Source organism: Sceloporus occidentalis, unplaced genomic scaffold (assembly GCF_023333645.1).
Source record: "Sceloporus occidentalis isolate IW3139 unplaced genomic scaffold, rSceOcc1.0.p SCAF_1, whole genome shotgun sequence".
NCBI classification, from domain to species: Eukaryota; Metazoa; Chordata; class Lepidosauria; order Squamata; family Phrynosomatidae; genus Sceloporus; species Sceloporus occidentalis.
Window position 1 is genome coordinate 82,189,945 of NW_028316981.1, and position 112,570 is coordinate 82,302,514.

At 41.0% G+C, this 112,570-nt stretch overlaps 3 protein-coding genes across 3 annotated transcripts; all 3 read left to right on the forward strand.

Annotated features, from left to right (window-relative positions):
* The first annotated feature begins 7,230 nt into the window (after window positions 1–7,230).
* Window positions 7,231–54,780, forward strand: LOC149321728 (ovomucoid-like). Its single transcript, XM_089516707.1, has 12 exons — window positions 7,231–7,285; window positions 8,859–8,884; window positions 13,040–13,176; window positions 14,076–14,124; window positions 20,223–20,328; window positions 24,738–24,763; window positions 27,775–27,902; window positions 28,467–28,515; window positions 46,625–46,715; window positions 49,298–49,320; window positions 51,792–51,901; window positions 54,614–54,780. The coding sequence occupies exons 1-12, from the start codon at window positions 7,231–7,233 to the stop codon at window positions 54,681–54,683; spliced, it is 870 nt and encodes a 289-aa protein (XP_089372833.1). The 3' UTR covers window positions 54,684–54,780.
* Window positions 54,781–66,191: 11,411 nt separating this feature from the next.
* On the forward strand, window positions 66,192–70,421 carry LOC149321729 (ovomucoid-like). The gene is made up of 4 exons (XM_089501072.1): window positions 66,192–66,327; window positions 68,531–68,559; window positions 69,189–69,298; window positions 70,037–70,421. Exons 1-4 carry the CDS (start codon window positions 66,270–66,272, stop codon window positions 70,104–70,106), a joined length of 267 nt encoding a protein of 88 aa, XP_089357198.1. The 5' UTR covers window positions 66,192–66,269; the 3' UTR covers window positions 70,107–70,421.
* Window positions 70,422–77,663: 7,242 nt separating this feature from the next.
* On the forward strand, window positions 77,664–82,453 carry LOC149321730 (ovomucoid-like). Its single transcript, XM_089501176.1, is given in 4 exon segments — window positions 77,664–77,718; window positions 80,022–80,050; window positions 81,375–81,484; window positions 82,393–82,453. Coding segments are annotated over 4 exon segments (255 nt in total).
* Window positions 82,454–112,570: the final 30,117 nt, after the last annotated feature.

A 112,570-nucleotide genomic window follows, 5' to 3' on the forward strand; every position in this document is an offset into this window, starting at 1 on the left:
AACGGAGATGGTTTATGTAGGATAATATCATTCTGGCCCTTGGACCTCAATGGCTGAAACACAGGTTATGTCAGCATATGCACATTTAGAAAAGTTGTCTAAGTACCTCTGTGTGCAATGTTTTTTGCCTACAAAGAATCTCAGCCCCTGTCTTTCAAGATAAGGGAAGGCAGCCATCAAGTGTCTGAGGACTACATCTGCCCAGGAAGTATGTTCTGGCAATTATTTATATTTTTCACTGTTTAAGTTAGGATTCGCATATCTCAGGGCCTGGCCCTGAGTCTTATAGCCTAGCCTCTTTTCCAGTCCTCTTAGGGAGGGTGAAGAATCTCAGGGGATTACTGCACTGCTGAAAAAAGTGTCTTACCGCTGCTGAATTCAAGCTTCATTCAGGCTGTACTCTGGTGTTATTGCACAGCTTTTGTCCCCAAAACTGCCATCCAGGTACAGCCCGGCTCCAATGCGGGTCCCTGAAATCACTTTGGCAGCCTTTTTCCAAAGTTAGAAAGCTTAATTGCCTTTAACTCTGGTTGTGGAAATGGCCTCTCTTTCAACAGATCTTTTTATGTATTTTGGCAGAGGTTCACCTATCTCCAAGGCTGCATCCACACTGCAGAAATAATCCAGTTTGACACCACCTTAACTGTCATGGCTCAATGTTATGGAATTCTGGTAATTGTAGTTTAGTGAGACATGTAACCTTCTCTGTCAGAGAGCTCTGGTGTCACAACAAACTATAATTCCCAGAATTCCTTAGCATTGAGGTATGGCAGTTAAAGTGGTATCAAACTGGATTACTTCTGCAGTGTGGATGCAGCCCAAGTCTTCATCCCTCCACTGACATTCATAAATTGGCTGAACATGGCTGCTGCTCTCCAGCAAATACACTGGCAGTGAAGTCAGTACAAACTTTTTTATATTATTTATTCTTTTATTAGTTAAATTGCTCAGTGGTTTTAAGGGAGGGATAGGTGAGAATTTGTTCTCTATTTGCATTTTAATACAAGCTTATTCATTCAATTTGCACTTCCCAAACCAATACACAAAGTGAAACAATTTTACAATTCACATTTTTTGCTCTTAACTATGCAGTGCAGTAGACCAATGTGAGCATGAGTACAAAAATGTATAAGAGGTAGTGCATATATTAGAGAAATATTAGAAGAAAATTAGATATTGTGAAAACCCCAAAGTCACAAGCATTCACCAGGTTTCAGTGAATACAATTCAGTCAATTCACCAGGTTTCAGTCAATACTACTACTATGGTGGTAGTATTATATGCCTTCACGTCTCCAGTTGATTTTTGGCAATCCCATTAATATCATAGGGTTTTCTTAGGCAAAGAATATTTAGAAGTTGTTTGGCAATGCCTTTCTCAGAAATATGACCTGCAGCCCCTGGTATTTGCTAGAGTCCTCTCTTCCAATACTAACTAATGGTGTCACTAGCTATGATGTCATGTGCTACAGAGGTCTGGGGGGGGGGCGCTACTTCATCCCCTCCCATAATTTACTCACTTAAACTGCACAGCTATCTGCCACCCAGTCAGACCTTGGAAGGACACTCATGAAATGAAAAGGAAAGTGGAGACTCCAGCCAAAAACAGATTTTGTTGCTTTCTTCCACTAAAAGATCAAAAAGGAATGTGTGAAGCCCTCTCCTCTCTTCCTGGGGCTTTCTCCCTGGGGAGGAAGCCTATGGGCAAAGCAACCAACAAGGGTGCATGTGTGCCCCTTCTGCTTTGAAGTGGGAGGAGGGCCCAGCCAGGTGTCACCTCTTTTCTGGTAACTTTTTCCATGCTCTGCCTTAAATAATGGAATTACATGGACAGTTTGGAAAGGGTTGTCACAGTACAAGGTTGTTTCAGAAGATCTCCATGTTGCTCTAAAAGATTTTAAAACCACAGGAAAATAAAATATTACTTGACCACCTCATAACTTAAAGAGATTATTACATTCCATTTTTTCCCGATCTGGGCATGGGCTGGGACTGGGCTGGGAATGTGTGCTATCACACAGCTCCATGCCCAGATTGTTACCATCCTGTCCCTAATCGGAATGTCTCCCATAATGGAAAAGCGTTTTTAGCCAGGGATGGGAGAAGGACAGGATGGTAATGACCTGGCCATGGAGATGTGTGATAAGACACAGTCCCAGCCTGGTCTCAGTCCATGCCCAGGACAGGAAAAAACTAGTAATGTGATAATCTTCTTAGTAATAATTACTTAATAAAGTATGGCTGTTACTGATAATTTCTATCAAAGTTCTCTTCCTTCCCCCAACCTCTTTGCCAACATCTCCTTTTTGTCTGCATATACCTAAAAATTGCTGAAGAAAAAGGTGAGAAATATTCAGTACAGCATGAATGGCAACCCTAGACAACTTTCTTCCCCTACTCCAAGAACAAAACTAAAAATCAAATGTGTCCATTCTTCCCAATACCTCATTTCCTATTTTCTAAACACAGAGAGAAAGCATACAAGAGAGAGAGAGAGAGAGAGAGAGAGAGAGATTGTAAACGTTTTGTTAGGGCCTTAGTTCCCACAGTCAGTCAACCTTGGCTTCTAATCTATGTCTTCCATGTGGGAAGGTCAAACCCCAAAAAGGGAAGGGATGGGAAGGAAAAGGAAAAGGAAAAAGAGAAGGAGAAGGAGAAGAAGAAGAGAAAGAAAGCTGTCTTGCCTTTTTGATCCAGGCACAGTGATGAATGTAAATGCCACTTTGTGATATTTCATTCTGTCCTACTAAAGGTATCTTGCTTCTGGATTTGTTCTAATGATTCAGTGTGACTATATAATATAGAGAAAATTAGACGTAGCCATTTCAGAAAGGAAATACTGAAAACGAGGAGAGCTGTTAAACTTACAGTGCAAAGTAAATGTGCCCCTCAATGAAAAATATTTGCATATCCAAAAGAATCAGAGAAGAGTTAATGTAACTAAGGGACAATGCAGATGGCTGGGAAGGAGTGGCCTGTGACCACTCCAGCCACGATTGGGCTGGACCACAGCAACCACATGGCCCATTCTGGAAGTGGGCCACTGCAACTAGCCCTAACATGTGCCATTGGGAGACAGATCATCTTTGCTTCTTTTTACTTGCACTGGAGTATGGCATCAGATTAGCTTTGGGCCATGCTGGGGGTGTGCATCATCTAAACCTCACACCCCCAAAGTGGTCAAAGGCCACTTCTTTTGGCCCATGTGTTTTGGGCCTAAGAAACCATTCCCTCTTGTTGATTTTTTTAATTGCAAGCTTTAAATTACAGTGGAGCCTCGATATCCATAGGCTTGCTATCCGCAGATTTAAACATCCATGGATGGTGAGCCCCATTGTCCCCAGTGGCAGCTCATGTACTCAGCCATACTGCCCTTAGGAACAGCCCCCAATGGTGGCTCATGCATGCGGCCCCACCGCCATTAGGGACAACAAGACTTCAGGTAAGCTCCCATTGTTTGGGGACAATGGGGGCCTACCTGAAGTCCTGTTGTACCTAATGGTGGTGCAGCCACATGCACACACCACTACTGGGAACAACAGAGGCTGTCCCTAATGGCGGCATGGTTGCATGTATGGGAAGCATGCATGTGCCACCATTGGGGACAACAAGACTTAAGGTCTCGCAGTTTTCGGTATCCACAGGAGGATCTGAAATGGATCCCCCATGGATACCAAGGACCCACTGTAATTTGGAGAAATAGAGTAATACTTATCTGTCCAGTTTTTAAACTTAGCTTCCACATACAATGTCATGTTACAAAGCAAGAAGAAGGATTTAGGGTTTCAGCCTTTCCTGAATGATTTTTTTTAAACTATTCGGCATGTTGATTATAAAAGAGAGATGATTTGTCTTTTCTCACTATTTCTTAGATTACATGGTAACAGGAAGCAAGTGCTAAAGGTACACCCTTGGCAAATATTTAAGCAAATAATTACTTTGCCTTAGAGTCCTCACATCATGTGGATTTCACTTGATCCAAGAGAGGCCAAATTTGTTTAGCTGAACAACTTAAAGGAAAGTTGTTACACTGCTTATGCCACCACTATGTGGTTCTGAGAACAGTAAATAAAACTACATTTTTTCCTGCCCAGGCATCCAAAATATATTGCAATGAGAGGATAGCTGATGTCACTAAAGCTTAGCTATTATCCTGCCTAAATTAATCCTTTTGTTCTCTTACTGGTGACTGTATTGATTTTATGCTTGCTTGTTTGCAAAGTATATCTCAGTCCCTCTTGGTTTGCATTCAGGGTTGTATGGAGGAGAGAAAGGAACTGATAGATCTCTTCTGAAGGAAATGCAGTCCTTTAGCTTGGAGAGGCTGAATGTTCCATCAGAGACTTCTGTTTCCTTTAGAACAAGAGTGGTGAATGTGTGGCCCTAAGGGCATTCTTTGGATTGTAACCCTGAAGCAGCATAGACAATGGTGGATTATCAATGCTGCAATCCAACAAGATCTGCAGGGGCATACATTACCCATGCTTGTATTAGAACGTTAATTTGCCAGTTAGTTCTTACAGTATGTGATTTGCTTTATATAACGCCAGTGTGCTGAGAAATCCCCACCTAATCTTCTAACAATAAAAGAGAATTTCTTGGTGCCTGTAATAGCTGTAACACATCAGCACATCATGGTAGATGTCTAACAATTTGACAGTCTTTTGGGGTGTCATCCAACTTGCAGTGTGGAATTTCAGCTTCAAATGCTAATGGAAAGGGGCTCACTTGGAAGCAGAAGCCAGTCAAAACTCATCAGCAAATTTTAGGCGATCCTATAAAATTTGAGGGAATATTTTGGTTGCTGACCAAATGGGAACATCCTACAAGCAAGAAAGGGGGTCTCCCATCACTGATTGAGAAATAATATTTAAAGGGCTAGAGAACAGGAGAGGACTATCTAGGGCAGTGATGGCAAACCTTTTAGAAACCAAGTGCTCAACTCAAAGGCGTTTCTGCACTAGGTGTCACCCGGTGCTGGGGGGAGGGACTTCCAAGGCAGGACTTGTGGGGGTGGAACTTCCCCAGAGACAGTTAAAGGTATGGGAGGTGTGCGCCTGTTCTTCCTCTTCCCCTGCCCTCCTGTGCCTTCAACTGTCTCTGTGTGCCCTCAGAGATGGCTTCGTGTGCCAGAGATGGCATGCGTGGCATAGGTTTGCCATCACTATTCTAGGGTGTTACCCAAAGAAAAGGTGAGGTCCCTACCAACTGTCAGCTTCTCTTTAAATGTTGGTGCAATATGCATAGCTCAAGGAAGCATGCGAGAGGCTGGATCTTGAGGATCAGTTTCTCCTGTGTATACCAGTACTAATTGAGGAAAATTCCAAATATGTGTGAATTTTTTATTTAGAAATATGCAAGAGTGCAATCAGACACACAATAGTAATTCAAATGGACACACCACACAAAGCTAACTGAAGTAAAGTTATGTAAACTGGATAGCTGGGTTTTAGGGTTGTAAAGAGGGAAATATTTACTTATCCTGATAAGTAGACCATGGAAAGTGAGAAGGGGCTTTGATGATGTCTGAGGATGATACAGTGAGTGGGAAAATCTCTCTGTGTACATGAGGAGCTAGGTTTGGGACTGATTTTTTTTCCTGAGATCCTATCCTCAAGGGCTGCACTATCTTCCAATGTAAAAAAGACCTGATGGTCTTCCCAGGAATTGACAGTAGGAATTCAGAAAGACTAATGGCTTTAATTTCAGAATAACAAAAATAGCTATTGGATTTAGGATAACTCCCAGATAGATGGATAGGGAAACTGGCAGGGAACACAGCAGAAGGGTTAAATATGAAGTGTTGTCTTACTTTTCTTTGCCTTTGCCTTTGTCTTGGGTAGATATGCAGAGTCTGGGGGGAGGACGGAGCAATAAGCAACTCCTTCAGCTTTTATCTTGGTATTACCTGGTTCCTCCATATGTCTTCAGGTCTATGTGTCTTTCACATTGGAAAAGCTCCTGGTATTTCAAAAGTCATTGTGACCTCTTAAGAGTATGCCTGGCTCCAGATATAAAAATATGAAATATGGAAGCCTCAAATATAATGCAGGGTATGTCGGGTATGCTGAAAAGGACTGTATCTGCACTGCAGAAATAATGTAATTTACACATGCATGCATAAACACCGTAGTTATGGTGCTACACAGTAAATCCCATCTTGATCCCCCCATCTCCATTTACCGGGAAGCAGCCACTGTGATCAACAAGGGTCTGTTCCCATGTCAATTGGGAAGCAGCTAATTGATGGTCCTACCCTCTCCCATGAGCAATCTCTAGTGAGACAGGTAGAAGCAAGACCCCTATTGCCATTCTCCCTCTTGCCAGAGATCGCTCATGTGGAGGGTGGGTGGGGGGTGGAAGGTGACAGCTAACTGGTTCCCAATCAGTCCATCAATCACTGTTAATCACCCATAAATCACAGTAGCTGCTTCCTGGTAAATGGAGATTGGGGGACTTTCACTGTCACTATGTAAAGTAGGGACTACATAGGGATCATCAATATAAAACAGTCACAAGTGCATAAGTCTAGGGAGATTATCGCATTACCAAAAATGTCTTATCCCCGACTGGATACAGTTGCGTTTGGGACTGCAAGCAAGTTTTATCACACTCAGAAATGCCACTGCTGCTGCCGGGCAACTGCAACTTGCATGCAGCCTGGCCGATTTTCGAACACAGGAAGCTCCCGTCTTTGAAAATCAGCCAGCTAAGTGTGGCTGGGACCCAGGCTATATGTGGGTTGCAGTCACCTGGCAGCAGCGTTGGCAGCATTTTTAGTGCAATGAAACCCACTTGCAATCTGAAACACAACTGTATCCCATTAGGGATAAAACAGGGTTTTTTTGTAATGTGATAATCTCCTTTGTTACATGCTCATAACTACCCAAAAGGATTCTGGCCATCACATTGTGAGTTTTCTGGATGGATTACTCTGAATTGATTATTTGACTTCCACAAAAACAGTGGTTGGATTAGTAAGATTGTTGGAGTAGTTCAAATATTTTCCATGTTTTGTGCTTCCCATACTTACTGACACAGAATTTCAACTCATGGCTTGCTACTAACCTCAACAAACATGTTCAATTGTTTGCAACAACAAAAGACCAGGAGCAAGGGAGGATCTGTAGGTTTCTTTTGCATATGTGTGTATATATATATTTAATTTCAATCTTGATGGAACTATTCTCTAACTCAACACCAGGAAAAGACTTGGTTAACTGTCTCCACTATGAAGTTCACAGGTGTATTTGTGGTCCTCTTTCTGACTGTTTATGTCTTCTCAGGTGAGTATCTTTCAACAAATAGTACAGAAGGTATATTTCTATCAGAAGTGGACAATCCAGAAAAATCAAATCTAACGGACCTCATATCATTATGCAGTTTGCAGGGGTGAGAAATAGTTAAATTTTGCTTTCTACCACATTTAGATGTTTTAAACCCCAGGAAGAAGCATTTTGGAGTGCTTGTTAGCATCCTAGGAAAACATTAAAAACTATCCAGTGACATGAAAGAGTTCGTTTGTATTAGTGACTTTGTTGCAGTTTGAGGCTGGAAAAAGATATGAAGACTGAGAATGGACTGGGGGGGGGGGTGCATTTTTCTGTATTGCTAACCTGCTAACACTGTTCTCATAGCTATGTGAGGGAGGGGGGTCATACTTGTTTACTTTGATTTTCTTTGCTTCTCCAGTATATAGCTATTGGAAGCCAAACTTTCAATAGCCTTCTGACAGCAGGTAAAGACATTCTTGTGTCAGCAGGCCTTTGCAAACTCATAAGGGCTGCGAATGTTGTCCTAATGAAATTTAAAGGTTTGTATTTTTAACATATTCTATTTTAATTCATAACTGTTTTAACTTTTTAAATGGTTTAATCAGTTTAAAAAATTTTTTAAAACTGCTGTTCCTTGCCTTGTTTGGGAGAATGGCTGGATATAAGAAAATAATAATAATAATAATAATAATAATAATAATAATAATAATAATAATATGCTATAGCAGTAACATGTGTCAACATTCAACACCAAAAAGACTCTTGGAAAGGCCTGGAACTATAGCCACTTCTAGAACAAGACATCAGATCTGAAGAAATGTGTGAATGTTGGTAAATTGTTTAAAAAAATGAGTGCAAATAACATTTTTTCCCCAGTTTGTACTGGCCAACAAGTTATAGTTATTCCTTTTTGGGAGCGTGCCATACTTTCCTGCTATAACAGAAGAGTGCAAAGTTTTACCTATAATATATTACAGAAATTTCAATTAAAGCCAATGAAAAGGTATCAAAGGGTTTCTGGTTTGGTTCTTTAACAGAACAACCTCACTTTGGAGAATATAGAATGCTTGTACACTGAAAATCTCTCCATTCTCATCTGCAAATATATATTTTTAAAAGGCTTCTTCAGAGGAGTGTAAATTGAAACATGATGGCAGCTCATTATGGTTATGACTCAAATGAAAATTTGTTGTTGGATAACCTTTTCTAGGGAAGGAACTACTTAACAAATACATGATGAGTATTCTTTTGTTAGGATGAGTATATGTGTGCATTTGTACATAGACTTCTCTGTAATGTTACCCAGCTCTGCACTAAATGTAGGAGGAATTCAGCAGCTGTTGTGTATGGGGGGGGGGGGGGTGGATTCGGGGACAAGACTCATGCCCACACATGAAACATACATTTTTTACAGTGCTGGGCTATTCATGGCTACTCAGAAGCAAGCTCCATCAAACATACTTACTTGCTGTTATGTAACTGCTGCTGGATTGCAACCATATATATTAAAAATGTGAAATCAATTTTCATTCATCACTGCTATGATCTCACTGTGTCTTTCACATGTCTGTGATTTTTGCCCTAGGTGTTCACAGCAGTGAAGGAAGTCTGGTGAGAATTTTTAAGTGCTTTTCTGGTGGGAGTTGTATCACTGATTTACTTTGCAAATAAATACTTGAAGGGCCCACATCAGAATTCATGGGGGAAAGTGTCTCTCCTTTCCTCTCCCCTGCCACATCTCTCAGGAATCCCCAATGCTCCTTATGGCCATTGCCTCATTGCTTCAGTCTGATGGAAGTGTGAGAGGAAGAATCCAAAACAGGGTACCATCTCAAATTTAGATAGGGAAAGCAATGATATTTGCAGAGGGAAACAGATGTATAGATGCACATATTGATATTTGACATAAACAAAGATAGCTCCATTGTTGTATTGTTGTATAATTGCTGTACACCGCCCTGATTCTAAGAAGGGCGGTATATAAATAAAATTTTTATTTTTATTTATTTATTTATAACTTAATAAGGACCTAAAACTTAGTCTAGCAGTGAGCTCCATCGTAAATGTGTTTTATTTGTTTGTTTAGTACATTTATATCTGAAGGAGTTTAAGACGGAGAGCTAAAGCCAACAACTATGGTTTCCCCAATTTATCCTCACCCCTATGAGGTGGGACAGAGAAGTGGCTAATATTACTTGCTGAGCTTCATGACTGAGTGGAAATTTGAATCCAGGTTTCCTGAGTCTTAGTCCAACACTCTAGGACTGGACCTGCCATTAGGCAGAATGAGGCAAGTAAATCAGGTGGCAAGAGCTGGAGACCAGCAGGGGCAATGCCCAAACCATTCATCTCCCCTGCACTTTTGGATTACAAAACTAGGTTTACCGCATTTGTTCCTACCATCCCTTACATGTCCTTTGTCTCAGATCGGTCCTGAGTTCAAGAGATCTTGAGCCAAATCTGCTTCCTTCTAACTTTTAAACCACTATAACTTAAACTCATAGAAATGTTGAAACTGCAAAAGATTAGACCAAGAAAAAACACAATTCTAAAAAATATTCTCTAACAATATATTGCATTATCGGAATCCAGCTCTGTTATAATAGGTTAGTAGCCTATAAAGAGTTTCTTATTGTCAGCTTTATAAATGACATGGTTTTTCAAACATTCAGCAAATGATTCTTTCTTCCAGGAAATTCAGGATACCTTTCATCCAGAGCTGATAAAAACCAAAGCTTTTTCGAAAAGAAAGAAAGAAAGAAAGAAAGAAAGAAAGAAAGAAACCTAGATTTTGAATATTGCAGTTTATTTTTATTTTTATTGCTTACTGTATTAAAAGAACTTTCAAGTCTGGTTTAGATCCTCCAAAAATCTGATATGGGATTTAAATCAGATGTTAAAGTTTTCTTAAGACACTAAGCAAAATGATCATGAATACATTTTTGAATTTTGGATTGTATTCTATGAATATGTCAACAGCCATTTGTAGAGATGCAAAATATCTTGACCACTTCTAAACTGCAAGTCTATTCCTGCTCCTCCCTCTCTCTCTTTAAGGGCAAAGATACAGAAGGTCAATGAACAGAGAATTTGGGGGAAGTGAGTAGATTTGAACAAGGAGGGAAAGTCTCATACAATATATTTATTTTATTTATTTCAAGGATGTATAAACTTTCTCCCACAATAGGAGTACAAGTCTCAAACAAGGCATATCCCTCCACTATTCATATGGTAACCGATCCATCCTGGCCTTAGGCAACATTTTTCCTCCTGCACTTGCTGTACAGTGTCCATCATTAAAGAGACACTTGACACCTCATCATCATACCCACAGGTTTTGCATCTTCGTGGCTATGTTTATAATCTGGCTATTTATAAATTTCCCTCCTGGGCAAGTCAAAGAAAAGCTAATGCTACACCTCTTTCACTCAAACTCACAGGTGTTACAAGATCCTTTTGCATACAAGGGATCCTGTTTTTAATTAACTGAAAATTAATCTGAAAACAGCTCATTTGCTTAGTGCATACCTGCCTTTTAATGAAACCTTCTTCTTTGAATGTATATTAAAAATATCTTAAACAATAATGTACTTTAACTTTTAAAAGGGGAGGACAGAGTTCTATGCATACCTTGAATTGCCAAAAATACAAATAAATGGGTCTGTGAACAAATCAAGCCTGAAGTCTCACATGAAGCCACAACAGCTAAACTCAGGCTATTGTACTTTGGACATGACTAATTGAAACAGATAATAGTGACGTTGAAGGTGACAGTAGAAAACAAAGATCACTGCCTTGAAGGGTGATAGACTGAACTGAGGAAGCTATAGCCCTATGAAGCCATAACACTGAGCGGGGCAGTTAATGACAGGTCTCTCTTTCATATGGTCACCATAAGCTGAATCCAACCTGATGGAAAATAACAATGTACTTTTTAATAATGATGATTAAGTAAAATATTCCAAAAGAGTGATTTAAACTGCATTTTTAATTGGTAATAATAATAATTAATAATAATTTGTTTTATTTATATACCGCTATTCCAAAGATCATAGCGGTGAACAGCAAGTAAGCTAATTAGCAACATTGGGTCCTTCAGAGAAGTGGTTTAAAGCATTGTATAAATCCCAGTCATTATTTTAATCAAATCAGCCCTGCTTTCATCTCAGCCATGAAACTCTTACCTTAGCTGTTAAACACAATTTTTTCCAAGGGTTGGGTTTTTTGTTATTGTTATAACTTGCTTTTAAAAGTCAATCATGCTTGTAGACATTCACTATTGTTAGAAGAAGAGGAAGAAGAAAGAAGGAAATTGTAGAGGGATTTATTTAAATAAATTCATAGCATCTGTGTCATCAGCACAGAACACTCACATTAATGGGGGCTCCAGTGTTTGAAAGGGTGGTAAATCTGTCCCAGGATTTTTTTAAAAAATAATTTTAAGCTAGCCAATGTGCTGAATGCCATCTCCAAAATAGGTTCAGCACTTTGGAGAACTCCCTTAAGGCTAGATGAAAGTCAGAGGAGACTCACTGTCCCACTGACATGGGAGACACCAGCCTCATCCAGTGAGTTACATGTCTGCTCGTTTAGGTCCATCTGAGAATTGGCATAAATAGTCTGTGTCAAAAGGGGTGTGCACCCCAAATTAGCTTTGATCCATATTTTCATTTTGATGGAACATAAAGGACACATAGATGTGGCTAGTTCAGGGTTTTTTTTTCGGGGGGGGGGGGGGTTTAGAGCCATCATGGTATAGTGATTTGAGTGTTGGACTATGACTCTGAAGAGCAGGTATTGAATCCCTGCTTGGCCATAGAAATCCACTTTGTGTCCTTGAACAAGTCACACTCTCTCAGTCTCAGAAGATGGTAATGGCAAACTCCTTCTAAAGAAACTTGCCAAGAAAACCCCATGACAGGTTTATGTTAGAGTTGCCATAAGTAAAAATGACTTGAAGGCACACACCATCAACAACAAAGTTGGGATTTCTTGCTACTCTTCTTGCAACAGCAAAAAATGGGTTTCTCTGGTGATAGAATTCAAAGATATGGGCCGTGTTAGTCTGTAGAATCAGTCTGTAGTGAGATCTTGTAGCACCTTTGAGACTAAATGTAAGAAAGAAGTTGGCAACAAGAGCTTTCATAGGCTAAAGTCTACTTCCTCATATGCATCTGAGCTAATGCTGCCAACTTCTTTCTTTCAGTCAGTCTCAAAGGTGCCACTGGATCTCTCTCTATTCTTTAGTGATGTCTCCTTATTGTTATGTCCTTTCCCTGGAGACCTCTAGATACCTTGCTGCCTAAGCTATAGTGTAAAGGGCACCTGTCTCCCATGAACAGCAATAGCATTTGAAATCAGCTTTATTATTGTGACATATGAGGTGGAAGGTCCCACAAACATTTCTCCTACTCTTATCAGTTACAATGCAATAAAAATACATAATGATTTGGCAGACTTCCTTGGCAACCTAAATGTATTTCCCTGAAGGTTTCACACTGTCTTATGGTAGGGCCAGCCTTGCCTCTCCTATTACTCTTATTGAGGCCTGGCCCTTGAATCTTTCATGCTTTCCACTATAAAACCCCAGCTGGTCTTCATACAGATGAAGGGATCCATTACTCATTGCCTCACCTTTCCAGTTTCCCTTGAGCATTTTTTCCATGGCCAACCCAGCACCATTTTAGAGATACAGGAATATATACACAAGCTAAGTGGAAGGATAAAGTAGAAAGATAATAATGTAACTCGATATTGCTTTCACAGGTTAATTGTGAACGATATTTAAGAATCTTTCGTGATGATGACAAAGAAGTCATAGTCTGCCCAAATATCTTTCGCCAAGTCTGTGGCACAAATGGGAAAACATATGAAAATGAATGTAAAATATGTGCACATAACCTGTAAGTATGGTAGATGCATTGACTATTTACTTCTAAGCAACTAAGAATGTTCAAAACATGAACCTTTGTTTCTCTTTCTTCTCCATTAGAGGAGCAGCAGAGGTAGGGTGGGCAGTTCTCTCCAAAATAAACTCTCTCTGAGTTGGAAGGTTTAGAGCTTAGAAGTAACTGTTTCCAAGCAGTTGGTGTCTGAGCCTTCCTATTACAAATACAAGTTATTTACAATTAATTCTTTTCCCCCAGTAAGAAAGGCATAACTAATTATAATTGTAATCAAATGGATATCTGCACAACTTTTGAGGTGTATCTGTAACTTTTTGGTTACATCTATAGTACAATGGTGTGATCTCACTCATTGGTGGAGGAGGAACAAACACATCACATGGTTCAAGAGCTGGTTTGTTCAGTGGTTTCTGCACTCTGTTGTTAGTGTTATGGCAATAATAAATTGGATGGGATCAGAGTGCATTTTGTCCCATAACCCAAGGATCTATGTACAATTCAGGCAATTTTACAAAGTAACTAATGTTAAAAATAGTTACTCTTGACAAACCAGAAGTAAAGAATTACTCATTAAAAATGTACCTATAATGGTAATTGGCTACTCTGGAGTCCTTTCAATTATAACTGTATCCAATTGCTTTTTAGAATAACTTATTGAGCTCTAGGAAGACTTATGGGTCTAGTGGCAAGGTACAACAGGAGACAGAATGACAGCAGCAGAAATACATTAGTTAACTTAGGAGAATCACATATTTGGCAAAACCTCAGCAGGAACAGACTGAAGAAAATATGTGTTTTGGGCTGTCCTCTTTAGTCTATAACAGTTTACCAAAGCAACATAAAATAATGTATTTATGTCAAATTCCATAATTCTGTTCTCTCTCATTTGTTTTCAGGGAATCTGGTGACAGTGTTGGCAAGAAGCATAATCGGAGATGCAAGAAAGTAAGTTCAAACATTTGGAGGACTGGGAACAAAACGTAATCTTTAAGATGTTAAAAAAAATACTTGATCACACTAGTGGAATTATAATAATAATAATAATAATAATAATAATTGGCATCATCATTTATTTCAACAACTTGTATGAAAAAATAAGGGCCATGCTTATCAAATTTGCAAATGACACCAAATTAGGAGGAGGAGTTAATACCCCAGAGGACAGGATCAAAATTCAAAATAACCTTAATAAATTAGAAAGCTGGGCAAAAACTAACAAAATGAATTTCAATAAAAAGAAGTGTAAGATGCTGCACTTAGGGCAAAAAAATATATGAAATGCATATAGATATAGAATGGGGGACACCTGGCTTAACAAGACTACATGTGAAAAGAACCTAGGAGTCCTAGTAGACCACAAGTTGAACATGAGTCAACAGTGTGATGAGGCAGCTAAAAAGGCCAATGTGATTCTAGGCTGCATCAATAGAGGTATAGTGTCTAGACCAAGAGAAGTAATAGTGCCACTCTATTCTGCTTTGGTCAAGCCTCACCTGGAATACTGTATTCTGGGCACCACAATTCAAAAAGGATGTTGACAAGCTGGGGTGTGTCCAAAGGAGGGTGACTAAAATGGTGAAGGGCCTGGAAGCCATGCCCTATGAGGAGCGACTTAGGGAGCTGGGGATATTTAGTCTGGAGAAGAGATGGTTAAGAGTTGATGTGATAGCCCTGTTTAAGTATTTGAAGGGGTATCATATTGAGGATACCAACATTAGGAGGAACTTCCTGACAGTAAGAGCTGTTCAGCTGTGGAACACACTCCCTTAGAGTGTGGTGGAGTCTCCTTCTTTGGAGGTTTTTAAAGAGAGGCTGGATGACCATCTGTCACAGGGGGTGCTTTGATTGTGAGTTCCTGCATGGCAGGGGGTTGGACTGGATAGCCCTTGAGGTCTCTTCCAACACTATGATTCTATTATTGTGTTTTGAGAGACCTTGATAAAGCAGCCAGGTCAAAGCGGACATAGGTGGCAAGCCCAATGGAGGGACCTAAAGGGGAATAACAGTGCCTATTCCATTCCTTTGCCTTTATTTGACCACAGAATACTCCATCTGGAGGCTATACACTGGCAGCAATCCTATATATGTAGGATATTCAGTTGTCATTTGGTGCAGAACTACTAAACAAGAGGAATTAACTTAATCAGCATTGCCACTTACTGTATATAAAAGGGGGATGTTGTCTTTTACCTGAGGCAGGATAGTGGGGCCACCAGAGGTTAATTTTTAAAATTGGTGTGGTTTTAAATAATCATGATCATCATCAAACTTCCAGTATTTAAAATCCATCTGGGTTTGGTAGAAAATCCCTTCAATTATGCCATTTAATGTTCTAAATTATTATACTAACTCCTGGTCTTTTCCATCCTCTTCTAGGAACAGTAAGAAGATTCTTACCATTCAGCTTCTGAGACAATCATAATTGCTTACTCATAACCAATGAATCATTTAATCAGAATAAATGATGGGATCAAGCTGCCATCTACAAATGTAATTCACCCACCAGACCCTTGCAAATCAACTATGAAAATACCATCCCGTTTTTCTTTAAGCCAGTTCTTAAGTAGGTGATCAACTTGTGTGCAGACTGTACTAATGTACACTGCAAAGGGCATGTTAGGAAGAAGGGCCCTTCCACCCTGATCTTTGGTTTTCTATGTGCAGAAGAATGTTTGTATGGATGAGCATTGCACCAGAATTCTGAAATGTGGCAACTCAAACAAATTTACCAGCTAGGCTTTACTTTTCTTTAGAAGATCATGTGTAAGAATTCATGATCACTTGATATGCCATAATAATAGAAGTTTGAATCATTTTTTTTACTTGTCAGTGCTCTTCTGACTTCATAAGGCACCCTGTATTTTCCATCTTATTTCTATTGTGCAAACTATTTCTGCAGGGATATACTCATCTCGATATCATTCTCAATTTTAGTTTCTGTGCTGCCATAGTGAGCAAAATACTATTTCTTTGATAGAGAATAAATGTAAGGTAAAACATCCAAACATTTACACAGAAGGTCCCTAGTGGCATTTCTTGGCACAGTTCACATTCTAGTTCATCTGGCATAATTTAAATGAAATTTACATAAAAGATGCATACATATCCACAGTGGTTTTTCCAACTGTCCCTAACAATTAGAGTCTCCAGCCCCATAGCTGAAGGTCCAGGGACATTCCAGCATGGTCATACAAGTTACAACGATCTTGTTATGTATAAGTCACAATATACTGTCCACACTCAAAATGGTCTCTGTAATGGCTAGTCAAGATGCTGATCCAAAGACTTGCTTTCTAAATGTTCACTGGTTACTTTTCAGATCAGCCATCATTTCAATTTGAATTAGATTTGGCTGAAATATTTGAAATACTGATTTCAATTTTTTGCTTTGTCTGGGCAATGATCTCAAGTTCTGTTTTTGCCTTCAGATTTTGCTTCTAAACTAGTTATGTTTAGAGATAATCAAACACACTACTATTTTAATGATTTTTAAAATACCAATTTTGTTCATTTCCCAGTATTTTCTTACTCCGCAATAAACAACTTCATAATATGCAATTACATCAGTGACTGTCATTCTGGTTATGTTACAACTATTATGAACCCTGATGGTTTCAAGTTGGTCATGTTATTTAAGTTAATATTTTATTGTATCTGGTGTTATGTAGAAGGGGAATTTGCATCCACACAGTCCCCTTAAGGGCAAATTTGCAAAACATACAAGACCACAATACTGTCCCTATACCAAAGCTAATCTAGATGAATCACATTCCACCACTATTACCAAAAATTGTGGAGGGAAGATACCTTTAAAGTTCATTTTACCTCTATCATCCTATTTGTATAGAATTGTTATGAGCTGGAAACTTGCAAGGTAGAGTGGTGGTCCTGTCCAGTTTAATGATAGCCTCAGATGCAGAGACTTACGTCTTTTCTGATGAAGAGAGGAATCTGGGACTGTGATCTACTACTTTGCCACCAATACCTGTAGAGCTCCAAGCTAGTGGTAAGGCTGTCCTAAGGACATCATAGGATATTGTACCATGTCAGAATTGCCATAACAACTTCCCTCCCAAGGCTGTGGTTTGACATGACTTTAACTGCCATGGCTTAATGCTATAGAATTCTGGGATTTGTAGCTTTGTGAGATATTTAGCCTAGCCTATCAGAGAGCTTTGGTGCCACAATAAACTACAAATTCCAGAATTCCATAGCATTGAACCATGTCAGTTTAAATAGTGTCAAAAATGCTATTGGAGGCATTTTCACATCTCTTACCAGGTAACATTTAATACATTTCTTAGTTCCTTCAGAAATAGAAGTAGTAAAGGACAGTGCAACTCCAAAAGTTATGCAAGTCTAGTAACCTGAGGCTGTGACTAGCAATGGTACTAGACTGCCACCCATATCCTATTGCTCATACACATACATACATACACACACACACACACACACACACACACACGATAGGCAACTATGTAAAGCTTTTTTGTCTTCTTCTAACCCTGAAAACCTTTGATGAATAAGTTACAGTTTGTTTTATCTCTCATTCTCTGCTTTCCTACAGCAAAAGTTATGTCTATGGCTCAAATGTTTTACAAATCCAAATTTCCAAGGATGAAACCCTTTGGCTTCTTAAGTGGGAAGAATGCCTACTCCCAACCCCATGTCCACCTCACAGAGGTTATGCTGAACTTGCTGGCATAGTCATACTGCAAACAGCTGCTTAGGCCAGGATGGTTCCCTAGATCTAGTGATGACCAAGAGAATAAGCTATTGCAAAGTGTGGCATTCACAGATTCCACAAGACGTGCCATCTAACCAGACTTGGAGATCTTGTGAGAGGCCTCTCTCTTGCAGGATTTACAGTATGTTTGTTATATAAACCTGAGCCACATGGTCTAGCTAGTCTTTCACAATAATGCCAAATTTTGACCCAATGGAGGTGTCCTGCTGTTTTTCTTATGTAATCACATTGGCCTGTTACAGACTGCCAAAATAAAGCTGTTTCGGGTCTCTTTGGAGATATGCTATTTAAATGATGCATGCATCCTAAGAATCTGGAAGCTGCACCAAAGCTGCACTCCAGTGCTTAGGAATGGAGTGTGGCTTTGGTGCGACCTCCGGACTCTTAGGACCCATGCATCATTTAAATAGCATATCTCCAAAGAGACCCGAAGCAGCTTTATTTTGGCAGTCTGTAACAGGCCATTATCATTTGCTAGATATCTCTGCCAAAAAATAAAGATGCAAAATAAAGCTTTGCTATTCTGGTTTCTCTGCAAAGCAATTCTAGGCATTCTTGGAAGTACAAAGGCGGTTGTTCCAGTACAGCTATGACAATAATTGCTGATATGGTTCAAATGATGAACTCTGTAGACTTTGGCGCTGAAGAGCAGGCATGATGACAGGTTGCATCAAGGGTGTTTGTCTGAAATTCTGTGATTTTTTTTTTTTTGTTATATGTCAGCTTGAGAAGCCTACATATCACATTATCCTAGAACTACTATGACCCTTGTCATATTTTTTTAAAACTCTTTAACTTACAAGTTCTTGAATAAATCATAATATGCCAAATATGTTCACATAGCTGCTCTCTCTCTCTCTCTCTCTCACACACACACACACACACACACTATCAGCCACTCATTCCACTGTGCAGCACCTCTATTGGAAAGCTTCTTCCCCCTCCATAGCTTCTAACATCAGAGTGAATTTTAAAAACCTTGTCTTCCAGCACATTGAGGGAGAGGGATTGTTTCTAATCAATTCAGCAAAATTTCGAAGTATATAAATAAATGCGGGAGGGGGGGAGGAATTCAACAAATCACATGCAGACTTGTAAATAAAATCAAGTCAATCTAAATTTGCTAGTTACATTTTATCTACACAAAAACCTTTGAAATGTTATGATGGTTCAGACCAAAAGCTTGTCTAGTGTAATATCCTCTATGGCCAACCAGTTACTTGCAGTGTTGAATGCCCACAGAAAATACATGAATGCACAGCATGGTGTAGTGCTTTGAGTGTCATACTAGGACTCTGAGAAATCAGGGTTTGAATCCTGACTCAACCATGAAATCCACTGGGTGACCTTGGGCAAGTCACACTCTCTCAGCCCCAGAAGATGGCAATGGCAAATCCCCTCTGAAGACAATTGCCAAGAAAACCCATGATAGGGTTGCCTTAGGGTCAACAACAACAACCCATTTCTGCTCAAGTTCCCCAGAAATTGATATATAGGGCCTTACTGTCTTCACCCTGGTGGGAGAAAAGCCATCATGACTAGTAGCCATTTATAGTCTTATCCTAAACAAATAGGGCATGGTGTCTCAGTGCATGGACAGAATTCCTTTCAGGAGAGAGTTTATAGATCATGAGGACTCCCAAGGTGACAGGAATTCATAAGGATTGGATGCTTGACATATTTGTGGAAATGTGAAACCAAAACAGCTGATATCCTAACAGAGACAGATTGGAGTTTAGACTCCCCAAAGGACAGAAAAGCCCCAATTCTTATATATGTGGTTTAGATGGCTGTTCAGAAGTTGATTTAGAAGTTGATTTCACATTTTTAATGGTTCAGAACTTCTATTACAAAAATCAATGAAGATCAGTAACCCTACTGAGAAAAAGTAACTCAACTGGAAAAGTGTATTGTAGATAAAACCCAACTGCTCTAGATCAGTGGTTTTCAAACTTGGTCATCTAGATAGTTTTATCTTGACTTCTCAGAACCCCTGATCCCTGGTCATGCTAGCTGGGGCTTCTGGGAGCTGAAGTCCAAAATACCCAGAGATCCAAAGTTTGATTACTCTTGATAGTACTATTGGTCTGCACAATTACAATACAAGAAGATAAGAAGACAGCCCATACTTGATCAGACAAAACAACAGTGACAATAACAGCAGTAACAATAACAACAAACCCTAAAACTGATAACTAGTGCAGATACTGATAGTAATCTACCCACACATATCCTTCTCTTGTCCCATCCTCCATCAACTTGCATAATTTCATATTTTGCTTGTTGTTCCTCGTAGTTTAGTTTCCTAAGCAGAACTATTCAGAAGTATGTGTCTGATGATCCAATATTAATGATTGAAATCATGTGCCTTTTCCAGGAAAGTTGTTCAGAGAGCAAGCATGGTACAGTAGTTTGAGTGTTGGATTTGGATTCTGGGAGACAAATCAATTCTCAGCCATGGAAACCCACTGGATAATCCTAGGCAAGTCATACTCTCTCAGCCTAAGACAATGGCAAAATCTTCTCTGAATGAACCTTGCCAAGAAAACTCTACAATAGGATTGCTGTAAGTCAGAGTTGACCTAAAGGCACAGAACAAGGACAATGACAGAGGAAAGATGAGTTTCACAATAGGTTTACGGGGGGGGGGGGGGAGGAGGAGGAAGTTTGTTCACACACACATCGCGAGAAAGTTTATGCTGTGTCCTTCATTGCTAGGGGAAAAGGAAACACAACCCACAAAAGTATATTTGTGGTCATGGTGGGATTTCTGGTTACAGGAATTTTGTGTTTATTTCCTTAGCTATTTCATTTTATTTGAATATGCTTGTTTAGTTCTTTTTGTATGTTTGCAAAACTGCCTCAGCAAAAAATTGAGGAAAGGATTTTATGACCTTACAATAATAAAATTATATGGCTTGGCTGTTAAAATGAGGATTTTGTCTAAAAGAAGGACATGTTATCAATGGGGGGGGGGGGGCAGGGATCGGCCATGGAAGTTACGGGGGACAAAGATTAAGAGGAGGCAGACAGCTGCAGACAATTGCATTACAGGATCCTTTTGGTGCCAAGTAAAAAAAAAAGTCTGTTTATTAAAACCTTTGGAGCTTAACTTATGTACTCCAAAATGCCTTGAATTTTAAACTGTTTTAATTTAACTTGTTTTTAACTAGTTTAATTGGTTAATATGTTTTTGATCTATTTAAATTATTTGTATTGCTTTAAATGGTTTTAATTTGTTGGTATGTCACCCTGAGATCCCATAAGGGCAGGATGTAAATGTTTTAACAAACATTTTTTAAAACAAACAAAAACAAATATTTTAACAAACAAAAATCCATAACATTCAGCTGTATAAACTTACAGTGCCTTATAAATAAAGTTTAATAACAACAACAACAACAACAACAAACGAACAAACAACCAGTCATAGGAGAGGAAACAGCATCACAGTGCTGGTAGCTCCCAAACTATCTCCCTGTTCAAATACAGTGGTACCCCGGGATACGAATTGCTCGCGTTACGAAATTTCCGGGGTACGAAAAAGTTAGATAGGAAAAAACTGTTCCGGGTTACGAAGATTTTTTCGGGTTACGAATTTTTTTTCGGCGCGAAATTCAAATCTGAAAGCGCGGCTAGCGGGCGGCTAGCGGCTTTCCAGCGCCTTTTCGGGTTGCGAAATTTATCGGGTTACGAACGGCGCCGCGGAACGAATTAATTTCGTAACCTGAGGTAGCACTGTATCCTGGACATTAACAGCCCACGACAGCAAACCAGCAACTATCCAGGCAGCACATGATGCTGGACAAACATGCTAACCTAGGAGTTGGAACTGGGATGCAGGATGGAGGCAGGGATTATTACTCACTAAATCACTGCCAAACTGCCGGCTGCCATCAGCCCAGGTCCAAGCCGGGTCCCAGTGATGCTCCACCAGCACTTTTTAGAAGTCGGAAGCTTTCTGACTTCTAAAAAGTGCTGGCGGACCTTGGCTGGAACCCAGCTTTGACCTGGGTTGATGGCAGCTAGCAGGTTGATGGCAGCTTGCCTCCATCCTGCATCCTGGCTCCAGCCTGGGAGGCTGGAGCCAGTTTAAAAAGGTGAGCAATAAGCTCTCTAGTTTTTATCACAGAGATGTGGCTGAATGAAGCTGGGGGGGGGGGTCAATTTGCCCATCAGGGTTCACTGTGCAGCAACAGACAAATATGGGTGAGGGAGACAGGGTTGGGTTCAGTTGAAGTGTCTTTATTTGAAGGGAGGGAATTTGGGATATGATTGAAGCATAGCCATCCCAGTGCTTAGCATTCACCTTTTCTGAGTCAGTTGGGAGTGGTTTTGGGGTGCTGCTGGATTCTCATTAGGTTGTTGTGCTGGGGTGCTTCAACATCTGTACTGACACTGCCCTATAAGGAGTGGTTCAGGACTTCATGTCTGCCATGCTGGTCATGGTTCTGTCCCAAGCATTATCTGTCACACTCATGCTGTCAGGTATACTCTGCACTTCATTTTCTTCACTAAATTGGATAATGGTCATACTGGAATTCTATAATTCTACTGTGATGGGCAGATCACTTTTATATACCTGCCACTTGATCTGATTTGAAAGGGAATGACCCTTCCATCCCATTTTTAAGTACTTTTAAAATGGCCCAGTTTCTCTTTTATCTTTCTATGTTCCCTTTTTGTCCTTGATTTATTTCCATTGGTAGAAACTGAGTCCAAAGGGTAAAAATAGAAATCATGCCCTTCCCAGGAAACTCAGGCAAAAGCAAAGTGCTGCCACCTCTCCTAGTTTGTGTGTTTTCCTCATTAGTAACATTTCCCATCTTGACCACACTCTGATGTTTCAGGGCCACATATCCTGATTTTCACCTGTAAAATGTTGGAGGGTATATGCTATCTGCAAGACCTCTGTAGTGGAAGGGGCATTAAGATGGGAAACCACACTGAAGTGGGTGCTAGATTCCTCCACCCTCCAGCTGTGGCCCTCTGTAGCCCAGATGGCAGTGGGATTTAACTACACACCATGGCACCATTGGGTCCACAGCTACAGTGACAAGTGCAGATTTTTCAGAGTGTTTTGGTCAGGAAACCAGATTCATTCTTCTTCCCCCTTTACCATGCAGGATAGAGAAGGGAGTGGCAAAATGTTCCAAGATAGTGCTTGCAGACACTGTGAAATCCATCACTATGCTCATTTTCCCTCCTCCCTGCTGAAAGTAATCAGCTTCATGTACCAATCACCATCCCAATTGGAAAAGAGATCTTCTTACAGATGGGTGTCTTCTTCCCCATTCTTACTGTTTAATCAGAGTGGGACTTGGAATAAGGGGATGGAGGGAACTTTCCTAGAACAGATTCTTACCTTCTCTGTGCCAGATTTAATCTTGTAGGCCAGAGCCTAAAACTTTCAAATAAAGCTCTTTTTTTTTTTAAAGCAAACCACTTGTTCTGCTCTCAAACTTAGTTTGATCTTGGAGAGAAGAGGAGACATCCGCACATAATTGTCTTCTAGGTACCATGAGAAAGATTGTGGAATTAGACCTATATAATTAGACCTGCATGTGTGTGTGTGTTATGCACTATATATATAGGGATGGAAATGAAATAGACCTCAGTAAATGTAATGATTGTAATGGTGGTTTCTATCTCTACCTCAAAGACTTCCTTTTATCCGATAATGAATGACCTGGCTTCATTCAGATCAAATGTTCTCCTTTAATTGTTTTTGTTCTGAAACCATACAAAATTAAATAATGTAAAATTATCTCTTAGTGATTAAAGCAGTTTTGGGGAGAGATCAGCTGAAAATGAGTAAGGAAGGAAAGGGTTAAGCACTCCCCAGGGCAAAGTAGGTAGTACCTTCAGCTGGTCAACTAGCAAACAAAAATGACAAGTCTTTCAGACTGAATCATCTCCTTGGATGCTACCTGTTTGGTTATGAAACACTCTTTTGGGTGCCACGTCTTTCATAATTCTAAAGTAAACTTCTGCAACCATATATATGTGGGTGTATGTGTGCACATGTTCCAAATAGACCTGAATTCTTGCTTGTGACAGTGTCCCAACAGTCTGTTTCCATTCATCTGAATACCAGTGTACTCAGGACAGAGTTATTGTAAATCGCCATTCCTTCCATGAGGAAAATGGGTGTGCTTGTGATCTTTGCTATAGCAATTTGGTGTTTCTTAGGTGAGTCTTTTGCAAAAAAAAAAAGGGGGGATGGCCAAATAGTTATGGCTGTCTAACAGTTACCTTTGAATCATTTGGAAGGGCTTCAATATATCTAGGGTTACCAACCAGGTGGGGAGGGAAATGGTCTGCTTCTTTTAGTTTGAATCATAGAATCATAAGAGTTGGAAGAGGTCAAAGACATAGCCATGTTAGTCTGGAAAATCAGTATGCAAAGAAACCTTGCAGTGCCTTTGAGACTAACTAAAAATAGAAGTTGGTATCATGAGTTTTCAAAGACTTGAGTCTATTTCCTCAGATGCATAGGGTTATTGCCATAATTATACACACACTGTTGTAAGAGGAGGCCAATGATCACATTGACCAGTAAAGACATTTTAATTAAGTTTCATTAAGTTTCTATAGCAGCAACTGTAGAAATGGCTTACACTGTGATAAACTAGGATGACTGATGAGAAAGCATTCTTGTGTCACTCACCTTATTTTTTTCTTTTTATATTACATATTCTTAGCTTTTAAAAATCAATCCTAACAGTATTTTGATGGATACATTTGTGCAGTTCTTTTCTTCAACCAGATTAAGAACTGAGCTCAAGATGACTTTCTGTTCTTCTTTCAGGGGTCTTCAGTGATGATGGGACTGAGGTGAGTAAAACAGTGTTGTCTTTGGTGCTTTCTGTAGCTCATTGTATGGCATGGATAATTTACAAGTGATGTTTTGCTCTGGCCAAAAAATGTGGATTGTGTTCACCAAACATAAGTGGAAAATGCTAGTGTTTTCACACACACTATAAGCAATAAACAGGAACTATTTCCCAAGTCTTTCCCTGGTACAATTACAAGGGAGGGGAGCTGTGGAAGAACAGAACAATTGCTATCAATTTCAAAGTGACATACATCGGAGACATTCCCCCACATATTGTGTTCAGTTTTGCAAGGGCTAGTTAAGAAAGAATAAAGTTATTGAATTGAATGAGTACTTTGAAAGCAGTATGTTTATTGCATCAGCTGCTAGGTATAGGCTAGCTCCTTACTGGAAGTGTGCCACTGAAAGAAAAGATTGGGTATGAGTTTCATTTCGCAGGCCTTGACGATGGTTGTAAAGAGAAAATTACAAGGTGGACCACAAACTGAACCTGAGTCAGCAGTGTGCTGCACCAGCTAGAAAAACCAATGATTCTCAGCTGCATCAATAGAAGTATAGTGTCCAGAATATTGAGGGTAGTAATAGTACCACTCAATTCTGCTTTGGCCAGGCCCCACCTGGAATATTTTCCAGTTTTGGACACCATAATTCAAGAAGGATGTTGGCAATATGAGACATGTCCAGAGGAAGGTGACCAAAATGGGGAAAGGTGGACACCATGCCCTATGAGGAGCAGCTAGGGAGCTTGGCATGTGGGCTCTCTGTGGGCACACGCACCATCGTCCCAACACAGACTTCACTAGAGTTTGTCATTAGAAATCCAGAGGTACATGGCACTTTGCGATAAATAAGTGGGGTTTGGGTTGCAGTTTGGGCACTCGGTCTCTAAAAGGTTCTCCACCACTGCCCTAGTCCTTCACACGGTACAAATCTATAGCTGGACTGGATTTAAAAATTAGAAGAAACAATGGTGGTAGGGGGATCTCAATGCATTGGTCTTGATCCTACAAGGGACTGTTAAATACTGGCTACTTCTATTGCTCTCTGGCAAAAGTTCACATAAAATTTAATAAAGAGAAATCTGTATTCTTGTTTATTGCATGGGCAAATCCACCTGGGATATATTTTATACACAGGCTAGCATCTCTAGACTCCCCACTTCCACCAAGAAAACTCTCAAAGACATCAGCAAACTGAGCTGGTAGTTGAGTCTTTCATAATACTGGCAATGGGACTGTGGCCAGAGGCACCTGGATAGCTTAGGAGGTGCAAGACAATTCAAGATGCATAGTCTGACTTCTAACAGAGGGGAATGAGCAGGAGATTCAGGAGAAATGACCAGAGGCTGCCACTGCTGAACTGCAACATCCCTGCCACCTTGTGGTAGAATCTCAGGGGACAATGTGTGTGGAAAGAATCAAAAACCTGAGACAAACCCATTAATACTGTAACCTGCATCCCTATCTTAAACAATTGCTAATGACATAAAAATCTGAAGGTATATGGAATCCTGTTCTTTTGACTGTGTAGAGAAAATGTGTTCAACTAAGGTCCAACATTTTATTTTATTTTGCCTCTAAGACCCTCCAGAGGCTGTGGTGACTATCAAAAATGCCATCCTGAAGCAAATTGGAAATGGCTGAAGGTCTGTTGTTTTTTTTTGAAAAACAAGGACTTATGTGTGTGTGCGCGCACGCATGTGCACACACCTTCAAGTTAGCTGTTGACGCATGACAGCCTCATTAATTTCATGATTTTTTCCTTTGGCAAGAAATGCTCAGAGGTGATTTTGTCAATTTCTTCCTCTGAATTATAGGCTTCAGCGCCTGGTCTTGATTTGTGATCTTTTAAGTACGAGCCAGGGCTGACTATGCTTAGTTTTAAGAAGCATTAAATAGTGCAGATGTGCACAGGAGGGGATTGTAACGTATGTAAAACATGGATTGCTGCTCCTGGAGGCCTCCAGGAAGGTACATGCTTTCTTTTTGACCCGAAAAAAAGCAACCTGGGGAGTTGATAGTGACAAAAACAGCCTTGGAGACTCCATGTAATGCCAGGACTACTTTGTGCCCAGCCATGACAGGTAAAACCACCTGTTTTAAGTTTTGTACCTTATGGTTTTTTAACTATGTATTTGAGCCTTGGATTAGGACTCTGTAGACCAGAGTTTGAAGTTCCACTTGGCCATGGTAACCACTGAGTGACCTCAGGTGAGTCATGCTCGCTCATCCTCAGAGGAAGGCAAAGGCAAATCTTGCAATGAAAACCCTATGATAGGGTTGCCTAAATATTGTCATCAGCTGGATATTATTATTATTATTATTATTATTATTATTATTATTATTAATTAACCTTTATTTATAAAGTGCTGTAAATTTACACAGCGCTGTACATACAATCTTTTTAATTGGACAATTCCCTGCCCTCAGGCTTACAATCTAAAAAGACACAACACAAAGGGAGTGGTGGTGGGGAAGGGGCCTCTCTAGTAGGATAATACATATACATATAAAATACATAGCAATACAGGAAATGATGGTTAGAGTCAACAGATTGAAGGTTACGAAAATGGCGTTGAACAGTATGATGATGAGGTGGAGTATGAGTAAATGACTTGAAGGCACACAACAACAACATTTTTTATTTGTTGTAAGCTTTTGAGTTCTGAACTGGGTGAAAAGGCAGGATAGAATATCATCATCATCATCATCATCATCATCATCATCATCTGTATGTACTTCCTCCTATAGAATAGTGCTATGGCAGCCATCTGATAAGCCTGTCACCTGCAGAACAAACAGCAACGACAAAACCTTTTCAGCCCAGTTGCTCTAACAGAGCCTTGTGTATATTCTTTCTTGTGTGGGAAAAGAAGATTTTGAAATGGAAGGGATATATTACAAAGGGACCTGCTTTCCCCTCATATATATGGAAATTTTAAGATCTGGCATGGGATTACTGGATTGATAGATTTTTCCGTTCTTCAAGGTCTTATACATTTCTTTCCTAGCTGGATTGTAACAATTTCCGTCGTGTGAAAGGCAGGGGAGGCATTGCCTGCACAAGGATGTGGCGACCAGTTTGTGGAACAGATGACATCACTTATTCCAATCCATGTATGCTCTGTAACGAAAACCTGTAAGTAATGTTGATAACAAAACATTTTTTCTATACAATGAATAGTCACTAGTTTTGGTTTTTGTAATAATACCTTGTATTTATTTTATTTTCTCTTGTCCAACTCAACATATTCATCCAGATTCTCATGGGTACCAGGCCCATTTTATCCTCACAACTATGTGACATTCATCATGGATGTTGAGAATGAGAAATGGTGATTGACCCAACCTAATCCAATAGGTTTTCAGGGCTGAGCAAAAGGAGGAAGTAACCCTTTGTTCAGAGCCTCTTGGGGGAAAACCAACATGCTAGGCACTACATGGATAAAACCTCTCTACCTTGTTGTTGTTTTTTAAATTATGTGTCAGATTATTGGAAGATTAATTGGACTCCTAATTATGTACGAAAGGAGACTTCAAAATCTGGAATAGTAAATATGTACTAATCAAAGTAGCACAAGTTTTCAGACAGATGGCCTGCCTTAGCTTGGATTCTTTCATATTCTGAAGAAAAGCAAAGAAGAGCACTGACTGACTGATTGATAACTCTCTCTCTATCAATCTGTCTTTCTCTTTCCTTCAGGAAGCTTGGCAGATATATTGGGAAGAAACATGATGGAGAGTGTGTTAAGGTAAGCAAATGTATATGTCAATCCAGCAACACTAAAATTTTGGCAGTATGATTCTGAAACTACTAATTTAGCCACCCGCAATCTTCCTATAGCCTTTCATATATATTGGATTATCCTACCTTCACTAGACAGCAATGTGCAGTGCTGAGAATGTTGGAAATCACATCTACACAGAGGAATGGTTTACTTTTCTATAAACGATTTAAAAACCCACGTGTTGTCTTGCACACATTCACATTGTTTCTAACTTATGGCAACCCTAAGGCGAACCTATCACTGGGTTTTGATGGCATGATTTGTTCAGAGGTGGTTTGCTTTTGTCTGCCTCTGAGAGAGTGTAACCTGATTAAGGTCACCCAGTGGGTTTCCATGGCAAAGCATGTCTTAGTTAGGGTAGCCATAATTCAGAAACAACTTGAAGGCAAACAAGAACCACCACCCAGTGGAATCAGGCCTTCCTCCTCTTCCTCTACCTCATGCATTGCTCCAGGGTGCCAAAACTCACTCCAGAGAGTTGCCCAGCTTTGGAAAGCAGATTTTCCAGGAAATGCAGCCAGAAAGGTCAATTCTGGTGGAGGATGGCGGATCCAATGAAACTATACCACTAATCCTGACTACTGACATCTTGAATGTTTCACAGGAAAGGGTGGTTTCATTGTCATCATCAAAAATAATAAGTAAAACACAGGTATCACATCAGAGGAGTATGTTGTTAATTGCTGTCAAATTGGCTCTAATTTAAAGTAATACTAGTCTTAATCCAATGCTCAAACCACTACATCAGCCTGACTCCATTCTGTGTTAAATCCATTGTATAGTTACCAGTATTAGATAAACTTACCTTGAGCAAATTATGCTAGAAACTGCTGGAATAATATTCCTTTAAACTGTGTAGAAAATATTTTGACTGACAGGATGCATCATATCCTGTACATCATATCCTGTGCTACATTAAATTGCATCTGAATGCATTGTCCTCAGATAGTGCTGAATGTTGGCATCTGAAGTGGGCTGGAGATTTTTGTTTGTGTTTTTGCAAATTCAGAGCCAACAGAGACATGGTAAGGCCAGCACAAATCCTTTCCTTTCAATAAATTTACCATGCCATAAAATCAAGCTTATTAACTCATCAAGTGTGACCATAAAGTGGTAGCAATATACTGGAATTTGTCAGCAGCTATCACATATAACTGTGCCGAGGAGAGAGAGCTGGCAGATCAGATCACTCCATGGCTGTTTCAAACTATTGCATCAGCCAATTCTTGCCACAATCTTGGAGGCTGAAATGGGGCCTAAATACTCTAATGTCACCACAGATCCCCTCAAATCTTGGAAGCTAAGCAAGGTCAGTGCTAGTTACTACTTGATAGGACACCACTAACCAATACCAGGTGCTATAGGCTATATTTCAGATTAAGGAAATGGCAAAACCATCTCTTAGTATTCCTTACCCAACAAAACCCTTTGAAATCCATGGGGCTGCCATAAGTTGACAGGCAACTTGAAGGCACAGTAAGCAGAAACAACTGTGCAGTTTCATCTGTTTAAAAGGATGAAAATATGATCTCACAAACAGGCAACTGATGGACTATATAAAATTATTTCACACAGACACACACAAACAGATGGAAACTAAAAATGGGATGAACATTGCTATAGTGAAATGGATGAATGTTTATAACAAACTGCTGAACACACACAAAAAATACACTACTCCTCTGCTTATTTTGTGACTGGGGACTGAAGCTGAATTTAACAGAAAAATTGAAACAGAACTGTCTGATTCTATGTGTGCAGGATTTCTGCAAGGAATTCTCCCCAAATATTCCAATGTGCACCCTGAATTATATCCCTCACTGTGGTTCTGATGGCAAGACATATGACAACAAGTGTTTCTTCTGCCTTAAGGCCCTGTAAGTATATAGTGATGTGTAACTTGTTCTAAGTAACTCAAGTGATATTAACATGATACAAAGAAAAGATGAACTCAGTACCTATGGGAATATCCTCATCCATTTCCATTGTACATTGATATATTTCTGTTAAGATAAGAAATGAGAACTGAAATCCAAGTACAGATCCAAACAGGTTGATGCAGTTTCATCTGTTTAAAAGGATGAAAATGTGATTTCACAAAAAGACTACTGATGGACTATATAAAATTATTTCTTTATTTATGATGTTTCACAAAACATGGACTACATGTAAATCAGGGGTAGGAAGCTGTAGAGGGTCCAGGGGCTATACTCAGTTACATTTATGAAGTGATGCTTTAATGACTACCAATACAAGAGACAAAATAGTGATTAACTGGAGAATCATACCTGCTACAAACATGATGCTCCTTTTTAACAAAGAAAGCTAGCCAATGAGGAACTTTTGAGGCGGGTTAAAATGCTCTCAAGATTAAATGCAGACTGCAATTCACACAGTTTCCATTGTGTGTGTGCCTTCAAGTTTCTTGTTGACTTAAGGCAATTCCATGAATTTCATGGGGTTTTCTTAGGCAAGAAATCCTCAGATGTAAATAATGTATAGATGTACTAAGCCCCTCATCGCTTCATATAAACGAGGGACTAGAATTGTCCAGCCTTGCACATGTTGTTGAACTGCAGCTCCCACCATTCCTCCCCACTGACTCTGCTGCCTAAGGCTGATGGGAGTTACAATCTGACAGCATCTGGAGGACCACATGATATAACTATGAAGTCAATTTCTACTCTGTTCTATGCTAATTAAACTCAAGTATTTTCAGTAACCTGGAACCCTTCACATTACACTATTACAGCACTGAAATTACACTTCATTGCCATGGCTCTATCCTTTGGGATTCTGGTACCTGCTGCTAAGGGAGGAGTACTTAGATTTCTCCACATGAGAGCTTTAGTGCATCTGACCAAAGTACAAACCCTAGGGTTCCATAGGATGCAACCATGGCAATTTAAGTGCTATAATTGTGCAGTATGAAAAAAGGGCAAACAGCGATTTCCAGTAAATTTATGTTGTAAAAGTAGTCTGGCAAAATAGCTACCAAATTCATTTCTTACAAAGAGGAAATAAGTTCTAGGGCCCATTATAGCACTATTTTACAAAATAAGTAATGCACATTTTTAAAAACAGGATATCTAAGGCCTGGTACATGCTTGACTTGATGTTCAGAGTGGCAGCGGCTTTTTTTCTTTTGGAGAGAAGCCGTAGCCACCAAACCACGCGGCTTCCCTGAGGAGGAAAAAGAACCTGAGAAAAATGGGTTCTTTTAAAGCCACAGGGGTGGCGTAACAAGTGCGCCAGTGGTGCACTCGTTACGTAAGCACCATGTGGCAACATGTGGATGCCGCATGATGCTTACATAACAATGGTGGCGCCTGTGTACACAGGGAGCCGCCATTGTTACGGTACCATGCCGTACTAGGGTTACGGACCATACGGTTGCTGTGCGGTCCCCTAACCCTAGTACAGCGCCAGCACGGCACTTTTGCACCATCTGTACTGTGCCTATATTTCATGACTCCAGATACATGTGATCATACTTTTGTTATGTTTCATTTTTCTAGGAACAGTGCTGAGCCTTTGTTGCTCAGTCATATGGGCAAATGTGAGAAACTTGAATGATCAAGACGTCTTTACTTTATTTGCTAACTGCAGTACTGGAGTTGTAGTTTGGTATTAAAACATTTTAGCTCACAACTGTGTTGTGTGTTGTGTTTTGATTTTTTCCTGTTAGATTTCATTTCATACCATAGCATATATTGCTGTTTTTCTTTTTCTGTGTTCTGTCTAGAATGAGTTTTTTAACCTTAAGTAAAAAAGCACTATGGTTGTCTGCTTTCTCCATTGTCATATAAATGCTCCACCACATGGCACACCGGTTAGTCACAATCACAGAACCTCCTCTGTCAGTTGTTCCTAGCACATGCATTAACAAATGTGAGCAAGTGTTTTAAAAAAAAAGGAAGAAAGAAAAGACCAAGCATCAGAGAGAACAGATCAAGGCGAAGGAATGCTTGGAGAAATCCATTATAGAATCATAGATATGGAAGGGATCCAGAAGAAACAACTAGGAAACACATGTTAAAACACCCTTTACTTAAAAAACAACACAAACTCTAATGAAGCAGTGTTTACTATCTTTTGAGATGTTCTTTTCCACAGCTGAACAGTTCTTATCATCAGAGTGTTTTAATAATGCTTAGAATCTCCTTGTTATTTTAATCACTTATTGGGTACTGTCCTCTTTCTTGTTGTTAACAACTCTAAAGTTGATCTTGACTCACAGAGACCCTGTGGACAAGACATCTTTAAGACTTCCTGTCCTCCACTGCTCCGCTTAGATCCTTTAAACTCATATCCATAACCTCCTCAATAGAGTCCATTGATGTAGCATGCAGCCTTCCTCTTTCTACTTCCCTCCACATTTCCTAGCATTATTGTAGTCAGATTGGAATATCATCTGTTCCTGGCGATTTGAAAAAAAGCAAAAAAAAAAAAGAGGGGGAGATAGGAACAAACTAAGAACCATGAATGCAATAGTACAACACCTAGTGTGAACATTACCACAACAACCAGTGAAGAGAAATAGAAAGCAACAAAAGGGAAGAACAAGAGAGATTTATTTCACAAGATCTGGGAAATCAAAGGAAAATTAAAACCAAGGACCAGGACGCTCTATGAGAATAAAAATAACACAATTCAAAACCAGGAAGGAATTTAAAAAAAACATTGGATGCAATACACAAAGAGTTATTCTCTTATTGTCACTTCCACCTCACTTTAGAATTTGGGGTTCATTTTCATATGGTTCTTTGTTCCATGTGTCCTTCATTTTGTCATCTCTTTTATATAACTCTTTTGCCGCTTCCCCGTGGCCTGGAAAGCGGCGGATTGGGGCCTCAGCGGCTGCCGCTCTCACCGCTGAGGCCCTGATCCGGCGGGGAAAGGAGCGGGTGCAGGACGCCGCTTTTCGGCGGTCTGTAACGCGCCAAAGTTGCATGAACCAGTGGACCCAGGACAGTATAACCAGGGACCCTTATCTTCCTGGAATCATACACATATACACAGGCACAATTCATGTGACAACTGGATACTGACTGACTGCATAGCTACCCTTTTCTGATTTGACAATCATACCACAGTATGGGTTATCAGTGTCTTACATTAAAAAAAATCATAGGTATAAGGCTAGTTGGGACTTTCACATGGAACATTGCTTTCAACACAGTACTTGCTGACTTAGCTCCAATGGTGGCCTGTGGCTTCCATGTCACAGTCAGTGAATCTGTTCCATGTTTTTATGTGAACTTTAAAGGAGCTGTTCATGTTTTGAACCAGTTCAGTGTCATGGATGACTAACATATGGATTGAAACCCATGGCAGATTTCTTGGCCCACTGACCTGGGAGCCATCAGCTCAATTCAGCACCATTTCAGTCTAGAGCTTTCAAGTGAGAGTCTAACAAGTTGAAGCCTGCCCTTGTCTCCTAACAAATGTGAGCCTTCCATACCTGGGTTTATCAACCATCAATGCAGATTTCATATATGCTGTATCTCCATCTGTCTTACAATCAGTTTGATGGCCAAACTTCCTTCGAATAAAAAGAAACCCAGTCCGCAGCTATATATGAGGTTATATAGGGCCAGATTCAACCTTCTCTTGATCAATGTGTGCCTTAAAACTCTAATACGACTCTCTAAACCTTAAGGGAGGGGGAATGGGCTGAAATCTACAAAAAAACTTGTAATGCAGTTAACAGTTAAATGATGTAATTTTCATGAGAACTGAGGCAACATTTACAGAATGTTTTTGCAAAACGAACGATTCAGTTTCACCACAAAAATAAGGGCTAACAAAACAAGGCCAGCCCATATATAGCTGTGGGCTGGATTGGCACAAGCATCCATGGAATGCATTTTTAGCCACGTATCAAGTAAAAAAAATTATTATAAGTAAACCAAAGGCGAAGGGGACCTAAAATAAGTGGGCAGGAAGGAAGGAAGGCAGACTAATACATTATGACTAATTCTGTTTATCAATAGAAGACAGTACATTTAACAATTTTACCCCTGTACCTGGCAGGTGGAAATATAAAAGAAACATATGGGCAGCTCAGATATATTCTGTATGGTCAGTTATTAAACATCATCATAATAATCATCTAGCAGTTCATCATTCTACTACCACAGTGGCCATCCTTTTGGCTATTGGATGCCCAAAGAGAAGACATGAAAGCAACAGCCTTGCAACCACTGCTTGAGCTCCCTAGTGACTGATTTGTTGATTTAAATAGAGAGGCATACTGCCTTTGCTGTGGAGAGAGAAAATAGCTTTCAGGTAGTCAACCTCCAAGATTTGTCTAAACCACTTTTAGTTCATTCTAACTGAATTTTGATCCAATGAGTGGCCATCACTACAGTTTGCAATGAATACCACAGTTCAATTATGTATTCTATGAAGAAGTGATTCCTTTTATTTACTCTCCTGAATCTTACACCATTTGGTTAGTCAATGGCACCAGGTTCTAATATTTTGAGAAGAAAAGCTTCTCCCAATTCATTTTCTCCACATCTTGTACACCATTTTACAAATCTAAGTGAGTGAGATATGAATCTCATAAATAAATAAATAAATTCTGCCAAACTATGCATGCATAAATAACTACTGACATTGTGAAAACCATCCAGAGTATTCTGCAATAGCAGATTTCTACTCCTCAACGTTATCTGAGGAGAGAACTTTCATGACCTACCATGAAATAATGGTGTTTCACAGACCGCCCAAAAGGGCAGTCTGCTGCCGCCCTTGTTTGCTGCGCGAGGGAGCTGCAGTGGACAAAGCACTCGGCTCCCCTGCACAACAAAAACAACCTGCAAAAAGCGGTTCTTCTTGCGGCGCAGTTATGACGCCGCAAGGCGCCAATGGTGCCCTTGCGGTGTCACAAACGTGCTGCAACGTGCAGACGCTAAGCATCCGTCACGTCAAAATGGCAGTGTCCATCTGTATAGGGTGCCGCCATTTTGACGCCCTCATTACGTGTGAAGGGCAAGGCGCGTCAGGAAGTGCCGCCCCTCGCGCGCAATGACGGCACCCAATAGGGCCTAGCTATAAGTCACCAAACACAACACAGAGTTAAATAAGAGCCTCTACAGATTGGTGTTATACATCGGTGGGGGGGCGTTGTGTATGCATGCTAGCCGCCCCCACGCCACCCCCACGCCACCCCCACACTGGCATCATGCTGCACACTGAACTGCATGGTGGAAGGCATGTTGGTGCAGCATTTAAACACAAAGGAATGCCAAAAAGCCACCACTATAGTGACTAGGGTGCCTTTTCCAAGGCATGAAAAGGAGTAGCAAATAACAAATCAATCTATTATGAAGCCCATGGATCAGTTAATGAAAGAAGGCTTTTGTATAAATTGGTTCCTGTTTTGACAATTAAAGGAAAGATATGCAATGGATATAAAAAATACAGGTATTTGTTTAGAGCAATCAGATTTTGATAAAATTATTTTTGGAAAAAGTGCAGGAAGGATTTCAAAATTTTATAAATTTTTGTTGAACCTCGAGATGCATGAGGAGTTAATAAAACCGACCATGGTAAAATGGGCACAAGACTTAGATGAAAGCTTACCGTTAGATCAATGGGAAAAAAATTGGTCCATTAGAATGAAATATACGGCTTGTGTTATAATTAGAGAAAATTATCTGAAAATGCAGTATAGATGGCATTTGACCCCTTCGAAGCTTTCTAAGATATATAAAAATCAAAATCCGATATGTTGGAAATGCAATAAAGCCATCGGCTCTTATGTACATATGTGGTGGTTTTGCGACTTAGCAAAAGTATATTGGAAAATGATCCATCAAAAGGTGCAAATTATTTTGCAACAGACTTTTCCTCTAGACCCTAAAATGTACTTGTTAAATATGATTATGGACGATAAATTGGAAAGATCGCATGGTAAATTATTGTTTTATATAATTTCAGCAGCCAGAATTGTGTTTGCCTCTTACTGGAAAGCGACCCAACATCCTTCGTAGAACGATTGGGCCATGAAGTTGTTGGATTTCATGCAAATGGATAAACTAACATGCTATGTAAGAAACCTGGATTGGAAAAAAGAAAAAAGAGTTTGGGAACCTTTTGTATGTTTTTTGGAAAAAGAAGAATTGCCCTCAAATTTTATTTGGTAACTAGCAATTGCATAAGTTTATTTGTATCGTTTTATGGATGGGCAAGATAGCGAAGCACAGAGGCAAATACTTAAGAAAATAACTTGATGTTTTGGTGTAATATTAAGCATGTGAGAAATGAGCTATGTAATCACGACAGAAATGTAATAGGTTTTCAGATTCACACTCGCTTGTCCCGCCTCCTCAGAGGAAGTTTTGATTTTAGTTTGGCAAGGGAAAAAACATGTGTGATTGGTGTTTTTATTCTGTACGGTAATTATCATGTTATGTGAAAACTTTCATGTATATAACTGTGATTGTGTGTGTTTTTTCCTTCTCCTTTTTTACTGTTTAAAATCTTCAATAAAGAATATTTTTTTTAAAAAAAGGAGTAGCTTTTAGCTTTATTTTTGCACCATGGAAAGGCCAAATCAGGACCGTGGCATGCAGTTGCTGCAGCCCCAATCCAGTGAGGAAAGGGCAGCACAAGAGCTGCCCCTTAGGGGCCATCTGATGAGCTCCTTAGGCCCACTTATAAGAACCTAGATTCTATTGATATCAGGATGATCCTGGAAAAAACAAGAGGGGGGAATAAGCTGATGTAGATATCATCTCCTCAGTCTTCCCTTGAGTGAAACACCTGAGCATCAGGGCAATCCAATGGCTAACAAGCTAACAAGAGGCAACCAAAATTGCCTTCTAGAAAATGGGGCTTTGGGGTCTGGTTTAAAAAAAATGCATTGTCAGTTAGTACTCCTTTTCAGTTTCCTCTAAATGTTAAATAATTAAACATTTTAATATATTTTACATACTGACCAACTCAATACATGATCCCTTTGCAACATTTAATCAAGGGCTAGATAACATGTTCAAGATTTCTGTGGTGAAGAGAAGGTTCTCCAATAAACTGTAATATGAGTAAAATGGCTGTTACTGTTTATGTTTTTCTACACTAGATGTTGCCATTGGAGCAAAACAGGTGAGTCCCAGATATGTCTTCTCTCATTACAAAGTTCTTTTCCTGTGGTTAAGAATTCGGACGAGAGGAAGGGAGTGCATGCTTACCTCCTGCTGGCGTGGTCTTCGTAGACTGCAAAGAATGCAAATTTTGGAATGAAATTAATATTTGCAGATCAGTGTATGAGTTTTAAAAGAGTTCTGTGGTAAATCTGAGGTTTGGCCATGTTTCATCATGAGTGCTGCTTATTTCTGTGAAGAGAGGAAACTGAATTTAAAAATCAAAATAATATTGACTGGTGTGAAAGTTTTCCTGTGAATAATGGCCATCAAGAAAATGCAACAATCGTCTCCAGTTTCAACAAAGCCCTCTTTTTTACTTGATCCTTGTTGTTGTTGTTGTTGTTAGCCCTTAAATGATTTCTAAATTATGCCAGACCTAAGGCAAATTTATCATGGTGTTTTCTTGGCAAGTTTGTTCAAAGCCTTTCTCTGAGGCTGAGAGGGTATGACTTGCCCAAGGCCACCAAGTAGGTTTTTTCCATGGCCAAACAGGATGACTGTACCGTCATCAACTACCCTGGATTCATCATCTGGGAGAAATACCCTATCTTTACAGTTTTTAAATATATATTTTATTTTGAAACACATTCCCCTTCTTTGTCCAAACACAAAACAAATGTAATGTATGTGTGGGATCTCTGTAGAGACTTCCCCTCCAGTGAACTCTGCCCATGATGATTTTTATTTAGCTTAGCCGGTTTTAATATGTAGTTTTTAATCTTACATTGTTTAATCTTGTTTTAAGGGGGGCATTATGTATATATGGATGTATTTTAACCTCTTGTACGCCGCTTTGATTGCCTGGCAAAAAGCGGGATAGAAATAAAAAAAAGTATTTTATTTATTATTATTAGAGGTGATAATGCTCCAAAAGCTATAAGCTTGGGCAGTGTCATAGGAGTATATCACACAGAGCTTTTTGCAGATTTTGCAGCTCAGATCTGAGGTGACTGTGAGTCCAATGATGCCAATTCATATTATAACATGAATGTGTTATCAGACGAGATTCCTTTCTATGGGCGCACCTTCCGTGGCACTTCCGCAGTGATTCCAAAGTGACCCCTCATTTTGGTGAAATCGGAAAAAAAGTGAATTCACAGAATTCGCTTTCAAGCGCACTTCAATTTCACTTCGAATTGGTCTGGTGTGGAAGATCACTCCGATGTCACCCCTCTTGGCCCCCTGCATCCTGCTCCTTCATTCCCCTCCTCCTCCTTCATGCCATCTCGTCCTCTCTGACACCCTGCCACCCATCCCATCATCTCCTGACTGCTCCTTCAGTCTGATCCTGGCCCCAGTGACCCCCTGCGACCTATCCCATCATCCCCTGCCTGCTCCTTCAGTCTGATCCTGGCCCCAGTGACCCCCTGTGACCTATTCCATCATCCCTTCAGGGACGTAGCCAAGGGGGGGTTCTTGGGGTCCGGACCCCCCCTTCCATTAGAAAAATGAATGGTGTGTGCTGCTGCGCCGCCTCAGCCAAGCCCCATTATAATGGTGGCACTTAGTCTGGACCCCCCCCCTTCCTAAAATCCTAGCTACGTCCCTGATCCCTTGTCTGCTCCTTCAGTCCGATCCTGGCCCCAGTGACCCCTGTGACCTATCCTATCATCCCCTGGCTGTTCCTTCAGTCCAATCCTGGTCCCAGTGACCCCCTGTGACCTATCCTATCATCCCCTGGCTGTTCCTTCAGTCCAATCCTGGTCCCAATGACCCCCTGTGACCTATCCTATCATCCCCTGGCTGTTCCTTCAGTCCAATCCTGGTCCCAGTGACCCCTGTGACCTATCCCATCATCCCCTAGCTGTTCCTTCAGTCCAATCCTGGCCCCAGTGACCCCCTGTGACCTATCCTATCATCCCCTGGCTGTTCCTTCAGTCCAATCCTGGTCCCAGTGACCCCCTGCGACCTATCCCATCATCCTCTGGCTGTTCCTTCAGTCCGATCCTGGTCCCAGTGACCCCCTGCGACCTATCCCATCATCCTCTGGCTGTCCCTTCAGTCCGATCCTGGCCCTAGTGACCCCCACCACCTATCCCATCATCCTCTGACCGCTCCTTCACCCCGGTGAAGAATGACAGTTAAGGAGGAGGCAGGGAAAGAGGACAGCATCCAGAGCCCCACTGAGCATGCGCAAGGGTGCCGATTCGAATCGTTGAGCCCTCAAAGTATGTTCCGGTGTGGTAATACAATGTGCACTCACCACACTTTGCTTGAATCCGCATCACATGACTTGTCTGGAATTGAACTGACTCCGCTTCCCCCTCGATTCGGAAGGGCAACAGAAAGGCAACCAGGTGTGGTAAAGCATCATATTTTAATGTGAATTCACATTGCTAGACAGGAGTGACCCCAGATCTGGTGTGAAGAAACATTGCTAGAACAGGAGTGACTGCGGCTCTGAGCTGCAAACCCTCCACGTGTGATAAGGCTCAAAGAGTGTGTGGAATTGTGCATGTGTGCAGACACAGAAAGCAGGTAACTCTTGCTCCTCTCCTTTCCCTGCCCAGTCCTGATCCAGATCATTGGGAGGATGGATAGGACTGAACTATGATCTGTTCTCAGACATTTTGCTGCCTCAGGCCAAGCAGCAAATTATATCCTCCTCCAAATAAGTTAAGATGCAACATCTCCAAAGCATGTAAGGTTATTGTGGCAAATGAGAAGACAATTCCATAAGCACCTCTTCCTCTGTTGCTGTTGTGTGTTTTCAAGTTGTTTCTGACTTGTGGTGACCCTAAGGTCAAAACAATTTATAACAACTGAAATGGAAAGCAATAAGTAATTTAAACAATCTGAAAACTTATTAAACCTTTTGACAATTAAAACATTTTAAAACCTGCACAAATCTAGGCAATATCATTATATAAAATTATTTGATAAAAAATTCTAAAAATGGTATCAGAATAAAGCCAGTATCAATACAAATCAGGCCTCCAAGGGGAGGACATTTCTTTACCAATATGCCACAGCACCAAAGGCAGTGTCCTCGCACAGAGTTAAATTGATACTATAGTACTTGTGAATCCCTCTTACAACCAAGTGAGCCATCTTTTTGTTCTCTATCTCAGTGCTGTAACATCTATGTGAACTTTGTACACTTCTGCCCATGCATCCTCAATGCACATTCCACATACGTTATCCCTGTCCTTCTTGCAGGCATTTCTCTCCAACCTCAATTTCAACCAGCAAAAGTTTTACCCAGAGACTTGTGATGTAGCCACATTGCACAATTATAGCAGTTTGATAACGTTTTCATTGCCTTGGCTCCATCTGATGAAATCCCGGGATTTTTAGTTTTGTGAGGTACTGTATGTAGAATTTTCCAGCACTCTCCTGTTTTCTGGCAAAGAAACCTCTCATCAAAATATTAGTCCAAGGATTCCATAGGAAACAGCCATGACAGTTAAAGTGGTATCAAACTGCTATAAGTGAGTAGTACAGATTCATCCTTGATTTACTGTTGACAAGAACCATTTCAGAGAGGAGCACTCCCTGTCATCACACAGCACTTGCTGTTCACCTTACTGTTTTTAATGCTGTGTTTCATATTTTCATTTCTTTTTTAAGGCAAAAAAGCCAGCCTGTTTTAAGACTTGTTATGAGTTTGGAAAAGTTGTTTTAGAAATTCCATCTTTCAAATGTGATTGCAGTACTGAGATGGTGTGCTTTAGGATTCACTGAGAATGCTGTTATAAGAAGTGAAGAAACAACCTCAGAAGTTTTGCAAAACTAAGCATACAGTTTAACCACAGTACTCTTGAGTAACAGGAGCTGGATCTCTGAAATAGTCCAGCTTTCCAAACACAAAGTAAGAACAGTTGGAATGGATCAGACTAGTGACAGTGGTTGACTTGAAGGACATGTGAACTAATGGGTAGCATTTGGCACCCCACAACTTAGAGAAAGCCTTTTCATTAACCCTTATTATGGTGAATGGGCAGAGGCAGATGCATGCACACAACACAGTATTGCATAAAGCTACTGTCCTGCAGAATTTCTGCAGTAGAGAAGCTGCTTTGGTGTTATAGAATGCTTTATAAGTTTGCCAATAGGAGAGAAGTTTGTAAAATCTATCAAAACACAGGAACTCAGGTTTGTAGATCAGGAGAAAAGAAAAGAAGGAAGAAGGCAGCATTACCTGTCCACAACTGTTAGAGTCATATCAGGCAAGCCTTTTATGATGGCATACTTGCCTGGCATATTTAATTTTAAGGAGGCTTTTAATAACATCTTTGTCTACCATACCCTCCAATTAATCCTCCCCTCCCCAACTTTTTCAGATGCTTTTTAAATGCCCCAATTTCTCCTCCTCCCATTTTCCCTCTTTGTCCCCAGCTTATTTCAGTTGATACAAACTGAGTTCAAAAACACTAAAGTATTTGCTCAACCCAGCAGCGAAGAGAGGAGAGTAGGGAATGGATTCTTGCCCTTCCCTGTAAACTCAGGAAAAAGCAAACTGCTGCAGAATCTCCTGACTTATCTGGCCTTCTTTGTTCATATCTTTTGCCATCTTCTCCACACACCAATGTTGCATGTTCCAGTTTTCATCTGTGAAATGTTGCAGGGTACATTCTATTTGAAATCCTCCCTTGCTTCCCAGATGCTTATTCTTATTTTTCCTGGGTCCCAGGATGCAACCAGAGGCTTTAGTAGCAAAATCTTTGCAGTAGGACCCAGCTGCCTCCCAATTTAGACTTCAATTCGGATGAGGTAAGCCAGGTTATTTAGGCTGAGTGATAAGATCCCAAGAGTGAACTGAAAAATGGGCACAATGACACTATGGCCTGTTCCTGCTAATTTTCTTGGGTCGCATATAAATATACCCTATTTTCCAGCGTATAAGACGACTGGCTATATAAGGCAACCCCCAGCTTTTCCAGTTAAAATATAGAGTTTGCAATACACTCACCATATAAGACTACCTCTCTTCCAACGCACACCAAATAAAATTTTAAAAAATCAGATTTGATTTCAATATGGTAATTTTAATTCAAATGCTTATGACATGCAGGTACTTAGCAGGAAACCTTGTTGTATACAAAGCCTGCTTGGATTGGTCAGTTCTCCCTGCCTGCCCAGCCCTCCCTGTCTCCAAGACTATCAGAGTGGTAGCTGCTTTCATACGATCGTTGCATATGGTAAGGATGCGGCCGCAGCCGTTTTTGAGCTCCCCCCACCATATGCAGTGACCCCAGATTCTCTAGTCCGGCTCAGAAGTTTCACCACCTGTCCTATAAGACAACCCCCGGCGCATAAGACAACCCCCAACTTTTGAAAAGCTTTTCCTGGGTTAAAAAGTAGTCTTATACGCCAGAAAATACAGTATATAGCATTATGATTACATTACGTTTTTGCAGGGTCAGATGTACAGGGCCATAGGTCATTTTCAGGCTGTTTAGAACTGCTGGTTTTGAACTTTAAAATCCTTCACAGCTTGTAACTGGAGTCACTTTCACACTGGACAATTAGATTTGGTTTCATCACTACGATTCCATTTTAGCTGCCATGACAACATCTTATGATTTCCAGTGATTTGCAGTTTACAGAGCAGTGTTTAGAATTCTCTGACAAAGCACTTCTCTAGCACCTCCTTCAACAGCAAATCCCAGGATTCCTTAGGACTCAACTACAGCAGTTAAATTGGAACCTTAGCACTATAACTGCATTGTGTGAAAGCATCCTGGGAAAGCTGAATGACCCCTTCTCTCCACTAATATGCCCAGTGAATCCTCTATTGTGGAGGAGGTGAATCCACTCTTGAGTTTACTGTCATTCTTCTCAGGGTGGATCCAAGCTAAACAGGAGCTCTGTCAGTGCCAAACCTCTGTCCAATGTCCAGCACCAAGAGAGTACCCATATAACCCAGAGCAAATCAGAGCATATCAGAAGGAACAGTGGTTAAATTAACAGTGGATCTGCCAGCCTCTGGCAGGAGAGCCACCACTCACCCAGCTCTGCACATAGGTCTGCCTGTGTGCTAGATCTTTAATAGATGCACTTTTTTGGAGTTTCCTGGGCATTGGAGATACACTGCAGAGGTCCTAGGCAGTGGTTGGCACCCAAAGACAGAGACCAAATTCCAAGGGGCTATTTTTCAAATACCGTATTTTCCTGCGTACAAGACGACTTTTTAGCCCAGGAAAATCTTCCCCAAAGTGGGGGGTCGTCTGGTGCGCAGGAAAAAAAAAGCCAAGTCTGCCGGTGGGTCCTAAAGAGAGCCTGCAGTGACAAGCCTTCTCCTGAAGGCAAAGGAGCCCCATGGTGCGTCCCTTCCCTTCCTCCCCTTTCTTCTTTCATCTCCTTCTTTCCTTCCTTCACCCTTTCCTTTCCTTCCTACCTTTCCTTTCCTCCCTTCTTCCTTCCCCTTCCTAGGTTTCTCTCTCTTTCTCCACCATTTCCTTCCTTCCCTCCCTTTCTTTTTTCCCTCCTTCCTTCCCTTTTTCCTCCTTTTCTTCTCTTCCTTTGCTTCCTTGCTCCCTCCCCTCCCTCCCCCCTCCTGTCCTCCTTTTCCCGGGTGGTGGCATTCCTCTCTGGGGAGGGACGGCAGGAGGTCTTTCTACCTTCCCTCCTGACTTGGCTCAATCCTTCCCAAGAGAAGGAGCAGAGGGTTTCCCGCGCTCTGCCTCTGCCTCTCCTTCTCCTCTTCCCTTCCCTTGCGTAGGATGGAGCCTTGTTGGGGGAAAGAAAGAGCTCCGGAGTCAGTTGGGAAGCAAGGACCCACTTTTTGTTGCCAGGCAAAAACACACTGCAGCAATAATCCAATCTGAGAGTGCTTTAACTGCTCTGGCTCATTGCTAAGGAATTCTGGGGAATGTAGTTTTGTGAGAGATTGAGCCTTCTCTGTCAGAGAGCTCTGGTGCCACAATAAACTCCAGTTCCCAGGATTCCCTAGCACTGGGCCAGGGCAGTTAAAATGCTCTCAAACTGGACTATTGCTGCTCTGTGTTTTGGACCATTGTTTCTTTTCTTTGGCTAACTGGAGAGAAAAAGAAAAAAAAACAACTCTTGGCACACAGAGAAACCAGCCAGGCTGCTCCTTAGGAGTCTGGCTGGAGGCTTTCTTTCTTTCTTTCTTTCTTTCTTTTCTTTCTTTCTTTCTTTCTCAGATGCCTCTCATGCTGTATCTACACCTTAGAAGTAGAATGCTTCATCCACACAGAAGCATAGGATTTGTAGTTTTTATAACGCCTATATAATTTATAAAACTACAAATCCTAGGATTCCAATAGGAGCCACTTGAACTGCCACAGCTCCATCCATACAGAACCTCTGGGATTTGTAGTTTGGAGCAGCAGCGCCCCCCCCCCCATTCTTTGGGCAGAGAAGGCAAAAGACCTTATAAAACTACAAATCCTAGGGTTCCAATAGGATGGAGCAGCGGCTCTTAAAGTGGCGTCAAACTGCATTAATTCTACATTGTAGATGCACCAAGAGGAAGGGCGGGAGGAATTGTCGAGGAGGGTGAAATAATGTTGAATATGCTGTTATTTCAAAAGTGGAACACACTCCTTCCTCGGAGTGTACTGGAGTCTCCTTCTTTGGAGGTCTTTAAGCAGAGGCTGGATGGCCATCTGTCAGGGATGCTTTGATTGTGATTTCCTGCATGGCAGAAGAAGGGGGTTGGACTGGATGGCCCTTGGGGTCTCTTCAAACTCTAGGGACATTATCAGAAGGCCAAGCCAGCTGGTTGAGTCCTAAAGAGAGCTTGCAGCTCCCCTGACTCAGGAAAAGGCAGCCAGCTAGCTGGGGCCTTCTTCTTTCTCTTCCTCTTCCCCTTCTTCTTTTTCTTCCCCTCTTACTCTTATTCTTTATCCACCTCCTCCTCTTCTTCCCCTCTTCCTCTTCTGCTTCTTCTTTCCCTCTTCCTCCTCTTTTTAATCCTCTTTTTCCTAATCTTCTTCTTCTTTCTCCTCCTTTTCTTCTTTCTCCTTCTCTTTTTTTCTCCTCCCCCCTCTTTCTCCTCTGCCGCTGCTGCTACTGTTATTGTGTACCTTCAGCTCCTTTCTGACTTATCGTGGAAGAGAGGGGTGGTCTTATACAGTGAGTATATCCCAAACACTCTATTTTAAGTTGTAAAGTTGGGGATCGTCTTATACGCCTGGTCGTCTTATATGCTGGAATATACGGTATAATGTTGAAACAGGCAATCCCTATTTTTTAGTTTCTTCAGTTTTTTGGTTCTGCAAATGGCTTTTATTTCTGTTAACTTCTTTGCTACATTCATTTATAATGTGGTATTTGAGAGCCTTCTGCATTTCTTCTATTAAAATTTAAACATACTCTAAATCAGGGGTAGGCAACCTTTTTGAGCCGGGGGCCGGGTTGCTGTCCCTCAGACAACTGGGGGGCCAAAGCCAAAAAATAAATAATTAAATAATTTTTTTTTAAAAATTAAATATATAAATAAACCAGGACAAATGTAGGACAAAATTTTCAAATGGAAGACACTTTTTTAAAAAAATGAAGGACACGTGAAAAAATTTGCTGATTTTTAAAAAAGTGTTAATATAAATGCATGTTTCTGAGGCTTCTATAGACAATTGCCCCCCAAAGGCCCCGGCGGCAATCGGTGGCAGGACCGGGCTGGGGCCGGTCCCAAGGCCTTGCCGGGCCGCATCCGGCCCGCGGGCCGCAGGTTGCCTAACCCTGCTCTAAATGGACTTAAACGAAAATTAAATAAATAAATGTATGACTTAACAAGAAAATGGTTTGCATTGTGCTGGGCATTGAAATTGCCACAGCTTGCCACAATACTCTGTAATATTAGATTTCCACATCAAAATATCATTCAGAAGGAGAAATTTCACAATCAAGGTTTCAGGCAGATGCATATATATATATGTGAAGGTAGAGATGTAAAACCTCATTTCAGAGCCAGTGGAATCTGATAATTATCTTCACTGGAGTATTAGCAGAGACCCAGACGGGATCCTCCTCTCTCAAAAACCATCATGAAGGTGGCATGTCTCCTGCTTCTCACTCTGACTCTCTTCTTCATATATTCAGGTGAGTATTGTAAAGGATCCATTTTGTAAAAGATTGATCCCTGAGTTACAAATCTATTATGTCCTCCACAACCCTAAAAGGGGAGGCAAATAACCCATTTTATTTTATTGCATGTTATATATGTGCTGTAGGCTTCACTTCAGAGGAAGGAACTCGCAAAACCACCATTGAGTATTCCTTGCCTAAGAAAACCCTATAAAATTAAAGAGGTTGCCATAAGTTGACTGATGACTTGAAGGAACATACATATGCACACATATTTTATTTTCATTCCACCTTTCTGCTCATATGGGATCTAAGATGACTCAGTTCTATTTGCGCTATAGACATTTAAAAAAACAATTAAATAAACCATCTCATTAAAATCACTGTACACTAAAAAACTGTATACAGTGGAGCCTCTGCATACGCGGTCTTTTTATAGGCGGCTTTGAGCATAGGTGCTCAAAGCTGCCGGCGCATGCGGGGCGGAAGGGGCGGCACGTCCCATTCAATTGAATGGGCATGCGCATCCGTTGCGCCTCACGCGCCGCCGCGCCACCGTGCACGAGCCCCATTGTTTACAATGGGGCTCCAGCATAGGCGGAAATCGCCATACGCGGCGGGATCCGGAACGGATCCCCCGCGTATGGCGAGGTTCCACTGTAGTTTGACAATACAGTCGGCCCTTCTCTTATGCGGGGGATCTGTTCCAGACTCCCACACACACACACACACATAAAAGAAAAAATGCATAAGCTTGAGCCCCATAACCAGTTTGCTGGTTCTTTTAATACCCTTGGATGTAGTTCATCTGGTCCTGGAGACATAAATTCATTTAGGTTAAACAGGTATTCCTGTACTATCTCTTTACTTATTTTGTGCTGAAATTCCCCTGTTCTGTCCTCTGCTCCATTATCCTCAGGTTAAGCACCCTTTGCCTTTTCTGAGAAGACTGAGGCAAAGAAAGTGTTGAGTAATTCTGCCTTTTCTCTGTCTTCTGTTAGCATTTTGCCATCTTCACGCAGTGGCCCTACTGTTTCCTTCTTCTTCCTTTTGCTGCAGACATGTCCATAAAAGACCTTTTTGTTGTTCTTAACCTCTCTAGCAAGCCTGAGTTCATTGTGTGCTTTATCTTTTCTGACCTTATCTCTACACATGCTAGCTATTTGTTTGAATTCCTCTTTGGTGATTTCCCCATTTTTCCATTTCTTACACATGTTCCGTTTAAAATTTAGCTGAGTTGAAAGTTCCTTGGTCATCCATCCTGGGTTCTTGCGACACCTCCCGTTTTTCTTTCTCACTGGAACTGTTTTAATTTGTGCCTTCAGTATCTCCCTTTTGAGAAATTCCCATCCATCTTGAACTCCCTTCTCTTTTAGTATTCCTGACCATGGGATCACCCCCAGTATTTCTCTAAGTTTACTGAAATCAACTTTCCTAAAGTCTAGAATGCGTGTCTGACTATGCCTGGCTTCTCCTTTCCACTGTATAACAAACTCCAGGAGAACATGGTCACTTCCACCTAAGGATCCCACCACTTGCACTTCATTAACCAAGTCATCCTTGTTGGTTAGGATCAGATCTAAAATAGCTGACCCCCTTGTTCCCTCTTTCACCTTTTGGACAATGAAATTGTCTTTGAGGCAAGCAAGGAATTTACTAGACCTTGAGAATTTGGCTGAGTTTGACTTCCAACAAATATCAGGGTAGTTGAAGTCACCCATCACTACTACATCTCTCCTTTCTGAGTGTATGGTCATCTGTTCTAGAAAGGCATCATCCAATTCCTCAGTCTGACTTGGGGGTCTGTAGTAGACTCCCACTATAACATCCTTGTTGTTTCCCTGCCCTTTAATTTTTATCCAGATGCTCTCCACCTGGCTTCCAGGATTGATGTCCTGGATCTCTTCACTGGTGTAAATGTCCCTTACATATAGGGCCATTCCTCCTCCTTTCCTGTTTGGCCTGTTTCTCTTAAAAAAGGTTATATCCTTCTATTTCTACATTCCAATTATGAGACTCATCCCACCAGGTTTCAATGATGCCAGTTATATCATATTTGCTTTGTTGCACTAGGATTTTGAGTTCATCTTGCTTATTTCCCATGCTCTGTGCATTAGTATAGAGACATTTAAGGCCATGTGTTCCCTTTACTTGCTGCCTGTGCAAACATTTTTGCCTCCAACTGTTGGGTCCTTGCACTGTTTGCCTTGTTCCCTCTATGACAGTTTGACTATTTTCTCCAGCCTTTTTGCCTTCCAGAATACTGTCTCCCTCCCCTACATATCTCAGTTTAAAGCCCTCCTGATCAAATTTTTGAGACTATTGGCAAAGACGTTTTTGCCAATTGGTGTGAGATGCAACCCATCCCTTGTCAGAAGTCCCTCCTCATGGAACCGCAACCCATGATCCAAGAATCCAAATCGTTAATCAATAAGATTTAGGCAAAATGTTCTCCTTTGAGATATTAAATGAGGAATCAATAAAATGCATATCTCTAAAAGAAAGAGAATGGTCACCAGGGGACTTCCAGATTGGTTATATTATTGAACAGAACAGTTTACTTTAAAGCTTTCATCTATTTCTTGCTTTCATTCTAGATGCTACCATTGAAGCAGGACGGGTGAGTGCCAGTTATATCCTCTTACTATTTATTTACCTGTGCTTGTGGAGGATCGGGGAATGTAATATTTTTTTTAGAAAGTAAAGGATAATGAAAATCCATGTTTGGAATTAAACTAAGAGCCTTATTACTTGACAAAAGAAAGCCAAGATGCAGTGAGAGAAAATTACTCTCTACTTGCCTCTGTCCATGCTGTTGTAGCACTTCTGTTCTTTATCCAGAAGGAGATGGACATAAAATCATGTTTTTTGCTAATCAGGTATTTCCAGTGTGGCAAAAGACACTTTTATGACTGCCTCCCTCAGGAAAAGGATGGATGTGCTTTAATGGCATGTGGAGTGGCAAAGAGAAAGATGCCTTTCTCTCATTGCACCTTGGCTTTCTTTTGCCCTGTGATAAGGGTCTAACACTTTCATTGTACTTTTTGACTCTGAGAGATTTGCACTGAACAAACGTGAAGTTATGATTCTGCTACACTGGATTAACCATGAGAAGTTGGCTTCAAACATGAGGAGTGGGACTCAACCTGAGATATGTTAGCCACAGATGCTGGTGAAACGTCAGGAATAAACTCTTCTAGAACATGGCCACATAGCCCGAAAACCTACAAAAAACTATGGATGCCGGACATGAAAGCCTTCGACTTTCGAACAGTTAGCAAACTGTTTGTGCAATTAAGTTAATGATACTTGCAAAGGCTTATGATTGTGTACTACAATACATTTGAAATCCATTTAAAGTGTTGTGTGACCAAAGTGCAATTAATTTATAGAGCTATAAAATGCACCACAAGCAGATTTTAGTCTTCCAGGTATATGCCTTAGAAGTCACATTCAAAAGCAGATGTTTCAAGAGGGAAGAACATCATGGTGGAGTAACAGAAAGACCCTGCATGGAGGAGAGGGATACATATGATGTGGAAATGACTGCCAGGGAATATAGCCCACATAAGCTCCTAAGGAGACCTTGGAGAGTCCCATTTCTTGCAAAGAGTTGCCCTTAGATCTCTAGTTTGTGCCCTAAAATGTCAGGATCTGGTGAAGTCCTCACAGGGCAACACCAGCATGGCTAGCTGCAGAAATATAAAGATACCAGCTGGAATCCTGCACCAGCTTATACTTAATGATGGGGGGATACAGATGGGGAGAAAAGAGCACTGAGACGTCACCCCTTTCTGCCCCACACAGAGGCCACAGCAACCAAACGGCACAGCCTCCAGGAGACCTAAAAAGAACCCACTCCTGGTGGGTTCTTTTTAGGGCATGTGCCAGGCGCCATTGGCACCATCGCACACAGCATCTTTGTATCTTTTTAACTACAATCATTCCAGACACTGATAATAAAACAGATATGTCGTTTATGATGCAAGTATTCATTGCTGTTTGTAAAAACAGATAGTGACAGAAGTGTTAAATCATTTTTAATACTCTGGCATGTGATTTTATCTATTATATTCAATCCATATTCCCAAAAATCTCATATTTGGAGATAACCACATATGAATTAAAATTCCTCCCCGTTCACATCCTCTCCAACAAGAAGATGATACATTTTTAAAAAACTAATGATAATTGTCAGGGAGTAAAATATCTATACAGTATACCATTTTATGTACATTTTCTTTCTGAAAGATTGAAATGACTTTGAAGGAAGCACAGGAGCAATTTTATTCCAATCTCAATCTGTGATGGAAGTATCTAGGCCTGTTTCCCAAGGGGTTCACATTCCTTGTAGGGTGTTGTAACTTGTACTGATAATGAATTATATATTTTGGATTTGAAACTTCTCATCATATTTCTCTGTTCAATGCATTAATCCTTAAAAAGGTGATAGTCCTTGGGGGGGGAGGTCTTCAATATGTACTATTCTTTTTACAAAAGTATTATCTTGAAGTATTCTTAACTGTGATTTTTCAGTGTGAGGCAGAACAAAATATACAGTGGAACCTTATTATACGCGGGGGATCCGTTCCGGATCCCTCCGCGTATAAAAAAATCCGCCTATGCTCGAGCCCCATTGTTTCCAATAGGGCTTGAGCGTGGCGGCGCGGCGGTGCTGGAGGCGCAATGGGTGCGCGCGCCCATTCAATTGAATGGGACGCGCTGCCCTTTCTACTCCGCACGCGCCGGCGGCTTTGAGCGCCTATGCTCAAAGCCGCCTATAAAAAGACCGCATATGCGGAGGCTCCACTGTATCTGTTTCCTACTTAATGAATACTATTTCTTTAAAAATGTTTTACTTTACATAATTAAATGTGTCAGCTTCCTTAAACAAGAGGTATGGCCATATGGTATTAAGTTCACAAATGATCACTTTACCATGTGGCTCAATTTATTCCATGGACAAATATGCATCTGCATCCATTCATTTTGTTTATCTCTGCTAGCTTTTCTGATAATCAAAAAGTTCATTGCTGTATTCTCAAGATAAACAGGAGAGAGATTAAAACCTGTCCCTTACTCTCTTTGCAGATTACCTGTCCTCCCTATCCCAAACCAGTATGCACTTTACAGTACAGCCCACTTTGTGGTTCTGATGGCAGAACATATAGCAACAGCTGTTTTTTCTGCAATGCATATATGTATGTATGATGGAAATCTTATTACTTAAATAGTAGAGATGGATACTGTGCAGACATCATGAGAAGATATGACTCACTGGAAAAAACAATAATGCTAGGAAAGGTGGAAGGAAGTAGAAAGAGAGGAAGGCCACATGCTAGATGGATGGAGTCCATTAAAGGGATCACAAGTATGAATTTGCAGGAGTTCAGCAGAGCAATAGAGGATAGGGGTCCTGGCAATGGCTCATCAGGGTCACCATGGGTTGAGATCGACGTGAAGGCAGTTAACAACAACAGCAAGAGATGGGCTGCAGGCTGCTCTTGGGGCAAAATAGATGACTGTATTTTGGGTAAAGGGTGTTTTCCATTTTCCTTCAAAACATGCTTCAGGCTTGTTAGTATAGTATTTGGGGATGGAATTGCATGTGTAGAGAATGGAGCAACATATGTCACATTTTCAGTTTTTTAAATTTTATTTTATTAAAATATTTCTGACCTCTTCTGTAGCAGCACTTCTCAGGGTAGTGTACAAACAATCAAAGAAATCTAAACAATTTAATAGCTCAAACAAAGTGAAGCCCACACTCTGGTACATCTGAAATCAAACCACAATTAGGGATATAAAATAACTGTATAATCCTTCTTGTACCTGAAGAAGGCCTGGAAATATATTTACTGTGCTCCCCACATGAGAAGTGAAAGATAAATAAAATGTCTCATCCCTCATCTCTCACCCATTCCAATCAGGACAGGAAACGTCTATTTGAAATCGGATGCTCTGGAAGTTTTGTTTTATTGCTTTATTGCTTCCATGGAGTTAAGCAGGGGTACAATAAAGTCTGTGCATCTTCACACTGGACAGATTTAACAAGCAACGAAGCTGTTTTTGTCAATGAGATGTTGAAATTTGTGTGGGTTTTTTTGTTGTTTTGCAAAGTGACCGGGTTTAAATTTGTCAAATCTAAAACAGAAAATGTTACACAGGAGAGGGGGAAGTTAGCTTGGTATAGTTTATAAGGAGTATATAGTTAAGAAGACAAGCTGGGATCAGTTTGGACTATAGCTCCTTTAGCTGAGAGAGGGATTATGGGAGCTGTAGTCCAAAACTTTTACAAGCTTTAATTCTCTCTCTTTCTCTCCCTCTCTCTTCCCTCACCTCTTTAGTGCTTACTATAATGCAATAAACTCAGTGGAGGATACAAATGTGAGGCCTATTAGTGTCCCTTTAAATATGCAGCTTTTTCTTTTTTTAAGGCCAAATGGGACTCATTTTGAGCAACTTTTGGACCACTGTATTACTTTATCATAACATATGGCCCTCTAGTTATCATTGGACAACAAGTTCCAGCAGCCCCTAGCCGGTGTAGCCAATGCTGAGGAATGCTGGGAGTTGCATGCAGATCTTGAAAGCTATGCAGAATCAGTCAGCTCTGGTTACTACGTGGATGGGATACTGCCAGGGAATACCAAGTACTATACTTCATAGGAAGAAACTAGCAAAACCACCTTTGAGGATTCCTTGTTTAAGTAAACCCTATGAAATCCATGGGCTCTAGGCAACCTGTGTGTCACAAACACACAAAATGTGCCACACAGATACATTTTGTAATCTCTGCAACCCTTGGATCCAGGTGAGCCATGCATGGCCCTAGGGCATATCTGGCCCAAAGCAGCAAAGGAGTAGGAAAGAGATATGTCCTAGAGAACACTGCTTGCATTCTACGCATTCCTATTCATCTATCCCTACCACCCTGACCCCCACCATTAATATTTTACTAGCATAGGGAGTGGACTTCATGCGGCCCACTGCCAAACTACCTGGGGGCACATGTGTCCCACTAAATCTGTCTTTGTGGCCCCTGACCTCTCCAGTCTTTTCTGGCTGCACTTTTGTGGGCACAAGAACGAGTGAGCTGCCTCTCTAGGAAGGCTCCAGGAGCAGCACTTTGTTTTTAAAATAGTCTACATCTTCCCCTGCACTGTTTAATATTCTTTTGAAAAATCCAGAGTGGATTTTTATGCCCCTGGGCCAAAAGGCTTGTCTTCTAAAATAAACTATACCAAGCTACCTTCCTCCTTCCCTGTGTGACATTTTCTGTTTTAGGTTTGACAAATTTGAATCCAGTCATTTGCAAGAACAACAAAAGCACACAATATCAACATCTCATTGGCAAAAACAGCATCCTATGTGGCAAATTTCTCTGCTTATAAATGAAAATGTAAAGGGCAAAGAAATAAAAATTAATATGTTTAGTGAACTGCAATTAGGGTTGCCATATCCCGCCTGGGGGCGGGACTTTCCTGGTTTGGGGCGGGTCCACACAGTCCCACCCCGGTTTGCCCTTTGTCCCGGGTCCCCCGTCCCCCCCCCCCCCCGGCGATGGAGGCCAGGTAAGAAAAGGAGCCTCACCTCAGCAAGGCCCCGTTCCCTGCCTGGTCTCCTCCACCGGCGACGGAGGTCCTGACTTATGGCAACCCTAACTGCAATGAATGATTGTCACATCTCTAGTCAAAAACTCACTAGGCCCAATATGCTTAAGTCAACAGCCAGGTTTTGATTTGGTGGCACAATAAGGGCAAAACTGGCACCAGTCAGGCCTCCAAAAGGAGGGCATTCTGCAACCAGGGTGCCTCAGTTGTGCCTATTTGGCACTACATTGTTGCTTTTTTTCTGATGAAACTTTCCGTCTTCTGTTTTCTAAGCTTATATGTGTTCTTTCCATCTCTTAGCAAAAGTGGTAGAACGCTTAGACTGAAGCACTATGGACGATGCCGGCGATATGGAGATACACAAGACTAAAGGATATTGTTTAAACCTCAAGGCATTACCACAAATAAATCCACAGCTGTTTCTGCTTTTGCTCTATTTGCTTGGGAACATCCTAATATCATTTATCAATAAAGTAAGCTAAGCATCACCATCTGCCTTGGATTCCATCCTTTTATCTTGTTTTGTTTTATTTTATTATATTTTTCATTTTAAAACTTATTCCCTCATCCTGTTTAAATGTACAGCAAATGTTGTGTGCTTTTGTGATGTGTGCAAAAGAATATAATCCAAAATTTGATTTGGTAAATCAAGGCATAGCTACACTGATGAAAAAATCAGCCTCAACTTGCAGTACAGTGATCTTGTTCAGGCCACACATTGACAGACCCGGCAAGAAGACATCAGCACAACCAGACACACATTTTCCACAGCAAACACCCTATTTTCCCTTTCCCAGCATGCATCAACCTATCAGCAAATGTCCCTTATCGTTTGCCTGTCAATCTATTTTACTTCCTCTAACTGGATGCCTCTCCATCCAATTCCCTTTCTCCTTTTGCTGATCCAGTGACTGAGTGAGGGGTTTTTGAATGTACATACACACACACACACACACGACCAAGAAAGAAAAAGTAAAATTGTATCTCTTTAAAAAAATTATATATGAAAATGTCCAGTCATGAGATCAGTGGTGAGGGGTTAGATCAGATCTTCATCCCCTCGCACCCGAGTGTCACATTTATTTTTACTGTTTTACCCCTCCCCATCCCATTCATTCTACCCTCAGTCATTCACTCATTTGCTCATGTAGAGAGCTGCAATGTGTGTATGGGAAACTGAGGAGAAGGGAGCGTGTGAAATCTCTGGATGAGGAAATGAGTGAATGATCAGGAGGACTGTGAGAGAATAAAAACAGTAAAAATAAGTGTGACACTCAGGCAGAAAGATGGGAAGAGGGATGGGTCAGCCTAGTCTAAGTCCTCACCATTGATCTCATGGCTAGGCATACATTGTAGTAGAAAAACATGGTAATGCACACCAGGCTTGCTGGACCCAATCCACCAAAAATGCCCCATGCTGACATCACTATGAAACACAGTCCACATACATGAGCAAGTATCCAGATTTTCCATTCAAATTTAGAGTAAATCCCCACTTTTTTCCCCTCCAGATTACAGTCCCAAGGCAATAGAAAGTCCTAGGTTTGGTCTGAATTGTCCTGGATGTCATCTAAACAGCTCACAGTGAAAATGAGGTGAGAACATTGTATTTGGCCCATGTAGACACACCCTCCATCACACGGAGACAAAACATTTCAAATAGTAGTTGCCATCCTATGTAATAGGGATGATCTGTATTGTAATCAGCCTTCAACATTTTTGTCTTCTAACTTACCTCATTTGCTTTGGGTGACTTCTGCACAGCTTCCATAATATGCCCAAAGGGACTTCAAATGCAATTTTATGCACAGACAGTAGATGTTCTACCAAAGTAAACACGTTTAAGCTTCCAGTTAGTTCACCTTTGAATCTGTTTTATGCAAACAAACAAAAAAAAATCTGAATCTGTCATGTACTTTTTAAAGAATTGTTCATAGATATGACCATCTCCTGGCAACTGATCAAACAAGATAATGAAAGGATTGAACAGTTCAGGAGAGGCAGTGAATGAACACGATGTGGTGGATGAACTCCCATTTCCAAAGTCCTCCTGGGTTCATGCCATTCTACCATCTTCTTTTAGTAATTTAAACCTTCCCCTGCCACCCATAGTATTTCTTCCTATAGCTCTCAGTGGAAGGCAAGAAGTTATGTTAGTCTTGGGGCTGGCATAGATTGCAGCTCACTGCAGAGGTTCTCTATCTGGTCATGGAGTTGAGCTGAATCCTATGGTCTTTGGAATGCCCTCTCATGGAGTATATAGGATTATTGCCCAAGCTGCTATTGCCAAACTTCACTTTTCTCTTCTGAGATATTGTCGCATTCCTGTTGATAGCATAAGTGTGTATGACTTGGTGTTCTGCAAACATACTGTATGTCTTCTTTTGGACATTGCACAAAGAGATACTCTCTAGCTGCTAGTGCAATATTCAACCCTCTCCTCCCCAGCGAACAGTCAAGTTCCATGGGTACTATTGTAACTGTTAACTGGCCCAGGGAAGGGAGAAGACATCTGGGCAGGGCCCATAGCAGTGGCAGGTCTGAAGCCAGGGAAAGAGAAATGAGATTGCTCTCCTAGATTTCTAGTGAGTTGGTGGAAATCTAAGTGAGCAATCTAATTTCTTTTCCATCAGATACAAAACTGCAGCCAACCTCTGTGTGGTCTCCAGTCCAGTAAGTGATTGGACTTCGCCCTGTCCAGTAAATGATCATGACAAGTGTCTTTTTGGGAGGAGGACCATGAAGCTTCTTCTGTGGAGTGTAACACTCCACAGGTTTTTATATAGGATCTCAGCCAATATAAAAAAGTACAAAATAAAATGTATCGCTTCAGTACAATTCTTAGTGCCAGGTAGCATGGATTCATTTAATAGGACGTAACATAAGTGTTGATGTGCCAAGTTCCCATTGATTCAATGAGTCTACTCTAATTGGACCTACCAATTAGGATTTAAACCTGTACTTTTCTCTAATTTAAAAAGATGGTGTCCAGTGGATTGTTGCATATTTGCTTTATACAGTGGGCCCTTCCTATGCATGGGGGATCCGTTCCAGACTCCCCCACATATGGAAAAAAATATGTAAGATGAAAGCCCATTTATTCTTAAGGCAGTGCACTCTGGCGCACCTGCCATTTTGTCCTATGGGGCTTGCTGTATGCATAAGTTCAAAGCTGCATAAAGCAAGTCTGTATATGCCGTGGGGGTGCTGTAATATTTATGTTCTAAATATTTGGTTTCAGAAGTTATGAACCTATCATGGTTCATCACTGACAAGAAGGATAAATCCACAAGTTTACCTTGAATGATTCTTATAGAAAATCTCCAGTGCATGATGCCACACAGAACTGAATTAGACTTTCAGCTGTGGTGGACTGCTGATTATGAAGCTGACTGGCTGGGCTAAATATCCAGATTTTCCTAGCTGACGATGTGCAGGATGCCCTTATGCTAGTAGTCAGGGCAAGAGATTGATGAATTTTCTTTTCAGTGTCAGATCACCAATCTCCCACAGTGCCACACTGATAGCAGCTCTGGCCTTTCCTTGGTTCACTGGACTAGATTTTGAAATCTGGCAACCTGATAAAGTATAGTCAATACCGTTGTCTAAACCAGACACATGGTGAGATAGAAAGACGACCCTGAAACAAAGATTGTACAACTAATTAAAGAGGCCTAAAAGACAAAGAACTGATTAATTGTCCCATAGCCGAGGCAAGGCAAGGCAAGGCAAGCCAGGGGGCGAGGCTTTGTGGGAAGACTTAAGTCTCCTCCCCCCACCCCCTCCTAACATCTGCTGACCCTGAAGGAGCCTGAAGGGACACCTGCTGCAGCCCGAACATCGGCATCTCAACACCACTAGCTGCTCCTGGCCTGACTGTGAGGCAGACTGGTTCTAGGCTTTTGGGGGAATATAGACTTGTCATTGGAGGGATTTGACATGATGCACTACATCTGGCCATTGGCTGATCTCTCTGGGGAGGAGGTTGATATTGATGTTAAAGGAGCAGCTATTCAAGTAGTGCAGGGCAATGGAAGATATGGCGTTAGCAGGGCAAGAGGTCGTTACAGAGGAAGGCGTGATAGATGTGTGATACCTATTCCACCTTCCACTCGCCCTGCTATCCCAAAAGATCTGGAGAGCCTGCCTAACCAGCCGCCGAACCTCTCTCTGCTCTTATGTAATGCCAGGTCAGTGAAGAATAAGTCCCAAATCATCTACGACTTATTGACAGACCACAACGCTGACCTGGCTTGTATCACAGAGACCTGACTTGGAGCAGACAGCTCTGTAACCTGGGCTCAGGCCCTTCCGGCCGGGTACTCCGTCAATGAACAGGTGAGGGGAAGCGGGCGGGGAGGGGTGTGTGGCCATGGTCCACAGAAAAAGCCTTACCTTAATCAGGATACCTATCTGTGCATTAGACCACATTGAGTGCATTTACTTTACCTTGAAGACCAGGGAGAGTCTGGGGATTCTGTTGGTTTACCGTCCACCCCGTAACCTAACGGACTCCCTAGCCAAGCTGACGCAACTAGTCTCGGAGCTGGTGTTGGAGTCGCCTAGGCTGCTGGTCCTGGGCAACCTCAACATCCCCCTCGAGACTGGGTTGACCAACCTTACTGGCGCAGCTCGGGAGTTCATGCTTTCCATGACAAACATGGGCCTCTCCCAGATAGTCTCCGAGCCTACACACTGCGCAGGTCATGCCCTCGATGTGGTCTTCTGCACGGAACAGGCATATCCGTGAGTGGAGATAATTAGTATCTCCTCTTTGTCATGGACGGATCATTTCCTGGTTAAGGTTGGACTGAAGGCCACTATCCCTCTCTCCGGGGGTGGAGGACCAATTAGAATGGTCCGCCCTCGAAGGCTGATGGAACCCGTCAGGTTCCAAGAAGCCCTAGAGGATATTATGGTTGGCAGTGCTGGCGATTCTGTCGAAACTCTGGTTAATATGTGGAATAGCAACTTTACCAGAGCGATTGACATGATCGCTCCCAAGCGTCCTTTCCAACCCGCTCAAAATCATAATCCATGGTATACAGAAGATCTTAGACAAATGAAGCGGGCTGGACAACAACTAGAGCGCCAGTGGCAGAGAACTCAACTCATATCCGATAAGACACTTCATTCGACCTTTCTTAGGTCCTATCAAGTGGCAATAGATGCAGCTAAGAAGTCCTTCAATTCTGCATCTATCGCATCTGCAAAATCTCATCCAGCTGAGCTGTTCGGGGTAGTGAGGAACTTAACCCAACTACCTCCTACCCAGAACCCATTATTAGATTCTTCTGAAGCCTGCTGTGACGCTTTTAATGATCATTTTGCAGATAAAATCTCTTGGATAAGAGCTGATTTGGATGCCAATTTGAGGACAGAGACAACTAGAGAGGTATCCAGTGCCTCCGCCATTACTGTTAGACTGGATCAATTTGAGTTGGTAAGTTCTGAGGATGTGGACAAGCTTCTCTGTAGTTTGAAAAAGACTACTTGCCCTCTTGACCCTTGCCCAACCTGGCTGGCTATCCAGGGGGGAGAAAAAATCATGGAGATGCTGAAAAATGTAATTAATGCATCCCTCAGGGAAGGCTCCCTGCCTCCCTGTCTCAAGGAGGCAGTAGTTAGACCACTCTTAAAAAAGCCCTCCCTGGACCCCCTGGATAGAAATAACTACAGACCAGTCTCACTACTACCATTTTTGAGCAAGGTGATCGAGAGAGCAGTCGCCAATCAACTAAAAGCAGTCTTGGATGAAACGGATTTTCTGGATCCATTTCAAACAGGATTCAGGATGGGATACGGAGTTGAGACTGCCATGGTCGCCTTAGTCGATGATCTCCGTCTGGGCATCGACAGAGGAAGTGTGTCCCTGCTGGTGCTCTTGGACATCTCAGCGGCCTTCGATACCATTGACCACGGTATTCTTCTGGAACGCCTGAGAGAGTTGGGTATTGGAGGCACTGCATTGCAGTGGTTCCGATCCTATCTTTCAGGCAGGTTCCAGATGGTGTCGCTTGGGGACAGCTGTTCAGCCAAGAGGGAGCTCAAATCGGGGGTCTCTCAAGGTGCGATTCTGTCCCCAATGCTATTCAACATTTACATGAAGCCGCTGGGAGAGATCGTCCGGAGATATGGGGCGGGGTGTTATCAGTACGCTGATGACACCCAAATATACTTCTCTATGATGTTTATCACACTATACTGTACTCTTATAGTGCTACTATTCCACTTTGACTGCTCTAGCTGCCTCCTGTTGCATTCTGGTATTGGCAGTTTTAAGGAGGGGTATTTAGAATTCTCAGGCAGAGAACTTCTCTGCCTGAGAATTCTAAATACCCCTCCTTAAAACTGCAAATCCCAGAATGCAACAGGAGGCAGCTAGAGCAGTCAAAGTGGAATAGTAGCACTATAAGAGTATAGTGTGATAAACATCTATGTCTCGGACTGAAGCAGTAACTAAGGATGGCATCTCTCCTCTGAATGCCTGTCTTGGGGTGGTAATGGACTGGATGAGGGAAACCCGACTCAAGCTGAATCCAGGTAAGACGGAGGTACTTCCTACAGGAACCCCGAATCCAGGAATGGAGTTGTGTCAGCCAGTTCTGGATGGGGTCACACTTCCCCTGAAGGATTCTGTTCGCAGCTTGGGGGTGCTTCTTGACTCGTCGCTCCAACTGACAGCTCAGGAGGATGCAACAGTCAAGAGCGCCTGCTATCAGCTCCGTCTGATACACCAACTGCGCCCCTTCCTGGAGCCGAGGGACCTGGAAACAGTAGTACATGCACTGGTAACCTCTCGATTGGACTTCTGTAATGCGCTCTACTTGGGGCTACCCTTGTGCCAAGTTCGGAAACTTCAGTTGGTACAAAATATGGCAGCCAGATTGATCACAGGAGCTTCTAGGAATGACCATATAACACCGGTCTTGAAGTCCCTGCACTGGCTGCCTATTAGTTTCCGGGCAAAGTACAAGGTGTTGGTGATTACCTTTAAAGCCATACATGGCTTGGGCCCAGAGTACTTGAGGGAACGCCTTCTTCCCTATTGTCCGTCCCGCACACTAAGGTCCTCTGGAAGAAATCTATTACAGCCAAAAGAATCTAGGCTAACATCTGTCTCCCAGAGGGCCTTCTCTACTACTGCTCCTAAACTTTGGAGTGACCTGCCGGAGGAGATCCGTCACATTTCCACTCTGGCAGCTTTTAAGAAAGCACTCAAGACGGATCTCTTCCGGCAGGCCTTTCCAACTCAGTTACCCTCCCCAGATTTAGAGATATCTGTCCCCTCATCTGTCTATTTCCCCCGCCAATGTTTCTGCCTATTTTTGTTTGTTCAATGTTTTTAATGTTTATAATGTTTTTAATGTTTTAATATTATTACTGTTTAATTCTGTTTTAGTACTGGGAATGGGGGGGGGTGGTAAGTCTAGGGTTTGATTTTTTAACTCTATTGTAATTTGTTGTATTTTATTGTTGTAACCCACCCGGATTCTTCGTGATTGGGCGGGCTAGAAATAAATCTATTATTATTATTATTATTATTATTATTATTATTAGCCTTAAAGCTGAACACAGCAAGCTATGATCAAATGTCATCTACCATACCCTCCAACTGTCCCAGTTCATCAGGAACAGTCCTGATTAATCTGCTTTCACCAGCTAGTTTTCACCTGCTTTTAAAATATCCCACTTTCTCTTTCCTTACCCCTTTGTTCTCAGTTTACCTCAACTGCTGCAAATAGAGTTCAAAGTACAAAAGTAATTTACACTCAGTTAACTCAACAGGGGGAAGAAGGCAGGGGTGGTGGTAAATTCTTGCCCTTCCCAATAGGCTAAGGCAAAAGCAAAGAATGCAGCCTCTTCTAGCTTGTGTATTCTTCCTTATTAATAACTTTTGCCATCTTGACCAGACTCTGACCTTGTTTGCTCACTTGCGTTCCATTTTTCAAATGTGAAACATTGGAAGGTATGCACCAGACCTGCCTTTGAAGGTCAAATGCTGAAGCAGCATATTGTTCTGATAACCACGAGAAAGAAAAGGCCTGGTTACATAAAACACCAGCTGCTCTGCAAGATGGTTTTATACAATATGGAAGAGAATAACAGCTACTCAACTGACAATGGGCCCTTGTCATGTTCCAGACCTTGAAAGAAACAGCTACCCCACTTGCAAATGTCATGCAATGTTGCCACATACAAAAGAGGAAGCTATTGCTATTTGTTGACTTCCTTGTGATCATCAAGCAACACAATGTTTTTGGATTTCCTAAAGTAGAACTTCTGTTTGGACTGAAGGCAAGCCAAATAGAACCACCATCCAAATTTGTCATCAATAACAAGATATGAACTGAGGGCCTTATTGCATGAGAAAAGAAAGCTAAAACACATCCAAAGAGTAGCAGCCTTCTCTATGCCTCTCCACATGCCGTCGTAGCACTTCCATTCTTTTCCTTAGGGAGACAGTAATAAAAGCATGCTTTTTGCCGTGCTGGAAAAATCCATTTGTCAAAAAGCACATTTCTATCACTGTCTCTCTCAGGAAGAGAATGGAAATGCTGAGACAGCATACAGAGAAGCATGGAGAAAACAGTTATTCTCTCACTCCATTTTGATTTTCTTTTCTCATGTGATAAGACTCTGAGATTATCACACAGGGTTTTCCTACCAGGCTGGGCATGGGATATAACCTGAACAGAAAGAATCTTATCACACAGCCCCATTCTCATTAAATACTCATCCTGTACCCATTCCAGCAATCTCCTGTTTCTGGTCAAAAACAGGAAAATTCCGTTCATAGTTGACATGATCGCTATGTGATGTGTATGTGATAATCCTACTGGTCTCAATCCGTCCTTGTGTTCTGATTGGTCAGGACTACCTCCTGCCCGCCTGCCCTAGAACATCCCCAAACTCTACTCTTCTTCCAGTGGTGACATGAGGAGGGTGACACAAGTAATTTTCCACCATTGTTCTCTCTCTCTCTCTCTCTCTCTCTCTCTCTCTATATATATATATATATATATATATATATATATATAAAATTTTATAGCCATTATTGAGTTATGTTAACGAGGAAAAAAACAATGCATGATTGTGACCAAAATATTTTGTTGGCATCTCTTCAGATGCCAACATTGAGGGGGAGGGTGTTGTTTTTTGCTGTACTAGAAACCTCACAGCAACAGTACACATGCACAAAAAAGGAACATGTTACAAATTGACCTGAGCACCATTACCACTAGAACAGCAAAGGGTGTGATAGTATTCATTGTCTTCTTGTTAACATCATGCCATTACAAGTCAAATGCAGTAACATTCATTCCCATATCATTATTTTACAGAACGTTTCTGGGACACAATTGGAATTTATGGACACCAGTGCAATAATCTCCTAAATCTTGACTTCTGTTCACAGTCCTAATAAATACAACTCAATATCAAGAATACCATTGTGGAACAACACATTCAAGCATGAAGCAGCATCTCAGCAATAGGTATTCTTGTGCTGATCCTATAAATGCTCTCACATATCTGGGCTCTTTGGGTTACATTATTAGATATGGAATGCTGGCAAGCTACAATTGTTGGCACTGCAAGAAAAAGGAAAGAGAGGGCATGGCTGAATGGCTGAATAGCAGGAATATTCTGTCTGTATTCTGTACCGCAACATTATGTTGCAAAACCCACTTGTCTTTACATATTTTAGTATATACATACCATGAAAACACTAGGCTTCTTGTAATCCTTGTCCAAAAAAAAAAAAAAATCACAAAATCACAAAAATTGTAAGATCATGTTGGGTTATATGGCAATTTACAGGAAGAAGTGGTTGTCACAAGAGATGAAGCAAACATTGCAAAAATGAGATGCTTTTGCATAACTGAGAATTCAGTGTGGCCATAATATCAACTTAAGGAAAAATAAATTAATTCCTGAAAGTAACTACTTAAGATAAGCTTCTTGCTTGTGCAGGAGATCACACCTGCTGTGACAACTATGGGACTGCCCTTGCTGCAGTTGGTATCTGGCACCAAATATACAACAGGCCATGGTCCTGATCTGGTCTTTGAAAAGCACGAGAGTCATCTGGGAATGGCTGATTCGCTGTAAACTTATAATGGCTACATTCACTCCCCACTTTCCTCCCCTGTTCAGTTCACTGGTTGTGGACAGGATTTTTCTGAGGCAAAGGCAGCAAATGACATTGATGAATGCCATCTACTCTATAAGAGACCATAGCTGAACTTCATAGGGAAAAGAGACTACCTCTGCGCCATCATAGCTTTTTAATGCATTCAGTAAAAAGACAGAATCCTAGCAAGAGGTTTCCCTAGCTGATGCTGATTGTTTAGGTTCTGCCCAATCACATTTTCCAACAGACAAATTCACAGGATCATTGACTGGGGACTATGAACTTCTAATTTTCATGAATGGCTCAGTGTAAGCCAGATCCACAGTAAGCTCTTTCTTAGAGGACTGAATTGGAGGGCACTCTTTTAATGTGCTTTTACTGGTTTCTAGCAGATAGCAGAAGGTTAGTACTCTTTTAGTATGAGAAAAATCTAAAGCAGCAATGTCTGTTCAGTTTTTAAAAAGCTTCCCTGGACTTGGAAGTGACATAATTAAATTAAATAATTAAATTACAATTTTATTTTATATTATTATGTTGTGACTTTGAAGCTTTGACAGTAGTACTACTACTAGTAGTAGTAGTATCAGCAGCAGTAGTTAGGGATGCTGGTTTAGGACTATGCATTTAAAAAATCCTCTACACAAGAAGGCTTCTATATTTGTGGATATGCACTTGAAGAATTTAAAGCTATTCCAAACTATTTGTGATGGTTGCATTTGTAAAGAACCTATGATGGCACAGGTGTTTCCTGCACTATCCACAATATGCGTAATATGTGTGTTTTCCCCCTGAGTCATAGAATTATAGAGTTGGAAGATACCCCCAAGGGCCATCCAATCCAACCCCCTGCCATGCAGGAATGCACAATGAAAGCATTCCCAACTGATGGCTTTACGGCCTCTGTTTAAAAACCTCCAAAGAAGGAGATGCCACCACACTCCAAGGGAACATATTCCACTGTCCAATGGCTCTTACCATCCAGAAATTCTTCCTAATGTTTAGGTGGAATCTCTAGTTCCAATATCTGAATCACATTTTTAATTGGATGATGGCACTGACCCAGTCAGGAAAGAAAAAGGCTTGTATTTGCCATAAACAGCAGAATAGAAATAAGAGCAAACAGGGCTCTATTTTCCTCTCTAGCTGGTTAGGCACATTAGTCCTATTACCTGGCAGTCCATCAAAGTAGCTATGGCAGCTGGTGGCTACAATTTTAGAAGGACAGTACATCCACTCTGGGGTTCAAGGTTTAAAGGAGCTACCCAAAGTGCTGAAGCTGACTAAGGTTTCACACCTTAGTTCTTTTAAAGTTTGGATGAAAAACCAGAGTGGCAAGCCACTTTACCAAGCCACTATCATGGAAGCCATGAGCTGCCACTCATTGTAGTCGGTAGTGATAAGTGAGGGGAGGTCTTCCTGTTTTATCTCCCCATTTCTTTTTATGTTCTCTAAACAGTAATGTATATAATTTGTCCATGAAGCTTTTTTATATATACATTTGCTATTACTTGGTGGTCAAGAGCAATAAGCTACTGTGCTCATTGTTTGCCAATAAGCTCATTACAACATATTGATCGTATTTCATACCAAAATGAGGAAGCTTTGAAATTGGTACAGCTGACCACAGTACTTTGTAATTTCTCATGCAATGATTATTTAGGAGAAGAATATTTCCTCATCAAGGCTCCAGGGGCATGTATATATATATATGTGGGGAAAACATGGGAGAACTATAGACTTCACTTGGGCCTTTGGGATCTGAGAAACATCTACAACTGAGCAGACTGTCATTACACTGGACAAGCCCTTATCAACAGAAACATGAGGCATCTAGGCGGTTTTCTGCTCCTTGCTGTGATGGTGTTCTTCTTATATGCAGGTGAGCCAGATTTTGTATCACAAAGCTTTCCTATTTGGAGAGCTTTGTCTTTGGGGATTCATAGTGCATGATATGCTCCATATCTGAAATAAACAAAGTGATCCATGAACATTCTCAAAGTGGCTTCCATAGAAAATGATTGCATGTGTCTACAGGAAGGGAAGAAGAGTTTCATTCAAGAATCACAATGAATGCAAGGGGGTCATCCTGGAGGAATGAGTCTATACATTCTGTACAGTGAACAGGCTTCAAACATTAATATGGCCACTGCACACAGTCTTTTCTTATTAGTTGTGCATGGCTCCTATAACTTACCAAGTGGCCCTGCAGTGTATTTCTAAGCCCATATAGCATAGGTGGAAGTTTAACAAGACTGGCTTGCTGTTTAGTTTGTATTTCCAATCGGTTGTATGAAAACATAACTATGCTTAATTAGTATTACTTAAAGAGGGTTTCATAGTTTTCATCATCTTCCTATCTACCAAACTATCAATTACACCAAATGGACAAAGAAATCTAGTGACAGCAGGGAAGAAACCTGGTTAGTCAAATCACTGCTCTGATGCCCTCTTGCATCCTGGAAGGAAAGAAGTGGGGAGGAACTGCACTTTTCCTTCCTGTTTAGTCCTTCTCAGTTAACTTTACTTACTTACTATGACGGGTTACAGACCGCCCATTTGGGGCGGGCTGTACCTGCCCCTTTCCCCGGTGTATCGGGGCCTCAGCTGCCAGAACGGCAGCTGCTGAGGCCCCGATCCGACGCTTTTCAGGCTGCGGGGAAGCGGCAAAATGCCGCTTCCCCGCAGCCTGAAAAGGGGTGTCCTTGGGGCTTCAAGCCCCAAGGACACCCCACGGCGGTGGGGAGGAGGAGAAAGGGGCTGCTTGGCCCCTTTCTCCCTCGCTTCGCTGGGCGCAGCCGTCTAAAGGCTGCGCCCAGCGACGCAAAGTGGCGCTGCAAACCAGGAAGGAGCTCTGAAATGGAGCTCCTTCCTGGTCCGTGCTAAGGGCGCACTAGGCGCCCTGGCGCGGAGCGAGGATGTCACGTCCGCGCCGCCCTGTATAGAGGCGGCACGGCCGTGACGTCCTCATGGCGGCGGCCGTCTGGAACCCGCCTTACTTTACTTTAATGGCGGTGTGTAACCCGCCTTACTTACTTCTTAAACTTTCCTTCCTATACAAGCACACATTTACATGATCACACATTATAGTTACACCTAAGGAGGGGAAACATTTATGTTTATCACACTATACTCTTAAAGTGCTACTATTCCACTTTGACTCCTCTAGCTGCCTCCTGTTGCATTCTGGGATTGGCAGTTTTAAGGAGGGGTATTTAGAATTCTCAGGCAGACTCTGCCTGAGAATTCTAAATACTCCTCCTTAAAACTGCCAATCCCAGAATGCAACAGGAGGCAGCTAGAGGAGTCAAAGTGGAATAGTAGCACTTTAAGAGTATAGTGTGATAAACATCAATTATCAGATAAAGAATAAAAAGTTCATTGAAATCTATACAATAGTTTTTGTAAGTTTATATATGAAACTCATATTTCAGTGTTCCTCCCATTGCCCTACTAAAATGTTATATATTAAAGTTAGCTGTTAACGCACTAGATCATTCCATAAATGTACTTGAGACGTTGGTATACTAAATTCATCTATAATGCTATCAGCACAAGAAATAAATTAAATCCAAGTTGTGTAAAATAATGTACCCTTTGTACCTTTCTTTCCTATTGCCTCCAAAATAAGAGAAATAAATTATGCTCCTGTCAGGGTCAGGCATAATCTACACCACTGAAAACCGTGTAGGTTGCATCACTGAAAACTCAAGGATGGGGTATATTAGGAGAACTGATGGAGTTTCCAGCTGGTTCTCCATCCCAGCCCTAGAATGCCTTGGTTTAGCCTTCTCCTTCATCGTGGCTGACCTCTCCTTCAACAAAGAGGCTTCCAAGAGTGTAGAGTTTCTTTTGGGCTCACAGATCTTGCTGTCTACAAGCAGAAGGAGAAATTTTCTAAATCCCATGTCCATTGGGAAACCCTCCAAGAAATCAGAGGATTTTAAGAGCTTGCCTTTTCACAAACCTCACTAGACCCTTCTTGAATGAAAGAATGAATGAATGAACAAAATCCATTTGTCTATTTATCCAATAGACCTAGATGGGTTGTTTTATAACATTTAACACAGTATTTTTGGTTCTAGATGTGGCCACTGAAGCAAAAAACCTCCCGGTGAGTATATCAGTTATTTACTTTTATTAAAAATCTCTTCCCCTGTAATTGTTTGAACTTAGTATATTTGGGTTTTTGTTTTTGTTTTGTCAGATATGGCACACTGTTTTGTTTTGTTTTTTTAAAAAAGGAGTAGGATAAAGATGTTTGTATGTTTATCTATTGCAAGTATATTTTAATTTGTTTGTTTGTTTTGGCAAATTTCACAAAATATATAATTGAAAGACAGCATAAAAATGTGCTAAATGCAAAAAATAGCTAAGATCCTTCCTGTAGTAGAGCTTTTGTTGGCAGATGGCCAATGGTATGCAATTTCAATACGTAATCTTAAACATGTTTGAGGCCAGAAAAGGTCTTTTCTTTTCTTTCTTTTTTTTTAAAAAAAACAACCCAAACCATCCTGAAATTACTAGTGGGGGGGGTGTATAAAAATCTATTAAAAATAGCAAATTGTACGTCTCAGAGGTTTCTGGAAATGTGAGGTGCTGTTTAGGGGACATAATTTTGAAAGTGTCAAGTGAACTAAGGGACCAAGAGACACCACTGTGTATCCCAGAGGTATGTTTGTTGCTTTGAGGCTGCATTTTACCCACCCAGGCTTTTAAATATGCCATTTACTTTGTCCGCAGAATTACTGTCGTGGGTATCCAAAAGACGCATGTTCCAAGCAGTACCAGCCCCATTGTGGTTCTGATGGGCAAACCTATAGCAACCAGTGCTTTTTCTGCAATGCATATATGTGAGTATAAATTTCCCTTAAGATGTAGACTGCTATTCTTGCTATCCTTCCATTAGCAAGTGATTTTTTTAAAAATTCCAATGGGCTTTTAGGAACTCACTACAACAACTTTTAATAGTGTGATCTTTTATCTATTGAATTGACTTATTTTCCATGGATTGTTGAATTATATTTTAATGACTTCTTGTATTTCTTTTTAATCTGAATTTGTTTTAATTTTCATAAATCATTTTGATATCCAGGCTGCTGCCACACTGCAGAATTAATGCAGCTTGAAACCACTTTATCCTATGGAATACTGAAATTTGTCGCTCTCTAACAGAGAGATCTAAATATGTCACAAAACTGCAAATCCTAGAATTACATAGCAATAATAATAATGATAATAATAATAAGATTTATTTGTATTTCCCGCCTCACTCAATGGATTGTTGAACCATGAAAAGTTAAAGTGGCATCAAACTGCATTAATTCTGCAGTTTAGATGCAGCATTACTTTGGGGGGAAATGTGGGGCAAAGAAAACAACCATACTTAGAGTTTTCTGGCACAGATGAATGAGAAGGATGATGTTCTCCCAAATGTTAGTGCTAGTATAAAATATAGCAAGTCACCAGTTCCTCCAAAGCTCAAGTTACCCTACTTAGTAATATGTCATTCCTACTTGTCAAGTAATAAAGGAGATTGGATCTTCTGAAATTCTCACACCATGTTCTTGGCTTTGTCTTTCTCTCATTAGCAAAAGCGGTAGAAGACTTAGACTGAGGTACCTGGGAGAATGCCGGAAATATGAAGATTCACAAGACTAAGGCACACCCATGCTCAAGATTCCCCATCTGATTTCATGTCTATGTAACAGCATCAAGCTCTTCTTCCCTTTGCTAGTACTCTGTTAGCTGATGAAAATCTTGCAATAGCTTTATCTATTATATCAATAAATAAGCAAAGCACCTTTACCAACCTTGGACCTTAACACCTGAATCACATTACAATGACAGAAATTATAAGTCCTCTTTCACTTTGACATGTGCAAAACTTCATAAACAGATGGCATTTGTGGGGAGGGGGGATGACTGGGTACAGGTTGAGCCTCCCTTATCTGAAATGTTTGTGACCAAAGGTATTTTGGATATTGGATTTTTAAAATTTTATTTTGCAATACCTGTATCTGCATATACATAAATGATGAGATAAATTCAATTCATTTATGTTTCATATACACATTATACATGTAGCCTGAAGATAATTTTATAATAGTATTTTTTAATAATTTTGTGCATGCATCAAAGTTTGTGTACACTGAACCATCAGAAAGCAAAGGTGTCGCTATCTCAGCCATGGAAAATGTTTTAGTTTTTGGAATTTTTCAGAATTCCAGATAAGGGAGATTTAACATCTATTTATTACTAATAGAACACATACAGAGCCACATAATCTCTATAATCCTTCATTTTAGGAAGTAGACCTAAATCTTCAAAAGCTTATGCTACAACTTCTTTTGCACAGTTCATCTCAAAGATGCTACAAGATCCCTTTGCATACTGATAACCTGCAAAATCTATTCATGGTGGACTATAACACTTAAGACTGCAAACAGTATACAATACATTGGGGTTTCACTGCAGATCAAAAATATACTCCCCTGAAAGCAGAAACATAGGAGCTTTAGGAAACATTGGGGAAGGCTAGAGCCTTTATCCTTGATATGTTGTCGCTATGTGCCTTCAAGCTGTTTCTGACGTATGGAAACCCTAAGGGTAACTAATAATAATAATAATAATAATAATAATAATAATAATAAATTTTATTTATATACCGCTTTTCCAAAAGATCAAAGTGGTTTACACAGAATTAAAACCAGTTACAAACACATCATAAAAATAGATAAAAACCAGTAACACAAGATGCACTATACAAATCTAAAACAGTCATTCAATAGGGTGAGGCAGAGAGTCGATGGGATCAAAATACACAACTTCATTTTCCAGAGGGGAAGGCTTGACAGAAGAGGAAAGTTTTAAGCCTCTTTTTAAATGTTTCCAGGGGGGTGATAAGGCAGCGCTCCTTGGGAAGACTGTTCTAGATTTGTGGGGCCACTACTGAGAAGGCCATCTAGGATGTAGTAACATATTTAGAAGGTGGGATTTCCAGCAAGTTCTTCCCGGTTGGGGTTCACGTGGCAAGATTTGGTCAGAGGAGGTTTGCCATTGTCTTCCTTTGAGGCTGAGAGAGCATGACAACTCCAGACATATACTAGATTTCTATACATTTTTTTTTCTGTTAGGAAGTACTCCATTACATGATGTACATAATGTCTTTATTGCAGATACCTCTGGTTTTCTGAACTCTTTTCTTAGATATATCCACATAAAATGAATGAATAGATCCTTGAAAAAACTGTATGAATCATTTTGCATTCATAAGGAAAAAGCAAATAGAAAGGGATAAGGTTCTAGGCAGGAGCAGAACACACAAAATACTAAACCCCAAGAATTTGTTGAAATGTCATTCACAAACATTTTTATTTTTAATTTAATTTTTTGCACTTCTGACTCAGGCAGGAAACCCCTAGGCACACGTTTTGGTTTCAGATAAGAATTTATGAAGCACACATGTTCTATTTCAATAGCTCTATTGATTGGACCTTTGCTATTCCAGACTGCTCTAGTTAAACATTCATTAAACCAACGGAGGGGAAATAAGCACCTTTGAGCAGTTTATTTTGTATCTGTTAAAGTGTTTAAGTAGTCCAGTGGGGGCATCTAGTGCATGCTATTGGTATTGCATGTTCCCTTGACTTCACTATTGTGGCCTTCCCTCCATCATTCTTTTATATCAGAGTTTTCCAATTGTTGGGCCCCATTATATTGTTATTTTTCTTATACTGTTGTATGCACACACACATATATATTGTGTGGGTGTCTATATATTGTTATATTTCCAATTGTGGGACTGGAAATATAACAATATATTGGCTCCTTTATGTAGGGTTGCCATAAGTCAGGCCCTCCAAACCGGGACAAATGTAGGACAAATGTAGGACAAATTTTTCGAATGTAGGGCATATTTTTTTAAATGGAGGACACACAAAAAAATTGATGGTTTTTTTTTAAATGTTAATATAAATGCCTGTTTCTTAGGCATGATCAAAATGGAGGACATTTGGGCATTATTCCTAGACAGATGGCAGAAATGGACTTCACTTTCTGGCAAAACACCCCCGACCTCCATTCCAAAACACACACAACAGCACATTTGGGCATTTCACATGGCTTTACTGAACATGGCCTCTTGCATCAGAGGCTTATTCCATAACCAAACCTCTTGGGTTTAACACTTAGCATGGTTTAACATGGCTATGCATATTGAACATGTCAAGGTGGTTTTACCGTTCTTGCACCAAGTGTACTTCTCAGAAGTGTGTGTCAAGGGACTTTGGTTTTTCTTCACTGCGCATGAGTTTGTAAAAATCACAGCAATTTACATTGGCCTTGCCTCAGAACTAAAACCACACAGAAAAGGTACTTTGGAAAGTCACACTCTCTCAGCTTCTGAAACAGTGCATGCATGCCTCTCAAGCTGACCCACTCATATCATCTTCATCATCATCATCACCACCACACTATCACTGTCAAAGTAAGGGAGACTTGTTAGCATTAAAAGCACCCCCAAAAAACTCACCTTGAGGCCTCTCTGGCCACTCACTCACCACCTCCTTCCCCTCCTCCTTTTCCTCCCACTCCTCCTCCACCTCCTCCTTCTCCTTCTCCCCCTCCTCCATTCGCCTGGGGGCTGGGGCGGACGGGGCGGAGGAGGAGGGTGGCAAGCGGTTGCGCGCAGGAGGCGAACCGCCTCCAGCTTCGCCTCCTCCATGCGGCCGTGCGGCCTGGGGAAGAGGGGCGGAGGAGGAGGAGGTGAGTGGCGCGGCCGTGCAGGGAGGCAAAGGCGGACGGAGCCAGCGCCTCTTGCGCGCGGGCACGCCACCCTCCCCGCCTCCCCACGCGGCCACGCCACCTTCCCCTGCCTCCTCCGCCCCTCTTCTCCTCCTCCCCGCACGCCCGCGCGCAAGAGGCACTGGCTCCATCCGTCTTCGCCTCCCCCATGCGGGCAGGTGCGAAGCCTGGGGGCGAGGGGGTGGAGGAGGAGGGTGGTGCGGGCACGGTGGGAGGCGCCTCCTCCGCCCCAGGCAGGCCTCGCTGCCCTCCTCTTCCTCCCCAGCTCCCCGAGGAGGAGGAGGGCAGCAAGGCCCTGCAGGCTGCAGCAACTCGGCTGCAACCGGGGGGGGGTCCCGGTTTTTGGGCTGCACCCGTGCCGGGAGGGGCCCGGGGCCCCCAAAATCGGGAAATTCCCGGGTGCAGCTGGGTTATGGCAACCCTACCTTTATGTGCTCCTTTATGTTGTTGTTCAACAACTCCAAAGCACAAGGCAATCTGTCTGGAGCTTCTGGGAGTCAAAATCCAACAACATCTGGGGACCCAAGCCTGGGCAACCCTATTGTAAATAACAGATCTAGGAGTTTTACTTTTGAAAAGTAATTTGTTCCCCTTATTCGGTGCACTGTTTGAGAAGCAGCTAGTTCCCACTGCTCTTCACAATATTGAAAATAACTTGTTAAGTTGCTTGTTGCACAGTCAAGGAAGAAGAAGAAGCCATTTCATATCCCCACAGTCTACCCCTACTGAGTGCAATGAAGGTAGGCTGGCAAAGAGTTGAAGTTTGACTTAAAAGCACTCTCTACTGCTCATTGCATCCACTAGTTTAAATAATAATTGTTTTTTAAAAGTGTTCTTTTAAAGTAAGTTTTTTTGGTTAAACCTATATTAATTGAATGTTTCTGAATAACATTTCTTGTACTATAAAATGAAGTGATTAAAAAGAAGCAACTGACACTGGATACTGGTCTAACAATATTTATATTTAAACAGACATTGTTGTTCCAGTAAGAGGGTTGGAAAATAGTCTGTGTGTGTGTGTGCGTGTGTGTGTGAATAATCAATATGAAAAACCAGGATTACCCTTTTTAAAGTAATTTGGTTTAAACCAAATTACTTTTATGTTATAGCTTCTTTGTAAATTTAAATGACGTTACGACGTTTGCTCTTTATTTAAAATATATACTGGAATATACACGGAAATAGCAAATTAAGGGTAAGCAAAATTTAAGAAAAACCAAATATGCATAGAGATTGTTTCTTTTCTTTATTTTAGCAAACTGTTTAACAATATAGATATGAAAACACTTGTGAAACAATGCAAGAAAGGTCCTAAGTAGAAACTGTTTGATAATGAAACAAATGAGGAACATAATAATTACATTAGAATGAAAGATATCTGGAAAGTTACAAACATTAGGAAGTTAATTTTAGTGTGTGAGAAAGAATGTATGATTTAAAAGATTAGGAAAGGTTGTTATATGTGTAAGGTGGATAAGTTGTACTGTCCTATGTTTTTAAAGACACTTGTAATAAAATGTTAATAAAGAAAAATAAAATTAAAAAACCAAGGGGAAGGTGAGGAAATGGCTCCCTCTATTCTTCCATGAATATAGAGGAAAGGAGAGAAGGGAACATGACTATAAAGACTGTAATGAACCTCCCTAACTATATTATCCAATGACTCAGCTGGATCATCTGTAGTACCCCCGGTAGCCCCTCAAAATGTAGGACAAAATGCAGGACAACTTGTAGGATGTTCAAGAAAAATGGAGGACACGACCAACGAAAAGCCAAAAACATTAATAAAAAACAATATAAATTCATGTTTCTCAGTCATGCTCAAAATGGAGGACAGTTTGACATTCTCCCTGGATAAAAGCTTGGGATGTAGCTTTGTGTGGTTTATGTACTGGACTAGGACTCTGGAGACCAGGATTCGATTCCCTGCCTATTGGGTGACCTCAAGCAAGTCACACTCTCTCAGCTTCCTCAGCAGAAAGCTATGGCAAACCTCCTCTGAACAAATCTTGCCAAGCAAACCCCAGGATAGGTTTGCTTTAGTTTCTCCATAAGTTGGAAACAAGTTGAAGGTACACAACAACAAATAATAACTGAGTACTGTACCTTTAAGTGCAGTGGAGGGTTCAGCATGGTGTAGTGGCCTGAGTATTGGACTAGGACAATGTGAGACCAGGGTTCAGATCCCAGCTCAGCCATGCAAACCCACTGGGTTACTTTGGGCAAATCACACTCTCTCAGCTTCTCAGGACACCCCCCCCCCAAAGAAACTTTCCAAGGAAATTGCTGAGGCTGTTGCTCACATTCCTGAGGTGGTTAATGAGCAGATGTGGAAGGAAAGCAAGTTTGTGCTGGTAGCTTCAAGGTAGCTCACATGAGAATGGATGGTAAGGGGTGAAAGAAGAGACAGTCATTGGGAAATGGGGAAAAGGCTTGTTTGATTTAATGAGCATGTCACCCTGCTCAAAATTTGAATTACTGTATGCTTTAATTTAATTTAATTAACTATGTTAATGATGGTTTCTCAGTCCTAACAACATATAACTGCTGGAAACATCTTTGGTTTATGAATAAAGCTTTTTGATTTACTACTGATGCTCAGCTTTTTGAACTAAAGTAAGCCTGTGTGCATGACAATCTGACGAGTAAAAACAACCATTTAAAAATGTAAAGCCATTTAAAATAGTGCATATCTGTAGATTTGGATGAAATCAACTGGACCCAAAGGAGCTAGCAAAAAGCCATGGTTTCACTTGACAACAGAATGACACTACTATGGCCCTCACCACAATATAAAGACGATAACAATGGTCTGGCAAAAGTTGTGCTAAAAAAAGTTGCCTTTCCAATTTCTGCCATTATTTTACTCCCTACCACCTGGTGCGCAGACTTCTCACACTGTAAGACAGCATTTGGAGCTTGATTTTTAATCATGTGTACATATGCCTTCAAGTCACCTGTTGACATATGGCAACCCCATAAATTTCACAGGGTTGTTCTTAGGCAAGGAATACTCTGAGATGGTTTTGACAGTTTCTTCTTCTGAAATACTGCCTATACCACCTGGTATTCATTGATGGTCTCCCATCCAAGTACTAACCAAGGCTGAGATGGCTTAGCTTCCAGGATTAGACAGAATCTGGTGCCTCTAGGGTACAAGGAGTTATTTCAGGAAAAGGGAACTGCAGGTAGTTGTATGGGTACGGACAGAAGAGTGGACTGACTGAAGTGGAAACACTACAAGCCAAAATGATTACTGTATATACTCATTTACAGTTGGCTCTCTGCATCTACTGATTTTTTTCATCCATAGATTCAACCATCCACAGCTTGAAAATATTCAAAAATAATAAAAATTCCAAAAGCAAATTTTGTTTTTGCCATTTTATGGCAAAACAGACAGGAATCTCTGAGGAGAAACAGAAGGATAATGTGAGGATTTTATATAAAGGACACAATTTTACTGTGTTATTGTATTAAATGGGACTCAAGCATCCATGGATTTTGGTATCCACATGGGTTCCTGGAACCAAATCCTAGTGGATACTAGGGGCCCTCTGTATAAGTCTAGAAAACTGAGCAAAAAAATTGACCGAAAAACCTGAGTCGACTTATCCATGGGTCAATGTAAGCACTGTACTTTAATTCTTATAAAAGAAGGACCCATCCCCTGGTGAAAGGCAAGAGTGTAGTCTGTTGTGAAAGCTCTGACCACTCCACTGCCTATTCACTCATCCATCCAGCCTATAGGAACACAGTAATGCCTGCTGGGATTTTGTAAGTTCTTTAGCATTGTTTTCCTTTGCTTTATCCTTGCTCATCTGTTACCTGTCCCTAGGTTTTACCTTTGACTTATATCAAAATCCATAATTAAGTGGAATCAAGATCCATATACCTGGCAGACTTTTCAGTTTGATGAGACCACTAGCTGACAAAATGCCAAATCCAACAGGATAGTAACAAGAAAAAGCATGTTTGCTTTGGGAGTAGTGTGATTACATTAGTTTTATCTAGAAAATTTTATCAGTACCAGAATTTGTGTACTATCCTTAATGACTATTGCTTTTAAATGAAGTTCTAGGGTACACTGTATACACCTTCATCATATCCTTTTTATTATGTGTTGTGGTTTATAACAAACAGAAGTGCTTTTTTATAATGTTTGCTAACCAGCCAGACACCACCTGTTCAATACACAGATAAGGAATTGTTAAGGTGTTACAACTCACCTCGAGGGCTTATCAAATTTCCAATACAATATTTAATTTGAGAAGAGTGATGTCATCAAGGTCACAAAGTCACGCCTATATACATGGGGAAAGGATCAGGTGTTAGACCATATCTTTGCCAGCAGAGTCTGAGGATCTGGACAAGTGCTAGTAAAGAATCAGGCAGCACAACGACAGCAGAATCATGAAGACCATAGGCTTTCTTCTCCTCAGTCTGACACTATTCTTCCTCTACTCAGGTAAGCTACATATATTGTTAGAAAGTTTTCTTTTGTTGGAGACCTGTCAAATCTTGTTCTCACACGATACTTTCCATATTGAAAAGGAAAATAATCGTCAACAGATATTCTGTAGTTCTATTAATCAGAAACAGTTCTATAGGTCAGGGATTGTGTGCAAGAAAATGAACATACAGAAAACATGTGGCCCTCCATAGTCTGTTGGTTTGCACCTTCCACCAGCCATAGCCAACAGGAACAGAACTGTGGGAGCTACAGTGCAAAAATATCTGCAGCCACTCTTGCATAGGGAAGGGTGGCATTATCCTCTGGCGGGAAACAAAGCAGAATTTTCTTCCTAGGAGCTCCATTCCATCCCACTCACAAGAGTCACCTTCCTCTTCCTGCCTCCTCTCAACACAGCTGTGCCAGGGATAGAGTAGGGCAGGGGATGGCCAAGAAGCATCTGACTGTTTCTTCATAGTTGAATATGACCCAGTAGGGTCTTCCAAAAATCCCAGAGGATTGTGTCATCATTATGCATCTGGCTATAGGGACATGGCCAGTCATTTCTCACCTGTCCCCAGACTCCACCAATCACTACATGGCCTTGCCATAGGGCTCACACAGTAGAAAAGTGGGTCTTGTTAAGGGCATGCCATGAGGGAGTCAGTGTATTTCCCCTTCTACAACAACTGTAAGAACACAGATGTTGTTGTATCGCTGATGTATATCACTAACAAGATGCCAGCCACATTCTTTTGGTTTTCATATGGCTGTCACAGCATAAAAGCTAGATATTATGGGGCATTGGAAAACCCAGAGCTCCCTCCCTCCCTCCCTCTCTCTCTGTGTATAATGCTGGCAACTGATAAAAGAATTTTAGTTGATTTGATTACTTCTGTTTCAACAGTTCATCAATGATACTTCTTCTTATTGTATTATAGTACATGTGCCCTGCAGAGCTAAAAAAGGCAGTACTGTACCATATGCAATCATACCATGCATGGTTAAACTGTGGAATTCACTGAGCTTGGGTTGCTTTAGAGGAGGATTAGATGAATACATAGAGGTCGGAGGCATCACTGGCTACTAGTACTCAGGATAGCTATGTATTATCCCCAGTATCAGAGGCAATAAGCCTCTGGGGGCTGTAAAGAGGAGGGTGCTATTTTCCTCATGACCTGGGGCCCATCCACACTACATAATTCTAGTGTTATTGTCCACTTAAATGCCATGACAACACCCCTTGGAATCTTGATGTCTGCAGTGCAGGAAGGGGCATTTAGATTTCTCAGCAAGAGCACTCTAATGCCTCACCAAACTACAAATCCCAAGATTCCTCAGGATGGCACCATGGAAGATGAAGTGATTAACAGTGCTATGATTGTGTACAGATTAGAGATCTTATTGCATTACCAAATAAGACGTCTTACCTCCCCCGGCTTGAATTCAGGATCCAGGATACCCCCAGATGTTATCATACCTAAATTGCCACTGATCTAGGCAAGATGCCACCACCCGGATGCATCCTGGGTCAAAGCCTCGCTCAGCCAACATTTTTTCGAAGTCAAGGAGCTTCCGACTTCAAAAATTGGCTGGCTGAGTGAGGCTTCTACCCGGGATGCATCCGGGCAGCAGCATCCTGTCTAGATCGGTGGCGATTTAGGTATGATAACATCTGGGGCATCCTGGATCCTGAATTCAAGCCGGAAGAGGTAAGCCATCTTATTTGTTAATGTGATAAGCTCTTAAGTGTTCCTTATCCAGAATTCCATAATACTCCAACATAAAATCCAAACATGAGTGGCTGAGATAGTTCAGTGTTTGTGATGGTTCAATGTTCACAAACTTTGTTCCATGCACAAAATTGTTTAAAATATTAGGTATAAAATTACCTTCAGGCTATGTGTATAAGGTGTATACAAGACATAAGTGATTTTCATCTTTAGACTTGAATCCCATCTCCAAGATAACTCATTATGTATATGCAAATATTTCAAAATCTGAAAGAATCCAAAATCCAAAACACATCTGGGTCCAAAGAATTTTGGATAAGGGAGACTCAACCTATAGTGTGAATGCTTGTGAACTTTCCACAAGGCAACTGTGATCATTCTGTGAATAACCAGTCATTTTTCAGCTGCCCCCAAACTCCACCAACCACTACATGGCCTTGCTGTGGGAACCGCAACAGAAGCAAAGTGATGGACCTGTAGGGTTTTTCTTATGTTCTTCAAGTGAATTCAGCTTTTTTGCAGTAAAAACAGTGACCTCTCACGGAATTCAGTATTGCTTTAACATGTTTGTTGTTTTGGTCCTAGATATTGCCATTGAAGCAAAGGAAACACAGGTAAATGACAGCTACATTTTCTCACTGCCTAATGTATGCCATGTAGCCATTACTGAAAATTAAAATGTAATATTTTTTCAAAGCAGGCAAGAAGTAATAAATAAAAAAACTATTCTGTAGAAAATCAGACAGCCTCTCTCTCACACACACAACTATGTTTAGAAAACCTTAATGCAGGAGTGGGAAAAGAATGGCCATGAGATGCATTGTCCCAAAGAGCACCCAACCCCAATTATGAGGGAAATTGATCTTTAAAAAACAAAAAACAAACAGAATGCTATGCTTGAACCCTATGGGGTGGGAGGCTGTCTCAGGGAAGGCTTTATTCAAAACCAGAACTGATGTCCAGTTTACTCCCTGGTTTTTAAAATGATTCTTCAAGGTTTAAAAGAGGTCTTTCCTGGGACTGAAATGGTGCAGGAATGGTCAAGAACATAGGAAAATTGTTTTCCTCCCCCTCCTTCCCCTAGTAGGTACAGCTGGACATTTTGCTTCAAAAATAGTTAAAATTTAGAAACTCTGGATGTGGGAACACAGCAGAAGATGTAGCGCTATGCAGTCCAGTGAGGGGCACATGCAGCCCTCAGACCTCAAGTATTGAAGACCATCCTTGCTTTAGTGAAACAATTTAAATAATAATAATTTAAAACTACATACAATGCAGAATAGCAAGATATAAGATGGTGTGGGGGGAAAGACCAGGAACAGGAAGTTAGAAGGAAAGATCAGAGAAAGAAGGAAAAAAAAATAGCCAGCTCTTGTTTGAATGAAACAAATAGATTACTTGCAGCACTGTGTCCTGTCTGAGCAAGGCAATAACTGGCTTAGAATATATTCATTTATTTGCAAGCCCTACTAGAGTACCCTCCCACCCCGATGCAGGACTCTGAATGCAATCTACCATCACACAATCTTTCCCAAGCCAGATTCAGCTACTGTAATGTGTTCCACATAGGCTTGCCTTTGAAAGACTTTGAGAAACTACAGCTTGTACAGAACACTACTGCCAGAGTATTCAATGATGGGTTGCAGTTCTGGAGTTTTAGAGTATTTGATACACAGGCATTATTATTTCTCCCATATGAACCCATTGTTCAGGCTTTTCCCTGATATGGAGGAGATATCTATACAGTTTACAGGTTGCCAGGGACACTGGGGGATCAAAGTGGTCCCGACACTGGACCTTACAAAGGGCCACATCTAGCTCATAGGTCATCCAGTTCCCAACCCTAGTCTATATTGTTTACGTTGCTGAATGGGCAAAGAAATCTAGTCTAAAGCAAAGGGGAAAATACTTCTTAAATTGTGGCTTCTCTCACTACAGATTGACTGTAAAGGCTACCCCCGAAACATTTGCACTTTGGAGTTAAAACCACACTGTGGTTCTGATGGCCATACTTATGACAACCAATGTTTGTTCTGTAATGCAGTTGTGTAAGTATCATTTTTTATACATTGATCAACTGAAAAAGAGGACCAGAGCTACTCTGCAGGCATAGTTGACCCTTCATATCTGGGCTGGGGGGGAGGGGTGTCTTTTACAGAGAACATACACCCTGTGGATGCTATATAGCATAGCTGATAATGGGGCAGGGCCATCCGCAGGTGCTCCAATCCATAGATGCTCCAATCCGCAGATGGCAAGGCTGCTGATACAGAGGGCCAACTGTAGTTTTAGAATTTGTAGCCCATTTAAGAAAAGTCCTGCAGGTGATATTTGCTCCAGCTAGGATCTTTCTTAATAAAAGAAAGAAAAAGAAAATTTAACATAAATGAATAATGAAACTTGTGAAAGGAGCTCTGCACTCTCAGAACATCAGAGAAGGACTTATTAGAACATTATAATACTAGGTTAACGATAACTTCCCATCGGGTGTTTACAACTGCGGTTCCAAAATTATGGAATAGCCTACCAGAAGAGATCCATCTCATCAATACCTTAGAGGCCTTTAAAAAGGCACTCAAAACGGATCTCTTCCAGTGGGTGTATCCATCGGACTCCATATAAAAGCTTATGATGATGTTCCACTCTCGACTATGATTATTAGCTACCGATGAACTGTTTTTAGACAACTAATAGTAATGTGGTAAATTCAGAATTAGTGTTTTATCAATTGTATTTGTATTATTGTATTATTTTATTGATCCTTGGGAGAGGCGGGAAATATAAATAAACTTTATTTTTATTATTATTATTATTATTTTATCAAGTGCTGGTGTGACCAATAAGAAATGCAACAATGGGCAAATTTCAACTGTCTTCACAGTCTGTGCTGATCTTTTTCATAAGAAATTCTTCATCTTTTGGATTCTCACCCTTCATTTTGCCTTTCTTTTACCAGCCGAAGCCGTGGAAAACTTAGACTGAGTCATTATGGAATGTGCTAACAAAATGAAGAATGAAGAACATCTGCTAAACTAAGAAACAGATGCCTTGCTCATTGCACCACCACAAAGGCATCCATCATTTCCTTGTTTTTGGTCCAGTAGTTGATCAAAATCTTGTGATGCCTTAATCTGTTTTATCAATAAATAAGATCAAGAGTATTATAACTGCTGGCATTTTTCTCCTTCTCTGATAATATTAGAACTTGAGGTAATCCCATAAAGCTGAGTGACAGGGGGGGAAAAAGCTCCCAAGCCCTATTCCCTCTTCTCCCTCTGCCTCTTCCCCCCACTTTCCCTCTTCATCTTGACTTACTTGTCTTGGTGAAAACTGGGTGCAAAATTTATTTGTTAATTTATTTTATTTTATTTATATACCACCTTTCTTCTCGATTGAGAGCCAGGGCAGTTCACAGATAAGATAAAAAGTAACTGGCACTCAACTCAGCAAGGAGGAGATGAGAGGAAGAGATGGAATCTTGTCCTTCCAAGTATGCTCTGCCTGGTATGTTCCTGTTCTTTCTGATTAATAATTTTTGCCATCTTGACTACACCCTGATGTTGGTTGGCCAAACATGCCCCAGTTTCCATCTGTGAAATATCATAGGCATGTCACTGTTGGAACACAGAGGAGGGTCCTTTCAAGAGACCTTTGTCCTCAGATAGGCAAATACAGGGAAAGGTATTCCTTCAGGTATTAAGGTCTCAAGCCATTTAGGCAGATGATATTGGCCCTTATCAGACAACAGGTTTTGCAGCTCCAATCATGCGAATTCACATTAAAATGTGCTGTATTATCACACATGATTGCTTTCTATAGGGAGTACTTCCAAGCCAGATCCAAACTCAATCCAAAGTGACTCCTGATTTTTGTGAATTCGGTAACAAGCAAATTCACAAAGATTGTTTACAAGCCCACTTCAATTTCAATCTGAATTGATCTGGTGTGGAATGCAACTTTGCTTCCATCCTGGTACACCACCACCCCAAACCTCCAAGGCGGCAAATTTCCCATGATGCTGCACAGCAATTTTGCTCTATTTGCTTCCAGTACTCCTTCAAGAATGGAGGCTGCATAATATTTCTTTAATAATGATAATAATTTCTTTCCTGACTCTCCTCAAGGCTGGAGGCAGGATACCCAAAGGAGAACAAGGCACCCTGCCTCCAGCCTTGAGGAGAGGCAGGAAAGAATTTATTATTATTATTATTATTATTATTATTATTATTATTATTATTATTTCTTTAATAATAAAAACAATGTATTTCTTGCCTCTCCTCAAGGCTGGAGGCAGGGTACCAAAAGGAGAACAAAGCACTGCAAAATAATAATAATAATAATAATAATAATAATAATTTATTATTAGTTTGCTAAGGCACCAGAGCTCTCTGGCAGAGAAGGCTCAATGTCTCAAAACACTACAGTTCCCAGAATTCCATAGCACTGAGCCAGGACAGTTACAGTGGAGTCAAACCAGATTATTTCCCCAGTGCAGATGCAACCTAAGAGAAGGCAAATGTTACAATTGGAAGAAGAGTGGACTGGATTCAGAGAGGTGGTACTTTAGGGAGCATGGAGAATAAGGGAAACCAGATTATTTCTGTACTCCTCCAAAATGGGTCTCCTTCAGATCCAAAGGATTTACTTCCAAGTAAAGCTGCAGCTTCTACACTGATTATTTTGCATTGAAAGAAATTATTATTATTATTATTATTATTATTATTATTATTATTTCAATAATAATAATAATAATAATAATAATATGTAGATGTGGCTAAAATGGATGTGGGCTCTGACACGGAGGATAGATGTAGATGTAGCTGAAATGGCTGTGGGCTCTGACACAGAGGATAGATGTAGATGTAGCTGAAATGGATGTGGGCTCTGACATTGAGGATAGAAGTAGATGTGGCTGAAATGGGTGTGGGCTCTGACACGGAGGACAGATGTAGATGTGGCTGAAATGGATGTGGGCTCTGACACGGAGGACCGTTTGGATTTGGCTGCCAGGGATGGGAAAATAGAAGGGAGGAAGAAACGTGAAGCCATCATTCACGTGAGGCTAGCATTCACATGAAACTGGAACCAGGAAGTGGCCCCCTTCTTCACCCCGGAAGTGCAAAGGTTCACGATGCGTTCAGAGCCCCACTGAGCATGCGCAAGGATCCCAATTCGAATTGGTGACTCCGTATGGTATGTACTGGTGTGGTAATTTAATGTGCATTCACTCCACTTTGACTCAGAAATGACCACAATTTTGTTCTTCATATGTGAAAATTCACCACGTCAATTGCCTTGTGTTCGAATTGACTCTGCTTCCCCTTCACTTTGGATTGGCTCTTGATTTTAGTTCAAATTTCACGTGTGTTAAGGGCCACCCACGTGTGATAAGGGGAAAATGGTATCAAATCCCAGATCACACAGGTCATCCACTGGAGCAACCAAGATGTAAAAGGAAAAAATACAAGGCACAAGGTGCTTCTGAAGGGATTTGGCCTTTCTAGCCAAGGAGTATGTTCAGAAAGTGGAATTACCTTTGTTATTATGGCCACCTAAAGAGCAAATGACAAATTAGAACCAAAACATACAATTCTTGACTTGCTCAAAGTGTCCCTGTTACACAACAGAAGCTTCCAGTCTAGCAACAAATCTATGGTGTCTATTTGTTAGTTCAAATAATTGGCAAACATAGACATTCACAATTTAAATAGTTCCTGGAGGTGTACTAGCTGCATATATAACTTGTGTAACTTCACCAGCAGTGAATCAGTGACACATTCTTATAATAAAATATGTGTTCAGGGACAGCTATCTCAGTGTTTTTATAACTGCCTTCATGTTCCAAAACTACTGAAGAAAGACCAAAAACAGTTTTGGAACCCTTATGATCTCCCATCATGTATCATTTTAATTATTTTTTTCATTGTATTCAATGACAAATTGTTATGCTTTCAGTCAGCATTGCAAGAAGTCAGTAACTATCTCTGTGCTACATTGCTGTTTGCTCTTAGAGGGTGACTAGTTGTAAAGTTCATAGTGGTGACAACCCTATGATTATAGAGGAAATGGAAAGCAGCAATTGCCAGATATATTACAAGGAGTGTCTGACATAATTACTGTTGTAGTCTGAGTTTAATGTGGATAAAACAGCATTCCAAAAACATTGCTGTTTACTTGGACCAATGACCAGTCTTGAAGGGTGGGAGAGACTGTTTTCTATCATTGAGGTGTGGTTTGCTGCACTGAGTGTATAAATAAACCAAAATCTGGAAGGGTCAGAGAGATGCACTTGAGTTTTAACACTGAAAAAAGTATTTGTGTTACTTGAACACAGTCTCTAGAACCAGAATGAAAACTGCAGGTGTCTTAGTACTTCTGACCTTCTCTGTCTTCTGCCTCTTCTCAGGTAGGTAACATTTGCTGAATTATGATCTCAACAATTATCTCAGCATCCAAAAAGTTGGATCACTGCTGAGATAGATATCAAGAAATTACTCTAACTACTTATAATAATTTCCAAAGTGGCCCATTTATACTGCTGCACAATTAGAGCATGATGATTCCACTTGAACTGCTATGGCCATGTCTTATGGAATCCTGGGGTCTATAGTCTGAGGAGGCATGAGAGGAGCACTTTGTCTGAGAATTCTAGATGATCCTTCCCAAAATGCAAATCCTAGAATTCCACAGGATGGACAATAGCAGTTAAAGTGGAATCATAATGCTTTAAGTGTGTCTTGTGAAAGGGCTGTCATGGAAAAGAATCCATTTTATCTGATTCATGAAGTGTTAACCTAAATTTAAAGGGTGACAGACAGAAACAGAAGAGAGGGATGGAGACAGACAGAGGGATGGGGCTTGATAGACATCTGTTCTTTCTTGCATTTCATTACCCTTATATCTCATTGTTTACAACTCCCCCCCCCCCCCACCCTACATGACTAAGTGTGCATAATTAGTCTATCCATAAATATAAATAGAGAGTGATGGCCTGATGAACTGGACTCTTACCTATTAAAGACCATGCCATGATTAATTTATTTGTAATTAAGATGCTCCCTTCTCCCCACTTGTTGGACAAATGTGTTGCCTGAAGCTCCCGTGGCTGTTTAGTGGCCTGTAGAGCAGAAAAGATAGGGCCAGAACATCTGGCTGTGTCCCTATAGCCAGATGTACAATGACAAAGGCATCCTCGGCTCTCCACCAGCCATGCACTACATGCCCATATTGGGGGAGGGAGCTTCAGGCAAGTGCTGAGGGGGATGGGGCTCATTGCACAAGGCAGATAGTAAATTCCTTCCTCTGTAATGCCCAAAAAGGACATACACAAGTGTTATATCAGGGTCCGTCAGCAACAAGATGCTATCCTTTGAGAACCTGCTGTAAAAGAGAAACAAAATAACAGGATATATAAAAATATTGTTTGGTTTTTTGTTTGTTTATCTTTTAAAAAAGAGGCCTAGTGCAATTCAGCAATGAAATATTTGTATGGCCTTCTTCAAGGGACCACATGGATTTCTAAAAAAAAAATAAAAAAAATAGGCAGTATCTCAAAATCTTGCAGATGGCAAAGTAAAGAAGGCCATGCAAATATTTCTTGGCCAAAATGTGTTGAATTATTTTTAAATAAAACTGATTTTTATACGCCCTGAGACATTGTCTCTCTTTACACCGAGTAGTTCCAGTTTTTATTGTATAATACTTTAAATTAAAGTATTTTTATATTTGAACTCATGCAGTTCTTTCAAAATCTACAATCCATTTCAAAGTCAACCACACTCATTCCTATTGATATCAAGCGTGGTTCTCCATACCCTCCAAATATAGTTCTCTAAATGTCCCAATTTGAAAGGGGCAGTCTCAATTAAACTATCATCCCATTTATTTCAGCTGCTTTTAAAATGTCCCAGTTTCTCCCTCCTCCTCCCACTTTCCCCCTTTGTCCTCAGTTTATTTCAATAATTGCAAATCAAGTTCCAAACGCAAAAGTAGTTTGCACTCAGTTGATTCTGCCAAGGAGAAAGGAAAGAGAGAAGGCGGCAGAATCTTGACCTTCCCAGCAGGCTCAGGCAAAAGCAAGCTTCTGTAGTCTCTTGTAGCTAGTGTATTCTTCCTTATTATAATAACTTTCTCCATCTTCACTATAATCTGACGTTCCTAGAGCATGCATGTGCCAACTTTCATCCATGAAATGCTGGAGGGTGTAGCTCTCATCTGAAGACCGTTTGGGAGAAGAAAAGGTTTGCACCCTGAATAGCACCTTTAATGTTCAAACAACAACCCAGAGCACATAAAATTCCCCTCCCACATTGAAATCAGAGCCACTAGCCGCCAATACTCTAAGCCAAATTTAATTCAGTGACCATGCTGACGTCTTGGCCCACATGTATAAAGAGACTGGCAAGGACTTACAAATGAGGAAACAGCCTTTTCCATAGTCAAGCTACACCGTGCATGCACGGCTGCTTTTTCAGTCACAATGAGTACGTGATTTATAGGATGCATTTTAATGATGTGTCCTGTATGACAGGGGCTGAATTAGATGGCGCTTGTGGCCCCTTACAACTTATGATTCTATGATATTACTGTATACCAGTATGCAAAGGAATCTTGTAGCACCTTGGAAATGGTGTGAAAGAAGTTGTACCAGGAGCTTATGTAGACTTGCATCTACTTCCTCAGATGCCAAATAGACCAAGTTTACAAAAGCTGAATATACAATGGACAGTCAAAAAGACAAAAAAAAGGTCCTAGAACAGATCAAGCCCTAACGCTCCCTGGAAGCTAAGGCCCGGTACAGACGGGCCACAAGTGCTGTATTGGCGCCAAAATTAGAGTTGAAGAGCGCACAGCAACTGCACGCTCTGCAACCCTAATACGCATGGGTGGTGTCATCTTTATGTGACGCCATCCATATGTGACACATGTGCACAATGCAAGTGCAGCACTGCATCCATACCTCCAGGTGCTGCGCTTGCGTTGTGATCACTGATGATTTCCTCCCCGTGTGCTGAAAAGAACCCACTTTTAGTGGATTCTTTTCAGAACAGAGGGAGCTCGCAGGGTTTGATTGCTGCAGGCTCCGTCCGGAGGGAGAATGGGCAGCTCCAGACTGTCCCTTTGGGGTGGTCTGTACCGTGCCCAAGATGACTAAATTGAGGCTGTCATACTTTGGCCACATCATGAGAAGGTACGACTCATTGGAAAAGACAATAATGCTAGGAAAGGTAGAAGGCAGTAGAAAGAGAAAGACTGCATGCCATATGGTTAGACTCAATCAGAGAGGTCACAGGCATGAAGCTGCAGGAACTGAGCAGAATAGTGCAAGACAGGGGGTCTTGGAGATGTCTCATTCACAGGGTGGCCATGAATCGAGGTTGAGTAGAGAACAGTTAACAACAAACATTCCAGACTAACATGGCTGTGTCTGAATGCCGTTGTTGTTGTGTGCCTCCTAATCATTTTTTTTATGGTGATCCTAAGGCAGACCTACCATAAGGTTTTCTTCAGAGGGAGTGTTCCATTGCCATTTTCTGAGAGTGTGACTTGCCAAAGCTCGGACAGTGGGTTTTCATGGCCAAGCCAGGATTCAAACCCTGGTCTCCAATAGTCCAACACTCAAACCACTAAGCCATTGTGGCTCTCTGAATGACTTGTATACATGAGCAATGATGAGATACTGAATAGTTTTCAAACAAATACCTAAACCATGGACTCATCCAAATTGGCAACTAGTTCTGATTCAGTGAGCTGCATTTAATGTCACTTTGGACTGCTTCTTTTTATTTCCATATACATACACTTTTGAATAAAATAAAATAAAGATGAATATAATGCATGGTCTACTCTTACTTATTAATTATTGTACTGAATGAGATCATCCCACCCTCATTCCCCCATGCAAGGAGAGTCTTCTGGCATCTTGTTGAACAGGGAATCCTGATGACCTCTTTCTCCCATTCCCTTTTCTTCTTTTTGCCACCCTTCCCCTCCCACCCCACTCAGAAGGGTTTTGCAAAACAATGGGGAGAGATAGGTACCACCTCTTCCCCCATCTTCTTTTCCTCTCTCCTCTGCTTGTGTGGGCATGTATGCACACACAGCATTACAGATCCAACTTAAAATGTGCAGGACAGGAGAAAGGGAAAGAAAAGGAGAAGGCTGGCAGATTAGTAAGTGTCAGGATTGTTTTTTTGTTTTTAAAGCACCCTGCTGGTAGGAAGAAAAAGACTCAGGAAAGGAGGGGAGAAAGCCTAAAAGGTCCTAGAATTACCAGTGCATCATCTGGATCTTGGAAACAAAAGCTATAATTACAGGATTAAAAATCATGATCTCTTGATATATTTCACCAGTCTGGATAAGCTCCAAGACTGCTAAACTAATGAAACAGTGGTGCCACCTTATTCCCAAAAGTGCATCACTGTTGCATGTTCTTTTAAAAATTTATGCAAGATATTTATTTATTTTAGATCAATGTTAGATAATAATACAACAATAAATCTACTTTCAAAATTAACTATTAATAAAATGTAGCTGAAAGGACTACAACTCTGGTGACCAGGGTTCGAATATCTACACAGCCATGGAATCACACTCTCTTAAGAGAGGTAAAGCAAATCCCCTCTGAACAAATCTTGCCAAGAAAACCCTGTAATAGGTTTGCTTAGGGTTGTCATAAATCAGAAATAGCTTGAAGACACACAACAACAATACTTAAAACATACTGTCCAGTAGAAAGTAATGCTTTTATGTGTATTAAGGAAATAGTAGCTAAAGCAAATTCTCTTCAGTAGTCCATAAAAATTTGCCTTAAGAAAGGTTGGGGGCAGGGGTGGGGAGACATTTGTTCTTCTGGAGACCTATAATGGCAGGTGCCAACATACCATAGTTAGCAATGTGTTCCACAGCTGTGAGACCACAGCCAAAAAGACCCTTCTCTAATGCTTCACAGCCTGATAGTCTACGGGGCACGTGAGTAGGGCTTTGGCAAAGTGCAAGCAAGATGGTGAAGGTGGTCTTCCAACTTGGCCTCAAACCATCCAGAGTTTTGAAGGTTAAAAACAGCATTTTGAAAAGGGTTCAGAAAGCTATCCTTCCCAGCTGCTATGCTACCTAAGCTGCTGAAAAGCACTCCTACCAACAGCTGCCACCTGATCTTCCCTTGGCGGTGCAGAGTTAAGCGGAAATATAAACCTGTGTAACTTAAATAGGAGTACAATCCAATCAATTACCAGCTATAAGCCTCCATTCTGAAATACTTGATTTCCCTACCCATAGCTCCTCTCTCTTTAGTGTTACCAACAAGCCTCGAAGATATTCCCTGGAATGTTTTACTACAATCCCAAATCCCCTGAATTCCCCAATATTTATTATTATTGTTCAGTCAAAATCCCCAGCAAGAAATTAATTAAATTCCCCAGGTTCCAGGAAATTCCCTGAAAATCGGCAACACTGTCTCTCTTGTCTCTATTAGCTTTTACCTTGTTCTTCCTCACCCACCCCAAGCTACCTCCAAATTTCAGAGTTTCATAGGCTCCCTTTGGAATGAGAGGCAGAACTGAGCATGTGGAATGAGCAGATGCAGTAATGAATATGTGTAAGTAAAAGGTAGAGGTGAGGATTGTCAACATACAGATTGTCAACCAAACCTTCAGATGTAGCCAAAAAAAAAAAAAAAACAGGGAGACAAAATGGAACTTTGTAGCACACAACGTAGGCAGTGGTCAGGAAAACCCACTCATTTACCACCACAACAGTCTGAGATCACTCCTCCTGGAACCACGACAACCACATGCATTCTAGCTGAGGGGGTCTCCTCTGTGTTCCAAAAGGAGGGGAAATGCAAAGTAGGAGGACATGGCAGAGAACCTGCTCTGCAGAGACATCTGCAATTGTGGAATTCTCTCCCAACTTTAGGATCATTTCAGCACCATCAAATCCAACCTTTTTAGTAAACCTTTGACCATAACTTATTTTACCCATGCTATGCATGTCCTATGGATTAATATTGTTTTAACCAGTTTTAAAGTGGCTGTTTTTAATCGATAAACAATATATTTTAATCTTTAAACAATGTTATCACTTATTGTTTTAAATCTGCTCTGAGATCTTCAGATATAGGGCAGGATATAAATATCTGAATTAATAATTAAATGAATATATATATATATATAAATATATACACACACACACACACACACATACATACACCACCTTTCTCTCAATATGGGACCCAAAGGAGTTTACAATACAATTTAAAACAAAATGACTAAAATACTATGTGGTACAAAGTTTAAAAAGCAGTAAACAGTTGGTCTAATTAAAACATTGTTTTAAAACAATTAAAAGAACATTATGCACATATTATAGTAAAAGAAAAACTAATACTCATAGCATATCCTTCTATTGCAATGCCAGACAGGTATGGATCAGGGATGGAATGCCAAGATTGGGTATACAATGCCTCCAGACTGGACATGGAGGCATGCAAAAACACCCATTTAAAAAAAATCAAAAGTTTCAGCCCCCACTGAGGCTGGAAGGAATAGAAGTGCAATAATCTCCTAAAACTCCAGCAGACCTTCCTTGATCCATTCCACAAAAATGATACCATATGATATTATGGTTGATGGTACTAAATGAAAGCCCCTGAGAGATTCAGAAGTACTAACTGCCCACATATTATCATTCATTTCCCAGCATATACCTTTTACCAGGGCATCCAAGACTGTTTTCTTGCCCTATCCAGAGCTACAACCCATTTTTTGTTTGTTGTGTGCCTTCAAATCATTTCCGACTTATGGTAACCCAAGGTGAACCTATCCTGGGGTTTACTTGGCAAGATTTGTTCAGAGGAGGTTTACTATTGCCTTTCTCTGAGGCTCAGAGAGTGTGACTTGCTCAAGGTCACCCAATGGGTTTACATGACTGAGCTGGGAACTGAATCTTGGTCTCCAGAGTCATAACCACTAGGCCACACTGGATCTCACAAACAACCAATTTAGAATGGGTCAAAGTAATCAATATAATCTGCCCTGGCTTGAAGACACCTCCCCCTTGTTGAAAAATAGCAAATTAGACATTGGATGATAATTAACCAAAACTAGGTGGTCAAAATTATCCATTTTAGGATCAAGAATGGCTTTTAAATAAACACGTGATACTGCAGCAGGGACCATACCATCCCTTAAGGGGACAATGAAACGTCTAAGATCTAAATCAAAGAAAGACCATTTTGGCCAGGCTTTTCACCACCACTGACTACATCCAGTCTGAAAGTGGAAAAGAAATAACAAAACAAAGTTGCTAGTCATCCATGTCTTTTCTTTTTTTTAAAAAAAAAAAAAACATTTTGGAGGATTTTCACCACATATATCCCTGGTGTAAATGTTTCCTGATTTCACAAGGCCAGGCAAGCTTGTAAGGAGCCTAACAAAGACATTGTTTCTGTTTGGTTTAGAAGAAACATTAAATATTCATTTGGTTCAAATGCACAATACTTTCCACAATCCATTTCTACAACTCTTTTGGTACCTTAAATGTACAAAATGTAAATAATCTTCCCTGTTTCTCCTTGTGTGTGCTATAGATGTTGCTGCTCAACATGGGAGAGAGGTTAGTGCAGTTGTTTCTATTTACTCCTGACAAACTGTTGACAAAAGTTGCACTGGCCAGCAAAAGTCATTTTGAAGAGGGTGGGTGGAGTATCTGGTTGCCTTCCCCCCGGAAAGAATTTTTGTCTGTGATTACGGCAATGAATTGTTAAATGTAGAGGCTTGGTTGGCAATAGCCATGAATAAGATGGTTGCAATGCAATTAAATTAATTCATGATGTCTGCATAAAGCCAAATGCTTTCAAATACCATTTGCTGTAATGCAAGGGTGAGGAACATGTGGCCTTCCAGAAGTTGTAGGATTCCCGCTTACATCATTCACTGTAGAGTGTGATGTCTTGGGATCATGGTGTTTGTGGGGATAGATTTAGGTTCCTGATCTATTTGAAAGAGGAGGTTGGAGCCTCCTGTAGCCCAGAGGACACACATTACCTATCTCTGGACTAATTCAGCATTGATTTTCTTATACAAAGTCCCAGTTCTCATTCAGGTGGTTAAATTGTTACATTAGTAACCTACCTTTCAACTGCCCAATTTGGCAAGGATAGACTGAAATCATCCTCTGTTATCCCACTTGTTCAGCTGTTTGTAAAATGTCCAAATTTCTCCCTCCTCCTCCTGGTTTCCCCCTTTATTTTAGGATTATTTCCATTGATGCAAACTAACTGAAAAGTACAAAAGTAGTTTGCACTCACTTAACGCAGCAAGAGGGAGGGAAGACAAGACGGATTCCTTTCAAACTGCTGCAGCTCCCAGTTTGCTTGTTCTTCCTCACTAATAAATTTTGCCATTTTGACATATTCTGCTTCTGCTTGTTGACACATGACCTGGTTTTCATCTGTGAAATGTTGGAGAGTATGGCATGTGCACGTGCACACACACAAAAAAAAAATCAGTGGCCACCTTGCTCAGCAGATTCTGAAAGGTGTAACCCCTAAAAACTAACTTTTCCAGTCTCTGGCCCAAACAGATATTTCTTCAGTGCGAACCAGACAATAATTGCAATGATGTGCAGAATGTCCAGTGTTTCCATTGTTAATGAAAAATGGAAGGGCTAACAGAACTATTCTGTAGTAGAGAGATATAAAGAAAAGTGTGTCTTCAAATTTATTTTTTATTTATTTTAGTCCACTTACTGCAGTGAGTACCTGAACAACGCAGTATACTGCACCAGGGAATCTGCCCCTCACTGTGGTACAAACGGACATACTTATGGAAACAAATGTGCCTTTTGCATGGCAGTTGGGTAAGTATATGGTCTCCTATGGGGGGAAAAGCGATAAAAATAAAATTGCTGTATAGTTTTCTGGTCAGGTAGATAGATGTATTTCTTGGTTTTTCACATCTTCCCACTCCCTCCAGGAATCTGTTTCAGTCAAAACTGGGCAGGGCTGTTTTCCCAGTAAAAAGTACTCACTTGAAAAAGGGTTGAACTAGAGATTCATTTTGAATTCTTTCCACATTGTTGCTGCCAGGTTTCCCTAAGATTATGAAACAGCCAGAGCTACATCTTGGATCTGATGTAAATTTCTGGCCCTTGAATGGAGAGCCAATACTGAGAGGAACTGGAAGGGGTTGTGGGCTCAAAAGGCATTCTAGTCACTATGGGAATAGGAATTATTGCTTCCCTGAAGAACTCTTTGCTCCTCACCAGGATTGGTAGAGGAGAAAAATAAATACTAAATTAAAAAAGAATACACATTTCTAATGCAATAAGCATTCCTGTGAGTTGGAGAGTAACTGAGTGTATTTTAGACAGAAAATATGCATAATTTTGGTATAGAATATACATGTGAAAGATGCACCTTTCATGTTGTTGGGTTGCTTCATCTGTGTTCCTCAAAATGTTGCTGCCTTTAACTATTGCTTGGACTGCTTGCACCAATGGGCCTAGGCTCCCTTATTGGTAGTTAAGGGAATCTGATACTTCAACTAGTAAGACTGTATTTCTATATGCCTTCTACTTTGACTGCATAGTTGCAGGGGCTGGTATTTCAGATTTTTAGCCAGAGAGCATTAGTGCCTCACCAAACTACAAATTTCATTATATTAGTATTAGTATTTATTTATTTATTTGTATTCTGCCCTTTCCCCAAAACTGGGACTCAGAGCAACTTACAAGATTAAAAAAAGTACAATTAAAAATACTAGGATTCCAGAATGATGGTGCTATAACTGTGCATCATGAAAGGGTCCTAAACCACATTTAATGCAGTGAGGCTTATTTTTCAGTAGACATGTATAGGATTGTCCTGTCACTTTTGCCCACTGCTGTTCCCCATTGGACTTACAAATGAAAGATAACAAAGCTGTTCACAACCTAACAGCCCAAATAGATAAAAGGGGAAAAATCATACAAGTGGATAATTTCCCCATTAAAATATCTGAAATTGGCCTTATTTAAGAAGATTAGTGTGTCATTATTCAGCAGTTCCTGGTATATGCACATGTATGTAATCCTACTTCCACAATTCAAGCACGAATAGTTTTAATTAGGAATGCAAACTCCTCTTTTTTTCCTAGGAGAAGTAATCGGAGACTTGGTCTTCAACACATGGGGAGATGCTGATGAAGTCTCTGCAGCTGAAACTGAGAGCTACATTTCTTTGTTCCGTTCCCATGGAAAGCTTGGCAATTCCCAGTGTTAAGATGAAACCTATGACCAATGTTTGTTTCCTTTCCACTGTCATGGTCTCCTGGTGGTACTACAGTCTCCACTGTATATCTTCAATAAAATGGAACTGACTTCTGTTTGCTCAGTGTCAGTCTTCTAAATGCAGCAGATAAACATTACCCTTAACATGTGCTAGGCTGGTCCATTGTCTTCCTTCTGTGGGTGATGTTGTTGCCGACTGGAGATTCCCATGCTTTCTTATCATTTCTCATCAATAACATGTTGCTTGTTATAAAACAATAAGGCAAAGGTTTCCTTTGGAACAAAAAACTTTTCAAAAGGCTATTTTTGTATGCAAATAGTCAGTTTAATGATACAATTAAGACTTGCAACATATATATATATATATATATATATATATATATATATATATGCCTATACACACATACACTGCAAATCATATGTATATGTATATTAAATCTCTTGTAAATCTCTCAGAGATTTTGTCCTGAAAAAGCAATCCCTTGCTCAGAAGTATGGAGGTTAAGTAGGAATGAAGCTTGTTGTCCTGGCTTCCTGTCAACTCTATGTAGGGTTGCATACCTGAGGACCTCCAAACCGGGACAAATGTAGGACAAGGTTTAAAAATGTAGGACCTTTTTTAAAAAAAATTTCCTGGCCAGGAAATTAAAAAAAAAGGTCCTACATTTTTAAACCCTCTCCTCCTCCTCCTCCCCGGCTTGGGACCGGGATGGCACCGCCCAAACAGGGATTGTCCCACCTACAGGCGGGATATGGGATCCCTAGCTCTATGAGGCTGTGCCTCCCATTTTCATCTCCAATATGAAAATGGTGGCAGTAGCATGCTTGGTTAAGGCCAAAGTATTCTAAAGAAATAGCAAGCTGTGGAACAGGGCTAGTCCATACTGCAAGATAAGCGATTCCAACCAAACATTAGGAAGAATTTCCTGACAGTAAGAGCTAATCAACAGTGGAATACATTCCCTTGGAGAGTGGTGGAGTCTTCTTCTCTGGAGCTTTTTAAACATAGGCTGGATGGCCACCTGTCAGGAGTCCTTTGATTAGGTATTCCTGCATGGCAGAATGGGGTTGGACTGGATGGCCTTTCTAGTCTCTTCCAGCTTTATGATTCCATGATTCTACTATTCTAAGGGAAGTTGTTGCCCAAGGCCCTGTCCAGACCAGCCTGAAAGGCTGGCCTAGGGGCAGAGTCAGGGCATAGCATCCTGATGATGCATGCCCAACTCCGCCCCTCTTGGGCGCCCTGATGCGGCGCACTGCTCCAGACAATGCATGGCATCATGACATGCCTCCAGCACTGTATCCAAATAACATAGCACTGGAGGGGCGCCATATAACCACACCACTTCAGCTATGGCACCCTTTTGAGGGCGCAAAAAGGGGCCACTCTTTGAGGCTCCTTTTTGTACCCTCGGAAGGCCAGATCAGGGCCATAGTGTGAAGTTTCCATGGCCCCTATCCAGCTGAAGAAGAGGTGGCTGGAGGCTGCCTTTTTAGGGCTGTTTGTACAGGCCCTAAGGCTGAGTAGCAGTGGCACCAGACAGCCATTTAAGTCAATATGCAGAGTACCCAAACCAGAAAAGTTATTTTAGAACAAATGGCAGAAAAATCTGCTACCCTTTTATGACATTTCATACAAGGTGGCCACGTCCCTCTACCAAATGGCTGCCCATTGTTTTTTTTTGGAAAGCATGGGGCATTTAAATTTCTGAATTTTCCTCTTTACCAGAACATCTAAATCTGGAACTCATATTAGTTTTAAACTACTTGCTTTTATAATTCTAATTTTCTTCATACTTGCAGACAAGCACTTTGTTGTGTCTTTAGAGCTAAAATGCATTCAGAGCCACAGAAAACATTTGTAAACTGCCCTTCTCTGTCCAAAAAGAAAGAAAGAAAGAAAGAAAAGAAAAAAATGTTCATGCCTTCAGCATCAACAGGACATTCCACAGGCCTTAATTTTGCAATCTAGCCCTGCAGATGTGTTTTCTGTGGATGGTTTTAAAAGATCCTTGGTGATCTATTCAGCAGTGAACTTGCCTTCTTAACTCTACACAGAAGACTCAGTGTAATCCACACTAGCCTTGCATTTAGATCTGGCTACATGATCAATAAGGGTTGCTCAGCAAATTATGTGTTTCATTATATGGAGCAAGGTGGTACATAAATTAAATAAATATTTAATAATTAAAGAAATGTCTTTGCTTAAACATGTCTTTCTACCATTCCCACAACTGCTCATGACAGCTCAGTTAAAACTCTGTGAATAGAACAACATCAGTCTGTAAATGGTAGATTTTTGCATAATTATGTTGGTTCAGCTCTAAACCTGCTGCATTTAAATAGGTGAGTCCCTTCAGAATACTCCCAGCAGTAGCAGATTTTGACTTCATGTCTCAGTATCTCATGACATGCTGATCCATCCAGTTGGATCAGATGACTCCCCATCCCAGTCAGGCCAGCATAGAGAAACTTTTCTTTGTGGACTCCCATAATCTCCCAAAATGCTTGAAGGCGGGTCTAAGAAGTTGCAGCCCCCAAAATTTACTTTTCCAAGCTCTAGAAACATACTTTCCAATTAATGTTCTGTTCTCCCAGCTTTTCAGCTGCTTTTCTCATGTTCCAAATTCTCTCTCTTCCACTTCCCTCTTTTGTCCTCATCTTACTTCCATTCCTGCAAACTGAGTCCAAAGTGCAACATTAGTTTGCTCTCAAATATTCAGCAGGGGAAGAGGGGGGAGCAGACTTTTCCTGTTCTCAGGCAAAAGCAATCTGTGTCAGCCTCTTCTGGCTTGTGACCATACAAGTCAATTATAATTTAGACTACACTCCTGACCACACTTTGGTGTTGCTTGGCCACACATACCTCAGTTTCATCTGTGAAAAACTGAGTTGTACAGAGAAAATGAGAAGTCCTGCTCTCCACACTTAATGTGACACATCTCCCTGCCTCTAGATTTTGTTCTTCTTTGAGGATAGGTCACTTGCTTTCTGTTTTTAAAAAGAAAAGCAACAGCAAACATTTCTTAAAAGTATGAATTTTATTTGTTTGTACATTAACCTTCCCAATCACCTCTCATGATTTAATGACATATTCTATTGATTTTATCATGGTTGTATTAATTACCTGTGATTTTATTGTGCTTGTCTCTTTTTCTACTATGTAAAATGTTTTGGAATTTTTTTTTAAATAAAAAAGGTAAAACGTTCCTTTTTAATACATATACATATATATGTGTGTGTGTGTGTGTGTGTGTGTGTGTGTGTGTGTGTATATATATATATATAATGTATAAATTTCAGCATAGCCTTTGTAAAATCCAAAATTATAACACTGAGAACTTTATCGCATGGGGCTTAAACCGTTCCCCAGCGCGTTCTAACGGGGGCGCGCGGGGGCGTGCACGGAACGCGATGGGCACCAGATGGGGCCCAGAACACGACTTTACCATACGGGGGAACGTTGTCGCCGCCGCCACACATTCCCATCTCCAAAGCAGCCAGAAGCTGCCTTATTTAGCCTGTGCATTTCGGGCCATAGTGACACCTTTGCTTTCTGATAGTTCAGAGAGCACAAACTTTGTTTCAGGCACAAAATTAATAAAAAATATTGTATATAAAATTATTTTTAGGGTATATCTATAAAATGTATATGAAACAAAAATGAATTTCATATTTAGATTTGGGTACCATCTCCAAGATATCTCATTATATATATACAATTATTAAAAAGTAAAAAAACCAGCAAAATCCAAAATACCTCTGGCCCCAAGCATTTCAGATAAGGGGAACACAGCCTGCACCATCTATCCCAAAATCCATTGCTTGACGTAGGGCCAATCTTGGACAAGAGCAAAGGTCTCACTGACAAAACTAAACACTGCAGTATTTTGCTTCATATTGCTCACACTGAAAGTGAAGTCTAATATTCCACCTAATGTTCAGATAAAAAGAAAGTTCACCACAAGGTTAGGTATTTGAAGTTCAGGTCCCAGGAAGACAGCAAAAAATGACTAAAACTCAATAGCCCCTTCTCTGACTTCCCCTTGTTTCACTGCTCTAGACAGCTCTCTTGTTTGTCATTTTTCCTTGCCAGCTTCAGGCAATGCTGGTGACATTACTGGAATTACAAGGGCTTTCAAAAGACAGTTTGGTGCTATATAGGGCATACTATTCACTAATTCTTCTTGCTCTTCTGGTAATGGAAGTAAAGTTAAAAGTTCTTTTAAAAAAAACATTTTAAGCAATGTGATTAAAACTTCTTTTGAAAAATATTTTCTCTTTAATGCTGGGGTCACAGTGGTGTAATAGAACTGAATCACAGCATGCCTAATGTGACCAGTTTTTTAAAAAAACAACAAACAAAAACAATGTGGATTTAGATGTACAAGAATGGAAAGACAGAGAGAATGTTCATTTTAGTTTTAAACCTATTTGTAAATGTTATTGTACACAGTGTATAACATTGTTAAGTGTTGTTTTCCTAGGGCAAGAATGGGCTCTTGGGATGTCGTTGCACTCAGAGGAAATAAAGAGGCAGACACCAGTAGATGAGGTGAAACACAGCATTTTTGTAATAATGAGTTTTAAAATGCTATCCAAATGCTACCCTAAGGTGTGATGGTGAATTCCACCACATTTTCAGGGAGAGAGATGGGTTGTCTTAGGCACAGGAGAAGCCCCTGCTAAACAGGAAATGATATGAAACTTGACTTTGGGGACCACTATTCCATTTAAAAAAGCCTGGGCTGAAAAAGTGGTGAAAATGCCCTCCACACCATTAGGGAACATGAGAGGTATTTAGGCCTAAAAACTATTCTAAACATTTTTCAAGAGGGGCAGCAGTTAGGTAGTTCTCTGGGGTAGACCAATGTGGCCCCTCATCCCCTGTCATTTTCTCATCCCTGTATTAGAGGGACATGAGATAACAAGTTATCTGTTAAGACCACTGAGAACAGACTCCTTGGTGACATCTGGCTACAGTTGACATTTGTCCTGGAAAACCTGGAAAATCCCTGATTGAAGAGATTAAAAAATGTCCCAGCTGGCTGGGTGAGTTTAATAATAATAATAATAATAATAATAATAATAATAATTTTTATTTATATCCCGCCTCTCCCTATGGATCGAGGTAGGTTACAAAAAGTGAATCACAGATTTCTCCTTTGTCACAGTGCAATAAATAGGTCAAAATGTGACTAGTGGTGATGAAGTAGGAAGCCATGCAAGAAGGCTGTCACTGGTGGGAGTCTCACCCTGCCCTGCAGGCTATGGTTGCTAATGCATAGGTGTAACATTACCGACTTATTCTTCCATTCCCTCCCCTCTTCCTCCAACAGTTCTGGAAGGCAGGAAAGGAAAGGAGGCAAGCAGAAATGACCTTGTGTTGTGTGGTGATTGTGTCAGTGGTTTGAGCCTAGGGCTAGCCAGCACGGTAGAACTTCACTTCCAAATAGCCTCAAGAGAGTAAATGAAGTCCCTTTACTCTCTGAGGCTGCTTGGAAGCCTCACTTTCTTCACACTAGCTAGGGGAAAAAAGAAGGAAAAAACAGCTCTTAACTGAGTACTGATACTGAGGTTGAAACATAATGGTAGAAAAAGTGCAATGATTAATGTGTCGAATTTGCATAACCAGAATGCAAATTAATAATATGCATAATTATAACAATCTGCATAATACCCAAATTATATGCCTGGATTTGAGGGACTGGAATATGACAACCCTGTTACCTTTGTAGGACATCCAAAAATGGGGATACTCTCCTGAACTCAATGATGGGGGAAAGGTACAAATCGTTTGCAGTGCTCAATCTTTATGTAAGTATAAAAACAACAAACAAGTAGCACAAAACAGTATAAGCCCACAGTGTCTCATTCCAAGAAATGGAAATCCTCATTGCACTGTTAGAATTCTCATCATCCATCACATGAATAATTATGGAGTGAAGGAGTAACATCACTTAAGGGAAGAAGCAATATAAAAACAACTTTGGGTGTAATGGAATGCACAGAGAAGCCTTTTCTTAAAGGAGATGATTCAGTGGAAAGACTTGCTCTCTTATTATTGGGAAAGCTGTCAGGTTTAATAGCGGGGTATTGAAATAGCTTTGTGTGTAGCCACTTATTGAGCTGCAGATGGTTCTAATAAAAACTTTTCCCCAAAAGAAGAAGAAATCCATTCATCAAGGAGAAAAAGAAGGTGTGTTCTTCAGTTTAATGTTAATAATGAGTTCTAGTTCTTAAACACGTTTTAAGAAATTAATTGTTGAGAATGAGTACTGAAGAATGCGACTATATAGTAGAAGATGAGGAAACAACCCTTAACACACTTATACTGCTTTCAAGCTACACAGTTATAGCAGTATGATCCCATTTTAACTGCATCTGATAAAATCCTGCAGTTTTTGAGCTATTTCAGATTCTCTGTCAGAGAACTGTAATATCTGACCAAACTAAAAATCCCAGGATTCAGTCAGATGAAGCTGTGGCAGTTAAGGTGGAACAGCAGTGCTATAGGCCCTTTACAGACCGCCCAAAAAGGGCGGTCTGTCGGCACCTCCACTTGCTCTGAGAGATAGCTGCAGTTTCCAAACCACGGGGCTCCCTCGTGGAGCAAAAAGAAGCCACTAAAAGCGCCTTTTTTTTTGCACTGCAGAAATGACACCGCAAGGCACCAATGGCGCACTCACAGTGTCATTTCCGCCGTATGACGTGTGGACACTAGGCATCCACGATGTCAAAATGGCAGCACCTGTGTTGCACGGGCGCCGCTATTTTGTATGCGCTCGGCGCGTACTAGGGTTAGGGGCGTCTGGAAAGGATGCCCCTTTCTAACCCTAGTATGTGCCAAGCATGTACTAGGGTGCCCGTCTGTAATGGGCCATAATTGAGAAAGTAAGCTCCAACTGACTTCTAAGTTAACATCATAGACCTGTGCTTCAGATGCTCAGAAAAGGCAAAACCCATGTAGAAATCCACCTCTACATTCACAGGTGATGTGACTTAACACTTCCACACATAAGTATTTTTGCCAGAGTTCTCCTTTCTGAAGTCATCCTTCAATGAGTATAAAGTATGAAGCCATTCATACTTTCAGTATGCCACTTTAATTCTGAACGCATACAGTAAAAGTTGTTTTGTGTGATTTTTGTTAGAATCATAAAGTTGGAAGAGACCACAAGGGCCCTCCAGTCCAACTCCCTGCCATGAAGGAAATTACAATCAAAGCATCACCAACAGATGGCCATCCAGCCTCTACTTAAAGACCTCCAAAGAAGGAGGCTCCATCACACTTTGAGGGAGTGCATTCCACTGTCTAATGGTTCTTACTGTCAGGAAGTTCCTCCTAATGTTGAGGTGGAATCTCTTTTCCTGTAGCTTACATCCATTGTTCCGTGTTCTAGTCTCTGGAGCAGCAGAAAACAAGTTTGCTCCCTCCTCAATGTGACACCCCTTCAAATATTTAAACAGGGCTATCATATCACTTTTTAACCATCTCTTTTTCAGGCTAAACATACCCAGCTCCGTAAGTCTTTCCTCATAAGGCATGTTTTCCAGGCCCTTCACCATTTTGGTGACCCTCCTTTGGACATGCTCCAGCTTGTCAACCTCCTTTTTGAATTGTTGTGCCCAGTACTGGACACAGTATTCCAGGTGTTGTTTGCAATCTCTGTCAACCCCCTCCATTGGCTATGCTGGCTAGAATTGATGGGTTTTGCAATCAAATAACATCTGGATAGCCACAGGGGCCGTTAAACATGTGAAAGAACAATGGCCTTCTTCAAGCCCATTTGGTTTCATCTGAACAAAAGCCCAGCTCTTCATAACTTCCACAAGTCTCTTGCCTTCTTTGAGACTCTGGGTTGGATTCATTTAGAGTAGACCTATTGAAAACAGTAAGATTTAACCATAGATTTTTAAATGGATCTATGGCGCCAAGGCGGTCTTCTGGTGCCCATTTTTGCTCCTCAGGGATGGCGCAGCCCCCAAACGGCGCTCTGCCACTGCGGAGCAAGAAGAACCCAGAATTTCCAGGCTCTTTGTGCAATGTCACAGTGACATTGCGAGTGTGCCATTGGCGCACTCACGATGTAAGTGATGCGCATCGCCGTCTTACATCACAATGGCAGCGCCAGTGTACACGGGGCGCCGCCATTGTTACGCTGCCACCACGTAGTAGGGTTGCGGGGCTTGCAGTCGCTCCGCCCCCGGGCAACCCTATTATGTGTCCAGACCTACCTCAGATGGCTTGCATGTCAGTGGGGAAGCAAAACTTTAAAAGAGCTGTCCAAGGTGCTGATTGTAGTTTGGGAATAGAGTTGAACACCTTGGATCAGGGGTAGGCAACCTGCGGCCCACGGGCCGGATGCGGGCCGGCGAGGCCTTGGGACCGGCCCCAGCCCGGTCCTGCTGCCGATTGCCGCCAGGGCCTTTGGCCTCTCGCGCGCAGGGGCAATTGTCTATAGAAGCCTCAGAAACATGCATTTATATTAACATTTTTTAAAAAACCAGCAAATTTTTTCGTGTGTCCTCCACTTTTTTAAAAAAAGTGTCCACCATTTGAAAATTTTGTCCTACATTTGTCCCGGTTTATTTATTTATTTAATTTTTTTAAAAAAAGTATTTAATTATTTATTTTTTGGCTTCGGCCCCCCAGTTGTCTGAGGGACAGCAACCCGGCCCCCGGCTCAAAAGGGTTGCCTACCCCTGCCTTGGATAGTGCATTTAAGATCTGGACAAGCCAGGGAAAGTTCATCATTCTACTAGTATGGAATCTGTCATCTGCCATTGCAATACCATTGCATGCTCCTAAAAAAAGAAAGAAGAGGGCAGCTTTTTAAAACAAGCTTTATCGTGTATGATCTTTAGCCAGATAAATTTCAACAAGGAGGACAGAGAACTTGAGATGAAGGAGGTATTCAGGTGAGATGAAATTATCTTGCCTTTGCATAACTACGAACTACTTCTTTTGCAGTCATCTCTCTTTCCTTGATTGCTTTCTGGCACAACATTTCTATGCAGTCATCCCTCCACAGATTCTTTTTCCATGGAGTCAAGCATCCACAGCTTGAAAATATTTTTAAAAAATCAATTCCAAAAAGCAAACTCTGATTTCTCCATTTTATATAAGGGACACAATTTAACTATGCCATTGAATTTAATGAGACTTGAGCATCCTTGGATTTTGGTATCCATGGGGGGGGGGGGTGTTCCTGGAAACAAACCCCAGCAGATACCAAGGGCCCACTGTACAAGTTTGTTTGCTTTTTTTTTAATGAATAAATCTCAAAGCAGTTCACAATAAAAGCAAATATGATAGAACCTGGACCCACTGCAGGTATCCACACACACACTTTTATGAGGAATTGTAGACTCAGCCCAGTTGCTAGTCCCAAGTTGAGAGGATCTGTTGAATCTGTGAGGGTGCAACCACACTGCAGAATTATAGCAGTTTGACATCACTTTAATTGCCATGACTCTATCCTGTGAGATTTTGGTGAGGTATGCAGCCTGATCTAAACTGAGGTCTCACCAAACTACAAATCCCAAGATTCAACATGATAGAGTCAAAGCAGTTAAACTGGTGTCAAACTGCTTTAATTTAATGGCTGTACACTTAGACTCAGTTCAGTCAAAACTGATATGTCTCAAGGAGGCAGTAGGTCTGCTCTTTTGGGGATTAGCAATTGGATTTACCCAAGTCTCCTATCATCTAGTTTATAGGGATTCCCTGCTTTTAGTGAAAAGTGGTTTGAATCTTGAACTCAGATTCTGGAAAACAGGGTTTGAATCCTAGTTCAGCCATGGAAACCCACTGGGTGACATTCAGCAAGTCATATTCTCTTGGCCTTAGAGGAAGGCAATGGCATACTTCCCCTGAATAAATCTTGTCACAAAAACCCTCTGATAGGGTCACCATAAGCTGACTTGAAGGCCCCTGACAACATTTGCCATAAAAGCACATACTCACATCTTTATGTATGCCTCAGGCTAGATGAACGTTCATGTTTCACCTTCCCCCATCACACATTCTCAAAGTGGTTACACATCTCCAAATGATTTTGTTGAACTGCTCAGTAACACTTAGAGAAAGCTGATTGCCTCTGACAGATTATTACAACATAATGACGTGCAAATTGAAATGGAGCAAACAAATACACACTATCTATCCTCTTCCTTATTACCCATCTGGGGAATGAGTTGAGGGCAGGCTCAATCCAACACAAAGTCAACTGTCAAAATTGAGCCATAGTAGCTACTTCTGTCACTTCCGCAAATGAATGCAGTACCAGCTGTTAGGATTTGGCGTTCAGCTCTCAAGGCAGCAGGCTTCAGAGGTAGGTTATTAGATCACTGATCTTCATTTATGCATTGTCACTAGGGGGTAGCTATGACGCACATAGCCAAGTGGGTTTCCTCTGTATAGCTTTCAGTCTTAATCAGTGTATATGTTAGAATTCCTGCAGTCAAATGCTTTTTTGACAGACCACAGCCTAAATGCTGTAAGCACTGTTGGACTGTTGCTGTTGTGGGATGGGAGAGAAGAGTGAGGTCCTTCAAATCTCCTCGCTGCATGCCATGGGAAATGGCCAACTTATTTTAATTATGCATTTTGAATGTTTACAAGACACAGAACAAAGCAAGGATATAATTGCCTCACTTGTTCCAGCAAATTAGTCTGAAGCAGGAACACCTCAAAGACCTTTGAGGTTCTATTGTTTGCTCCAAATTTGGGGGTGGGAGTGAGATTCCATCATTTCAAGAGTGTCCATGTGGGTGGGAGAAATAGGATTTCTTGGGTATATATACACCTAGATGTTGCTGCTGAGAAGTATCTAGAAGGTGGACATTCATAAACCAGCACCATCACTGCATCATACTCAAGGCATCATGAAGGCTGCATTTAAGTTCATCTTCATTCTGCTGGTTCTCTGGTGCTGCTTCTTTACCTCAGGTGGGTATATATTTCATTGAAGGACACAATAGCACCGCCTGAGCACTGGGTGGGGGGGGGGGGTTGAGGACTACATTTCCCAGGATTCCCTAGCCAACACAGACAGTAGCCGTTAGATTCTTGGAGTTGCAGTCAAAAAATCCATAAATTTCCAGGCCCTAGACTCAGTACCACTTTGACTCAGATGCATATAGCCCTTTGAATGCTGTGCATCTTGAAAGAGTGATTAATGTCATTCTGGATATTTTAACATGTCACTAAAAGGGTAAAATTGACTAGTCACGAGGGAGGGAGGGAGGGAGGGAGGGAGGGAGGGAGAGGGATGATGACCATAGGAGTTTTTGGTCTGTGGTGTTTGTTTGTTTGTTTGTTTTTTGCCTGATAGTGACATATTTCTTACTGTGAATTATTCTGTATAATATTATTTTATTTATTATTTATTTTATTAATTTTTATTCTGCCATTCTCCCAAAAAAGGGACCCAAAGCGGCTCACAAAATAAAAACACTTTAAAAACAAGTTTTTTTAAAAAAAAAATAATATAACCCAGTTAAAACAGTATAAAATTAGGATTAAAATATACAAAAGTTAAACTCATAATCTAAGCATAGTATATGCAAGGCAGACATAATAATAATAATAATATGTTTTATTTATAGACCGCTATTCCGCGATGATCATAGCGGTGTACAGTAAAATCGTAATACAATACAAAATACAGTTAAAGGAGGGAGAAGTCTCGTCCTTCAGGCAGTCCCTGATGTTGCTGGGTCTGCCTTATGGCTCCCTCTGAGGCCAAGATGACAGTTGAGGAGGGAGGGGCCTCTTCCTTCAGGCAGTCCCTGATGTTGCTGGGTCTGCCTGATCGCTCCCTCTGAGGCCAAGATGACAGTTAAGGAGGGAGGGGCCTCTTCCTTCAGGCAGTCCCTGAAGGTGTTGCTGGGTCTGCCTGATGGCTCCCTCTGAGGCCAAGGTGACAGTTGAGGAGGGAGGGGCCTCTTCCTTCAGGCAGTCCCTGATGTTGCTGTGTCTGCCTGATGGCTCCCTCTGAGGCCGAGATGACAGTTGAGGAGGGAAGGGCCTCTTCCTTCAGGCAGTCCCTGATGTTGCTGGGTCTGCCTGATGGCTCCCTCTGAGGCCGAGATGACAGTTGAGGAGGGAGGGGCCTCTTCCTTCAGGCAGTCCCCGATGTTGCTGGGTCTGCCTGATCGCTCCCTCTGAGGCCGAGATGACAGTTGAGGAGGGAGGGGCCTCTTCCTTCAGGCAGTCCCTGATGTTGCTGGGTCTGCCTGATGGCTCCCTCTGAGGCCGAGATGACAGTTGAGGAGGGAGGCATGTCAAAATATCTCTCATTGCAAGTGATATATCCTTGTTTCCCCGATTTAAAAAAAAAAATAGGTTTTTTTGGCTATATCAGAGGAGGATCAAAGAAGGGAGAGCTCCAGTGTCTGTACTTCCAACATGTCCAAAACCCTGCAGAACTTTCAGTAGAGCCAATTTTTTGCTTTGTTTCACTCCCATAGATCTTGTCTCTCCTCGTTTTATCAAATGGGAAACCTCCTGTTACAATAAATGGGTGGAAACTAGGTTAATTGCATTTTGGGATGCTTCTAACTCTTTGAATTGGATGTGTGATCAGGGGCTGTGAAAGACCTTCATCCAGTGGGATCTGGGCCTGGGCCGTTTTCTCTTTCTTCCTCTAACACATCCATTTTTGCTCCATTCCAATGATGTTCTGACCTGGAGGAAGAGCCATTCAGTTAGGGTCAGGAAGGGAGATCCAACTCGGAAACCCTCCTTCAAGGCTGGAGTTTCATCTGGTATCATTAGAAGCCTTGGAGGGGGAGATCCACTCTTTCTTGTTACCTCTGGGCCATATAGTAGCCTTTATTGTATTCAGAATGCATAGAGAATTTCTCCGAAGCACTCCAAAGGCTAGTATTATGGTACCAACCCTTTCAGTGCTCAGTAAGGTAGGGCAGTCCCACATGGAAGCCATACATTATGTGCAGATGTGGAAAACAGCTTTGCTCACTGCATCCTCCACAGCTGTGGAATGCTGTTCACTTCTGGATCATTTGACTGTCATTTCAGCACCAGATGAAAACCTAGGCCCCATTCCCACTGGATAATAACGCAGATCAAGAATTGAATCAGGGGTGCATCATTCCCATTTCAGCGTGTGTTCGATCCTCATTGTGCCGATTTCGTTCCCATTGGAATTTGGATCTGATCCTCATGTATTTGATTTTTCCTTGGAAAACCTGAATCAGTGATAGATAAACTGGTTTAAAAAGAGTGCACATTTTAAGAGGTTTTTCCTGTGCCTCCTGAGTCTGATTCGGGGCAAATGTATGGGAACGAAAGCGTGTTTGATTCGGGAACTTGGGGATGGGAGGAGCAGTGCTCAAGGGGCTGGCCTGGGGGTGTCACCCGCTTGTTCTCTTTCCTGCATTACTGGCGCCATTTCCCCCCGTTAGCATAGCCTTTCCCCTGGTGGAGTGAGAAGAAAGGTAAGGCGATTGCACTACATTGAGCTCCAAACGCAGTAAACACATTACTCCCCCTGCCACCTCCCCTCTGCTCCACATTCATAGGCCGATGTGTGAGGAGACCCATTGAACACCATATTATTATTATTATTATTATTATTATTATTATTATTATTATTATTTTGCATCTGCCTGAACACCTGAGCAGCAGATCAGTTTTGGATTACATGCCTGCTTGATCGGCCCCCAGACAGCCCAGGGAGCAATGGGGGAGGGAAAGGGATTTGGGGGGAATAGAGGCTCCCTTTTCCCTTTCCCAGAAGAGCCTGGGATGCAAAGGTATTTGGCAACCCTACATTTGGGGTGAATAGAGGCTCCTTCTCTCTTTCCCAGAGGGAGTCTGGGAAGACACAGAAGAGCCTGAGATGCAGAGGGATGTGGCAACCCTAGATTTGGGGTGAATAGAGGCTCCTTCTCTCTTTCTCAGAGTGAGTCTGGGAAGAGCCTGAGATGCAGAGGGATTTGGCAACCCTAGATTTGGGATGAACACAGGCTCCTTCTCTCTTTCCCAGACAGACTATTCTTCCTTTCCCAGAGGGGAAAAGCGCCTAAGCGACTGATTGGCTGTGACGTATAGCGCTTTAGCGCTTGATTGACAGCTGCTTTAAAAAAAGAGGTTCTGGAAGGGCAATGGGAATGGGGAGCAAAATAACCCGCTTCAAATTACCACGGGGAAAATACCAATGGGAACGAAAACAGGGGTAAAAAACCCCGGGTCTGTTTGCACTTGTTTTTAATGGGAACGATGGGTCAGATTCGATTACATCTTGGGGGGAAAATCCAAGTCAGAATCGCAGCAATATACATCGCGTTTATATGCCCAGTGGGAATGGCCCTCCAGTTCTTCCTCAAAGACTTGGGGGCTGTGGATTTCTGTCAAGTTGTTTTAAATGGTTGTTTAGTGAAAGAATATACAGGGTGCAACTTGAAAGACTCTGTAGCTACAGCTTAGCAAAACCCAGGGAGAGGTGTATGCCTGAGAGTCATATCAGTGTGTACAGACACTGTATGGTGTTCAAGTGTAGAATGCATGCAAGAGTTTGTTACAGATCACCAAAGGAGGAACAGATAATATTTTCCCCTTGCTTTCGAAATTTCTTTGCCACAGCCATATTGGCATCTTTTGCATTTTCCAGGCATCCCCAGACCTGCCACTGTCCAGTCTGATTTTTAGGATCATACACGGCAGTTTCAGTTATGCAAAGGCTGACATGGCACACATTTTGTGCACACTGACACTGTGCATAGTGGCATTTCAAGCATTTACTACAGTGTGTTAGAGGTGCAGACAGGCTGAGCCCTGCAAAGATCATTGGGTTTCTGATTAGCATTTCTGGATACTATGGCACCAGCATCTGCCGCCACTCCTAAAAAAAGTAATCAACTACCATTCCAGACAGGTCTGAGAAATCACCCTTGCTGTGAACTCTTCATGTTTGTGTAAGGCAAAATAGGGCTCAGTTCATCATCCCAGCTTCTTGTTGTGGTGATGATGATGTTGATGATGTGACTTTTACACTATCATCTATAATTCAGTCTAAAATATTTTAATCATATTTATTTGTTCTCCCTTTTCTTGTAGGCATGTCTCATTCTCGTGAGCCACAGGTGAGTCCATCTATTGCCTCAATTGTCATTTCCTATTGATAATTTAGATAAGTGAGAGATTCACTTGTGAGTGAGTGCAATGTGTAATAACTAAACTGATGAAAAATCTCTGGTTATTGCTCCATGAGGAATTGAGTGCTTGAAACTAATGTGATCTCATTCTCAAAAAATAAATTTAGGTGACATGTTCCAGACATTTGCCGTTTGGAAGTTAGAAACACTTGGTCTCACTGCATAGACAGGGTCAGTTAGGACCCTTTAAGTATCACAGTTCTAAATTCCATAGTATCTGGTATCTGTAAAACTCTCCTCCAGCACTACATTTTAAACAAGTTCATTTCCTGTCTGTCATCTTTCTTCACAGTCCAGCTTTCACAACCATACATGTAGATAAAGAAGAAAGAAATGTAATTTCTACTACAACGCAATTCCAATACTTTCTAAAAAAAAAATCTATTAAGATTTAATAATTCACTATCACTCTGCATTTTACCATGTGCTGATGAGATTCTTGCTTTATTGTTTTCAGGTGATATATCTGATTAATTATAACAACAGTGATAAAGATAACAATCATTTATCCACAACTAAAAAGAAATGTAAATCCTGTACAAATATAAAATACAGAACTCTTTGCTCACAAGCTTACAATCTAAATATTTATTATAGATAGTTGCTTATATGAGCCCCAAATTACTTTCCCACTAATTTGATTGTGCAAATTGGTTTTCATATTAGGGAAATACCTTAAGCATTGATGGTTGTAAAATTTAATTCTGTGGGACTGAGCTAAGAAAGAACAGAAAAAATAATTTAGAAAATGAGGTTTTCAAAACATTGATAGAGAATCATTTAAGGAGTGACTAAAGGAAATATGTAGGAGTTACATTGTCTTAAGATGCAGTAATAGGAGCTAGCTTTGACCATTTTTAAAGGTCAAAGCTACATTTATATTGCAACATGTATATTTTGTATTTTGGTTGGTCAATAAAGGTATCACTGTTTGGTGAATTTTTGTTTGAATTTGCTAAATGGCCAACACAGCTGCCCCTGGATATTTTTTTAAGGGGTTAGACCAACTATTTTAATACTGATATGCACAACACTGGCAATTATCTTTTTGTTCTATGATGGAAATGGGTGTTATAATTCTGCATGACTATGAAAAATTGTTATTGCTATAATTTATCATGACCCTTTCTGCAGCTGAATGTTACTTTTTTGATATAAGATAAGCAAACATAGGTCCAGGCTAAGGAACATTTCAGTTTTATGGATGTTTGTCATGCTGTCCAAAATGTCCCATCAGTTTTAATAGATTAAGCCAGTGATGCCCATCATCCCTGATCACTGATCACACTGGCTAGGGCTAATGTAAGCTGGAATCCAAAACATCAAGGGAGAAAGCAGTGGCATCACTAGGGTTGGTGTCACCCTGTGCGATAACTCATGGTGTCATCCCCCCCCATTGACCTCCTCCCGTACAGCACCCATACAGAATCCTTAGAAATGTTTTTGTACTAATTTACTCATAAATCATAATTCCCATATATCACTAAATCTAATGGTAATAGTTGTGACATAAACAACTGGCAAAATTAAAATGATCTTAAAATTACAATACTGTATATGCATAGAATAAATGTGTTTACATACACATAGTTTCATATGATTAAAGTGAAAATTTGGTAAAATGTGATGTTTTGAAATAATTTTTAATTTTTTAAAATTTTAAAATATTAAAAAATTTA

Bases quoted from the DNA above. Each gene is read 5' to 3' on its own strand.
- LOC149321729 (XM_089501072.1), top strand. From the start codon at position 66,270: ATGAGGCATCTAGGCGGTTTTCTGCTCCTTGCTGTGATGGTGTTCTTC. The intron at 66,328-68,530 runs GTGAGCCAGATT...TTTTGGTTCTAG, and splicing joins GGTGTTCTTCTTATATGCAG to ATGTGGCCACTGAAGCAAAA. The intron at 68,560-69,188 runs GTGAGTATATCA...CTTTGTCCGCAG, and splicing joins CTGAAGCAAAAAACCTCCCG to AATTACTGTCGTGGGTATCC.
- LOC149321728 (XM_089516707.1), top strand. From the start codon at position 7,231: ATGAAGTTCACAGGTGTATTTGTGGTCCTCTTTCTGACTGTTTATGTC. The intron at 7,286-8,858 runs GTGAGTATCTTT...TTTTTGCCCTAG, and splicing joins GACTGTTTATGTCTTCTCAG to GTGTTCACAGCAGTGAAGGA. The intron at 20,329-24,737 runs GTACAGTAGTTT...TTCTTCTTTCAG, and splicing joins TTGTTCAGAGAGCAAGCATG to GGGTCTTCAGTGATGATGGG.